At 46.5% G+C, this 120000-nt stretch overlaps 2 protein-coding genes across 2 annotated transcripts; both read right to left on the bottom strand.

Annotated features, from left to right (window-relative positions):
- Positions 1-46447: 46447 nt before the first annotated feature.
- On the bottom strand, positions 46448-52487 carry LOC138355270 (shematrin-like protein 2). The gene is made up of 3 exons (XM_069310137.1): positions 52344-52487; positions 48477-49771; positions 46448-46484 (listed from the first exon to the last, which is right to left on the bottom strand). The coding sequence occupies exons 1-3, from the start codon at positions 52485-52487 to the stop codon at positions 46448-46450; spliced, it is 1476 nt and encodes a 491-aa protein (XP_069166238.1).
- A 2870-nt stretch (positions 52488-55357) lies between these two features.
- Positions 55358-96950, bottom strand: LOC138355261 (uncharacterized PE-PGRS family protein PE_PGRS54-like). The gene is made up of 7 exons (XM_069310128.1): positions 96834-96950; positions 92720-96057; positions 83363-83381; positions 73902-78561; positions 72663-73568; positions 72462-72510; positions 55358-55691 (listed from the first exon to the last, which is right to left on the bottom strand). The coding sequence occupies exons 1-7, from the start codon at positions 96948-96950 to the stop codon at positions 55358-55360; spliced, it is 9423 nt and encodes a 3140-aa protein (XP_069166229.1).
- Between the last annotated feature and the right edge of the window lie 23050 nt (positions 96951-120000).

Below are 120000 nucleotides of genomic sequence, written 5' to 3'. Positions count from 1 at the left end.
ACAGCTCACTTGACGCTTAAGAGGCTGCAGACTCCTACAAGACAACGGTCGCATTAGTAAGGATGATACTAGATGCCTCAGCAGACAAATTACTTAGCAATTCGTCTGTTGAGACACTTGTTAGCTGAGACACTTCGCCCCCAGGAGACACTTGGTGCCATCTCAGCATATTGAATTGGCAAGAAAATCAGTATTGACAGTACTTCGAGACAGCAAATTCTTGAAGTGGTTTGCATCAGTGAGAAATATTTACTTACAAACATTCTAGGAGGATACAGTATTCACTCATAAACATTCTAGCAAGATACAGTAATGAATCATTATCATTCTAGCAAGATACAGCAATGAATCATAAACATTCTAGCAAGATACAGTATTGAATCATAAACATTCTAGCAGGATACAGTATTCACTCATAATCATTCTAGCAGGATACAGTATTCACTCATAATCATTCTATCAGGATACAGTATTCACTCATAAACATTCTAGCAGGATAGAGTATTCACTCATAATCATTCTAGCAAGATACAGTATTCAATCATAATCATTCTAGGAGGATAAAGTATTCACTTATAAACATTCTAGCAGGATACAGTATTCACTCATAAACATTCTAGCAGGATACAGTATTGAATCACAAACATTCTAGCAGGATACAATATTCACTCATAATCATTCTAGCAAGATACAGTATTCACTCATAATCATTCTAGCAAGATATAGTATTCACTCATAAACATTCTAGCAAGATACAGTAATGAATCATAATCATTCTAACAAGATATAGTATTCACTCATAAACATTCTAGCAAGATACAGTAATGATTCATAAACATTCTAGCAGGATACAGTATAGAGACTATAGAGTAGCCGCGCTCTAAGCACCACCGTTATAGACTCTATGACCTGAAAGTTACGCAACCTGCCTCAGGAGACCCGCACTGGCCAGGTCTGGCCCGACAAACGGGTCTTCCCTTCATGCTGCTATAACTTGAGGCCTGAGGAACCCTACATATGGCAGGCATCGCGTTGCAGCCTTCAAGACTGCAAGCCTGTATGATTGCACAGGCTGCGTACGCAAATTATGAGGCATATGAGGAAATTTATAAGAAACAAAGTTATTTGTGTGTACTCACCTAGTTGTACTCACCTAGTTGTGTCTGCAGGATCGAGCATTGACTCTTGGATCCCGCCTTTCGAGCATCGGTTGTTTACAGCAATGACTCCTGTCCCATTTCCCTATCATACCTGGTTTTGAAATTATGAATAGTATTTGCTTCCACAACCTGTTCCTGAAGTGCATTCCATTTTCCCACTACTCTCACGCTAAAAGAATGTGTGTGTGTGTGTGTGTGTGTGTGTGTGTGTGTGTGTGTGTGTGTGTGTGTGTGTACACAGCGACAAGAAAGAGAGAGAGTACAGGCTACCCTACTGACAGCCACACACGCACACACACACACACACACACACACACACACACACACACACACACACACACACACACACACACACACACACACACACACACACACACGACCACGACCACATGTTGCACTCAGGGTGACGGCATTGCATCTGTGACTCTGTAGGTACGTCTGCGTGCAATACTGCTCTGCCTCAGTGTTCTCTCTCAGCTCCAAGGAGTTTCCTGGCAACTCCAAGGGTTTCCTGGCAACTCCAAGGGTTTCCCGGCAACTCCAAAGGGTTTCCTGGCAACTCCAAGGGTTTCCTGGCAACTCCAAGGGTTTCCCGGCAACTCCAAGGGTTTCCCGGCAACTCCAAGGGGTTTCCCGGCAACTCCAAGGGGTTTCCCGGCAACTCCAAGAGGTTTCCTGGCAACTCCAAGGGTTTCCCGGCAACTCCAAGGGTTTCCTGGCAACTCCAAGGGTTTCCTGGCAACTCCAAGGGTTTCCTGGCAACTCCAAGGGTTTCCAGACAACTCCAAGGGTTTCCCGGCAACTCCAAGGGTTTCCTGGCAACTCCAAGGGTTTCCTGGCAACTCCAAGGGTTTCCTGGCAACTCCAAGGGTTTCCAGGCAACTCCAAGGGTTTCCAGGCAACTCCAAGGGTTTCCTGGCAACTCCAAGGGTTTTCTGGCAACTCCAAGGGTTTCCTGGCAACTCCAAGGGTTTCCTGGCAACTCCAAGGGTTTCCAGGCAACTCCAAGGGTTTCCAGGCAACTCCAAGGGGTTTTCCGGCAACTCCAAGGGGTTTCCCGGCAACTCCAAGGGGTTTCCCGGCAACTCCAAGAGGTTTCCTGGCAACTCCAAGGGTTTCCCGGCAACTCCAAGGGTTTCCTGGCAACTCCAAGGGTTTCCTGGCAACTCCAAGGGTTTCCTGGCAACTCCAAGGGTTTCCAGGCAACTCCAAGGGTTTCCTGGCAACTCCAAGGGTTTCCAGGCAACTCCAAGGGTTTCCAGGCAACTCCAAGGGTTTCCTGGCAACTCCAAGGGTTTCCTGGCAACTCCAAGGGTTTCCTGGCAACTCCAAGGGGGTTTCCTGGCAACTCCAAGGGTTTCCAGGCAACTCCAAGGGTTTCCAGGCAACTCCAAGGGTTTCCAGGCAACTCCAAGGGTTTCCTGGCAACTCCAAGGGTTTCCTGGCAACTCCAAGGGTTTCCTGGCAACTCCAAGGGTTTCCTGGCAACTCCAAGGGTTTCCTGGCAACTCCAAGGGTTTCCTGGCAACTCCAAGGGTTTCCAGGCAACTCCAAGGGTTTCCAGGCAACTCCAAGGGTTTCCTGGCAACTCCAAGGGTTTCCTGGCAACTCCAAGGGTTTCCTGGCAACTCCAAGGGTTTCCTGGCAACTCCAAGGGTTTCCAGGCAACTCCAAGGGTTTCCAGGCAACTCCAAGGGTTTCCTGGCAACTCCAAGGGTTTCCAGGCAACTCCAAGGGTTTCCAGGCAACTCCAAGGGTTTCCAGGCAACTCCAAGGGTTTCCAGGCAACTCCAAGGGGGTTTCCTGTCAACTCCAAGGGGGTTTCCTGGCAACTCCAAGAGTTTCCTGTCAATCTGTGCCATGTAGGCCTGGCTACCGGCCTTCATGAGTTTAGAGAATCATAAGGAAACTTGTGATGTATTTGTTTTCATGACGTCTTTATTATTTGCTTAAATGTATTGTAATGCATCTTGACGTCTTTATTATTTGCTTAATAAAAGTCTTGTGATGCATCTTGAAATGTAAGTGTCATCGTCATGTGAATAACAGTTGAAAATAGTTTCCCTCACAAAAATATGCTTACAACGTTTTCTGTCTTACAAGTCGTTTTTGTAACAGTTTCCCATTTCCCGTTATGGTAGATATGCCGTATTTGCTTGGAGTCATCCTACAACATGTATCTAGGTGCTGTTAGGTGAATAAAGGCATCAGGTGAAAGGAAATGTGAGGAAATTTCTCTTCCCTGCCAGTGGGATCGAACCCGGGCTTTCCAACTGTGATCTAGGCCAACTACTGACCTTAATTTGGAGATTAGAGGACGAATCCTAATTTTTGTCATGACTTTACATTGGAGATACAAGTAAAATGAAAAATAGAATAAAAAAAATAGATATGATGTAGAATAGGTCTGAGTAATGGCTTTTGGAATTAAATTCTATAAAGTGTAATAAGATGGAAATAGACACCAGAGACTAGCAGATGGGTTAAAAGGGAAAGGATATCACCTCCCAAGCAAAAAATAAAAGTCCACTACGGGCTCACCATAGCCCGTGCTACTTGCCCCGCTCTTGTGCCAGGTAAGTCCACTACGGGCTCACCATAGCCCGTGCTACTTGCCCCGCTCCTGTGCCAGGTAAGTCCACTACGGGCTCACCATAGCCCGTGCTACTTGCCCCGCTCCTGTGCCAGGTAAGTCCACTACGGGCTCACCATAGCCCGTGCTACTTGCCCCGCTCCTGTGTCAGGTAAGTCCACTACGGGCTCACCATAGCCCGTGCTACTTGCCCCGCTCCTGTGCCAGGTAAGTCCACTACGGGCTCACCATAGCCCGTGCTACTTGCCCCGCTCCTGTGTCAGGTAAGTCCACTACGGGCTCACCATAGCCCGTGCTACTTGCCCCGCTCCTGTGTCAGGTAAGTCCACACCGGGCTCACCATAGCCCGTGCTACTTGCCCCGCTCCTGTGCCAGGTAAGTCCACTACGAGCTCACCATAGCCCGTGCTACTTGCCCCGCTCCTGTGCCAGGTAAGTCCACACCGGGCTCACCATAGCCCGTGCTACTTGCCCCGCTCCTGTGCTAGGTAAGTCCACTACGGGCTCACCATAGCCCGTGCTACTTGCCCCGCTCCTGTGCCAGGTAAGTCCACTACGGGCTCACCATAGCCCGTGCTACTTGCCCCGCTCCTGTGCCAGGTAAGTCCACTACGGGCTCACCATAGCCCGTGCTACTTGCCCCGCTCTTGTGCCAGGTAAGTCCACTACGGGCTCACCATAGCCCGTGCTACTTGCCCCGCTCCTGTGCCAGGTAAGTCCACTACGGGCTCACCATAGCCCGTGCTACTTGCCCCGCTCTTGTGCCAGGTAAGTCCACTACGGGCTCACCATAGCCCGTGCTACTTGCCCCGCTCCTGTGCCAGGTAAGTCCACTACGGGCTCACCATAGCCCGTGCTACTTGCCCCGCTCCTGTGCCAGGTAAGTCCACCACGGGCTCACCATAGCCCGTGCTACTTGCCCCGCTCCTGTGCCAGGTAAGTCCACTACGGGCTCACCATAGCCCGTGCTACTTGCCCCGCTCCTGTGCCAGGTAAGTCCACTACGGGCTCACCATAGCCCGTGCTACTTGCCCCGCTCCTGTGCCAGGTAAGTCCACTACGGGCTCACCATAGCCCGTGCTACTTGCCCCGCTCCTGTGCCAGGTAAGTCCACTACGGGCTCACCATAGCCCGTGCTACTTGCCCCGCTCCTGTGCCAGGTAAGTCCACTACGGGCTCACCATAGCCCGTGCTACTTGCCCCGCTCTTGTGCCAGGTAAGTCCACTACGGGCTCACCATAGCCCGTGCTACTTGCCCCGCTCCTGTGCCAGGTAAGTCCACTACGGGCTCACCATAGCCCGTGCTACTTGCCCCGCTCCTGTGCCAGGTAAGTCCACTACGGGCTCACCATAGCCCGTGCTACTTGCCCCGCTCTTGTGCCAGGTAAGTCCACTACGGGCTCACCATAGCCCGTGCTACTTGCCCCGCTCTTGTGCCAGGTAAGTCCACTACGGGCTCACCATAGCCCGTGCTACTTGCCCCGCTCCTGTGCCAGGTAAGTCCACCACGGGCTCACCATAGCCCGTGCTACTTGCCCCGCTCCTGTGCCAGGTAAGTCCACTACGGGCTCATCATAGCCCGTGCTACTTGCCCCGCTCCTGTGCCAGGTAAGTCCACTACGGGCTCACCATAGCCCGTGCTACTTGCCCCGCTCCTGTGCCAGGTAAGTCCACTACGGGCTCACCATAGCCCGTGCTACTTGGAACTTATGTTCCAAGAAGCGAATCTTAAACAACAACAGTTTAAGGCAGGAAATTCTTTTTTTCTTTTTTTTTTTTCGCCCCGAGGGGCGAGTTTATTGGGCAGCGCCACTCATCCTGTGAGTGGACACACCGCCATAGTGACAGTATTGGGCAGCGTCACTCATCCTGTGAGTGGACACACCGCCATAGTGACAGTATTGGGCAGCGCCACTCATCCTGTGAGTGGACACACCGCCATAGTGACAGTATTGGGCAGCGTCACTCATCCTGTGAGTGGACACACCGCCATAGTGACAGTATTGGGCAGCGTCACTCATCCTGTGAGTGGACACACCGCCATAGTGACAGTATTGGGCAGCGCCACTCATCCTGTGAGTGGACACACCGCCATAGTGACAGTATTGGGCAGCGTCACTCATCCTGTGAGTGGACACACCGCCATAGTGACAGTATTGGGCAGCGTCACTCATCCTGTGAGTGGACACACCGCCATAGTGACAGTATTGGGCAGCGCCACTCATCCTGTGAGTGGACACACCGCCATAGTGACAGTATTGGGCAGCGCCACTCATCCTGTGAGTGGACACACCGCCATAGTGACAGTATTGGGCAGCGTCACTCATCCTGTGAGTGGACACACCGCCATAGTGACAGTATTGGGCAGCGTCACTCATCCTGTGAGTGGACACACCGCCATAGTGACAGTATTGGGCAGCGCCACTCATCCTGTGAGTGGACACACCGCCATAGTGACAGTATTGGGCAGCGCCACTCATCCTGTGAGTGGACACACCGCCATAGTGACAGTATTGGGCAGCGTCACTCATCCTGTGAGTGGACACACCGCCATAGTGACAGTATTGGGCAGCGCCACTCATCCTGTGAGTGGACACACCGCCATAGTGACAGTATTGGGCAGCGCCACTCATCCTGTGAGTGGACACACCGCCATAGTGACAGTATTGGGCAGCGTCACTCATCCTGTGAGTGGACACACCGCCATAGTGACAGTATTGGGCAGCGCCACTCATCCTGTGAGTGGACACACCGCCATAGTGACAGTATTGGGCAGCGCCACTCATCCTGTGAGTGGACACACCGCCATAGTGACAGTATTGGGCAGCGCCACTCATCCTGTGAGTGGACACACAGCCATAGTGACAGTATTGGGCAGCGCCACTCATCCTGTGAGTGGACACACCGCCATAGTGACAGTATTGGGCAGCGCCACTCATCCTGTGAGTGGACACACCGCCATAGTGACAGTATTGGGCAGCGCCACTCATCCTGTGAGTGGACACACCGCCATAGTGACAGTATTGGGCAGCGTCACTCATTCTGTGAGTGGACACACCGCCAGAGTGACAGTATTGGGCAGCGTCACTCATCCTGTGAGTGGACACACCGCCATAGTGACAGTATTGGGCAGCGTCACTCATCCTGTGAGTGGACACACAGCCATAGTGACAGTATTGGGCAGCGTCACTCATCCTGTGAGTGGACACACCGCCATAGTGACAGTATTGGGCAGCGTCACTCATTCTGTGAGTGGACACACCGCCAGAGTGACAGTATTGGGCAGCGTCACTCATCCTGTGAGTGGACACACAGCCATAGTGACAGTATTGGGCAGCGTCACTCATTCTGTGAGTGGACACACCGCCAGAGTGACAGTATTGGGCAGCGTCACTCATCCTGTGAGTGGACACACAGCCATAGTGACAGTATTGGGCAGCGCCACTCATCCTGTGAGTGGACACACCGCCATAGTGACAGTATTGGGCAGCGTCACTCATCCTGTGAGTGGACACACAGCCATAGTGACAGTATTGGGCAGCGCCACTCATCCTGTGAGTGGACACACCGCCATAGTGACAGTATTGGGCAGCGTCACTCATCCTGTGAGTGGACACACCGCCATAGTGACAGTATTGGGCAGCGCCACTCATCCTGTGAGTGGACACACCGCCATAGTGACAGTATTGGGCAGCGCCACTCATCCTGTGAGTGAACACACCGCCATAGTGACAGTATTGGGCAGCGCCACTCATCCTGTGAGTGGACACACCGCCATAGTGACAGTATTGGGCAGCGTCACTCATCCTGTGAGTGGACACACCGCCATAGTGACAGTATTGGGCAGCGTCACTCATCCTGTGAGTGGACACACCGCCATAGTGACAGTATTGGGCAGCGCCACTCATCCTGTGAGTGGACACACCGCCATAGTGACAGTATTGGGCAGCGTCACTCATCCTGTGAGTGGACACACCGCCATAGTGACAGTATTGGGCAGCGCCACTCATCCTGTGAGTGGACACACCGCCATAGTGACAGTATTGGGCAGCGCCACTCATCCTGTGAGTGGACACACCGCCATAGTGACAGTATTGGGCAGCGCCACTCATCCTGTGAGTGGACACACCGCCATAGTGACAGTATTGGGCAGCGCCACTCATCCTGTGAGTGGACACACCGCCATAGTGACAGTATTGGGCAGCGCCACTCATCCTGTGAGTGGACACACCGCCATAGTGACAGTATTGGGCAGCGCCACTCATCCTGTGAGTGGACACACCGCCATAGTGACAGTATTGGGCAGCGCCACTCATCCTGTGAGTGGACACACCGCCATAGTGACAGTATTGGGCAGCGCCACTCATCCTGTGAGTGGACACACCGCCATAGTGACAGTATTGGGCAGCGCCACTCATTCTGTGAGTGGACACACCGCCATAGTGACAGTATTGGGCAGCGTCACTCATTCTGTGAGTGGACACACCGCCATAGTGACAGTATTGGGCAGAGCCACTCATCCTGTGAGTGGACACACCGCCATAGTGACAGTATTGGGCAGCGTCACTCATCCTGTGAGTGGACACACCGCCATAGTGACAGTATTGGGCAGCGTCACTCATCCTGTGAGTGGACACACCGCCATAGTGACAGTATTGGGCAGCGCCACTCATCCTGTGAGTGGACACACCGCCATAGTGACAGTATTGGGCAGCGTCACTCATCCTGTGAGTGGACACACCGCCATAGTGACAGTATTGGGCAGCGCCACTCATCCTGTGAGTGGACACACCGCCATAGTGACAGTATTGGGCAGCGCCACTCATCCTGTGAGTGGACACACCGCCATAGTGACAGTATTGGGCAGCGTCACTCATCCTGTGAGTGGACACACCGCCATAGTGACAGTATTGGGCAGCGTCACTCATCCTGTGAGTGGACACACCGCCATAGTGACAGTATTGGGCAGCGCCACTCATCCTGTGAGTGGACACACCGCCATAGTGACAGTATTGGGCAGCGTCACTCATCCTGTGAGTGGTCACACCGCCATAGTGACAGTATTGGGCAGCGCCACTCATCCTGTGAGTGGACACACCGCCATAGTGACAGTATTGGGCAGCGTCACTCATCCTGTGAGTGGTCACACCGCCATAGTGACAGTATTGGGCAGCGCCACTCATCCTGTGAGTGGACACACCGCCATAGTGACAGTATTGGGCAGCGCCACTCATCCTGTGAGTGGACACACCGCCATAGTGACAGTATTGGGCAGCGTCACTCATCCTGTGAGTGGACACACCGCCATAGTGACAGTATTGGGCAGCGCCACTCATCCTGTGAGTGACCACACCGCCATAGTGACAGTATTGGGCAGCGCCACTCATCCTGTGAGTGGACACACCGCCATAGTGACAGTATTGGGCAGCGCCACTCATCCTGTGAGTGGACACACCGCCATAGTGACAGTATTGGGCAGCGTCACTCATCCTGTGAGTGGACACACCGCCATAGTGACAGTATTGGGCAGCGCCACTCATCCTGTGAGTGGACACACCGCCATAGTGACAGTATTGGGCAGCGTCACTCATCCTGTGAGTGGACACACCGCCATAGTGACAGTATTGGGCAGCGTCACTCATCCTGTGAGTGGACACACCGCCATAGTGACAGTATTGGGCAGCGTCACTCATCCTGTGAGTGGACACACCGCCATAGTGACAGTATTGGGCAGCGTCACTCATCCTGTGAGTGGACACACCGCCATAGTGACAGTATTGGGCAGCGTCACTCATCCTGTGAGTGGACACACCGCCATAGTGACAGTATTGGGCAGCGTCACTCATCCTGTGAGTGGACACACCGCCATAGTGACAGTATTGTGCAGCGTCACTCATCTTGTGAGTGGACACACCGCCATAGTGACAGTATTGGGCAGCGCCACTCATCCTGTGAGTGGACACACCGCCATAGTGACAGTATTGGGCAGCGCCACTCATCCTGTGAGTGGACACACCGCCATAGTGACAGTATTGGGCAGCGTCACTCATCCTGTGAGTGGACACACCGCCATAGTGACAGTATTGGGCAGCGCCACTCATCCTGTGAGTGGACACACCGCCATAGTGACAGTATTGGGCAGCGCCACTCATCCTGTGAGTGGACACACCGCCTTAGTGACAGTATTGGGCAGCGCCACTCATCCTGTGAGTGGACACACCGCCATAGTGACAGTATTGGGCAGCGTCACTCATCCTGTGAGTGGACACGCAGCCATAGTGACAGTATTGGGCAGCGCCACTCATCCTGTGAGTGGACACACCGCCATAGTGACAGTATTGGGCAGCGCCACTCATCCTGTGAGTGGACACACCGCCATAGTGACAGTATTGGGCAGCGCCACTCATCCTGTGAGTGGACACACCGCCATAGTGACAGTATTGGGCAGCGCCACTCATCCTGTGAGTGGACACACCGCCATAGTGACAGTATTGGGCAGCGTCACTCATCCTGTGAGTGGACACACCGCCATAGTGACAGTATTGGGCAGCGCCACTCATCCTGTGAGTGGACACACCGCCATAGTGACAGTATTGGGCAGCGCCACTCATCCTGTGAGTGGACACACCGCCATAGTGACAGTATTGGGCAGCGCCACTCATCCTGTGAGTGGACACACCGCCATAGTGACAGTATTGTGCAGCGTCACTCATCCTGTGAGTGGACACACCGCCATAGTGACAGTATTGGGCAGCGTCACTCATCCTGTGAGTGGACACACCGCTATAGTGACAGTATTGGGCAGCGCCACTCATCCTGTGAGTGGACACACCGCCATAGTGACAGTATTGGGCAGTGCCACTCATCCTGTGAGTGGACACACCACCATAGTGACAGTATTGGGCAGCGTCACTCATCCTGTGAGTGGACACACCGCCATAGTGACAGTATTGGGCAGCGCCACTCATCCTGTGAGTGGACACACCGCTATAGTGACAGTATTGGGCAGCGCCACTCATCCTGTGAGTGGACACACCGCCATAGTGACAGTATTGGGCAGTGCCACTCATCCTGTGAATGGACACACCGCCATAGTGACAGTATTGGGCAGCGCCACTCATCCTGTGAGTGGACACACCGCTATAGTGACAGTATTGGGCAGCGCCACTCATCCTGTGAGTGGACACACCGCCATAGTGACAGTATTGGGCAGCGCCACTCATCCTGTGAGTGGACACACCGCCATAGTGACAGTATTGGGCAGCGCCACTCATCCTGTGAGTGGACACACCGCCATAGTGACAGTATTGGGCAGCGCCACTCATCCTGTGAGTGGACACACCGCTATAGTGACAGTATTGGGCAGCGCCACTCATCTTGTGAGTAGACACACCGCCATAGTGACAGTATTGGGCAGCGCCACTCATCCTGTGAGTGGACACACCGCTATAGTGACAGTATTGGGCAGCGCCACTCATCCTGTGAGTGGACACACCGCTATAGTGACAGTATTGGGCAGCGCCACTCATCTTGTGAGTAGACACACCGCCATAGTGACAGTATTGGGCAGCGCCACTCATCCAGTGAGTGGACACACCGCTATAGTGACAGTATTGGGCAGCGCCACTCATCCTGTGAGTGGACACACCGCCATAGTGACAGTATTGGGCAGCGCCACTCATCCTGTGAGTGGACACACCGCTATAGTGACAGTATTGGGCAGCGCCACTCATCCTGTGAGTGGACACACCGCCATAGTGACAGTATTGGGCAGCGCCACTCATCCTGTGAGTGGACACACCGCCATAGTGACAGTATTGGGCAGCGCCACTCATCCTGTGAGTGGACACACCGCCATAGTGACAGTATTGGGCAGCGCCACTCATCCTGTGAGTGGACACACCGCCATAGTGACAGTATTGGGCAGCGTCACTCATCCTGTGAGTGGACACACCGCCATAGTGACAGTATTGGGCAGCGCCACTCATCCTGTGAGTGGACACACCGCCATAGTGACAGTATTGGGCAGCGCCACTCATCCTGTGAGTGGACACACAGCCATAGTGACAGTATTGGGCAGCGCCACTCATCCTGTGAGTGGACACACAGCCATAGTGACAGTATTGGGCAGCGCCACTCATCCTGTGAGTGGACACACCGCCATAGTGACAGTATTGGGCAGCGTCACTCATCCTGTGAGTGGACACACCGCCATAGTGACAGTATTGGGCAGCGTTACTCATCCTGTGAGTGGACACACCGCCATAGTGACAGTATTGGGCAGCGCCACTCATCCTGTGAGTGGACACACAGCCATAGTGACAGTATTGGGCAGCGCCACTCATCCTGTGAGTGGACACACAGCCATAGTGACAGTATTGGGCAGCGCCACTCATCCTGTGAGTGGACACACCGCCATAGTGACAGTATTGGGCAGCGCCACTCATCCTGTGAGTGGACACACCGCCATAGTGACAGTATTGGGCAGCGCCACTCATCCTGTGAGTGGACACACCGCCATAGTGACAGTATTGGGCAGCGCCACTCATCCTGTGAGTGGACACACCGCCATAGTGACAGTATTGGGCAGCGCCACTCATCCTGTGAGTGGACACACAGCCATAGTGACAGTATTGGGCAGCGCCACTCATCCTGTGAGTGGACACACCGCCATAGTGACAGTATTGGGCAGCGCCACTCATCCTGTGAGTGGACACACCGCCATAGTGACAGTATTGGGCAGCGCCACTCATCCTGTGAGTGGACACACCGCCATAGTGACAGTATTGGGCAGCGTCACTCATCCTGTGAGTGGACACACCGCCATAGTGACAGTATTGTGCAGCGTCACTCATCCTGTGAGTGGACACACCGCCATAGTGACAGTATTGGGCAGCGCCACTCATCCTGTGAGTGGACACACCGCCATAGTGACAGTATTGTGCAGCGTCACTCATCCTGTGAGTGGACACACCGCCATAGTGACAGTATTGTGCAGCGTCACTCATCCTGTGAGTGGACACACCGCCATAGTGACAGTATTGTGCAGCGTCACTCATCCTGTGAGTGGACACACCGCCATAGTGACAGTATTGGGCAGCGCCACTCATCCTGTGAGTGGACACACCGCCATAGTGACAGTATTGGGCAGCGCCACTCATCCTGTGAGTGGACACACCGCCATAGTGACAGTATTGGGCAGCGCCACTCATCCTGTGAGTGGACACACCGCCATAGTGACAGTATTGGGCGGCGCCACTCATCTTGTGAGTGGACACACCGCCATAGTGACAGTATTGGGCAGCGCCACTCATCCTGTGAGTGGACACACCGCTATAGTGACAGTATTGGGCAGCGCCACTCATCCTGTGAGTGGACACACCGCCATAGTGACAGTATTGGGCAGCGCCACTCATCCTGTGAGTGGACACACCGCCATAGTGACAGTATTGGGCAGCGCCACTCATCCTGTGAGTGGACACACCGCCATAGTGACAGTATTGGGCAGCGCCACTCATCCTGTGAGTGGACACACCGCCATAGTGACAGTATTGGGCAGCGTCACTCATCCTGTGAGTGGACACACCGCCATAGTGACAGTATTGGGCAGCGCCACTCATCCTGTGAGTGGACACACCGCCATAGTGACAGTATTGGGCAGCGTCACTCATCCTGTGAGTGGACACACCGCCATAGTGACAGTATTGGGCAGCGCCACTCATCCTGTGAGTGGACACACCGCCATAGTGACAGTATTGGGCAGCGTCACTCATCCTGTGAGTGGACACACCGCCATAGTGACAGTATTGGGCAGCGTTACTCATCCTGTGAGTGGACACACCGCCATAGTGACAGTATTGGGCAGCGCCACTCATCCTGTGAGTGGACACACCGCCATAGTGACAGTATTGGGCAGCGCCACTCATCCTGTGAGTGGACACACAGCCATAGTGACAGTATTGGGCAGCGCCACTCATCCTGTGAGTGGACACACAGCCATAGTGACAGTATTGGGCAGCGCCACTCATCCTGTGAGTGGACACACCGCCATAGTGACAGTATTGGGCAGCGTCACTCATCCTGTGAGTGGACACACCGCCATAGTGACAGTATTGGGCAGCGTTACTCATCCTGTGAGTGGACACACCGCCATAGTGACAGTATTGGGCAGCGCCACTCATCCTGTGAGTGGACACACAGCCATAGTGACAGTATTGGGCAGCGCCACTCATCCTGTGAGTGGACACACAGCCATAGTGGCAGTATTGGGCAGCGCCACTCATCCTGTGAGTGGACACACCGCCATAGTGACAGTATTGGGCAGCGCCACTCATCCTGTGAGTGGACACACCGCCATAGTGACAGTATTGGGCAGCGCCACTCATCCTGTGAGTGGACACACCGCCATAGTGACAGTATTGGGCAGCGCCACTCATCCTGTGAGTGGACACACCGCCATAGTGACAGTATTGGGCAGCGCCACTCATCCTGTGAGTGGACACACCGCCATAGTGACAGTATTGGGCAGCGCCACTCATCCTGTGAGTGGACACACAGCGATAGTGACAGTATTGGGCAGCGCCACTCATCCTGTGAGTGGACACACCGCCATAGTGACAGTATTGGGCAGCGCCACTCATCCTGTGAGTGGACACACCGCCATAGTGACAGTATTGGGCAGCGCCACTCATCCTGTGAGTGGACACACCGCCATAGTGACAGTATTGGGCAGCGTCACTCATCCTGTGAGTGGACACACCGCCATAGTGACAGTATTGTGCAGCGTCACTCATCCTGTGAGTGGACACACCGCCATAGTGACAGTATTGGGCAGCGCCACTCATCCTGTGAGTGGACACACCGCCATAGTGACAGTATTGTGCAGCGTCACTCATCCTGTGAGTGGACACACCGCCATAGTGACAGTATTGTGCAGCGCACTCATCCTGTGAGTGGACACACCGCCATAGTGACAGTATTGTGCAGCGTCACTCATCCTGTGAGTGGACACACCGCCATAGTGACAGTATTGGGCAGCGCCACTCATCCTGTGAGTGGACACACCGCCATAGTGACAGTATTGGGCAGCGCCACTCATCCTGTGAGTGGACACACCGCCATAGTGACAGTATTGGGCAGCGCCACTCATCCTGTGAGTGGACACACCGCCATAGTGACAGTATTGGGCAGCGCCACTCATCCTGTGAGTGGACACACCGCCATAGTGACAGTATTGGGCGGCGCCACTCATCTTGTGAGTGGACACACCGCCATAGTGACAGTATTGGGCAGCGCCACTCATCCTGTGAGTGGACACACCGCCATAGTGACAGTATTGGGCAGCGTCACTCATCCTGTGAGTGGACACACCGCCATAGTGACAGTATTGGGCAGCGTCACTCATCCTGTGAGTGGACACACCGCCATAGTGACAGTATTGGGCAGCGCCACTCATCCTGTGAGTGGACACACCGCCATAGTGACAGTATTGGGCAGCGTCACTCATCCTGTGAGTGGACACACCGCCATAGTGACAGTATTGGGCAGCGTCACTCATCCTGTGAGTGGACACACCGCCATAGTGACAGTATTGGGCAGCGCCACTCATCCTGTGAGTGGACACACCGCCATAGTGACAGTATTGGGCAGCGCCACTCATCCTGTGAGTGGACACACCGCCATAGTGACAGTATTGGGCAGCGTCACTCATCCTGTGAGTGGACACACCGCCATAGTGACAGTATTGGGCAGCGCCACTCATCCTGTGAGTGGACACACCGCCATAGTGACAGTATTGGGCAGCGCCACTCATCCTGTGAGTGGACACACCGCCATAGTGACAGTATTGGGCAGCGCCACTCATCCTGTGAGTGGACACACCGCCATAGTGACAGTATTGGGCAGCGCCACTCATCCTGTGAGTGGACACACCGCCATAGTGACAGTATTGGGCAGCGTCACTCATCCTGTGAGTGGACACACCGCCATAGTGACAGTATTGGGCAGCGCCACTCATCCTGTGAGTGGACACACCGCCATAGTGACAGTATTGGGCAGCGCCACTCATCCTGTGAGTGGACACACCGCCATAGTGACAGTATTGGGCAGCGCCACTCATCCTGTGAGTGGACACACCGCCATAGTGACAGTATTGGGCAGCGTCACTCATCCTGTGAGTGGACACACCGCCATAGTGACAGTATTGGGCAGCGCCACTCATCCTGTGAGTGGACACACCGCCATAGTGACAGTATTGGGCAGCGCCACTCATCCTGTGAGTGGACACACCGCCATAGTGACAGTATTGGGCAGCGCCACTCATCCTGTGAGTGGACACACCGCCATAGTGACAGTATTGGGCAGCGCCACTCATCCTGTGAGTGGACACACCGCCATAGTGACAGTATTGGGCAGCGCCACTCATCCTGTGAGTGGACACACCGCCATAGTGACAGTATTGGGCAGCGCCACTCATCCTGTGAGTGGACACACCGCCATAGTGACAGTATTGGGCAGCGTCACTCATCCTGTGAGTGGACACACCGCCATAGTGACAGTATTGGGCAGCGCCACTCATCCTGTGAGTGGACACACCGCCATAGTGACAGTATTGGGCAGCGCCACTCATCCTGTGAATGGACACACCGCCATAGTGACAGTATTGGGCAGCGTCACTCATCCTGTGAGTGGACACACCGCCATAGTGACAGTATTGGGCAGCGCCACTCATCCTGTGAGTGGACACACCGCCATAGTGACAGTATTGTGCAGCGTCACTCATCCTGTGAGTGGACACACCGCCATAGTGACAGTATTGTGCAGCGTCACTCATCCTGTGAGTGGACACACCGCCATAGTGACAGTATTGGGCAGCGCCACTCATCCTGTGAGTGGACACACCGCCATAGTGACAGTATTGGGCAGCGCCACTCATCGTGTGAGTGGACACACCGCCATAGTGACAGTATTGGGCAGCGTCACTCATCCTGTGAGTGGACACACCGCCATAGTGACAGTATTGGGCAGCGTCACTCATCCTGTGAGTGGACACACCGCCATAGTGACAGTATTGGGCAGCGTCACTCATCCTGTGAGTGGACACACCGCCATAGTGACAGTATTGGGCAGCGCCACTCATCCTGTGAGTGGACACACCGCCATAGTGACAGTATTGGGCAGCGCCACTCATCCTGTGAGTGGACACACCGCCATAGTGACAGTATTGGGCAGCGCCACTCATCCTGTGAGTGGACATACCGCCATAGTGACAGTATTGGGCAGCGCCACTCATCCTGTGAGTGGACATACCGCCATAGTGACAGTATTGGGCAGCGCCACTCATCCTGTGAGTGGACACACCGCCATAGTGACAGTATTGGGCAGCGCCACTCATCCTGTGAGTGGACACACCGCCATAGTGACAGTATTGGGCAGCGTCACTCAACCTGTGAGTGGACACACAGCCATAGTGACAGTATTGGGCAGCGCCACTCATCCTGTGAGTGGACACACCGCCATAGTGACAGTATTGGGCAGCGCCACTCATCCTGTGAGTGGACACACCGCCATAGTGACAGTATTGGGCAGCGCCACTCATCCTGTGAGTGGACACACCGCCATAGTGACAGTATTGGGCAGCGTCACTCATCCTGTGAGTGGACACACCGCTATAGTGACAGTATTGGGCAGCGCCACTCATCCTGTGAGTGGACACACCGCCATAGTGACAGTATTGGGCAGCGCCACTCATCCTGTGAGTGGACACACCGCCATAGTGACAGTATTGGGCAGCGCCACTCATCCTGTGAGTGGACACACCGCCATAGTGACAGTATTGGGCAGCGCCACTCATCCTGTGAGTGGACACACCGCCATAGTGACAGTATTGGGCAGCGCCACTCATCCTGTGAGTGGACACACCGCCATAGTGACAGTATTGGGCAGCGTCACTCATCCTGTGAGTGGACACACCGCCATAGTGACAGTATTGGGCAGCGCCACTCATCCTGTGAGTGGACACACCGCCATAGTGACAGTATTGGGCAGCGTCACTCATCCTGTGAGTGGACACACCGCCGTAGTGACAGTATTGGGCAGCGTCACTCATCCTGTGAGTGGACACACCGCCGTAGTGACAGTATTGGGCAGCGCCACTCATCCTGTGAGTGGACACACCGCCATAGTGACAGTATTGGGCAGCGTCACTCATCTTGTGAGTGGACACACCGCCATAGTGACAGTATTGGGCAGCGTCACTCATCCTGTGAGTGGACACACCGCCATAGTGACAGTATTGGGCAGCGTCACTCATCCTGTGAGTGAACACACCGCCATAGTGACAGTATTGGGCAGCGTCACTCATCTTGTGAGTGGACACACCGCCATAGTGACAGTATTGGGCAGCGTCACTCATCCTGTGAGTGAACACACCGCCATAGTGACAGTATTGGGCAGCGTCACTCGACCTGTGAGTGGACACACCGCCATAGTGACAGTATTGGGCAGCGTCACTCGTCTTGTGAGTGGACACACCGCCATAGTGACAGTATTGGGCAGCGTCACTCATCCTGTGAGTGAACACACCGCCATAGTGACAGTATTGGGCAGCGTCACTCATCCTGTGAGTGGACACACCGCCATAGTGACAGTATTGGGCAGCGTCACTCATCCTGTGAGTGGACACACCGCCATAGTGACAGTATTGGGCAGCGTCACTCATCCTGTGAGTGGACACACCGCCATAGTGACAGTATTGGGCAGCGCCACTCATCCTGTGAGTGGACACACCGCCATAGTGACAGTATTGGGCAGCGTCACTCATCCTGTGAGTGGACACACCGCCATAGTGACAGTATTGGGCAGCGTCACTCATCCTGTGAGTGGACACACCGCCATAGTGACAGTATTGGGCAGCGCCACTCATCCTGTGAGTGGACACACCGCCATAGTGACAGTATTGTGCAGCGTCACTCATCCTGTGAGTGGACACACAGCCATAGTGACAGTATTGGGCAGCGCCACTCATCCTGTGAGTGGACACACCGCCATAGTGACAGTATTGGGCAGCGCCACTCATCTTGTGAGTGGACACACCGCCATAGTGACAGTATTGGGCAGCGCCACTCATCCTGTGAGTGGACACACCGCCATAGTGACAGTATTGGGCAGCGTCACTCATCCTGTGAGTGGACACACCGCCATAGTGACAGTATTGGGCAGTGCCACTCATCTTGTGAGTGGACACACCGCCATAGTGACAGTATTGGGCAGCGCCACTCATCCTGTGAGTGGACACACCGCCATAGTGACAGTATTGGGCAGCGCCACTCATCCTGTGAGTGGACACACCACCATAGTGACAGTATTGGGCAGCGCCACTCATCCTGTGAGTCGACACACCGCCATAGCAGCATGTACAACACTCCCTAATAGGAAGAAAACCCGCTGGGTTGTTCATCCTATCACTTGTACCCAGACACAGCTGGGACTTGCTTAACCGTCTCAAGTGAACAGCTCCTCAAACAAGAAGATTAACATCTGTCAACCCTTAAAAAGCTTACGTTATCTCGCGGGTGCAAAATGGGGGAATCTTTTAAGAACAGTATCAATATTTGACAAATAGTGTTTTCCTAACTCAAACAATGTGGGGTTTATTATTCTACACGTTCCTCTGACAGGAAATTCTGTTGTCTCAAATGGGTGTTCATCATTCGAAAGGCTTTGCAACATTCTCTTGCTGAACACCAACAACATGTTAACGTACAGGCTCGAGAACTGCCAATGAAACCTTGCGACAGGAACAATGAGATGAACATTGCAACTAGAACACTAAAGTGAACATTGCAACAGGAACAATGAGGTGAACATTGCAACTCGAACACTAAAGTGAACATTGCAACAGGAACAATGAGATGAACATTGCAACTAGAACACTAAAGTGAACATTGCAACAGGAACAATGAGATGAACATTGCAACTAGAACACTAAAGTGAACATTGCAACAGGAACAATGAGATGAACATTGCAACTAGAACACTAAAGTGAACATTGCAACAGGAACAATGAGATGAACATTGCAACTAGAACACTAAAGTGAACATTGCAACAGGAACAATGAGATGAACATTGCAACTAGAACACTAAAGTGAACATTGCAACAAGAACAATGTGGTGAACGTTCATCTGACCCCACTCGACCCGTAGAACAAAACTGCCTTGACTTGGAGAGAACTTTTGGAGAAGAAAGAGAAGAGGAGAACAGTAGAATGACAATAAAATTAGACGGCGGAGAGATGGAGAGAGAGAGAGGTAGAGAGAGAGAGAGAGAGAGAGAAGTAGAGAGAGAGAGAGAGAGAGAGAGAGAGAGAGAGAGAGAGAGAGAGAGAGAGAGAGAGAGAGAGAGAGATGGAGAGAGAGAGAGAGAGAGAGAGAGATGGAGAGAGAGAGAGAGAGAGAGAGAGAGAGAGAGAGAGAGAGAGAGAGAGAGAGAGAGAGAGAGAGAGAGAGAGAGATGGAGAGAGAGAGAGAGAGAGAGAGAGAGAGAGAGAGAGAGAGAGAGAGAGAGAGAGAGAGAGAGAGATGGAGAGAGAGAGAGAGAGAGAGAGAGAGAGAGAGAGAGAGAGGGAGAGAGAGAGAGAGAGAGAGAGAGAGAGAGAGAGAGAGAGAGAGAGAGAGAGAGAGAGAGAGAGAGAGAGAGAGAGATGGAGAGAGAGAGAGATGGAGAGAGAGAGAGAGAGAGAGAGAGAGAGAGAGAGAGAGAGAGAGAGAGGGAGGGAGGGAGAGAGAAGGTGTTAACCAAGCACGGGCAGAAAGAGCACACCAGCCAAGATATAGTGGCGCCGTAAGGTGTTCCCGCCAGAAGGCTGCCTGTGGGGCCGTCTGGTCTGGCCACCAGGAGCGTCTCCAGGTGAATGTTCCCCGCGCTGGTTCTCACCGGTTCGATCCCAACCACCAGCCCCCCTACCTGCCCGTTCTCCTAAGGTTCCCCAACGTCAAGAAACCGTCGTACTAAAGTGGCCTTTATCCTGACCTACCAGAGGACCCAAAACAGAAAACGGGGAGGTACGTCACTTTCGCCAGCTGCTTCCGTTTTCTAGTACGTCAATTTTTGGCCTTAGGTAACGTATACGTCAAAATACGACGTGCTATTAGGAGGGACGGGTTGCATCACAACCTATTCAACGCGTGCCGGAAGCCGGTCGGCCGAGCGGACAGCACGCTGGACTTGTGATCCTGTGGTCCTGGGTTCGATCCCAGGCGCCGGCGAGAAACAATGGGCAGAGTTTCTTTCACCCTATGCCCCCTGTTACCTAGTAGTAAAATAGGTACCTGGATGTTAGTCAGCTGTCACGGGCTGCTTCCTGGGGGTGGAGGCCTGGTCGAGGACCGGGCCGCGTGGACACTAAAAGCCCCGAAATCATCTCAAGATAACCTCAAGATAATCTCTGTAACCGGGTCGTTCTGTGTACTGTACCCGTCTTAGTGTACAGGTATCGAACCCCCCAGCTCCTGGGCCCGCCCGTGTGTAGGTCACCACTTTGAGCTTCGGCTCTTGGGCTCCGCCTCTCAACCCTCATCTCGTGCACAGTTTCCCGAGCCCTTTTGGGTTGTAGGTTCCAAGTACATTCCACTTTATTACAACTCTGACACTTGGAAACAATCATATCGTAGCTGATACAGCTCCGTAGTTTCTATCAAGTGAGATAGTATTTTGTATGTAGTGATCATGTGACCGTTATTACTTCTCTTCATTTTCTGAATTTTTTTAATATTTTGCCTTTCCTAGTAATTCATAGCTGCGAGATCTCTTACTAGTCTGGTGGTATAATTCTGGCTTTTACCTGGGGACGGCTTCAATAGATCTATCACAGGCAGACCTGTGGACAGGTTTCCTTGGTGAGTGTCTGGTCTACAAGGGTGTTTGTCTTAGCAGCCCGAAGGGTCACCATCACAGCCTGGCTGATCCAGTAACTGCCACGTCAACTTGTCAACTTCCTGCTTGAAAGTTTCTACTGTTGTTCCTGCGATATTTCTAATTTGTGGACAGGTGTGTGTGTGTGTGTGTGTGTGTGTGTGTGTGTGTGTGTGTGTGTGTGTGTGTGTGTGTGTGTGTGTGAGTGTGTGTGTGTGTGTGTGTGTGTGTGTGTGTGAGTGTGTGTGTGTGTGTGTACTCACCTATTTGTACTCACCTATTTGTACTCACCTATTTGTGCTTGCGGGGGTTGAGCTTTGGCTCTTTGGTCCCGCCTCTCAACTGTCAATCAACTGGTGTACAGGTTCCTGAGCCTACTGGGATCTGTCATATAAACATTTGACACTGTATGGAGTCAGCCTCTAGCACATCACTGCCTAATGCATTCCATCCGTTAACTACTCTGACACTGAAAAAGTTCCTTCTAATGTCTCTGTGGCTCATGTGGGTACTCAGTTTCCACCTGTGTCCCCTTGTTCGCGTACCACCAGTGTTGAATAGCTTATCCTTGTTTATCCGGTCGATTCCCCTGAGGATTTTGTAGGTAGTGATCATGTCTCCCCTTACTCTTCTGTCTTCCAATGTCGTAAGGTGCATTTCCCTCAGCCTTTCCTCGTAACTCATGCCTCTTTGTTCTGTGTGTGTGTGTGTGTACTCACCTATTTGTGCTTGTGGGGGTTGAGCTTTGGCTCTTTGGTCAATTTACTTTTGTATTTACTATTGAAATTGAAATTGAAATTGAAATAAGTTTATTGATGTAAAATACACACAAAGGGATGAGGTAGCTCAAGCTATTCTCACCCCGTTCAGTACAATTTACTATTTGTATCTGCAGAACCGATCTATTAGCTCTTGGACCCCGCCTTTCTAACCAATTGATATTTCCTCTATTATGTTTACTACATATCTCTTACACACACACACACACACACACACACACACACACACACACACACACACACACACACACACACACACACACACACACACACACACACACACACAGTGTGTGCTCCACAAGGTGGAGCTCAAGGTGCTCCAGTGGATAAGGGAGTACCTAAGCAATAAGAAGCAGAGAGTTACGGTGAGGGGTGAGACCTCGGATTGGCGTGAAGTCACCAGTGGAGTCCCACAGGGCTCTGTACTCAGTCCTATCTTGTTACTGATATATGTAAATGATCTCCCGGAGGGTATAGATTCATTTCTCTCAATGTTTGCTGACGATGCCAAAATTATGAGAAGGATTAAGACAGAGGAGGACTGCTTGAGGCTTCAAGAAGACCTAGACAAACTGAAGGAATGGTCGAACAAATGGTTGTTAGAGTTTAACCCAAGCAAATGTAATGTAATGAAGATAGTTGTAGGGAGCAGGAGGCCAGATACTAGGTATCATCTGGGTGATGAAATTCTTCATGAGTCAGAGAGAGAGAGAGAAAGACTTGGGGGTTGACATCACGCCAGACCTGTCTCCTGCAGCCCATATCAAGAGGATAACATCAGCGGCATAGGCCAGGCTGGCCAACATAAGAACGGCATTCAGAAACTTGTGTAAGGAATCATTCAGAACTTTGTATACCACATATGTCAGGCCAATCCTGGAGTATGCGGCTCCAGCATGGAGTCCATATCTAGTCAAGGATAAGACCAAACTGGAAAAGGTTCAAAGGTTTGCCACCAGACTAGTACCCGAACTGAGAAGTATGAGCTACGAGGAGAGGCTACGGGAATTAAACCTCACTTCGCTGGAAGACAGAAGAGTTAGGGGGGGACATGATCACCACATTCAAGATTCTCGAGGCAATTGATAGGGTAGATAAAGACAGGCTATTTAACACAAGGGGCACACGCACTAGGGGACACAGGTGGAAACTGAGTACCCAAATGAGCCGCAGAGATATTAGAAAGAACTTTTTTAGTGTCATAGTGGTTGACAAATGGAATGCATTAGGAAGTGATGTGGCGGAGGCTGACTCCATACACAGTTTCAAGTGTAGATATGATAGAGCCCAATAGGCTCAAGAACCTGTACACCTGTTGATTGACGGTTGAAAGGCGGGACCAAAGAGCCAGAGCTCAACCCCAGCAAGCACAATTAGGTGAATTAGGAGAGTACACACACACATACACACACTCACACACACACACACACACACACACACACACACACACACACACACACACACACACACACACACACACACACACACACACACACACACATTGGTTACAAAGTTAGAGAAGTTTCAGCGGTATGCCACCAGACTTGTCACGGAACTGAGAGGTATGAGCTACGAGGAAAGGCTGAAGTAGCTGAAACTCACGTCCCTGGAAAACAAAAGAGTAAGGGGAGACATGATAACCACCTACAAAATTCTCAGGGGAATTGATAGGGTGGACAAAGACAAACTCTTCAGCACGGGTGGGACACGAACAAGGGGACAGGTGGAAACTTAGTACCCAAATGAGCCTCAGAGACATTAGAAAGAATTTTTTCAGTGTCAGAGTAGTTAGTAAATGGAATGCACTAGGAATTGGTGTGGTGGAGGCTGACTCCATACACAGTTTCAAGTGTAGATATGACAGAGCCCAGTAGGCTCAGGAATCTGTACATCAGTTGATTGACGGTTGAGAGGCGGGACCAAAGAGACAGAGCTCAACCCCCGCAAGCACAACTAGGTGAGTACAACTAGGTGAGTACACACACACTAGATAGAGCCCAGTAGGCTCAGGAATCTGTACACCAGTTGATTGACAGTTGAGAGGCGGGACCAAAGAGCCAAAGCTCAACCCCCGCAAGCACAACTAGGTGAGTACAACTAGGTGAGTACACACACACTAGATAGAGCCCAGTAGGCTCAGGAATCTGTACACCAGTTGATTGGCAGTTGAGAGGCGGGACCAAAGAGCCAAAGCTCAACCCCCGCAAGCACAAATAGGTGAGTATAAATAGGTGAGTACACACACACACACACACACACACACACACACACACTCACACACACACACACACACACACACACACACACACACACACACACACACACACACACACACACACACTCACACACACACACAGGAAGCAGCCCGTAGCAGCAGCCTAACTCCCAGGTACTTATTTACTGCTAGATGAACAGGTGCATCAGGGTGAAAGAAACTCTGCCCATTTGTTTCTGTCTATGCCGAGGATCTCAAACCTGGACCTTTAGGACTACGACCCCAACGCGCTGTCTACTCCGCCGCGAGGCCCCTCTAATATATGTACTCACCTAGTTGTACTCACCTAGTTGTGCTTGCGGGGGTTGAGCTCTGGCTCTTTGGTTCCGCCTCTCAACTGTCAATCAACTGGTGTACAGATGCCTGAGCCTACTGGGCTCTATCATATCTACATTTGAAACTGTGTATGGAGTCAGCCTCCACCACATCACTGCCTAATTCATTCCATCTGTTGACTACTCTGACACTGAAAAAGTTATCTAACGTCCCTGTGGCTCCTTTGGGTACATAGTTTACAACTGTTGTTGTAAATTAAACCACTCAAGTTTAATAGTCTGTCCTTTTCTGCCTGTCTATTTTCCTGAGAATTTTCATGTGTTTTTTTATTATAATTATTTTCTACCACAGACGTGGTCACACAGTTACAGTGCTAACAGTTACAGTTACAGTGCATATATACATTTTCTTCTGTCCTCCATGGACAGGGTTAGAGATGTGTTAACCATATAGTTCAAGGGTTTATTGAACAATCAACCACAGAAGGTGATTCGGTGCTTTTAAAATGCTAAGTTAACCTACATACGTAAATACATAGATACACAGATTTACGTATGCCCTACATAAAGTGTTCGATGTATCTTTTACCTAATGTCATTAATGTGCATTTACAAAGGTGAAATGTAATTCTGATCAGCTTCCATATATACTTTATACACATACATATACATACACACACACATGCATTCACATACATTTGTCTCTTTTACTCTGACAGGGTGAGATAGTTGATAGAGAAACTAGTGTGCAATTAAGCACTTAATCACTGAAGGTGATTAAGGTGCTTTTACAAGCTCAGGTTATATAGTTACATCACATACATACATTATATAATTGATACATTACATGTTAATCTTGGGTACAAGTCCAATATATCATCAAGTGTTCCAGTACTCATATAGTAATTACAGAGTTCAGCATACCTTAGCCCAGGAGGGCGAAAGTCAGTCAGTATGGGACATTCTACAATATAATGTTCAAGAGAGTGCATGTTTTCTCTTTCACAAAGTTGACACATTGTGTACTAGACATTTGGGTTTTGAGAAAGCTGCCAGATACGTCTATATCCCAGGCGTATTCTGGCCACTATAACATCACATTGCCGGGTTCTTGTTCTATTAGTCCCATATGTGAATGTCTCCTCACGATATCTATCATAATATTTAATGCTACAACTTTCCGGTCTTTGTGAATTTGTTAGGTCGGTGAGATCTTCATTAGATATTTGTTTAAGTATTCTCTTTGTCACTTCTAATGAAACACCCATATCAATTTCTACCACTGGTTTTCTACAGGCTGTCTTTGCAAGCATTTCAACAGTGTCATGCCTTGAGATGCCAACATGTGATGGTATCCATAGGAATTTAATTTCAAATCTGTTTTCTTTAGCAGCTAAAACATTCATTCAAATATCACTGACTATTTTCTGGGTGTCACTACTATGTGCGTTCAATGCCAGGAGTGCACTCTGCGAGTCACAGTATATAAGTCCACTGCCTTTGTCTTTTAAAAATTCAGTGGCAAGGTATATGCCTGCAAGTTCGGTTTGAGTTGTACTTGCCCAGTCATTGACGCGCTTCATTGCTGTATGTACGAGAGAAGATTGTTCAAATATATTGCATGCACATCCGGTACATCGTCCACCTTCTTCTACAGAGCCGTCGGTATAGCACTGATACACATCGTTACACTCTGAGTACTCTCAGTGATGCTTTTCAGTGTTAACTGTTTTAATAATGTAGAGTGCACACTATCTTTCTTGGGCGCATTTACAAAATCAACTGATAGATCCCAGTTATCCCATGGAGTAATTGGTTGATTAATCATTAATTGAGTTGGGTACATATTTAATATTTTGATGGAGTTGGCTACCTTGTAGAACCAAAATACATAATCAGATTTCGTTCTTCTTCTATAGACCTCAGGTGAGTGCAGCATATTAGAAAGTTTAGCTTGAAACTTCATGTGTTGTCTAGATCTACTCAATGCCTTCACGCCGAAAACTGTGCTAATAAACAAAATTATCTCACTTATGGTAGGTAATTTAATGTGGTAATTATGTCTCCACTGTTTCTTCTCTCTTGCAGTGACGAAAGGCTTAATTCTTCAGCCTTTTCGCGTATTTCATACCATTCAGCTCTGGGACTAATTTGGTGATATATTTTTTAGTGCTCTTCTGTTTCCTTTTATGTTTAACAAGATTATTAGACACAAAATAGTTTACGGATTACATATTTTTGATTAGATTCTAAACTTCGAATTGGATTACAGTAAAGATGATGTTTCTTGTTCCTCATTTGTAATTTTAGATTTAGATTTTTTTTGTAAGTGATTTAGAAAAATTATTGGATATGGTATGTTTTATTTTATTTTAATAATTATAATGTTACTCCCTGTGAGAGTCAAATCTCTATGCTGAAATAAGCTGTACTGAGCATCGTCACTCTGTGAACAGGTGCAGTGAGACTACGCCTTAAAATATTGTTACTTTGAGGTCCTGCGCAATACATATAGAACAACCGGAACACATAACAACACATAACACATTGCAACTTATAAACACATGGATTTATATTTGCGAAAATATGGATTTATATTTGCGGAAAAATATGGATTTATATTTGCGAAAAATATGGATTTATATTTGCGAAAAATATGGATTTATATTTGCGAAAAAATATGGGTTTATATTTGCGAAAAAATATGGATTTATATTTGCGAAAAATATGGATTTATATTTGCGGAAAAATATGGATTTATATTTGCGAGAAAATATGGATTTATATTTGCGAAAAAATATGGATTTATATTTGAGGAAAATTTTGTAATTTCTTCTATTACAATTTTAAATGTTAGGACGTAAAATAATTATTTATTATTTTGGAGAATCTTAATATATTTTTGCTGTATGTTTCACACTGGGATTAATATGAAGACTGATTGCTTATATATAATATTATCTTTTAAACGACGAAAACCTGTTTTTCATCTCGGTTGCGTTTGAAGGGACCCTCGGTCTCGAAAAAGAGGATATGCAGCATCCTGGGAGCCTTGTGGGACACCCACGTACAAACACATATTGTCTTCTACCACTCCGTATATATTGTCTATTTTGTAATTTTATTTTATTTAAAACTTCATTACACAAAAAGGGTTACAACACTGGTTACATGCCGGTTGTCATAGGTTGTAGAGCTCCTCCAGGTCCTCAGATGGCGGGCAGGAATCATGGATGCAGTGAACATTTCCTCTCTGGATCGCCACACTAAGGTGCTAAAATGGTCTCTCCTGTTGGTTTTTTAAACAAAACAGGAGAGAATAAAGAGAAGGGTAACGCAGCCATACATGCTGAAGTCCTCTGTAATAAGGTCTTCAGGCCTTATTCAGGCTGAAGGCTTCCGTAATAAGGCCTTCAAGCCTCTGTAATAAGGCCTTCAGGTCTCTGTAATAAGGCCTTCAAGCCTCTGTAATAAGGCCTTCAGGCCTCTGTAATAAGGCCTTCAGGCCTCTGTAATAAGGCCTTCTTATCTTCCTCATCTTCTAGTGTGTGGTTAACTTCTCATATCTTCAAGCCGCGTTATTGTGACTCATCATCTTCCCCCTGTAATAATATTGTTCTCAGGGAAAGTCTGTGTGTCGGGCCTGGGGCCGAGGCGTCCTGAAACTGGGGGCCATCTTTTTCCCCCTCTCTCCATCACCCCCAGCAAAAGTCATCGCTCCCTACCTGCTAGACTCGTCTGGGACTGATCTGATACACCACATCCCTCGCTGCAGTTGCCCAAACGTTGTGACACTACCCAGCTCCTCCTCCTCCTCGCCAAAGATTGTGATGAATCACGTGGAAGATATACATGATATCGATGGTGAGATCACAGGGTCGGTCATGCAGGCTTCACCTGGTGAAAGAGTTTGATGATAGCTCATTTGTTTCACGCAGTCCATTGCTCACAGCAGTTGAGAAACTCGGCCAGTGACCACAGCTGCTTCCCATGTTAATTATATTATCCTCACAGTGTGCCTCAGTGTTGCTTAATAATTCGATGTTACTTTTGCAGTATCAATCACACTCACACTGGCGGGTTTTAAAAGGATATTATAGTGTTTAGAACATACAGAATATTTAAAATATATAAAAAATGTATAACTATACATGCAAAGTTTTATAACTATACAAGCAAAGTCTTATAACTATACAAGCAAAGTCTTATAACTATACAAGCAAAGTCTTATAACTATACAAACTAAACTCCAAATACTGATTAGCACTCGAGTAACTGCAATCATATATTTCGCAAATAAACTCGTCGCATCTCTCCATCTATCCATATATCAGTTTATCTATCCATCTATCTATCCATTTATTTATCTATCCATCTATCTATCCCTCTGCCTATCCGTCTATCAATCCATTTGTCTATGCATCAAGACCCGTTGTCGCCTTAGTTGAATTCCGGGTGACGTGACTGATCGTGGTCCAGTGGTTTAAAGCGTGTGCTTAGCAGTGCCCAAGGTGCAGGTTCGAATCCTCATCATGGCTCCAACTTATTTTGTTTCAATATTAATGATAATAATAACTTTTTTATATATCTTGCTTTCATTGCAAACAAACACTTACGACCATCAAATGTGTTATGAACATGTTTCATTCTAAATGTAATTGTCAGTAATGACAGCGTGTCCAGTCCTCTCGTCATTCTGGCTACGATGGAGCAACTGCCCCCCGGGTCTGGGGCCGAGGGGGATGGAAGGGTCTTACACTTGCAACAATTTGCGAAAGAATTTCCGGAGACATGTGAGTAGAGGATTATTTATGCTTTGTTGACGTGCTTGAAGTCTATAGTGAAGTAGAGGAAACCTGCCTCCAGACGTCTCACGTCTCCTGAATAAGGAGTTTCATAAGAATTTTTCTTATAATTGGTGTTTTACGTCATTTTTTTTTCTCGTTGTAAGGTGAGAAATACACGGCCCTGAGAAAATTTTGAGGCCGTAAATGAGGTGGAATCTGCACCATCAGGACTCCCAGAAACACCACTGCCTGGATTATGAAGGTTACCTGGTTGATACCTGGTTGATACCTGGTTGATACCTGGTTGATACTTGGTTGATACCTGGTTGATGGGGTTCTGGGAGTTCTTCTACTGCCCAAGCCCGGCCCGAGGCCAGGCTTGACTTGTGAGAGTTTGGTCCACCAGGCTGTTGCTTGGAGCGGCCCGTAGGCCCACATATACCTGCTTGATGGGGTTCTGGGAGTTCTTCTACTGCCCAAGCCCGGCCCGAGGCCAGGCTTGACTTGTGAGAGTTTGGTCCACCAGGCTGTTGCTTGGAGCGGCCCGCAGGCCCACAGGTGATTGATGAAGATTCTACCACACAAGAGGTGGCACGGGCATGAATAGCCCCGTAACTCATGAAGGTGGGCTCGTTCTCATCATATGGTCGTTCCTATGATTCTATTGTGTACTCGACCGGAGCCGGTGGCTGAGCGGACAGAACACTGGACGCGTGATCCTGTGGTCCCGGGTTCGATCCCGGGCGCCGGCGAGAAATAATGGGCAGAATTTCTTTACACCCTGATGCCCCTGTTACCTAGCAGTAAATAGGCACCTGGGAGTTAGCCAGCTGTCACGGGTTTTTCCTGGGGGTGGAGGCCTGGTCGAGAACCGGGCCGAGGTGACATTAAGCCCCGAAATCATCTGAAGATGACCTGAAGACAACGTCGTAGTTTCAGTGTGTGTGTGTGTGTTTGGCGGATTTATCAGAAGAAAGATGGAATTATGTAATCACTTGTGTTAGTTCTTCTTCACCAAGTGGCGACAATTCAGTGACTTTTCAGATTTTCTTTTTCCCCTAAGAACCGTCGAAGAAGTTGCCTAATACCCTTCGCCACGCGGCGGCGAGAAGCAGCAGCAGCAGCAGCAGCAGCAGCAGCAGCAGCAGCAGCAGCAGCAACGCTCCATCTTGTTTCATCACACACACACACACACACACACACACACACACACACACACACACACACACACACACACACACACACACACACACACACACACACCAAGTAGTGAAGGGCTCTACAACGCCCCTCAGAGATATATCTCCTGTACCGTCACGCAGCGACGTATTGCGTGTAATTAGGAGACGGAACGATGGTTGACGGCGGTTCGGGCGTAATGACACGTTGTATTTTTTTTTTTTTTTTTTTTTTTACAAAATATACACATGCGAGTTTTTTTTCACAAAATATACACATGCGAGTTTTTTTTTTTAAATATACACGTGCGAGTTTTTTTTTTTTTTACAAAATATATACATGCGAGTTTTTTTTTTTTTTACAAAATATACACATGCGAGTTAAGTTTGTTTTTACAAAATATACACATGCGAGTTTTTTTTTTTACAAAATATACACGTGCGAGTTTTTTTTTTTTTTTTTACAAAATATACACATGCGAGTTTGTTTGTTTTTACAAAATATACACATGCGAGGTTTTTTTTTACAAAATATACACATGCGAGTTTTTTTTTTATAAAATATACTCAAGCGACTTTTTTTTTTTTTTACAAAATATACACATGCAAGTTTTTTTTTTTTTACAAAATATACACATGCGATTTTTTTTTTACAAAATATACACATGCAAGTTTTTTTTTACAAAATATACACATACGAGTTTGTTTTTTTTACAAAATATACACATGCAAGTTTTTTTTTACAAAATATACACATGAGAGGGTTTTTTTTTACAAAATATACACATGCGAGTTACAGAAACACGACTTTGTAACTTCTCTGTATGTCGCTGTAATATTGTTCACTCTCTAACAATCTCCGCCAATTGGCTGAGATATATATATATTGCAGTTAGAGTACACATCCGTTATCTTCTGTGACACTAGTGTTACCTAGCTATCCTCGTCATCTAGGGAGGGGGGGGGGTGACACGAGAGGACCAGATTCACGAAGCAGTTACGCAAGCACTTGCGAACGTGTACATCTTTCCTCAATCTTTGACGGCTTTGGTTACATTTATTAAACAGTTTATAAGCATGAAAACTTGCCAATCAACTGTTGTTATTGTTATAAACAGCCTCCTGGTGCTTCGGCGCTCATTAACTGTTTAATAATTGTAAACAAAACCGGCAAAGATTGAGAAAAGATGTGCAGGTTCAGTTAAGTGCTTGCGTAACTACTTCGTGAATCTGGCCCCAGTTCTTCAGCCACCGAAGGGGTTACCTGTCACCTGTCACCTGTCACCACCAACCAAGATATCGCGGCAGCTGTCTGGGCGTCGTCTAGACTCATGAGAGAGAATACTTGACCCACTCTACAATGTGGGTATGTCTGGGGTACCTGACCTCTGACGGGAAGTGCCAGACTCCCCGTATTAGGGAAAATAATGAGAGCAAACCCTTGAGACTTGCCTATCCCAATTTTTACAGCCTGTCTTCCTACAAAGATGGTACGTACAGTAACGAGGTGGTCGTTAGTACACATATGTCGGGATGGGCCACCAAATTATTTGTATTTTTATATTATTGAATTTGAACAGGAAAAGATTTTATTTTTATTTTTATTTATTTATTAGTAGTACCCGGGCACAGCAACCTTCCCTGTCCCTCCAGTCCTCCCCACCATTCCCCCCTTACCCATCTCCTCTTCCTTCCCACCATTCCCCACTCCACCATCCCCTCTTACTTCCCACCATACCCCACTCCCCTGTCCCTTTGTCCTCCCCACCATTCTCTATTCCACCGTCCCCTCGTCCTCCCCACCATTCCCCACTCCCTCGTCCGATGCCTTCCCAATGGTCTGATGTTCCCATCAGATAATAGGTAACATCAAGTGATCTGATGTTCCCATCACTGAAATATAAGAAAAACAGGTAAAAAATGAAATGAAAATTTGAAAAAAATAAGAATATAATATACTCACGAAATGAACGGTATGGTAAACAACACAGCTCAATTCCAACGCAATTCACACAAAAAATTAAATCAAAATGAAAATAAATCAAAATCTATGAAAATTCAATATATCAATGCAATCAGAAACATCGAAATGGAATTGTAACATATTTAGTATAGCATGTGTGTTGCTCTTACATGCAACAGATGGCGCTGTTGTTCAAGAAAAGCATCCTTAATCTAACAGATTATATTAAACAGGTAAATTCTTGCAAAATTTTTAAAATGTTAACAGGTACATTGTAAGAAAATTTGAGAGAGATTTGTAGGTATATTAAAACACATTGATATCTTTGATTGATAGCATTGATTGCTTGATTGATAATTTGACAAAGATTAGTAGGCCCAATAAAGCATATTGATACCACATATATAAGATAACAGCAATGATCACAATGGTAAAGTTGTTTGGATTAGGTACATCAAGATTGGGGGGATTGGGTAGCACTAGATACAGTGCGAGTTTAAAGCACTAGATAGGAAAGTATAAAGATAAAATTAGGTACTTTTTGGTTTTGTTTTTGAATAAGGCAAAAGTTTGACAGCTTTTCAATTCATTAGGGAGTGAGTTCGATACACTAGGCCCCTTTATTCGCATATAGTGTTTACACATTAAGTTTGACTTTGGGGATATCAAAGAGATATTTATTTCTGATGTGGTGATTATGGGTCCTATTACATCTGTCCAGGGAGAGTTTCAGACCAAGATTTGCATTTATGAACAGGGTTTTGTAAATGTAGTTGTCAAAAGAGAATGTGTGGAGTTTATGTTTAGCATGTTTAGGGAGTTAAACAAGGGGGGCTGAGTGTTGCCTGAAAGCAAAGTTTGTTATTGTTCTGATAGCAGATTTATGCTGGGTGATGATGGACTTGAGGTGGTTTGCAGTGGTTGAACCCCACGCACAGATACGGATGACGTCGTGATCATCATCCATGGTTCTGTCTTGACTATGAGAAGGAAGGAGGGTGATCTTCAGCTCTGCAATACCGACTCACTCACCCACGTGGGCTGGACGGTAGAGCGACGGTCTCGCTTCATGCAGGTCGGCGTTCAATCCCCGACCGTCCAAATGGTTGGGCACCATTCCTTCCTCCCGTACCATCCCACATCCTTATCCTGAACCATTCCCAGTGCTATATAGTCGTAATGGCTTGGCGCTTTCCGCCGATAATTCCCTCCCTCTGCAATACCGAAACCTTAAGTATGTATGCATGTATGTATGTATGTATGTATGTATGTATGTATGTATGTATGTACTCACCTAATTGAGCTTGCGGGGGTTGAGCTTTGGCTCTTTGGTCCCGCCTCTCAACTGTCAATCAACAATGTATGTATGTATATATTGTGGGAACCGACCTGTCAGATTTATATTTACGTTAATTTATATACTTCGATAGCAATTTGTATAATGTTAAGTGGACTGTATTTCTGCAATAATCTCAATCTCACAAATCGATCCTCTACACATTAGGGGGGTTTATTAAATTAATATATATGCAGCCAATCAAACTACAGTAACTACATACATTGAAAAGGTTCCTTATCTTATAGTACAGCAGGTTAGTCCACCAGGTATAACTAGGGTGTAGACACCAAATTATCCTCTTTGAGTTAGCTTCCATCACCCAGTAACTGGTGCACAAAATCTTGCATCCTCGTCTTGACCTGTCAAAAGTGCGCTAGCTGTGAAGCCAGATACCTATATATGACAAGCTATATCAGAGAAAACTGTACAGTACATGGAACAATAAAGACCTGGCTTAATTACCTTTAGTATGAGGCGATTTCGCGTTCTAACCGGCTAACCCTACCCAATGACATTAATGGCCACTAATGATAGATAATGGGTTTCGGAAAGAACACTTAACTTGATATGTAGACAGCGTGTTGAAAAATGGTACACCTTTGGTTTCCATAACACTACGTCCAAGTAAATTTAACAGGAGCCGAATTTGCTCCCGTGTGAGCCTCTGGTCTCAATAAACAATGGCTGCCCTCCTCCTCACTCTGACGCCTGGCTTACATTGTCCACATTTCAGAAAGTGATAGAAGGGTCACATTTACTCTACTTTAATATTGATAATTAAGTTAATTTATATAAGATGTTTTTATGATGGTAAAGTCCAAAGACTAATGTATTTAAGAATAATTCCCAGCAGAATAGCTGGTCAATTTATAATGGTATGTGGTGATGATATCCCGTTTTCTTTAGACGGTAATTCCACTACAAGTTACGTTTTCTATGGGTAACTTGTTTATACAATACAGCTATTATCTGTATGATTATTAAATGGTGTCGGATTTTCCGACATAATTCCCCAGGGGGCTGCTCACGGGTCGAAGTCCTAATTAGAACAGACGAACACCGATACTCCTCCTTCGAATTATTAGATTAATTTGATGTTAGTAGTTAGTAATCACACATTTGTGCGTCTGTTCGTACAGGACGGATGTCCCGTACTAGAGTTGCAGGGGTTAGAAGTCTAATGCGATTTCATTTCCCTGTCAACTCTTGAAAGGCTAATATTCAAGCCTTATTACATATTATTTAACCCAGAAGACTGAATGTGATCAAGTACTACAGTCAAGTATGATTCAGGGACTGCAGTGAGATCAGTGACATCAGATATAACTTGAAGTTTCTTCAGGTAACTGGTCACTGATATATAAACACTGAGGCCCATGGAATACATCTTGATTAAATAATAAATGTATCAAATCAGTCATCAAATTTATTGGGGTTTAATTTAGTTAATTGATTCAGAAGATTGAATAGCTCATCATTAAAGTAAAGTATGGTTCTGAGACTGCAGTGGGATCAGTGACATTGGTCGCAGTGACTTGTAGCTGTTTTAGGCTACTGTTCACTGATTTGCCACTGAGGCCTCATGAACTCATCTTCAGCTTTAAATGATGATACTAACATCAACTTCTGTTGGTATAGTCAGCTGTAATCTCCTTAGTATAATGCTACTGGAGAAATATAATCAGCTGACAAATTTAGATTTCTATTGGTATTGTTTATCTGCAGGCATAGGTCTCCTCAGGCTTGATACTGGGCCTGAGAGTAATTTACCTCCTGCAGAGTTTAACATGGTTATACCCTGATATTTAGTAGGGCTACCGATGAATCGATGACAATAGTCTGTCCCTACAAGGAGATCGAAGTCGGTGAGGTGATCAGACTTAATATTATCTGCCAATTTTATTCCTCTATTTCTCAGGAATTTGGCTGTTGCTCTCAGACCTTGAACTTGTAGGTCTACTGGTATTTTGTCCACCACAATGGCTTGTACTCGACAGACGTACCTGCCTAAGCGTACTGATGGTTGTACCACCTGGTAGACTTGAGGTCCTGCATCTGTTACAAACCCTGAGATGTTGAACGACATCTGGGCTACAGGCCTTAATTGTAATTCATCTGCCAGCTTTTTAGTGATATATGTTCTCTGGGATCCTTGGTCAAACAACCCACGGGTATGGACCTTGGCCCTCTTATTCAGGATGGTAATTTGGGCAGTAGGCAAAGTCGTATTACCTTTAGACTTTGCCGATTGGACACTCTTTGTTTGTTGCACCTTGCAGTACTGTACTGTGGTGGGAATGCTATCTTCCACCTTGGGTCTTGGAGACGTTGTTTTGGTGTCTCTGCACAATGCTGCATGGTGTTGACCTTTGTTACACCTATTACAAGGGTGTAATTGGGTATCACAATCGTTGATGTTATGTTTCCTGAGGCACCTCGTGCAATGTTGCAAATCTTTGAGTCGCTCAACACGGGCGTCACTATCAGGAAAATTAGAGCAGTGGTACATTGAATGTTTCTCATTGCAGAACAAACACGTTCCATAGCTTCCAGTACCCTTTGGTGTCACGTTCTTGGGTGACACAGTAACTATAGGCTTGGAGGGTCCCACTGCATATACGCCCACACTGCTACTGTTCCACTTTGGTGTTGAATTATATTGTCTAGATTGATTTGGAGTACCTTTGGTACTCTGTGGTTTACTGTTATTGGTTTCTGAGGGTTTACTTGGTGGTTTTAATTTGTCATGTGTTCGTAATTGATGAACTACTGACTTTAAACCTTCAGATATTTCATTCATAGATAAGATGCTTTTATTGTAATGAGCACTCATTTGTCTCAATATGTCCCTAGGTATTTTCTCCTGGACAATTATTTTCAAGACCCACTCAGCCCCGTTTGTATCTGCTGTCAGGCTGAGGGCATTGATCAATGATTCTACCTCCAGCTTGAAGACTTGGAGTGAATCAGCTGAAGCCTCCGGTGGGGGTAAATGCAACAGCTCATGAACTAAATGTGATGTTCTTACTTCTGGATCAGCATAATTATCCTTGAGGAGTTTTACTGCCAGATCATAGCCGTCATTAGTTAATCTCAGATGGGATACTACTGTTTTAGCCTCACCTGATAATTGGCCTTGCAAATAAGAGAATTTACTACTCTTTGGTAAAGATTGTTTTGAGTCTACAAGGTCAACGAATTTGTTCCAAAATTCGTCCCAATCTTCCTCATCTTTTCCTGAGAAAGTGGGTAAATTAATTGGAGGGAGTCGAGCTTCTGCTTGACTCGTATTAGATGCAACTGTTGTTGTTGTTGTTGCCTTGTTCTGGGCAATTAATTTGACATAAGGCTGTAACGTGGCCTGAGTTTGATCTTCATAATTCGCAAGATCAACCATAATGTCGTCTATTTCTGTTTCTGATAAATTGGTGTTGGCAAGTTCAGCCACATATGTTGCTATTTGACATTTGATTTGCTCAAATTTACCTGCAGCTGCTTGATAATAGCTTTCCAGGTCAGCATAATCAACTGTTGATTGTTGTGACAAATCTTCACATTTCTTGATCTGTCTTGTTAAGTGGCCTTTAAGACCTGCAAGGGTTCTTTTCATTCTCCCTGCATTATCCATACTGGCTAGTTGGTGAAGCCTTGTGGGGCTTGTACTTGGGCTGCTCATAATACTGAACAAACACTAATGGTAGCCTAGGGTAAATTCTGCACTCACTAGGCAATAATCCTACCTCTACTAGAGGTTAGCACTTAAAATTAATACACATTATATATATACAATCATCCACACTAATGATTTGAGTGATAAACCAGTGTCACTGGAAGTACCTTTAGGTTAGCTCTTCTATATCACCCTAGGATGGTAGAGACACTAATTAATCACTCAAAGGTGTAATGATCATAAGTAAATTATTATATACACAACTCAACTCGAGTTGATAAAAATTACACCCAAAATAGGGTCTGGACCATTCATTAATGGTGTTAGATTGTTGAATATAGTACAACTGACTATGGTAATAATGGGACTAGGATGAGCAATAATAGTTCAACTAGTCATATCCTACCCTGTTGTGGGTTGGCAATTAGTAAATATTATACTGTGATCACTAGTGCAATATATATTAAATAATTCTCTATTTTGGAGAAATAATATACACAATTATTGATAATAGCCTCTTAATTAGCCTCTATGAAACTTCTAATATTATCTAGAAGTATTAAATATTATTAGTGACCTCGCGAAATAAAGTCCACAAAATTCGTAGATAATCTCTCGCGAAATGTAACACCACGAAATCCGTGAACAATCTCGCGACACAGTCACTAATTTGGCTGGCTTCTATATTAGCGCTGTCATTTCACAGAATAACACGCCACCAAATCTCTGTGGGTGTGCATGAAACCGCTGATGAGGCAGATCTGAACTGAGGGAGGCTCCTGAGCTCCCTCGAGGCTACGCTGCCGTCTTGACTGGCTTTGTTTAAATAACACTGCACTAGTATATTTAATGAATCCACTGGTTAACTGGTTCATCCGGTACTAAGATGACCAAATGTGGGTTCAAAGGATCAAATAATCCGTCATCCAGTTCGAAGATGACCAAATAATGTGGGAACCGACCTGTGAGATTTATATTTACGTTAATTTATATACTTCGATAGCAATTTGTATAATGTTAAGTGGACTGTATTTCTGCAATAATCTCAATCTCACAAATCGATCCTCTACACATTAGGGGGGTTTATTAAATTAATATATATGCAGCCAATCAAACTACAGTAACTACATACATTGAAAAGGTTCCTTATCTTATAGTACAGCAGGTTAGTCCACCAGGTATAACTAGGGTGTAGACACCAAATTATCCTCTTTGAGGTAGCTTCCATCACCCAGTAACTGGTGCACAAAATCTTGCATCCTCGTCTTGACCTGTCAAAAGTGCGCTAGCTGTGAAGCCAGATACCTATATATGACAAGCTATATCAGAGAAAACTGTACAGTACATGGAACAATAAAGACCTGGCTTAATTACCTTTAGTATGAGGCGATTTCGCGTTCTAACCGGCTAACCCTACCCAATGACATTAATGGCCACTAATGATAGATAATGGGTTTCGGAAAGAACACTTAACTTGATATGTAGACAGCGTGTTGAAAAATGGTACACCTTTGGTTTCCATAACACTACGTCCAAGTAAATTTAACAGGAGCCGAATTTGCTCCCGTGTGAGCCTCTGGTCTCAATAAACAATGGCTGCCCTCCTCCTCACTCTGACGCCTGGCTTACATTGTCCACATTTCAGAAAGTGATAGAAGGGTCACATTTACTCTACTTTAATATTGATAATTAAGTTAATTTATATAAGATGTTTTTATGATGGTAAAGTCCAAAGACTAATGTATTTAAGAATAATTCCCAGCAGAATAGCTGGTCAATTTATAATGGTATGTGGTGATGATATCCCGTTTTCTTTAGACGGTAATTCCACTACAAGTTACGTTTTCTATGGGTAACTTGTTTATACAATACAGCTATTATCTGTATGATTATTAAATGGTGTCGGATTTTCCGACATATATGTGTGGGGCATGAATGAGGTTGAGTGACTGTGGTCAAGTGAGTACTCTGTTTTGAATTGGTGTTAAGTCTCAGGAAGTGATTGGTAATGAGAGTTCTGTTTAGCACTGTCCTACCGAAACCTGTGCAGATGATTGGAAGTGCAGACAGGTGAGACACACCGTTAATTACATCAATCAGTCGTGGGGAGGGCCTGACTGTGTGTGAGGATGTAAAGTGTGTATGAGTACACTTGGAACACATTTAGTATAGTCAGTGAACCATTGTTTGTTAAGTACATTTTCCATTGTGGAGTAAAGTGTTGATTCAATATATATCATGCTATATGTCCCATGTGTTTGATATCATTTCAGAATGTGATATAATGTGATTGCATCCCAAGTGGGCACACCAGTGTTCAGTTAGTTCATTGTTTCAGCCTGAAGCGACCACAGATAGGATTTTATGGTTATACTTGAAGCGGCATTTGACAGGAGTCATTGCTACACTAGGCTCTTGAATTTGCTTTCTCTAACGTGCCACTGAATGACAGTAACGTGACGTCTAGATTGTTGTTGTAGACTTAGTTTCTTTGTGGAATAAATTATTGTTGTTATGAGAACGGTCTCTATGTCAATACCTCCCGTAATATTGGCCCACATATATTGAGCAATGTCCAACATTTCATGTGAATTTTAATGAAGGCCTGCTTCTGGATTCGAACCTGATTCATGGCGCCACACATCAAATTAAATTTGGAGTGAGAATCCGTATTATTACACTCGCATTAAAGGAGGTCGACGACCTACTGGATTGGGATTTCAACATAGCTGAAGTCCTGGCAATTGCTCCCGCCTCTCTATGGTCACTTGTTTAAAGTACAAGCTGCTTCTGACACTTAGCGTTTTGGCTAAGCAGTCATTTCTGCCTGAGGTCAATCTTCAAGGTAAGGTGAATAGAAAATCTCACAAGTATAAACATTGTAAAATCTCACAAGTATAAACATTGTAAAATCTCACAAGTATAAACATTGTACAGGAAGTGTATGAGCTCTTGAACTTTATGAACAGTGAGGAATGATCCTTTTCTTGTTTATTTTTCGAACAACTTCACTGTGTTTAGTGTCAGAGTTACTAAATGTACCTGAATTTACCTGAAAGTCATTATCTCTCTAGTGGCCTCGACAAAGACAGGAAGCCGGCGGCTAACCAAAGGTCTTCCTCACCTCCCCATTTGTCCTGATGAGTGTATATGTATTTAAATCTTAATTTGTAGCAGGGTTTTGGCATTTATGGCTTTGGCGGATAGGCGGTTCCATGGGCTTATGAACCTGTGGGTGAAGAAGCATCTCCTGTTAATCTGTTCTGTTCTGTCTGTTCTGTTCTGTCACAATCTGTTCTACATTGTGGTTTGTTAAGCATGAATCTGTTGCTTCTTGTTTGTGTTACTTCTGACATTTTGAAGAAATTGTCAAGATCAAAATCCTCAAAGTTGTTCAATATTTTAAAAGTTTCGATGAGAACAGCCCTGTCATGTCTGGTTTGCAGAGTTGTTGGCTTCTGGTTCTCAACCGCCCCTGGTATGGGAGTCGACTCAGTTCAGGAATGATTTTAGTCGCTCGGTGTTGAACTTTCTCCAAAGCAGATATGAAGGAGAGCTATGTTCATGTTATGAGACTGTTCTTGTTCTCTGGGTCATTGACACAACTTAGAAAAACTGTCGACCTCACATGGAAGACATTCCATCGTCTTCCTGTGTGCAATCACATCTTTAATGACATTGACCCTTGACCTGACATTAAAAATCGTATTTCACTCAATAGAGTATTGGTCACGACTGGCTAATTAAAGAGGTCAGTGACTCGACCCTTAACTGCAGCCGACGGATCGAAACGTCGTCGTCCCTTCACCTTCTAGTGTGTGGTCTGGTCAATCTGACGTTACGTTAATGTACGTCGTGGTGCTTGACAAGGCTAGGTTAATGTACGTCGTGGTGCTTGACAAGGCTAGGTTAATGTACGTCGTGGTGCTTGACAAGGCTAGGTTAATGTACGTCGTGGTGCTTGACAAGGCTAGGCTAGCCGGAATAACTGCTTCCGGTTCGGACTGCTCGCGGTATCGCTAACCCTGTATCTTGAGGTTATCTTGAGATGATTTCGGGGCTTTTTAGTGTCCCCGCGGCCCGGTCCTCGACCAGGCCTCCACCCCCAGGAAGCAGCCCGTGACAACTGACTAACACCCAGGTACCTATTTTACTGCTAGGTAACAGGGGGGCATAGGGTGAAAGAAACTCTGCCCATTGTTTCTCGCCGGCGCCTGGGATCGAACCCAGGATCACAAGTCCAGCGTGCTGTCCTCTCGACCGACCGGCTGTATACTCTTAACAATAGTGGACAACCACTCCAGACGCAATGGTACCTTGACGAGGCTGCAGCACGTAGCAATAACATACAATGAAAGGACAACGACCTCACGTTGGTGTCAGACGTGAGATCCGTGATTGATGACTGAACATGGGGTGATTGATGGCTGAACATGGGGGTGATTGATGGCTGAACATGGGGGTGATTGATGGCTGAACATGGGGTGATTGATGGCTGAACATGGGGTGATTGATGGCTGAACATGGGGATGATTGATGGCTGAACATGGGGGTGATTGATGACTGAACATGGGGGTGATTGATGACTGAACATGGGGTGATTGATGACTGAACATGGGGTGATTGATGGCTGAACATGGGGGTGATTGATGGCTGAAGATGGGGGTGATTGATGGCTGAACATGGGGTGATTGATGACTGAACATGGGGGTGATTGATGGCTGAACATGGGGTGATTGATGGCTGAACATGGGGGTGATTGATGGCTGAACATGGGGGTGATTGATGACTGAACATCAACAACTGACAGATCTGTCACTGAGACGAGTCTTCCGTACAATACTCAATTGATTACGTTACTTTACGTTACTTTACGTTACTTTACGTTACTTTACTCAGTAAATATAATTACGTTATTATGTCACCAAGACATACAATCAAAACAATGTCGTTAAAATCAACAATGACTAACGGGTAATTAACAATCCCTGAGTAATCGTTCAAGGATCTGTCAAAGCTTGAGAGCTCACTTGAAATTGAAATTGAAATAAGTTTATTGAGGTAAAATACACACAAAGGGATGAGGTAGCTCAAGCTATTCTCACCCCGTTCAGTACATCGTGTTAATACATACATATATACACACATCACAAACAATAAACATATTACCAAACATTCTGAGAGATAAACATCTACATTTCTTAGCTCACTTAATTGACGAAGAATTTACGTTATAGCTCGGCGTCACTAAGACCGATTAACCAACATCGATCAATACGATTACTAATCACCGCGTATTAAAAAAATTGATAATCAATCACGATAAATTAATACACCTGACGTCTCAAGAACTAAGAACACTGGATACACTGACTACTCCAGTTGTATTGACGGACACAAGATGTAAGATCTGGGATCGATGGATACTGAAGACTGAGTTACACTGATATCTCAAAGATAATTGAACGCAAGTATACTGACGTCTCACGAATGAATGAACACGGAGTTACAATGACAAGTCAAGAATGATTGAACACAAGTATACTGACGTCTCGAGATACTGAACACAAGGGATACTGACCACTCAAGTTACTGAACACGAAGTTACACTGACATCTAGAGATATTGAACACAAAATTACACTGACGCCTCGAGATACTGAACACAAGTTATACTGACATCTAGAGATACTGAACACAAAATTACACTGACATCTAGAGATACTGAACACGAAGTTAAACTGACATCTAGAGATACTGAACACAAAATTACACTGACATCTAGAGATACTGAACACGAAGTTACACTGACGTCTCGAGATACTGAACACGAAGATACTGTACGGGGTCACAGAGACCAATACAACAATACGCAATACTGACACTGAATCACACACCAATACGGGTCACAGAGACCAACAATAATTACACTAAACCAAAGTACACCAGGTCACAGATACCACTTAAAATATTAATAACCCACACAACACACTGACACACTCTCGTGTCAATAAAACAAATAATAACACAATACACTGACACACACAAGTGTCAACAATGTAATATCCTCTTACTTGTACTTACAGCATGGCCCCCTGGAAATACAGAAAGAACAGCATGGAAATGGGTTAACATACAGTGATGGTATGATATTGATACCACATTAAACACAAGAAAACACAGTAAAATACGTCACAGAGACAACTAAATGTGTAAAACTGAACGTGTAAGATGACAATCACACTTAAAGTCCTGCTACAGCGGTCACACAGAACAGCTGTAATGGGTCTTTACCTATCGTGCTTCCTCGCGGAATCGAACTCGGTCCCGTAGGGAAACTAGTGAAAACGAACACACCGGACGGCTGAAATAAATTCAACTCAAGGAATTGCACAATCAGAAGATACAGAGAAATAGTATTTGAGTACTCACATTAATATACCGGTATGACACACAAGCATACACCCACACCCACAGCTGTTGATTGAAGTAAACACTGGGCGACGGAGTGGTGTGGAGGTTTGGTTGGAACACTGCGCTCAGAGATGGCGAGGATGGGTACTAGGTGTGGCAGCCGTGGGGCGAGGCGTGAGCTCTGCCCTGGCCTGGGCGGCTGGTGAGATGGCCGCGGGCGACACTTAAGTCAAGAATGGCTAAACTTCATACCACCAATAACTGGGAGGATGCGCACACACACTGTAAACAGCGGTTTTATGCACAAGCATGATATTTGCTTAAGGCTGGATGAATGCATGCTGGAATATATGTACATATATATAGGGGGGGGGGGGGCCATGTGAGAGGCACCCGGGGAGAACAATGGCATGGACGGGGAAGAATTAACAGTCCACGCTTCCCACAATAACGAAGATTTACACACGATCTTCACTCAAACACATGGAATCGCTTCCTGATTCTTATTTCTCACAGTTGATGAGCAATAAAATGACGGATTGCTCTCGGTGAAGCCGATGATTCGCGATCACTTTGTACAGCCCAGTTGCGTCTACTAGGTGTCGCACGTGAAGGCTGAAACTTCACGTATCTTTGAAATATTTCTACCACTAACGGCACACTTTCACTGTAGGATTCTGCAACTGCAGCGTGGGGTGGCGTAGGGTCAACTTAGGCTCGCTGGAGGTTGAAATGGACGAGAGGAACCAAGGTCTTGGCCAAGACCCGATCTCCCACGTCGTGACAGCACAGCTCTCAAACACAGAATGCCCGCCATGGGCGGGCATCTCACGCTAGCGGCGTTTTGGCGCGAGAAATCCAGGCAGCGGCTCCTTTGGCGCCAGGCGCTCGACCAATCGACGCCTGGGAGGCCTATAGCGGAGACGTGCCGCTACCAATGAGGTGGGAGCCGGCTGGTGACGTCACGTCACCGGCAAGAGGAAACGTTAGGTACTTGAGTGGGTCCCTCTACCCTCCTCTTTCTCTCTCTCCTTCCTACTGTTGCCATGGCCAAAGTTACAGAATTCAGGGGAAACCTGGAACTATTCACTGAGAATACCTGCGACAACGAGAGTTACTTCATTGGAATGCTGAAGGCATCCTCTTTTGAAAGAGATTTCACCCTTCTATCTCCACTGACAGGGAAGATAAGCTTTTTTGCACCTCTGTGCACATCTCTGACATTTTTCTAAGGCCAAAATATCATCTTTCTGCTACTTCCTAATAGATGTAAGCTAGCTGAGAAGGGGGTCAAAATCCAACTTCTCGCAGTTTTCTTTACTGAAACTAACAGGTAAGTCATAAACTTTACAATTGACCTGAAGGGTAAACAGCATGGCCGCAGCCGCTATGTTAGAGACTAAACTATCTACATTATTTGCATTACATCCCATTAGTCCAACTTACACTGGGAAAACTCAACATGATTGGCCTTAATCCGCCATCAACGTATTTAACAAATCTAGATTCCTGGTAGCATCTCTCTGGTTCCAATAGATCAATATTACTATTAATCAGTACTTCCCATTTTCTTAGACTTGGTTATCTCGATTCCAACCTCAGGTCCTGGCGATTAAGGCGCTACAGCACCCACTCACCATTGGTTATTCCATGTGTGTTTCTTTACATATAACTACACTTCACTTATACATAAATGCATTTAAGTTCTTCCTACACACATAGAATATAAGATAAGATACTACAATGAGGCAACACCTAACATCTTTATTCCTCTGAATTCTACTTCGACTTATAATAGAAAGTTACGAGTTCGTTATTCTTATAACTGGGAATAACAGATTCGTAACAATGGCGTGATGCTTTCCCCTGATAACGCCCCTCCCTTCATAAGGAATATGGAGAAGTTTAGCGCTAGAGTTATTGATCTCACTCTTTGTGTCATACAAATAATACATACACGATACATAAATGATGCATATGTATTATTTTTTTCAGAATGATACATAGAGACGATAGTACTTAAGTCTTCGTTGCTTAAGGTCTTATGATACATAGAGATAAGACCTTCATAAAGTCATCATCTACATAACTACTGAACCATCTCTCATAGTTCTCTGACACGCCCAGCATGAGATTTAGAACTGCAGAGATATTTAGACACTTAAAGCACTATATACTGAATCTTTCGATAGGTCAAATGGGCTGTAGGTTGGAACGTTTTGGCCAGGTAGAACAATTGCATTTTTTACGGAGTCAGATAGCGAGAAAAGGCCGGATTATTAACCAACCTTTCCCCTTTGCTAATCTGTCCTCAGAGAGAATGTACCCCTAAAAGTAATCATTTAAAAACCACTACGTAATTAGTGTTATTATTTTCTCCCTATCCATGGTTAGGTTAGGTTTCATTACAGCTGCTTACGTTAATACAGTACATTTATCTCACATATGCGAAATATGAAAACCGAAAACTATTTGAGTATCCCATAGCACTTCATTTACAGAAAACCAAATTCTTCAGACCGTTTCAAAGAAAACGAGTTAAGCATCGATATTTTATATTTTAAACCAACGAGTTATAATACAATGAAGTTATAACGAGAATATTCTCTGTTTAGGACAAAGGATCACTTGCCAGTTTACATGTAGACTATTATTGGAATCACAATATGCTTTCAGACCATCACAAGTATCTAGATAACTAGATCCAGATCAAAGTATTTAGATCCAATTGATATGAGAATAGGTTTGGTATCTCATGGTAATCTCTTTACCCAAAGGAAGGGCTCCCCTCTCACTTAATACACTACAGAAGTAACACTATCAACACCAACGTAAGAATTACAGCAGTCTATTGAAATTAAATTTCAACACTACTATTCAAAAGTAGTCTATCACAAATTTTACACTGACTACTAAATACGTGGTTTTGTTACATAACTTCATTCCCAGTCAGGTGTATGTTGTAACTTTAATTTTACTGCAGATGTTTCAAATTAAATGTTTAATTGTAAAAACTTTATTCAGTTAAACAGTTAACACTTTATATAGTAATAGGCAGTAAATGCCTCCCAGGCAGGGGTCTTTCCTGTAGCCATACTTATTTATGTAACAGAAACACATCTCAATCTTAAGACCCACCATATTGCAGGTGTGGTCGGGGACCGGGCCGCGGACACCTTGACCCCCGGAACCACCGCAAGGTAATCCACCTTAGTGTCCCAACACATGCGTATAATTACGAGTAGTTCATAGTTTCGTATAATGAATACTATAGAATGATTCATTATACGAAACTATGAACAAAGGCGTCAATTATTTTCACCGTGAATTCCCTGGGGGATGCGCGTTGCTGGGGTCAGGTCTCTACACGAGACTTCTGGAACCTTCTGGATAATTCTTACAACAAACCTAGTTTGTTACAATCAGAAACAAAGTGGAAGTTAATATGATTTACACAATCTGAACTGCTAAAGTTCCAATACCTATTGTCAAGCAAGATACAAATTTCTAACATCATCAGGAGGAGTTTTGCTCAGTGTCCAGCAGAGAGAGAACCTCGATTCAAAATCTGCATACCACTTTTGTGTTCATCCACCTCACGATGTATTCAACCAGTTCACGATACGTTCAGCAATATTTCCATGAAGTTATTCACGCGACCTCGACAACCTGCACTTGGTCTTATCATAAACTCCAAAATTAAGATTCAAAATCAATCCTCCAATTCTAAATATGTGTTATATTATACGCAGATTCATACTGACATGGCTTGAAATGTACAGCAACACAGAGGGCAATATTGACCAGCATCAAGTCCACTAGTATCATCAGCTTATTGAGACACATTTAAATTCATGGCGGTTCGGTCGGTACCGTATGCGCTTTAGCGTCCAGGGCTGGGGATCGAACCCCTTGTATACCTCACATTCTCGTGGTTTCATTGAGCACCATTAGATAGCCATCAGAGGAAAGAAAATACAACATAATTAAAAAATAAACTTTTATTATTTGGTTTAATTACATGTGTGAAAGGATGACAGTTTAACAACAACAGATGAAGGGGGAGTTCCCAAGGGACAGCTCCTGTCTCCTGGGGTATTGTGGAGGAGGAGCTGGGTTGCTCGACGCTTTACCTTCCGTACATTCCACCTCCTCCTCCTCCAATTCCAATACCTCCACCATGGCCTCCACCTAATCCTCCACCTAATCCTCCACCTAGGCCTCCACCTAATCCTCCACCTAATCCTCCTAATGGGGCCGAGTAGCTGGTGCCAAGAGGAGCTCCTATGCCTTTTGTAATCGATGTAATAGATCCACCACCTAGAAGTCCTCCTTTGCCTCCAAATCCGCCTCCTCCAAATCCACCTCCTCCAAATCCACCTCCTCCAAATCCACCTCCTCCAAATCCACCACCACCAAATCCGCCACCTCCAATTCCGGGAGCAGAGTAGCTATCAGAAATTACTCCACCTCCTCCATGACCAATTCCACCTCCTCCAATTCCACCACCACCAAATCCACCGCCTCCAATACCACCGTCTAATAATCCGCCGTCCCCAAATCCACCTCCTCCAAATCCGCCACCTCCAATTCCGGGAGCAGAGTAGCTATCAGAAATTACTCCACCTCCTCCATGACCAATTCCACCTCCTCCAATTCCACCACCACCAAATCCACCGCCTCCAATACCACCGTCTAATAATCCGCCGTCTCCAAATCCACCTCCTCCAAATCCGCCACCTCCAATACCGGGAGCAGAGTAGCTATCAGAAATTCCTCCACCTCCTCCATGACCAATTCCACCTCCAAATCCGCCTCCTCCAATTCCACCACCACCAAATCCACCGCCTCCAATACCACCGTCTATTACTCCACCACCTCCAAATCCACCACCTCCAATACCAGGAGCGGAATAGCTATCAGAAATTACTCCACCACCTCCGTGACCTCCTCCAAATCCGCCTCCTCCAATTCCACCTCCAAATCCGCCTCCTCCAAATCCACCTCCGCCAATCGCTCCTTTGCCACCTCCAAATCCATCATCAAATCCTCCTATTCCTCCTATAGCTGGAGCAGAATAGCTTGTTCCAATAGATCCAATTCCTCCGCCTCCAATTCCAATGTCTCCAACACCTCCTCCAATTCCTCCGCCTCCAAATCCTCCACCTCCAAATCCTCCACCAATAGCAGGAGCAGAGTAGCTGGTTCCAATGGATCCAAGACCTCCAAGGCCACCTCCACCTATGCCGCCGCCTCCGAAGCCGCCGCCGCCTCCGAAGCCGCCGCCTCCAAAGCCACCGCCGCCTCCTCCAAAGCCTCCGCCTCCCTTGACGCCAACGCCCCCGATGGAAACGCCTGGGCTGGGTCCGTAGTCAGCGAGGCTGGAGCCTACTAGCAGGGCTAGCTGAAGCCCCAAGATGGTTCCTCTCTGTAACACAAATAGCAAGGTGAAAATATATACATATATATATATACAAACTTCGTCTGGTCTTACGAACACCGCGTCCGCTTAAATTGTTACGTCACAAAAAATGATGTTCTGAGTTGCTTGAAACTCGGGTAATTTATTTGATGACTAATGCATAGATAAATGTGAAGTTTTATGGGCCGGTATGGTTGATTTATAGTACATCGTACTTTGTCCTTTGGGGATTTTGACACCGAAATGAGATGTTTTACTCAAGAGGATAAAGTGTCGTAAAGAGTTTTCAATACTCAAGTTGTCTGGTGGAAAACATGAGTTTAACTTGTGATATATGAGACCTAATACAAGACTTGAGGTAGAAACCTAATACAACACTTCAGGTAGAAGTATAATATAATACTTGAGGTAGAAATCTAATACAGAACTCGAGGTACAAACCTAATACAACATAACCTAGAAACCAAATACAACACTTCAGGTATGAAATGAGAACTAATGAAATATTATGCTGCCAATTATCAAATAACGAGACACCTAGTTAAAAATGTATTTGTCAAATCTAGGACAATATGAGTGAAAGATGGCGACCTGTTCTCATGCTATGTTCATTCTACCCAGCGGCCGACCCCAAAGACGCATTTATTAATTTCAACAAGCTGCTCATTCAAAATAGCAATTTTCTCATATATAAAGTAATGATATTATATTAGCATATTGTGCATTTAGACGTGGGTAACGTTGTGGGTTTTAGGTTCATTGGGCAAATATTTGTATTTGTCAACGTGGGTGTAGCCTATCCGGAGGCCAGGCTTGTTAAAGCGGCATCCGAGCCTCTCGAGACACATTCATAAGTGTCAACGTATTGCATATTAAAATAGGTTTGTTCTCATTTATATTTTAATATTATTATATATTAAAGTTCTGTGTAGAGTAAGGCGCAGTTAGGTTATGTTTGATGTTTAGGTTCTGTTGGTGATTATTTGTGTTTGAATTACGTGGGTGAAGCATTTACAGAGTTGTGGTTCGAACACAGGTCATCAGCGAAGCACTGTTCGAAAAATGTTCGAACGTCATCAGCTGTGCAGCCCGTCCTCCAAACAAAGATCCAAAAGTGATTCCATGCACCCGCCAAACCCCCCAGCAGTTCATGAATGAAAACGGTTTACACACGACTCACAACTGATGACGTTTGAACACTTCCGGAACAAGTGCTTCACTGACGACTTGTGTTCGAACCACAACGCTGTAAATGCTTCACCCACGTACTACAAATACAAATAATCGCCAACAGAACCTAAACACCTAACCTGACCTATCCCTATACGTATCCACAATATGCTAATATATTATAATATTAATTTATATTTGAGAAAATTTCAGTTTTGAATGAACAGCATGTAAAAATTTATGAATGCGTCTGTGGGGTCGACCGCTGGATGGAATGGACTTGAGTCAAGGTTGGGGTGCAGCTGTGAGTCGTGTGTAAAAAGCTTTTCAATTAAAAACAGAAGGGAAAAGGGGGGGGGGGGGTTGGCGGCTGCATAGAATCACTTTTGACCTTTGTGAAGCCGGTTCGATAATAGGCTGTTTTTTGAGCGTGTTTGAACTTTAATGCGTTCGAAGCAATTCTCACTTTCAGTGTCAAGGTAATTAATCAGTGGCATGCATTAGGCAGCGATGTGGTGGAGACAGAAAGTCTCCACATAAACAGTTGCAAGTGTAGATATGATAGTGCCCAATAGGTTCAGGAATCTGTACACAAATTGAGAGGCGGGACCAAAGAGCCGAAGCTCAACCCCTACAAGCACAACAAAGTGAGTACTTCCGAACTGCCATGTTGACATTTCCTCAATGAATATAACAAAAATGCATAATAATGTTATATTTGCTGGAATAAAACACTTAAAACACTTTCCACTGTATGATAGCTACATCTCAACGGGTCACTGTCCATTGGATACTATCCACGGGTCACTGTCCATTGGATACTATCCACGGGTCACTGTCCATTGGATACTATCCACGAGTTACTATCCATTGGATACTATCCACGAGTTACTATCCACTGGATACTATCCATGGGATACTATCCATTGGATAGTATCCACGAGGTTCTATCATAAACAGTAATACTAAACATTTGGTGTTATCGTTGAACGTTATGATATCTATTGGGTACTAACGATAACTAGTTAAGGCCTTCAGGTCATGAATGAGTATATATTGATATAGATAATTGTTATCTAAAATATAACAAACTGGACGTCCATAAACACTAGTTAAACCTTCATGAAATACAACCAAAAAAATGGATTAGTTCTGAGCGGGAGACTGGATAATATTTCTGGATAATATCCAAAATATAAACAATGCAATATAGCACGTTGCTTTAGTTACTGGTTTAACAACTGGGCGCTATACACAGCGGTATGGAGATAAACAGCTGCGATATCTTATTAAAATGCACAATACAAGCCTTTGGGGGTATCGTTCCAGCGACCGGCTGAGAGTGTAGTAGCCACCGAGGAACTGTGCGTGTGTATAGCGGTATGAAAGGGAGGTTTGAGGAGCTTACCATGTTCCCTTGTGGATGTGTAAACCTGTTCTTGCCTTGGCGGCGTGTGGGGCTCGGCTTATATACCCACGTCCCGGCACCCGACTGCTCGCTGACCTGGTGTCGCTCTCTCTTGCACCCGTTATTAGGGGGGTTTGATGGCATTGTTTTACCTTCTCAAAGTTTGTCGTTGGGTGTGTTTGTTTGGGGGGGGAGGGGTGTTTGTTTGGGTGTGTGTGTGGGGGGGGTGTTTGTTTGGGGGTGTGTGTGGGGGGTGGGGTGTTTGGGTGTGTGTGTGTGGGGGGGGGTTTGGGTGTGTGTGTGTGTGTGTGTGTATGTGTGTGTGGGGGGTGTTTGTTTGGGTGTGTGTGTGGGGGGGGGTGTGGTGTGTGTGTGGGGGGGGGTGTGGGTGTGTGTGTGGGGGTGTGTGTGTGTGGGGGGGGGGGGTGTGGGTGTGGGTGTGTGTGTGTGTGTTTTGTGTACTCACCAAGTTGTACTCACCTAGTTGTGCTTGCGGGGGTTGAGCTCTGGCTCTTTGGTCCCGCCTCTCAACTGTCAATCAACTGGTGTACAGGTTCCTGAGCCTACTGGGCTCTATCATATCTACATTATAAACTGTGTATGGAGTCAGCCTCCAGCACATCACTGCCTAATGCATTCCATCCGTTAACTACTCTGACACTGAAAAAGTTCTTTCTAACGTCCCTGTGGCTCATTTGGGTACTCAGTCTCCACCTGTGTCCCCTTGTTCGCATACCACCCGTGTTAGACAGTTTATCCTTATCTACCCTGTTAACTCTTCTGGGAATTTTGTAGGTAGTGATCATGTCTCCCCTTACTCTTCATTCTTCCAGTGTCGTGAGGTGTATTTCACTCAGCTTTTCCTCGTAACTCATGCCTCTTAGTTCTGGGACTAGTCTAGTGGCATACTTCTGATCTTTTTCCAGCTCCGTCTTGTGCTTGACAAGGTACAGGCTCCATGCTGGGGCCGCATACTCTAGGATTGGTCTTGTATATGTGTGTGTGTATATGTGTGTATATATGTGTGTGTGTTTTGTGTAAGTAGTTTTGCGTTTGTATGTATGTGTGTTTGTATGTGTTTTCAGGGTCTTTGTATAGATATACATCAAAGCGTGCCCAAACGTTTCTTACTGCTGCTCGTTTTCACTTGAGAAACTCTCAGAAATCGCATACAATTTTCACTTGCATGACTTGATAGAGTCCTGTGCGAATCATTCCTTCGCCAGCTATTGAAAATCTTTAACAAAATACATTTTATCCTTTACTTTGTTGTAAATAAGTTCTCTTCTGGTTCTTCAGTGTTTAAACTTTGCAATGTTCTTCACTAACGAAGTCAAGACGATTGTTTGCAATTAAGTAGTTAATCCTAATATAATCCTATCGTCCTGAAGTAGTTAATCCTAATATAATCCTATCGTCCTGAAGTAGTTAATCCTAATATAATCCTATCGTCCTGAAGTAGTTAATCCTAATATAATCCTATCGTCCTGAAGTAGTTAATCCTAATATAATCCTATCGTATTTAACCCTGTCGTATTTAAATCCTAAAGTATCCTTCAGGAACAAGACTGCGTTATAAGTATTTACAATGTACAGGTAAATGTACATGTATAGTGTACTAAAGGTCATGTACAGTGTACTAATAGTTATGTGCTGTGTACTAAAGGCCATGTACAGTGTACTAATGGTTATGTGCAGTGTACTAAAAGCCATGTACAGTGTACTAATGGTTATGTGCAGTGTACTAAAGGTCATGTACAGTGTACTAATGGTTATGTGCTGTGTACTAAAGGTCATGTACACTGTACATGGCCTTTAGTACATGACCTTTAGTACACTGTACTAAAGGTCATGTACAGTGTACTAAAGGCCCTGTACAGTGTGCTAAAGGCCCTGTACAGTGTACTAAACGTCATGTACAGTGTACTAAACGTCATGTACAGTGTACTAAAGGCCCTGTACAGTGTACTAAAGGTCATGTACAGTGTACTAAAGGTCATGTACAGTGTACTAAAGGCCATGTACAGTGTACTAAAGGTCATGTACAGTGCACTAAAGGCCATGTACAGTGTACTAAAGGTCATGTACCCACAGAACACAACAAAGTTTCATGGGGTGATATTCGCTCAATGGACCATTTTCTCATCTTTCTTCAGCTATTCCCATGGAACAAAATGCCAATCTTAGCCCGAGGGCTTAGCGACAGGTTCTTTGAAAACGAGTCACGGGAATCGGACGCTTCAGTTGAAGATATAAAAGTGAGGGGGAAGGTGAGTGTGATGGCGAAAACAGGTTTAGACAGAGCCCCGTCAACACGCCAAGACACAGCAGCCAAGATACAGTAGCCAGGATGCAGTAGCCAGGATACAGGAGCCAGGGATATAGTAGCCAATATACAGCAGCCAGGATACAGTAGCCAAGATACAGCAGCTAAGATATGACAGCCAAGATATAGCAGCCAAGATACAGTAGCCAAGATACAGAAGCCAGGATGCAGTAGCCAGGATACAGGAGCCAGGGATATAGTAGCCAATATACAGCAGCCAGGATACAGTAGCCAAGATATAGCAGCCAAGATACAGCAGCCAGGATACAGTAGCCAAGATACAGCATCCAGGATACAGTAGCCAGGATACAGTAGCCAGGATACAGTAGCCAGGATACAGTAGCCAGGATACAGTAGCCAGGATACAGCAGCCAAGATACAGCAGCCAGGATACAGTAGCCAGGATACAGTAGCCAGGATACAGTAGCCAGGATACAGTAGCCAGGATACAGTAGCTAGGATACAGCCGCCAGGATACACTGATACACTGTCTCTAGTTCCACTGTCACTCTGCTCCTTGTCTCTATGTTAATCTTTCAGGACTGAAACAGATCTTATAAGGAGCATATTTAACATAGTGTATAATTAGTACAAAGTGTAATATAGTGCTACTCGTATATCTTCTTGTTCCCCCTCTTTGTTGCACAGACGAATCTTGCTGTTGTGGGGCTTTGAATACTGGTTTGAATTAGTGGCTTTGTAGAGGTTGGTTTGAGAGGAGGGAGTTAGTGGCTTTGGAGAGGAGAGTTGAGGTATTGGAGGGGAGGTTGTAGGAGGCAACACTGGATTTTGTGGAGGCGGAGGCTTTGATGGAGGTGTCGTGGGTGGTGGAGGCGTCGTGGCTGGTGCAGGCGTCGTGGGTGGTGGAGGCGTCGTGGCTGGTGGAGGTGGAGGCTTTGATGGAGGTGTCGTGGGTGGTGGAGGCGTCGTGGCTGGTGGAGGTGGAGGCTTTGATGGAGGTGTCGTGGGTGGTGGAGGCGTCGTGGGTGGTGGAGGCGTCGTGGCTGGTGGAGGCGTCGTGGCTGGTGGAAGAGCCAATATGTACAGAAAGTATATAGAGACTACTCAACTACTCCTCTATGTTACTATAGCGATCAAAGACTAACCCTGAACAAGTAACTAGTCAACTGTCACAACACTCCCACACACACATACACACACACACACATACACACACACACACACACACATACACACACACACACACACACACATACATACATACACACACATACGCACACACACATACACACACACACACACACCACAACACACCCACACCCCACAACACACACCCACAACACACACACACACCCCACAACACACACACACACCCCACAACACACACACACACCCCACAACACACACACACCCCACAACACACACACACACCCCACAACACATACACCCCCACACCCCACAACACACACACCCCACAACACACACACCCCCTCAACACACCCACAACACACCCACAACACACACACACCCCACAATACACCCACAACACATACACCCCCACACCCCACAACACACCAACACCCCACAATACACACACCCCACAACACACACACACCCACAACACACCCACAACACATACACCCCCACACCCCACAACACACCCACACCCCACAATACACACACCCCACAACACACACACCCCCACAACACGCCCACAACACATACACCCCCACACCCCACAACACACACACCCCACAACACACACACCCCACAACACACACACCCCACAACACACCCACAACACACCCAAAACACATACACACCCACACACCCCACACCACACACACCCCACAACACACCCACACACCCCACAACACACACACCCCACAACACACACACCCCCACAACACACCCACACACCCCACAACACACACACCCCCCACACCCCACAACACGCCCACAACACACACACCCCCCACAACACACCCACACCACACCCACAACACATACACCCCCCACACCCCACAACACACCCACACCCCCAAACACACACACACCCACCCCACACCACACACACCCCTACAAACACATAACCAATATATATATGCACAAAACCATAACATAAATTTTCTATCAATTCTCCTAATCATTTCACGACCTGTGTCCTATTTATTGAGAAGTCAAACTGCCTCTCAAAACCTGATTTAATAAAATTAAAAAAAATTTGTCGAACAAAAGAAAATAAAGTTGTGTGAATGTTTTGTATAGGTGGAAGCCAACATGAGAAGGTGAATATAGTTAAATAAAAACCATTGGGTTTGAGAGCGAAAGTATTCGTACTTTGGTGATCTTTAAACACGTAATGTCTGTAGAGCGGAAGTAGGTTTTCAGTGTAAATCGTTCTGTGTATAAATATTTCCGGTGAAAGTGCCGCAAAATGTCCAGTATATTAGTCGTATTTTTCTCGCTATCTTGCTATCTTTCTCTGTTTTTATTTTTTTTACACGGGTGGGAACAGGAGGGTGGGAAATATCAAGGGGAAAGCGCCAAGCCATTATTCGACTATATGGCACTTGGAATGGGTCAGAATAAGGATTTGGGATTGGACGGGGGGATGGAATGGTGCCCAACCACTTGTGGTAACAGAAGCGGACACGTTTTAGCTTCTGTTAACAGGCTGAGAGCTTTCTCTTCCCATAGCTCATGGTAAGGGCGCCTGACATCTGGGTAGACAGCGCTTCGGATTCGTAGTCCTGAGGTTCTGGGTTCGATCCCCGGTGGAGGCGGAGATAAATGGGCAAAATGTTTCTTTCACCCTGATGCCCCTATTACCTAGTAGTAAATAGGTACCTGGGAGTTAGACAGCTACGACGGGCTGCTTTCTGGAGGTGGAGGCCTGGTCGAGGACCGGGCCGCGGGGACACTAAGCCCCGAAATCATCTCAAGATAACCTCTAGATCTAATGTATAATATATATAAATATATATCAACCTATGTTGTACCTAATAGCCACAACGCACTACTTGGCCTACTATGCAAAGCCCAGTTTGCCTAATAAGCCAAGTTTTCCTAAAGTTATATATTTTTTTTAAATTATAATGAAATGTAAAATCTTTCCATTATATTATATATAATTTAATTTGTTTCAATTTGAGTTAAAACTAACAAAAATACGACCAAACCTAACCTAAACTTACATAACCTAACCTAACCTAACCTAACCTAACCTAACCTAACCTAACCTAAACTTACATAACTAAGTCAGTAATTCATATTCTTAATATAATATTATACTATTAATTCAAATAAACCAATTGGAATTTTTGTTTTTAAAATAACGAAAATCACTCTGCCTATTAGGCAAATCGGGCCTTGCCTAGTAAGCCATGCAGGGCATCCCGGCTCAGCACCAGCCGCTTCAGGTTAATTCAGCCTGAAGTGTGTCAGTGTTGAGGAATTTTTTGTTGTCTTCTAACTTATGAATGTCGTCCAGAACCATTTCGATTTCAAGAAGTTTTGACACTTTTTTGGTTTTGACAAGAACTGGCAGGTTAGACCAAGATTCAACAGTGTTGACCAGACCACACACTAGAAGGTGAAGGGACGACGACGTTTCGGTCCGTCCTGGACCATTCTCAAGTCGATTGTCCATTCGCAATCGACTTGAGAATGGTCCAGGACGGACCGAAACGTCGTCGTCGTCCCTTCACCTTCTAGTGTGTGGTCTGGTCAACATACTTTAGCCACGTTATTGTGACCTGCAAGATTCAACAGGTTATGAATAAACCTCACAACTTACGATCTTACTCAGGACCAACGAGACCTCTTGAATCTTGGTCTAAACTGCCAGTTTTTGTCAAAACCAAAAAAGCATAAAACCGCTTTGAAATCGAAATGCTTCTGGACGATATCCATAAGTTAGAAGACAGCAAAAAAGTCATCACCACTGACACACTTCAGGCTGAACTACTAGCAGAAGCGGGGAAAAACGAGGAACATACTCATCTACAATCTTAACTCCACGACTCAAAGAAGCAGCAAAACAACTAACAAATCTGGAAGATGTAACACTAAGAAAAGCCGACAAGACAGCAGCATATGTATTGATTCCTACCCAAGAATACATGAACAAAGTTAGCGACATTCTTAGTGATGACACCAAATTTCAACGAATCACGAGGAACCCTGTGGAAGACCTTAGACTCAAAGTGAACAAAACAATTACTGCAATCAACGCAAAGAGAGGTAGTGAACAAATCCACAAGGGCCGTGACGAGGATTCGAACCTGCGTCCTGGAGGTTCCATTCGAATGAATGATTCGAATCAATTCGAATCATTCATATATTCGAATCCTCGTCACGGCCCTTGTGGATTTGTTCATTTGATGCATGACGTTAGTGTGATCTCTGTGTGTGAAAGAGAGGTAGTGTTCACTTCGCTAAACTCCAAGGTGATTATGGCTTAGGATATGCCTATGGCAATGTTAAGACACACAAACTAGGTAACCCACTATGCCCAATAATCAGCTAAATACCAACTCCAACCTATCATCTGGCAAAAAGGCTTAACTGCTCAACATGCTACGCCTGATTTGCCTTTTTCTTACTTCCCCCTACCCCCCTTCATGTCTTATTCTTGACCCATTTGTCGTCTACTTGTCTTCACCTGGCCCCTTAATGGTATAAATCTAACACGCCATGTATTTTCATATCACTTGAGAATGAACCATGTAGGTTCGAAACGTTGGGTAAATTTTAAAATAAGTGTAATACATTCTACAGTTCTACAGTTTATATTTCTGTTTCTTCACCTCGAACGAAGATGACACTTAGAGAACTCCTCTTCCAATTAAACCAAGATGCTAGAACACTAGTCAGAGGGATAGAAGCCCTAAACAAGAAAATAATCAATACAGAATATGCTGTCATATTCAATGAAACTTGTATAAATGAAAACTTGCTATATATATATATATATATATATATATATATATATATATATATATATATATATATATATATATATATATATATATATATATATATATATATGTATGTAGCTGTCTTTCCTTTAGACATATATTATTGAGTGTGACTGAACGGATGAGATCAGATCTAGGGCGAATCTTGGCTATTTTCCTTACATTTGTCTTCACTTAAGAACGGACTTGGACAATTATCTCCCTAAAATTTAATGTTTATAGTCTTGTTCGGGCTGACACTAAGAGTTGCAGTTCGTTAACTCAAGTTAACATTATCAAAGACCGTTAACGATATTTATCACTTAGCAATAGACCAAATAAAACTGTTAAAATAAACTTTTTACAGCTGATTTTTCAACTTCATTCTCAAGTGAAAAAAAAATATAATTTTTCTTCCGTTCGCCAAGCAGTCAATGAACATATTTACTACTTGGTGAACGGTGGCATGAGGTGAAAGGAAACACTGCCAAATCGTTGATACTCCGGCTAGACTTCGAACCCTGAACCTACGTCTGAGAATCGAAGTCTCTCGCTCGGTCCACTTTTCCATTACCAAAAAAGAGGACATCTTTAAAGATACGTCAAATTCTGTCCCAAATTCGATTCTCGTTGAAGAACAAGAATTTCTTAGAATTTTGTATTAATAAAGAAGTTTCCTGAATATACAGGCGATGAGTCACAATAACGTAGCTGAAGTATGTTGACCAGACCACACACTAGAAGTTGAAGGGACGACGACGTTTCGGTCCGTCCTGGACCATTCTCAAGTCGATTGTGTGAGACCACACAATCGACTTGAGAATGGTCCAGGACGGACCGAAACGTCGTCGTCCCTTCAACTTCTAGTGTGTGGTCTGGTCAACTTCCTCAATATAGTCATAAGGCACCACCTGGTACCCAAGTAGCCAGCTAGGTAAGGAAGACATGTCTCGGGGTGTCATAAAGTCGTCATTGCAGACCAGTGAATGGGTTGCATCACTGCAAGGCTTTGCAAAGCTAACAATAAGATGCTTGTTATTGATGTCTTGTGTCTGGAATTACATTCAGGTGATTATTGAGACGTTGAGCTTGTCTCAACTACTAGAACGAGAATAAACAAGGGGTGGTGAGACCAGGACCAGGGGTACACACAAGGGGACCAGGACCAGGGGTACACACTAGGGGACCAGGACCAGGGGTACACACAAGGGGACCAGGACCAGGGGTACACACAAGGGGTGGGACCAGGACCAGGGGTACACACAAGGGGTGGGACCAGGACCAGGGGTACACACAAGGGGTGGGACCAGGACCAGGGGTACACACAAGGGGTGGGACCAGGACCAGGGGTACACACTAGGGGTGGGACCAGGACCAGGGGTACACACAAGGGGTGGGACCAGGACCAGGGGTACACACAAGGGGTGGGACCAGGACCAGGGGTACACACAAGGGGACCAGGACCAGGGGTACACACTAGGGGACCAGGACCAGGGGTACACACAAGGGGTGGGACCAGTACCAGGGGTACACACTAGGGGACCAGGACCAGGGGTACACACTAGGGGACCAGGACCAGGGGTACACACTAGGGGACCAGGACCAGGGGTACACACAAGGGGTGGGACCAGGACCAGGGGTACACACTAGGGGACCAGGACCAGGGGTACACACAAGGGGACCAGGACCTGGGGTACACACCCCTTGTGTGTGGGGCCTCGTAGGGGCCTCGTAAGGGGCCTCGTAGCCTGGTGGATAGCGCGCAGGACTCGTAATTCTTTGGCGCGGGTTCGATTCCCGCACGAGGCAGAAACAAATGGGCAAAGTTTCTTTCACCCTAAGTGCCCCTGTTACCTAGCAGTAAATAGGTACCTGGGAGTTAGTCAGCTGTCACGGGCTGCTTCCTGGGGTGTGTGTGTGTGTGTGTGTGTGTGGTGTGGAGAAAAAAAAAAAAAAAAAAAAGTAGTTAGTAAACAGTTGATTGACAGTTGAGAGGCGGGCCGAAAGAGCAAAGCTCAACCCCCGTAAAAACACAACTAGTAAACACACTAGAGGACCAGGACCAGGGGTACACACAAGGGGACCAGGACCAGGGGTACACACAAGGGGACCAGGACCAGGGGTACACACAAGAGGACCAGGACCAGGGGTACACACAAGAGGACCAGGACCAGGGGTACACACAAGAGGACCAGGACCAGGGGTACACACAAGAGGACCAGGACCAGGGGTACACACAAGAGGACCAGGACCAGGGGTACACACAAGGGGACCAGGACCAGGGGTACACACTAGGGGACCTGGACCAGGGGTACACACAAGGGGTGGGACCAGGGGGACACACTAGGGGACCAGGACCAGGGGTACACACTAGGGGTGGGACCAGGACCAGGGGTACACACAAGGGGTGGGACCAGGACCAGGGGTACACACAAGGGGTGGGACCAGGACCAGGGGTACACACAAGGGGTGGGACCAGGACCAGGGGTACACACAAGGGGTGGGACCAGGACCAGGGGTACACACAAGGGGTGGGACCAGGACCAGGGGGACACACTAGGGGACCAGGACCAGGGGGACACACAAGGGGACCAGGACCAGGGGGACACACTAGGGATGGTACCAGGACCAGGGGGATACACTAGGGGTGGGACCAGGACCAGGGGGATACACTAGGGGTGGGACCAGGACCAGGGGGACACACAAGGGGACCAGGACCAGGGGGGACACACAAGGGGACCAGGACCAGGGGGACACACTAGGGATGGTACCAGGACCAGGGGGACACACAAGGGGACCAGGGGTACACACTAGGGGACCAGGACCAGGGGGACACACTAGGGGTGAGACCAGGACCAGGGGTACACACTAGGGGTGGGACCAGGACCAGGGGGACACACAAGGGGTGGGACCAGGGCCAGGGGTACACACAAGGGGTGGGACCAGGACCAGGGGGACACACTAGGGGACCAGGACCAGGGGTACACACAAGGGATGGTACCAGGACCAGGGGGACACACAAGGGGACCAGGACCAGGGGGTACACACATAAACAACAAAACACTCAAATATGCCCAAAAAAATCAAAATATAACAAATTTCAGTTCGCGGAATTCAAAAAAACGTAACTTCAGAAATTGTTTAATGATTAAAGGCTTGGCTGAGGAGCTGGAGCTTCCCCTTCGCACCTAGGTGAATACAAACAAGTACCCGAGACCCTTGGACTTCACTTTCACTTAGGAAGGACAAATATGACTCCTACGCTCCCATCTCTTCAACATATTCATCTAAGGTCAACACCATCGAGATGACGCAACTTGTCTACAGTGAAGCTGCTAGATTAGGTTCCAGTGTCTTAAGCTTGATCTGACCGGTTAATTCCATGAAGGACGAGGATTAAATGAACAAATCCACAAGGGCCGTGACGAGGATTCGAACCTGCGTCTGGGAGCATCCCAGACACTGCCTTAATCGACTGAGCTACGACAGGATTCTGTGTGTGACGAGGATTAATCCTGAGGAGAAGTCCTTGCAGTGTGTGGATGAATGGCCATGTACCTGGCGTACATACTAATTAGCGTACCAGGGGTTATACGCAATAAGGCCATGCATACCAAGTAATTAGCGTACCAGAGATTGCATCATGGGGGCCATATCAAGTGATTAGCGTACCACAGGTTGCATCAGACGGTTATAAATTATCTACCAATAATCAAGCAATTGATTATTGGTAGGATTATATAACTTAATCTTATATAACTGAAATTATATTTGGATTATATAACTTAGATCCATATTTTGATAGATCAATTAAAAGGGCGATTTGAGTAGGATCATTGATGCACTTTTGTCTCACTAATTCATTGTTAATATTTACTATCTTATACTATTATTATCCACGTGTGGGGTCTATTGGCACAACTATTATTTTATGGGCCCATAAACCATTAGTGGGTATAAATAGGAGCTGCCTCGTATGGGGCCAATGGGTCTTCTGCAGTTCTTACGCTGCTCTTATTTATTTCCACTTAATTCTCATTCATTTTTCATTGTACCTCACCTCACTTCACCTCTCTCTTGCCTATATATTTGTCCAATACTTGACTTGTAAATCATTTCTTCTGAAGATGTATTAATATACGAAAGTCCTTAAGGAAATTCCTGTTTCAGTTCTTCCTCCGTGGTCTGACACTGCCATATATATATATATATATATATATATATATATATATATATATATATATATATATATATATATATATATATATATATATATATATGTGTGTGTGTGTGCTAAGCTGTGGGGGACATATGGGGAGAATGCCTTGTATTATCTTAGTAGTTGAAGGTCGAACCTTTCACTCGAGCCTTAGCTAGACACCTCTACATTCTCCCTACTCTGTCCTTCCCACTCTGACCCCTCTCTATCCTTTTTGATATATATATATATATATATATATATATATATATATATATATATATATATATATATATATATATATATATATATATATATATATATATATATATATATATATATATGTCGTACCTAGTAGCCAGAATGCACTTCTCGGCCTACTATGCAAGGCCCGATTTGCCTAATAAGCCAAGTTTTCCTGAATTAATATATTTTCTCAAATTTTCTTCTTCTGAAATGATAAAGCTACCCATTTCATTATGTATGAGGTCAATTTTTTTTTGTTCGAGTTAAAATTAACGTAGATATATGACCGAACCTAACCAACCCTACCTAACCTAACCCATCTTTATAGGTTAGGTTAGGTTAGGTAGCTGAAAAAGTTAGGTTAGGTTAGGTTAGGTAGGTTAGGTAGTCGAAAAACAATTAATTCATGAAAACTTGGCTTATTAGGCAAATTGGGCCTTGCATAGTAGGCTGAGAAGTGCGTTCTGGCTACTAGGTACGACATATATATATATATATATATATATATATATATATATATATATATATATATATATATATATATATATATATATATATATATATATATATATAATATTCAGTACTGTTTACTGGAACAACTATTATAAATAAAAATATTGTGAACATAAAAGTTATCCCTTTAAGTGGCAAAGAAAACCACGACCACAGCTTGCCTTGGGAATATTTGAGGTCGACCAGGTAAATAATGTTTACTACTTCCTACATACACCTACTATTTATATTTTTGGCGTTCAACTATTATGATTTATTTATGTATATAATATTACAAATTATTCTTGTTTAATAATTAAACAATTATTGAAGAACTTTTAAAATTTGTATTAAAAGTCTAGGATTTTTGTAATTAGAAAAAACTATTTATTAATAAAACATATGCTAGATTAAAGTTGTAGGATTATTTTTTTTTTTTAAATTTTTGAGTGAATAATACATTATATTCTTTAGTGCATGTGAGGTTGTTCAGTCGTTAGCAATTAGTGATCGACTGGATACTGTGAACCACGATGCGAGGTCATTCGTTGTCACAAACTAGGGGTCACTGCTTTTTTGTACCCTAGAATTACATTGCATCAAACTTGGGAATATCCAAGTAGCTTACTATTCATCTATTCCATGTATCTACCCCTCTTTCTATCCATCCAACTGTCTTTTATCTATCAATCTATCCATTTATTCAACCATCCATCCACTCACCTGTCTGTACATACACCTATCTATCTATCCTCGTATCAATATATATCCATCCATTTGTGGAGCCATATATCCATCTAGATTTCTATTTATCTATGAATTTAGCATTCTATCCATCTATCTATCCATGGCCCTTCTTATCTTTCTATCAATCTAACTATATTTAATCTATCTCTCCGTCTATCCATCCATTCATACATACAGCCATCTACTTATCTGTCTAACTATATTTCTATCCATCTACATATTTATCCATCTTTCTTCTTACTATCTGTCTCTGTTTCTGAATCTTTATTTCTGACTTTGTGTCTCTATCTCTTTCTATATTTGTCTCTGTGTCTGTCTATCTCTTATAAATAATATAATTGCCTAATGTCTGGGTGGTAGCCAGTGAGATGAGCTCAGTGGTCTGAAATACTAAAAGAAAAGAACAGTTCCCCATTACTTTAAGAAACCGTTGCTTCTGAACCCTTTAACGCTGTTTAAGATTCATCTGTTTTATGCGAGTACGGGAAAATTATGGAAAAGAAAAATTTTCTGTTAATTTTCCCAAGATCGGAGAATAATTGTGCAAATTACTATAAGATATGTTTTGTTTAACTTCATTTCGAAAATATTTAGCTGTCCGACAGTGGCGAAAATCGTCGTGGGAGTCTTAGGTGCCAGTGAAAAGATTTGATCTTTATAAAATCACATATATATATATATATACTCTTGTCTAACAGGTATGATGCATCAATCATTTCTTTCTCCTTTAGAGAATAAAACAGCTGCGTCTGGGGTACAAGGGACAGGATGAACAACTCTGCGGGTTTTCTTCCTCCTAGGGAGTGTTTTATGTGTGCGACGCTGCCCAATATGCTCTCTTAAAAAAAAAGGGCAAACAAGGAAATTGGTGCTAACTGCTAGTCTGGTGTTTGGGGGCGGGGTCGCGGAGGTTATAGTGAGCCGCCAGGTACACACACCTGGGGTGATAGTGAGCCGCCAGGTACACACTCCTGGGGTGATAGTGAGCCTCTACACACACCTGACGTGATAGTGAGCCTCCACACACCTGGGGTGATAGTGAGCCGCCAGGTACACACTCCTGGAGTGATAGTGAGCCTCTACACACACCTGACGTGATAGTGAGCCTCCACACACCTGGGGTGATAGTGAGCCGCCAGGTACACACACCTGGGGTGATAGTGAGCCGCCAGGTACACACTCCTGGGGTGATAGTGAGCCTCTACACACACCTGACGTGATAGTGAGCCTCCACACACCTGACGTGATAGTGAGCCGCCAGGTACACACTCCTGGAGTGATAGTGAGCCTCTACACACACCTGACGTGATAGTGAGCCTCCACACACCTGGGGTAATAGTGAGCCTCCACACACACAGACACCTGGATCATCAACCTGATTGGCTAACCGAGCTCCTCCGTAGCCAATGGCAAAGCTATCTGTGAGATCAACTTGTTGTTGTTGTTGTTTAAAGATTTAGCTATTCAGGACGGAGTGTCCATGTAGCACGGGCTATGGTGAGCCCGTAATTGAGTTTGGTTATACACCTTTTTCCTGTGATATTTAGGTCCAAGTTTAAAATGGAGGAGAGGACTTCTCCTTTTTCCCTGCTTATTTGTCGCTTCTGTTTTATTGCACTGGTTTTAATCTTGTTTTATCAACATTATCTTGGTGGCGGATGTAGATGCAGAATGCTCACTAATGAGTCCCATTCCTCAACAGCTTTTCTAATCATTGTAGTCGCGGTGGAATGTGCGTCTAATGCAGCTGCTGCCGTTGGATTAATGTTGAGTTTGATGCGTTTGAGATCAACTATGCAGCGCTGACCATATACCCTTTCAGAGGTGTGGCGGGCAGGTCACCCCTATGCTCCACACCCCTTGGGTAGCGCCAGACAATGCAAGTAGGACAGGGTCCGGCAAGGTGTGGCACGGTGACTTTCCCTGCCTCGAATGCCGGTCGTGTATGATTCATGGTCTGTGTCAAGACCTTTCTCCACTTCTCTAATTGATTTCGACTGTCACAGCCTTTTATAAACTACTTATTAATCAATTAAGATGCGGCCTGGTCTGTATTAGGTAATCCCAAGTTGATCGTGTTATCTTGAGATGATTTCGGGGCTTACCGTCCCCGCGGCCCGGTCCTCGACCAGGTCTCCACCCCCAGGAAGCAGCCCGTAGCAGCTGTCTAACTCCCAGGTACCTATTTACTGCTAGGTGTACAGGTGCATGAGGGTGAAGGAAACTGTGCCCATTTGTTTCCGCCTCTACCGGGGATCGAACCCGGAACCTCAGGACTATGAATCCGAAGCGCTGTCCACTCACCTGTGGTGGATATGTGTACTGTTTATCGGGGTTTTAGTCACCCCTGTAGCTCTAGACAAACATTGGAACAGTGCACACACCCACCACACCTGTTAGCATGTGTCACACCACACCTGTTAGCATGTGTCACACCACACCTGTTAGCATGTGTCACACCACACCTGTTAGCATGTGTCATGTGTCATATGACAATGTCAGACCACGGAGGAAAAATGAAACAGGAATTTCCTTAAGTACTTTCGTATATTAATACATCTTCAGAAGGAGTATTAATATTAATAATACATCTTCAGACTCCTTCTGAAGATGTATTAATATACGAAAGTACTTAAGGAAATTCCTGTTTCATTTTTCCTCCGTGGTCTGACATTGTCACATTTTTAATCACGTGTTTATTTTCGTGATATACACACACACACACACACACACATATATATATATATATATATATATATATATATATATATATATATATATATATATATATATATATATATATATATATATATATATATATATATATATATATTTATATATATATATATATATGGCCCCCTACCAACTGGGGGCCTCCCAGTTGCCAGGTGTAGATTTCTTTCAAGAAAACACTCTCTAATACCTCCACACACCTCCTCTGTAAACATATAATTTATTATAAAGACTTTATTCCTTTATAAAGGTATAAAGCCTTTATAATAAAGCATAATATATAATAATGTAGCTTATCAAAGGTTCGTAACTCTCTGCAAGGTGTCTGAGGTCTGTTGGAGACTCAGCATATATAATCATATATATATAATCTTCATATATAATCTGCTAATACGATTATATAATAATAAATAATTTAGAACTTCATTTGAATCATCAGAGTGAAAAGATTCCAAGAGAATTCCACATTTATTCTTCATAGATTTAGACTTAAATAATGTTTTAGGTTGATATAAACACTAGGGGAATAGGAATCAGGTTTTATCAAGTTTAATTTCTCCATTTACATATATACATTTTTGTGTTAAATATATATGTAAAAATATAGACTATATCAACAAATGTAAATCTACTGCTATAACAATATATAAGATACAGATATATATAGAATACAGAACTTTGATAATAAGTAAGGAAACTTAATTCATAGTTAATACTTAATTGTTGCCATGTAGTGAAGATTGTGGGTGATTGTGTTGTCATATGGTGAAGATTGTCGGTGATTGTGTTGCCATGTGGGGAAGATTGTGAGTGATTGTGTTGCCATATGGTGAAGATTGTGTTGCCATATGGTGAAGATGTTGAGTGATTGTGTTGCCATGTGGTGAAGATTGTGAGTGATTGTGTTGCCATATGGTGAAGATTGTGAGTGATTGTGTTGCCACGTGGTGAAGATTGTGAGTGATTGTGTTGCCATATGGTGAAGATTGTGAGTGATTGTGTTGCCATATGGTGAAGATTGTGAGTGATTGTGTTGCCATATGGTAAAGATTGTGGGTGATTGTGTTGCCATGTGGTGAAGATTGTGGGTGATTGTGTTGTCATATGGTGAAGATTGTGAGTGATTGTGTTGCCATGTGGTGAAGATTGTGGGTGATTGTGTTGCCATGTGGTGAAGATTGTGGGTGATTGTGTTGCCATGTGGTGATGATTGTGTTGCCATGTGGTGAAGATTGTGGGTGATTGTGTTGCCATGTGGTGAAGATTGTGGGTGATTGTGTTGCCATGTGGTGAAGATTGTGGGTGATTGTGTTGCCATGTGGTGAAGATTGTAGGGTGATTGTGTTGTCATGTGGCAACACTGCAATTATTGTAGCAAATTGTTCAGTAGGCTTTGAAGATATACATGGAGTAACTGGTATACATAGAGTACATAGTATACATGGCGTGCATGAAGTACTCGGAATACAGAGTCAATCCAGATAATACAATACGTACTTATTGGTCAGTGTAATTGATAAAATAAAAGACTAGTGTATACTGTAGTATACATTAGTGTATACTACACTAGTGTATACTAGTGTATACTGTAGTATACATTAGGGTAGCGGAGATGAAGATGGTAAGGCTGAAGGTTTTCTCTCTATACTCCACCTTCCCTCCTGCTTACACTCCAGTCAGGAGAACTCCACGGGCTCACCATAGCCCGTGCTACTTGGAACTTTTTGTCCCAGGTAGCGAATCTTAAACAACAGCAACAGGAGAACTATTGGAAACTAACACAATTCTCGAGTGAGAAAATTATGAAGGGAAAAGGGGCGAATATTGAGGCTAGGCAATTGTGTAGCTCCTGCTGCTGCTGCTGTTACGGTTGCTGTTGCTGCTGCTGATGATGATGGTGCTGTTGTAGCTGCTGCTGCTGCTGTTACTGCTGCTGCTGTTGTTACTGCTGCTGCTGCTGTTACTGCTGCTGCTGTTGTTACTGCTGCTGCTGTTGTTACTGCTGCTGCTGCTGTTACGGTTGCTGTTGCTGCTGCTGATGATGATGGTGCTGTTGTAGCTGCTGCTGCTGTTGTTATTGCTGCTGCTGTTGTTTCTGCTGCTGCGGCTACTGCTGCTGCTGCTGTTACTGCTGCTGCTGTTGTTTCTGCTGCTGCTGTTACTGCTGCAGCTGTTGTTTCTGCTGCTGCTGCTGCTGCTGTTTCTGCTGCTGCTGTTTCTGCTGCTGCTGCTGTTACTGCTGCTGCTGTTGTTTCTGCTGCTGCTGCTGTTTCTGCTGCTGCTGTTGTTTCTGCTGCTGCTGCTGTTTCTGCTGCTGCGGCTACTGCTGCTGCTGCTGTTACTGCTGCTGCTGTTTCTGCTGCTGCTGTTGTTGTTTCTGCTGCTGCTGTTTCTGCTGCTGCGGCTACTGCTGCTGCTGCTGTTACTGCTGCTGCTGCTGTTACTGCTGCTGCTGATCCCGCTGCTGCTGCTGATCCTGCTGCTGATGTCATTGCTTCTACAAAATCAACTTACTGCGCCCTCGACCAGAGCGAGTGCTGCAACTACTTCACAGCAGTGTGCAAGGTTGCAGGAAGCAGTTGCAACAACACACTAAGCTTTCGAACTTGTGCCAAATTGGCATTTATAGATGCAAAAGGCATTTCAAGCCGTTCTATAAAGGTTTGTGTTGAACTAGGGCCTACGACATTGAAGGCCAACTGATGCCAATGCCTTGTGACTGCAGAAGAAGGTAGATAGATAAAGCCATCTATCTACCTCAATTGCATCTACTTTCTCTACCGTCTTGATTCATTTTTGTTGTAGAATCTTGTGTCGCTGTTAGTTTCATCCAGGCAGACTGTCCTCCATTTGGAATTTCTTAAAGAAATGCGTTGCAGTCTTGAACGCAAGATTGCAAATGCGATGCAGTCTTGGACGCAAGCTTGGACGCAAGATTGCAAATGCGATGCAGTTTTGGACGCAAGCTTGGACGCAAGATTGCAAATGCGATGCAGTTTTGGACGCAAGCCTGGTGGTCGTAATAAAATTAGCACTGAGATTACTCAACAAGATTTCGTACAAATATTAATCCAAGGCTTTCTCTAACTCCATATATTATATCTGTGGGAAGTTTGGAGGCAAAATTTCGCACATATAATTACAAAAGTTATAATGTCTATATCTTAGGCAAGATATAAGAATGAAGGTAATTGTAGAAGGCCTATTGGCCCAAACAAGGAAGCTCCTATTGGTCCAGAGAAGGAAGCTCCTATTGGCCCAAGGAAGCTCCTATTGGTCCAGAGAAGGCAGTTCCTATTGGCCCAAGGAAGCTCCTATTGGTCCAGAGAAGGAAGCTCCTATTGGCCCAAGGAAGCTCCTATTGGTCCAGAGAAGGAAGCTCCTATTGGCCCAAGGAAGCTCCTATTGGTCCAGAGAAGGAAGCTCCTATTGGCCCAAGGAAGCTCCTATTGGTCCAGAGAAGGAAGCTCCTATTGGCCCAAGGAAGCTCCTATTGGTCCAGAGAAGGCAGTTCCCATTGGCCCAAGGAAGCTCCTATTGGTCCAGAGAAGGAAGCTCCTATTGGCCCAAGGAAGCTCCTATTGGTCCAGAGAAGGCAGTTCCCATTGGCCCAAGGAAGCTCCTATTGGTCCAGAGAAGGCAGTTCCTATTGGCCCAAGGAAGCTCCTATTGGTCCAGAGAAGGCAGTTCCTATTGGCCCAAGGAAGCTCCTATTGGTCCAGAGAAGGCAGTTCCTATTGACCCAAGGAAGCTCCTATTGGTCCAGAGAAGGAAGCTCCTATTGGCCCAAGGAAGCTCCTATTGGCCCAAGGAAGCTCCTATTGGTCCAGAGAAGGCAGTTCCTATTGGCCCAAGGAAGCTCCTATTGGTCCAAACAAGGCAGCTCCTATTGACCCAAGGAAGCTCCTATTGGTCCAAACAAGGCAGCTCCTATTGGCCCAAGGAAGCTCCTATTGGCGCAAGGAAGCTCCTATTGGTCCAGAGAAGGCAGTTCCTATTGGCCCAAGGAAGCTCCTATTGGTCCAAACAAGGCAGCTCCTATTGGCCCAAGGAAGCTCCTATTGGTCCAAACAAGGCAGCTCCTATATATAATTATACTTTCAAACAAGTAGAATAACAATTGAGAGCATAAATACTAATATATAAGATTTGCTTGTAACAATCACTTTACGTCATCCAATAATATATAAAATATTGTCAGAAAAACATGATCATAGGTGAATATGATTGTGGCGAGACTGCACTAGCCCCTTCATACCACAAAAGTAAAGGCACTACGGGCTCACCATAGCCCGTGCTACTTGGAACTTTTTGTTCCAGGTAGCGAATTTTTAACAACAACAACTTCATACCACATATGTTGTCTCCTGGTAGCCACATAGCGTAGTCTCCATGTGGTAATAGCAGGGTGCCTAGACTCCTGGTAGCAATGGTGCCAATACTCTGGCACTCACAGAGGGCGCGTTAATGGTGCCTTTGTAGCGTTACCAAACATGTCGTTGTCTGCGATATAACGTCATATAACGTTATATGTACACTGATACATATCTACACTGACCACCACCTCTTGTGGTGGGTTCCTCCCGTGGATATGCTGCCAGCGGAGCCTCTGTAGCCTGTAAATCCACTAGAGGACCTGCCTCTTTGGCCTGCACCTGCAAGTGGATGAGAGTATCCAGCTCTTGCAGGAGAGGCAGAGTATCTTCCGCCTGTAGATGCACTTCCACCAACTGATCCACCTCCACCAGATGATCCACCTCTGTACCCTCCACCTCCGGCAGACGATCCACCTCCACCAGACGATCCACCTCCACTATAGGATCTACCTCCACCAGACGATCCATCTCCACTATAGGATCCACCTCCCCCTGGTGATCCACCTCCGCCAGACGATCCACCTCTGTAGCCTCCTCCTCCGCCAGACGATCCCCCTCTGTAGCCTCCTCCTCCGCCAGACGATCCACCTCCACTATAGGATCCACCTCCCCAATGTGATCCACCTCCACCAGATGATCCACCTCTGTAACCTCCTCCTCCCCCTGGTGATCCACCTCCACCAAATGATCCACCTCTGTACCTTCCACCTCCACCTCCACCTTCACTAGACGATCCACCTCTGTAGCCTCCACCTCCACCAGACGATCCACCTCCACCAGACGATCCACCTCCGTAGCCTCCACCTCCACCAGACGATCCACCTCCACCAAATGATCCACCTCTGTACCTTCCACCTCCACCTCCACCTTCACTAGACGATCCACCTCTGTAGCCTCCACCTCCACCAGACGATTCACCTCCGCCAGACGATCCACCTCCGTAGCGTCCACCTCCACCAGACGATCCACCTCCGTAGCCTCCACCTCCACCAGACGATCCACCTCCGTAGCCTCCACCTCCACCAGACGATCCACCTCCACCAGACGATCCACCTCCGTAGCCTCCACCTCCACCAGACGATCCACCTCCGTAGCCTCCACCTCCACCAGACGATCCACCTCCGTAGCCTCCACCTCCACCAGACGATCCACCTCCGTAGCCTCCACCTCCACCAGACGATCCACCTCTACTATAGGATCCACCTCCACCAGATGATCCACCTCCACCAGACGATCCACCTCTGTAGCCTCCACCTCCACCAGACGATCCACCTCTACTATAGGATCCACCTCCACCAGATGATCCACCTCCACCAGACGATCCACCTCTGTAGCCTCCACCTCCGCCAGACGATCCACCTCCCCTTGGTGATCCACCTCCGCCAGACGATCCACCTCCCCCTGGTGATCCACCTTCGCCAGACGATCCACCTCCGTAGCCTCCACCTCCACCAGACGATCCACCTCTACTATAGGATCCACCTCCCCCTGGTGATCCACCTCCACCAGATGATCCACCTCCGTAGCCTCCACCTCCACCAGACGATCCACCTCTACTATAGGATCCACCTCCCCCTGGTGATCCACCTCCACCAGATAATCCACCTCTGTAGCCTCCACCAGACGATCCACCTCCACCAGACGATCCACCTCCGTAGCCTCCTCCTCCGCCAGACGATCCACCTCCGTAGCCTCCACCTGTGCCTCTTCCACCTGTACCTCCACCACCTCCACCAGTGGATTTTAATCCATTTCTACCGCCTCCACTTCCTGGATAAAGGTTCTTGATGCTTATAATTGGCGTTGCATCATTTACTTCACTGGATCCACCTCCACTATAGGATCCACCAATACCTGGTGATCCACCTCCACCTGGTGATCCACCTCCACGCCTCGCAGAGTTAGCTTCCTTATTCCCTTTCTCCTTCTTTTTCTTAGCCATCTTTTTATCCATCTTTTTATCCATCTTTTTATCCATCTTTTTATCCATCTTTTTATTCTCATTCTTACCTTCCTCTTCCTCCTCCTCCTCCTCCTCCTCCTCCTCCTCCTCCTCCTCCTCTTCCTCCTCCTTACTTGTCTCCTCAGATGATCCACCTCCGTCGCTTCCACTTTCACTAGACGATCCACCTCCAAAAGCTAATCCACCTACGTAGCCGCCACCTCCAGCAGATAATACACCTCCATAGCCACCACCACCACCTACACCAGAAGATCCACCTCCGTAGCCTGCACTTCCATCAGAGGATCCACCTCCACCATGTGATCCACCTCCACCAGACGATCCACCTCCGTAGCTTCCACCTCCACCATGTGATCCACCTCCACCAGACGATCCACCTCCGCCAGATGATCCACCTTCATAGCTTCCACCTCCACCATGTGATCCACCTCCACCAGACGATCCACCTCCGTAGCTTCCACCTCCACCATGTGATCCACCTCCACCAGACGATCCACCTCCGTAGCTTCCACCTCCACCATGTGATCCACCTCCACCAGACGATCCACCTCCGCCAGATGATCCACCTTCATAGCTTCCACCTCCACCATGTGATCCACCTCCACCATGTGATCCACCTCCACCATGTGATCCACCTCCACCATGTGATCCACCTCCACCAGATGATCCACCTCCACCATGTGATCCACCTCCACCAGACGATCCACCTCCACCATGTGATCCACCTCCGTAGCTTCCACCTCCACCAGATGATCCACCTCCACCAGATGATCCACCTCCACCATGTGATCCACCTCCACCAGACGATCCACCTCCACCATGTGATCCACCTCCACCATGTGATCCACCTCCACCATGTGATCCACCTCCGCCATGTGATCCACCTCCACCATGTGATCCACCTCCACCATGTGATCCACCTCCACCAGATGATCCACCTCCACCATGTGATCCACCTCCACCAGACGATCCACCTCCACCATGTGATCCACCTCCGTAGCTTCCACCTCCACCAGATGATCCACCTCCACCAGATGATCCACCTCCACCAGATGATCCACCTCCACCATGTGATCCACCTCCACCATGTGATCCACCTCCAACAGACGATCCACCTCCGTAGCTTCCACCTCCACCATGTGATCCACCTCCGCCATGTGATCCACCTCCACCATGTGATCCACCTCCACCATGTGATCCACCTCCACCAGATGATCCACCTCCACCATGTGATCCACCTCCACCAGATGATCCACCTCCACCATGTGATCCACCTCCACCATGTGATCCACCTCCAACAGACGATCCACCTCCGTAGCTTCCACCTCCACCAGATGATCCACCTCCACCATGTGATCCACCTCCACCAGATGATCCACCTCCACCATGTGATCCACCTCCACCATGTGATCCACCTCCAACAGACGATCCACCTCCGTAGCTTCCACCTCCACCAGATGATCCACCTCCACCAGATGATCCACCTCCACCATGTGATCCACCTCCACCAGACGATCCACCTCCACCATGTGATCCACCTCCACCATGTGATCCACCTCCAACAGACGATCCACCTCCGTAGCTTCCACCTCCACCATGTGATCCACCTCCGCCATGTGATCCACCTCCACCATGTGATCCACCTCCACCATGTGATCCACCTCCACCAGATGATCCACCTCCACCATGTGATCCACCTCCACCATGTGATCCACCTCCACCATGTGATCCACCTCCACCATGTGATCCACCTCCACCAGACGATCCACCTCCGTAGCTTCCACCTCCACCATGTGATCCACCTCCACCATGTGATCCACCTCCACCATGTGATCCACCTCCACCAGACGATCCACTTCCGTAGCTTCCACCTCCACCATGTGATCCACCTCCGTAGCTTCCACCTCCACCAGACGATCCACCTCCACCATGTGATCCACCTCCACCATGTGATCCACCTCCGTAGCTTCCACCTCCACCAGACGATCCACCTCCACCAGACGATCCACCTCCACCATGTGATCCACCTCCACCAGACGATCCACCTCCGTTGCTTCCACCTCCACCATGTGATCCACCTCCACCAGACGATCCACCTTCGTAGCTTCCACCTCCACCATGTGATCCATCTCCACCAGATGATCCACCTCCACCATGTGATCCACCTCCACCATGTGATCCACCTCCACCAGATGATCCACCTCCACCATGTGATCCACCTCCACCATGTGATCCACCTCCACCAGATGATCCACCTCCACCATGTGATCCACCTCCACCAGACGATCCACCTCCGTAGCTTCCACCTCCACCATGTGATCCACCTCCACCATGTGATCCACCTCCACCATGTGATCCACCTCCACCAGACGATCCACTTCCGTAGCTTCCACCTCCACCATGTGATCCACCTCCGTAGCTTCCACCTCCACCAGACGATCCACCTCCACCATGTGATCCACCTCCACCATGTGATCCACCTCCGTAGCTTCCACCTCCACCAGACGATCCACCTCCACCAGACGATCCACCTCCACCATGTGATCCACCTCCACCAGACGATCCACCTCCGTTGCTTCCACCTCCACCATGTGATCCACCTCCACCAGACGATCCACCTTCGTAGCTTCCACCTCCACCATGTGATCCATCTCCACCAGATGATCCACCTCCACCATGTGATCCACCTCCACCATGTGATCCACCTCCACCAGATGATCCACCTCCACCATGTGATCCACCTCCACCATGTGATCCACCTCCACCAGATGATCCACCTCCACCATGTGATCCACCTCCACCAGGCGATCCACCTCCGTAGCTTCCACCTCCACCATGTGATCCACCTCCACCAGATGATCCACCTCCGTAGCTTCCACCTCCACCATGTGATCCACCTCCACCAGACGATCCACCTCCGTAGCTTCCACCTCCACCAGATGATCCACCTCCACCAGACGATCCACCTTCATAGCTTCCACCTCCACCATGTGATCCACCTCCACCAGATGATCCACCTCCACCAGACAATCCACCTCCGCCAAACGATCCACCTCCGCCATGTGATCCACCTCCACCAGATGATCCACCAACATAGCCTCCACCTCCACCATGTGATCCACCTCCACCATGTAATCCACCTCCACCATGTGATCCACCTCCACCATGTGATCCACCTCCACCAGACGATCCACCTCCGTAGCTTCCACCTCCACCATGTGATCCACCTCCACCATGTGATCCACCTCCGCCATTTGATCCACCTCCACCATGTGATCCACCTCCGTAGCCTCCACCTCCACCAGACGATCCACCTTCACCATGTGATCCACCTCCACCATGTGATCCACCTCCGTAGCTTCCACCTCCACCAGACGATCCACCTCCACCAGACGATCCACCTCCACCATGTGATCCACCTCCACCAGACGATCCACCTCCGTAGCTTCCACCTCCACCATGTGATCCACCTCCACCAGACGATCCACCTCTGTAGCTTCCACCTCCACCATGTGATCCACCTCCACCAGATGATCCACCTCCACCATGTGATCCACCTCCACCATGTGATCCACCTCCACCAGATGATCCACCTCCACCATGTGATCCACCTCCACCATGTGATCCACCTCCACCAGATGATCCACCTCCGTAGCTTCCACCTCCACCATGTGATCCACCTCCACCAGACGATCCACCTCCGTAGCTTCCACCTCCACTATGTGATCCACCTCCACCAGACGATCCACCTTCATAGCTTCCACCTCCACCATGTGATCCACCTCCACCAGATGATCCACCTCCACCAGACAATCCACCTCCGCCAAACGATCCACCTCCGCCATGTGATCCACCTCCACCAGATGATCCACCAACATTGCCTCCACCTCCGCCATGTGTTCCACCTCCACCTAATGATCCACCTCCGAAGCTTCCACTTCCACTATACGATCCACCTCCACCTGATAATCCACCACTGTAATCTCCCCCTCCACTAGGCGATCCACCATCGTAGCCTCCGCCTCCACTTGATGAAGCAGAATATCCTGTGCTTACAGATGGCGCTGAATAACTTCCTTCAGTTGATCCACCTGCACCAGATGATCCACCTCCTCCACCGGACGATCCACCTCCTCCATCTCCACCACTAGTGCCATAGGTGGCAGCACTTGCAGCTACCAGCAGGGCCAGCTGGAGGCATGATAACGACCGCCTCTGCAATGACCAAGAAACATGTTATGGACGGGATCACTCCCTTGCACATTGTGCATGCAATATCTCAATGTATTAATTATTTCCTCTTGGTGTCTTGTCCAGTATTGCAACTCATTTATTTTCAACTCGTTCCCGGCCAGCAAGTGGCTCAGCGACTGTTGGGCATTGCTGAGGCACAGCAATCCTCCCTCGTTTGCCAGTCCTCCCTACCATTCCCTACTCCCTTGTACCATCGTCCTCCCCACCATTCCCTACTCCCTCGTACCCTCGTCCTCCTCACCATTCCCTACTCCCTCGTACCATCGTCCTCCCCACCATTCCCTACTCCCTCGTACCCTCGTCCTCCCTACCATTCCCTACTCCCTCGTACCCTCGTCCTCCCTACCATTCCCTACTCCCTCGTACCCTCGTCCTCCTCACCATTCCCTACTCCCTCGTACCCTCGTCCTCCTCACCATTCCCTACTCCCTCGTACCCTCGTCCTCCCTACCATTCCCTACTCCCTCGTACCCTCGTCCTCCCTACCATTCCCTACTCCCTCGTACCCTCGTCCTCCCTACCATTCCCTACTCCCTCGTACCCTCGTCCTCCCTACCATTCCCTACTCCCTCGTACCCTCGTCCTCCTCACCATTCCCTCACATAAAAAACACAGTTCTCACAAACAAGCAACACAGCGTGTGTTGCTTTTATGTCCAATAGATGGCGCTGGGTTTTTTTTACATTTTTTTTACCTGTCACAGGTGTGGCATCTATATAGTAGGTATCTAAAAACATGCACATATTCGAATGGAACTTTGTGCCAAAATTTGAAAGCAATCGGTAAAGAACTTTCGGAGATTAGCGATTTTTGAACAAAATGAGCTTTTACATTCTTATTTATATAGATTTGATTGTATAGATATTGAACTCGCGTGTTCTCAGTCCACCTCTCGTCAGCTTCACCCTCTCTGCCTCTCACTCTCCCCTTTTGTTTCATTCCAAAGTTACAGTCCCGCTCCTGTGCCAGGTAAGTCCACTACGGGCTCACCATAGCCCGTGCTACTTGCCCCGCTCCTGTGCCAGGTAAGTCCACTACGGGCTCACCATAGCCCGTGCTACTTGCCCCGCTCTTGTGCCAGGTAAGTCCACTACGGGCTCACCATAGCCCGTGCTACTTGCCCCGCTCCTGTGCCAGGTAAGTCCACTACGGGCTCACCATAGCCCGTGCTACTTGCCCCGCTCCTGTGCCAGGTAAGTCCACTACGGGTTCGCCATAGTCCGTGCTACTTGCCCCGCTCCTGTGCCAGGTAAGTCCACTACGGGTTCGCCATAGTCCGTGCTACTTACAAATTTTTATTCCGAGTTTCTGAATCTAAAACAACAACAACTCTCAGCCGTCTACTTCTCAAGGGTCGTCCCCCCCCCATCACTCTCCCACACCCCCACACCCCCACCCCTTGCCCCCCCCCCTATTTTCTCCTCGGCTCTTCTCCTTCCATTAACATCTTCCTAACTCACAGCTAATCATCTCAAACATTTACACGTCACCAGCATGGGTTCAGGGAAGGCAAGTCGTATCTCACAGGTTTAATAGAATTCTATGACCAAGCAACAAACATTAAGCAAGAAAAAGAATGATGGGCAGACTGCATTTCCTTGGACTGTTAAACAGCTTTTAACACAGTACCCCATAAGAGACAGTAGCATAAGTTGGTGAAACAAGCTGGAATAAGTGATAGGGTGATCCAATGGATAAGGAAGTACATAAACAACAGAAAGCAGAGAGTTACTGTGAGGGGGTGCGACCTCAGATTGGCGTGATGTCACCAGCGGAGTCCCACAGGGTTCTGTACACTGACCTATCTTGTTTCTGATATACATGAATGATCTTCCAGAAGTTATAGACTCCTTCCTCTATATGTTTACTGATGATACTAAAATTATGAGAAAGATTAGGACAGAGGAGGACAGCAAGAGGCTACAGGATGACCTGGACAAAGTGAAGGAATGGTCAAACAAATGGCTACTAGAGTTTATCTTTTAGAGCAGAGATACACACCAACAGACAAGTGAAACAGAGTGAACCAATATGACAACCTATGGTTCAATAGACAAAGCCATGAAGCTAAAATAAATAGCAATAATGATTGGAAAAAATGCAGAGGACAGAAGAGAATCGACAAAAAATGCTAAATTACAAGGAACGAATACATGAACCCAGGAAGAATATCAGAAAAAACTATGAAAAGTTACATTGCAGCTAAAGCAAAGAAAGAACTCAAATTACTACATAATCATATACGCAGGAAAATGATTGTAAATGATCCAGTGACTAAATTGTGCAACAGGGAAGAACATAGAACAAATAAGACTGAAATTTTCGAGAAACAATATTGTAGCTCCCATGGAGTGTTCACAACTGACCCAGAAGAACAGCTCCCAGTGCTAGGAGACAGAGTAACCCATGTAGGAGAGACAGACCAATATTGAGATAACAGCAGAGGAAGTAACGCGTCCACCAGCAACATTAGACGACCCGAGAGCCTCTTGAACCACACAATATATCACCTTAGATCATAAAAGAAGCTGCCACAGGCCCTCAGTATACATCTAGCTGCAATCTTCAGTTGCAAAAAAGGAAGATTTTCACACTTGCAGTAAGATGACGAAAGTAGCACCGGTACAAGGAAGGGCAAAGAGATGAGGCACTTAATTGCAGTACCCCTGGGGAGCACTCCCTACCAAGTACTTGAAATAATAATAAGATAAGAATAGTAAACAACTACAGTTGTTAGGGTATGTAAACAAGGTAATCATCAGGAGAAAACACTTAGCCACTATAGCACTTATGATATGTAAACAAATATTAACAGGTGTGTAGTTAAAGAAAGTCATGCTTAACGAGCCTACTAGAGTGCTTTGATCAAATACCGAAACAGAAGGATGGACCGATTATGTATTTCTGAAATGCCAAAAAGATTTTGACGCCGTTCTGCCTATATATAACTCACCAGTAGATTAGCAGTTGAGAGGTGGGACCAAAGAGCCGCAGCTCAACCCCCTCGCGAGCACAACTAGGCGAGTAGAGGCTAGAGGAGCAGGAGGAGTAAGTTTAAGATCACTAACCTTAGTGAGACTATATAACAGATTGGAGTCAGAGAGTCACAGATAGTCGCGAGAAGTCGGACTGATGATGTTCCCGTCAACCTGTCCTTTTAAAAAGAACGTCGCTTTTGGCCGTTTGCCCGAATGGCCGAATTTGGACGTAATTTGAAAATAAAAAAAAATGAAAATAAATTTGGGATTTTTTTTTTCAATAACAGTAAATTAAGGGTCCTCTGATAGGTTAGGTGGGCAGGAAATTTGCATAAAGTTTCAAAACGGTATGAAAAACGTTAATTTAAAGTGTCCTCTTATAACCTCTGCGTGTACGCCGGACGACTCAAATAGAAAACGGAACAGAACGTCACTTTTGTGAGTCGATTGCATTTCAAATTACTTCCAAATTTGGCCATAGCGCCGCGTATACGAGCCAAAAGTGACGTCATTTTTAAGAGGACGGGTTGGTTATCTCACGTAGGGATTGTGAGGTGATCTGAATGCCTCCTAACATAAACTCCTGAATGTTGTTCTGACTGTTACCAGTGCATAATATTCTGCTGGCGGTTCACATGTGATTCAACAGTTAGACTCGGTATTATATCTGCCCATAGGCATTTTTTTTTTGTCTAAGTTTACTGTATACTGCCTTGTTAAGTCTCGTGTCACCTGGTCCCATTTTCATCACCTTGTAACTGGATTCCAAACCCCTCAGCCATATCTTGAACACATTCTGTAACTTGTCTTACAAAATTGTAGATCCTCATAAGTACCACTTTAAATTCGTACATTTTCTAAAACCCCATTTTTTCATACTCTGTACTTTATTTACTATTTTGTACCAAGTACTGTAATTGCATATTCTTGTATATAAATAAAAAATCAATGAATTAATAGGTTAGATAAATGAGTGAGTGACGTGTTTGTGTGTTGAGTAACTCGCTTGAACGGGTCGTCTGATCGCTCAAGCGCCAGGTAATAGGAACTCAACATCAACTCATTCAACAAATGTGTCAACCAATCCACCGTAGCTCACCATGTTTGCCTCGAGGGCCGCAGGCAGGATGTACTGACACTGGTCCAAACCCTGGTCTTCCCCTCCTTTATATAATATATATATTCTACATACGTGGGTACATCTTTGACCGTGATCTACTTGAAGGCTCGCGTGTCGTGACTGACAGTCCGAACACACACACACACACGCGCACGCATATGCGTGCTTTTAGCGTGAGAAATCACACTCACACACGCTTCTTGCGGGTCTTACGAGGCCGTGGATGCTGCTCAATCTTGGTCATCTATGAGGAAATCTTGCCTGAACAACCCGTCCTCTTTAAAATAACGTCTCTTTTGGCTCGTATGCGCGGCGCTATGGCCAAATTTGGACGTAATTTGAAATGAAATCGACTCACAAAAGTGACGTACTGTTCCGTTTTCTGTTTGAGTCGTCCGGCTTACTCGGCCAGCTTAGAAAAGGATTCTTTCCATTAACGTTTTTCATACCGTTTTGAAACTTTATGAGAATTTCCTGCCCACCTAACCTATCAGAGGACCCTTAACTTACTGTTGTTGACAAAAAAAATCCAAAATTTATATTCATTTTTGCTTTTTCGCTTCTTGATTATCTGTTACTCTTGTGAGAGAAACTCGTGGGAGAGGCAGGTAAACAGCTTTTGTATCCCTCATTTATCGTTGGTCAATGTTACTTTAATACTTACGTTAAATACATTGTCATTTCTGCAATAAAATTTAAGAGTATAATGAAATTTATGGACTGGAAAAGAAATTTAGAAAACATGGGAACAAATCCCTATTAGAGTCAAATTTAAAATAGAGTACAATTCTCTAGGAGCAAATAATACAAATTTGAAAGGAACTTGGTGGTAGAGTGTTATGACCACACATACACCAGTATAATCATACTGTGGCTGGGGTATGATGCTTTCAAACTGTATAATGATATACAAATCGATTAGCCTAGCATCACAAATATTATTGTATCTATATAATCTCTTTTTGTCATGAAGTTCTTAATCAGAAGACTGGACAATGGCGAGGCATTATATATAACACCAAATTACACTCTATATGTAATACACAAATACATATATATGTATCAGTAGACAGAGAAATCTCATTATAGTTATATATCAATGAGACAATCCACCGGAGCCGTTATAAGGATTCGAACCTGTATTCTAGGTGTTCCTAGATGCACACTTACCTGTTTGATACTGCTGGATGGGGTTCTGGGAGTTCTTCTTCTCCCCAATGCCGACCCGAGGCCAGGCTTGACTTGTGACAACTTGGTCCAACAGGCTGTTGCTCGGAGCGGCCCGCAGGCCCACATATACCTGCTTGATGGGGTTCTGGGAGTTCTTCTTCTCCCCAAGCCCGACCCGAGGCCAGGCTTGACTTGTGACAGCTTGGTCCAACAGGCTGTTGCTCGGAGCGGCCCGCAGGCCCACATATCCACCACAGTCCGGTTGGTCCGGCACTTCTTGAAGAAAATTATCTAGTTTTATCTTGAAGATGGTTGTTCCGTGGACATCTGGACAACTACTGGAGCAACCAGGAGTGCTCCAGGTGGCAACCTGGAGCACTCCTTCACCCACGAGGATCCCTGAGGCTTCCACTGGGGCTTCAAGAATCCTCGAGAGGCACAGTGGTACCCCCCAGGTTGCAATTCTTTTTACCATGTCGTGGCGTAGTGGTTTAGAGCGGGCGTCTGAGAACACTCGGCACATAGGTTCGAACCCTCATCACGGATCCTGTAAATTTTCTCATATATCAATAGTCTTTTTACATCACAAGTGCTTCAAGATGTGGGCCACAACAGAGCCAAGTCAGTTTACACCTGAGGTGGGCCAAGTTACAACGTTACTCATCCTGTTCCACACCCATCCATGAGTAAACTGTACTCAGTGTGTATTTACACCGAGAAGCGGAGTATACATCTCTCAGTGTATATATATACAGCCATTCATGGAGATGTTTGGCCTGACTCAATATTTGCCTCGTACCTCCACACGTCTTCATAAGGACGTGACCATTTAACAGGGGAGTGGGGGATGGTGGGGAGGACTCGGGGATAGGAGAGTGGGGGATGGTGGGGAGGACTCGGGGATAGGGGAGTGGGGGATGGTGGGGAGGACTCGGGGATAGGGGAGTGGGGGATGGTGGGGAGGACTCGGGGATAGGGGAGTGGGGGATGGTGGGGAGGACTCGGGGATAGGGGAGTGGGGGATGGTGGGGAGGACACGGGGATAGGGGAGTGGGGGATGGTGGGGAGGACACGGGGATAGGGGAGTGGGGGATGGTGGGGAGGACTCGGGGATAGGAGAGTGGGGGATGGTGGGGAGGACTCGGGGATAGGGGAGTGGGGGATGGTGGGGAGGACTCGGGGATAGGGGAGTGGGGGATGGTGGGGAGGACTCGGGGATAGGGGAGTGGGGGATGGTGGGGAGGACTCGGGGATAGGGGAGTGGGGGATGGTGGGGAGGACTCGGGGATAGGGGAGTGGGGGATGGTGGGGAGGACTCGGGGATAGGGGAGTGGGGGATGGTGGGGAGGACACGGGGATAGGGGAGTGGGGGATGGTGGGGAGGACACGGGGATAGGGGAGTGGGGGATGGTGGGGAGGACTCGGGGATAGGGGAGTGGGGGATGGTGGGGAGGACTCGGGGATAGGGGAGTGGGGGATGGTGGGGAGGACTCGGGGATAGGGGAGTGGGGGATGGTGGGGAGGACTCGGGGATAGGGGAGTGGGGGATGGTGGGGAGGACTCGGGGATAGGGGAGTGGGGGATGGTGGGGAGGACTCGGGGATAGGGGAGTGGGGGATGGTGGGGAGGACTCGGGGATTGGGGAGTGGGGGAAGATGGGGAGGACTCGGGGATAGGGGAGTGGGGAATGGTGGGGAGGACACGGGGATAGGGGAGTGGGGGATGGTGGGGAGGACACGGGGATAGGAGAGTGGGGGATGGTGGGGAGGACACGGGGATAGGGGAGTGGGGGATGGTGGGGAGGACACGGGGATAGGGGAGTGGGGGATGGTGGGGAGGACTCGGGGATAGGGGAGTGGGGGATGGTGGGGAGGACTAGGGGAGTGGGGGAAGGTGGGGAGGACACGGGGATAGGGGAGTGGGGGATGGTGGGGAGGACTCGGGGATAGGGGAGTGGGGGATGGTGGGGAGGACTCGGCGATAGGGGAGTGGGGGATGGTGGGGAGGACTCGGGGATAGGGGAGTGGGGGATGGTGGGGAGGACTAGGGGAGTGGGGGAAGGTGGGGAGGACACGGGGATAGGGGAGTGGGGGATGGTGGGGAGGACTCGGGGATAGGGGAGTGGGGGATGGTGGGGAGGACTAGGGGATAGGGGAGTGGGGGATGGTGGGGAGGACTCGGGGATAGGGGAGTGGGGGATGGTGGGGAGGACTCGGGGATAGGGGAGTGGGGAATGGTGGGAAGGACTCGGGGATAGGGGAGTGGGGAATGGTGGGGAGGACTCGGGGATAGGGGAGTGGGGAATGGTGGGAAGGACTCGGGGATAGGGGAGTGGGGAATGGTGGGAAGGACTCGGGGATAGGGGAGTGGGGAATGGTGGGGAGGACTCGGGGATAGGGGAGTAGGGAATGGTGGGAAGGACTCGGGGATAGGGGAGTGGGGGATGGTGGGGAGGACTCGGGGATAGGGGAGTGGGGGATGGTGGGGAGGACTCGGGGATAGGGGAGTGGGGGAAGGTGGGGAGGACTCGGGGATAGGGGAGTGGGGGATGGTGGGGAGGACTCGGGGATAGGGGAGTGGGGGATGGTGGGGAGGACTCGGGGATACGGGAGTGGGGGATGGTGGGGAGGACTCGGGGATAGGGGAGTGGGGGATGGTGGGGAGGACTCGGGGATAGGGGAGTGGGGGAAGGTGGGGAGGACTCGGAGATAGGGGAGTGGGGGATGGTGGGGAGGACTCGGGGATAGGGGAATGGGGGATGGTGGGGAGGACTCGGGGATAGGGGAGTGGGGGATGGTGGGGAGGACTCGGGGATAGGGGAGTGGGGGAAGGTGGGGAGGACTCGGGGATAGGGGAGTGGGGGATGGTGGGGAGGACTCGGGGATAGGGGAGTGGGGGATGGTGGGGAGGACTCGGGGATAGGGGAGTGGGGAATGGTGGGGAGGACTCGGGGATAGGAGAGTGGGGGATGGTGGGGAGGACTCGGTGATAGGGGAGTGGGGGATGGTGGGGAGGACTCGGGGATAGGAGAGTGGGGGATGGTGGGGAGGACTCGGGGATAGGGGAGTGGGGGATGGTGGGGAGGACACGGGGATAGGGGAGTGGGGGATGGTGGGGAGGACTCGGGGATAGGGGAGTGGGGGATGGTGGGGAGGACTCGGGGATAGGGGAGTGGGGGATGGTGGGGAGGACACGGGGATAGGGGAGTGGGGGATGGTGGGGAGGACACGGGGATAGGGGAGTGGGGGATGGTGGGGAGGACTCGGGGATAGGGGAGTGGGGGATGGTGGGGAGGACTCGGGGATAGGGGAGTGGGGGATGGTGGGGAGGACTCGGGGATAGGGGAGTGGGGGATGGTGGGGAGGACGAGGTTAAACTATCCTCATTAATCAGTGAAAGAATTTGATAGTGCTTCTTTATATTATGTTTTGACACCTAATTATCCAGTAGGCCTATATCAGATATTACCCAGTATTGCTATGTAAAATATTATCCAGAAAACTTATGGCTTAGGTCTAAATGGTCTAAATAATAGACCTGTATCTAATATTTTCCAGTAGGCGTACACGTGCATTAGCCATTATGTCTAACAATTTCTATTAGGTAGGCTAAAGTATTCTTGTTCAGACAAAACTCGAATTATCCCTGAGAAAGCGCAGGACGTTCTCTGATACGGTCCACCATTGTGGCACAGCCATCATTGTTTACATAGAGAAGTGTTGCTAGAGAACATAGATGTTTCCAGTGACATCCATGTTGGCACTAGAGGAAAGGAGGAAAGGGGCAGATATGACAACGACGTACAAGATACTAAAGAGGGGGATTGACAAGATAAATATAGAAGCAATGCTCAAATTGAGGAACAGGAGAACGAGAGGACACAGTTGGAAAGTCACAGAGATGTCAGAAAGAACTTGTTCAGAGTCGTAAGTGAGTGGAACGGAATAGCTGAGGAAACTGACGGAGCCAATTCGATGAAAAGATTTAAATGTAAATATCTTAAGACAAATTTGTGAAAGAAAAATTTACGTATTTTTATAAATATGTAAAAAATATTAACGCATTTATGTTGCTCATAAATAGGTAAATATTTTCCAGAAATTGAAAGCTGCCTTCCCATTATTCTGTACCGTATTTCAAGTCCTCCTGCGCCAGTTCCAGTCATCATTACCTCGTATTTATCATTAGCTATTTCTCAGACTATCTCTGTATACCTGGAGCATACCTGAAGAGGATTTCGGTTGTTCTTCTATTCTTCTATACTCCTCGGATGAGATTCACGAAGCAGTTACGCAAGCACTTACGAACTCGTACATCTTTTCTCAATATTTGGTGGCTTTGTTTACAATTATTAAACGGTTAATGAGCTCCGAAGCACCAGGAGGCTGTTTATAACAATAACAACAGCTGATTGGCAAGTTTTCATGCTTGTAAACTGTTTAATAAAGGTAACCAAAGCCGTCAAAAATTGAGGAAAGATGTACACGTTCGTAAGTACTTTGCGTAACCGCTTCGTGAATCTGGCCCCTCGAGCCCGGCCCGAGGCCAGGCTCTACTTGTGATAACTTGGTCCAACAGGCCAAGTTATCTTGGAGCGGCCCGCATGGCCCACATATTCACTAAAGCCTGGTTGGTTGGTAGAGCAGAGAAGCTCATCTTGCAATGTATCAACAGTCCTCAGTTCTGATCCTTCCATAAAAGTTGAGTACCGACAGCCAGTATTGAGGAGAATGAGGTAACATTCTCTGTAATGTACTTTATGTATATTGGAAGCAGAATTGACACTATTATCGACCATTCATGCACTACATTATCTCTCACTATTTTTATATCTATTATTTCTGTGACTTTACAATCTTTCCTGGAAATTTTTGTTTGTTCGCCCAACTTCGGGCTCATTGTAGGAGTTGATTTGTAAGGAACAACGTCAAAAGCTATCTGACAGTCCAGGAAAATGCAGTCTGCCCAATCCTTTCTCCTGTTTGACTTTTGATATCGTGTCTAAGAACCCTAAGTTGGTCAAGTAGGGTTTTCTTTTGCCTAATCCATGCTCATGCTCAGAGACAAAAAAATTATCAAGAGAAGGTGCCAAAAGTTTGGAGACAAAAACTAATGTGTTTAGTGTCATACGCACCATTTTCTAATCAGTATCCAAAATGTTTTACATTGTATGCTTATCTTCCCTTCTTTCTTGTACATAGTCACCACATAAACCATTTTCCAAATTTCGGGTAGTTCCCTATTTCTAGGGAGTAGTTGAGAACTACAACACGTAGCCAAAACAATGCTGCAGGTTCCTCTTTTTAAATCCATTGTGAGATATTGTTTGGGTCTTGTGGTTTTCATTCACTCCAGCTCCTCTACACTACAGCTCCTCTACACTACAGCTCCTCTACACTTCAGCTCCTCTACACTCCAGCTCCTCTACACTCCAGCTCCTCTACACTACAGCTCCTCTACACTTCAGCTCCTCTACACTTCAGCTCCTCTACACTACAGCTCCTCTACACTACAGCTCTTCTACACTCCAGCTCCTCTACACTTCAGCTCCTCTACACTACAGCTCCTCTACACTTCAGCTCCTCTACACTACAGCTCCTCTACACTTCAGCTCCTCTACACTACAGCTCCTCTACACTACAGCTCTTCTACACTCCAGCTCCTCTACACTCCAGCTCCTCTACACTACAGCTCCTCTACACTTCAGCTCCTCTACACTACAGCTCCTCTACACTTCAGCTCCTCTACACTACAGCTCCTCTACACTACAGCTCTTCTACACTACAGCTCCTCTACACTCCAGCTCCTCTACACTTCAGCTCCTCTACACTACAGCTCCTCTACACTACAGCTCTTCTACACTTCAGCTCCTCTACACTACAGCTCTTCTACACTACAGCTCTTCTACACTCCAGCTCCTCTAGTTGTTTCATTTATTTCCTGTGGCGTTCTATTTTGATCAGTCTGGCTTCTAGTTCTGTCATTTTGTTTAGTAATCGTAGTGCTAAGGCAGCTCTGGATCCAGCTTGAAGTCTGTTATGATCCCCACATACACCAAGTATGATTGGTGTATGATGTGATCATACTGTAGTATAAAATAAGGCAGAATAGCCTAATATAATGTTTCTTGAAATGTGATTATATGTATCTATTATTGAATTCTATGCATTACTGTATATAACATACTTTATGTATTTCTTGTACTACGTATACATTTATATGCCTGATGTATTATGCCAATAATACGTATGTGTATGCATTATTACGATATATTCATTTCTTTGCTATCAAATGGAATAGCCTCTTATTAATTCGCACTGATTGTTCTTGGTACTTAATAATCTTGTATTGTGAGTACATGTACTAGGCAGAGTATTGTTGCTTAGGTTGTGTATAGTATACCTATCTTAATGTATAATGGTGTATTAATTAGATCATAACCAGGAAAGTTTTAGAATCCTCCTTAACTCCCCCTCCTCCCCCTTGCGTACTGGTCAGATTACTGATGCCATGTCTCGTAGATATGAACTCTTTGCTGGATTATTTTTATACAAATATATATTCTCTTGTGTGTGGCAGAATGCTTTAATATTTTCTTGGGAAATGTACTGTACAATACTTAATTATTTTTATGTATGTTTAAGGAGTTATAGCTTGTGAATGTCATGTTCTGAGGTTGTGAGATTTGAAGGAGAAGTGACGGGTATTTTGCAGTGTTGGAAAAAGTGCGACTCGCGGCGCTCCCGCCCGCCGCCTCGCCACTGATGGGCTGGCTTTCAGAACGATAGGCTGCGCTGCGTCCGGCTCCCATTTGTGTGGCATTTTTACGGTCTAGTGACCTTGTAACATAAATTATGTACATGTATTGATGTATACTGGATCAGTCTACCGATGTGCACCATTTTTGACAGGTGGTAGGTGGTATTTCTTGTATAATGTGATGGACGTCTGAGGGCATTACTTGGATGATAACGGGTTCCTTACCCCCACTAGTGATATTTTGTGACACCACCATTCTGTATTGTTGATGTTAAGCATGCTAGAGCTAGTGTACCCCTGCACTAGGATAGAGCCTAGTGATAGCTAGTTCAGAGAAGGGTGTGCATGATGATGATTCCCAAGAGTTCAATATACATAGCGTTTTTCCCGAAACGCTATGCCTATTAGTGGCTTTAGGTATTGTATGTACTAGCTCTATAAATCCAACAGTATGTTTGTAACTGCATCTATGTATGTACTTTTTCTAAATAAAATAATATTATTATTATTATTATAGTTTGAGGAGAGCTTGTTTAAGGTGAAATAGTATGAGTTGTAGAGAACTTAGTTTTGTTTATTTTGCTTATTTCCGGTGCCCTAGTTGATATGTCCCAGTAAAGTGGTTGTTTTTATTTATTTAGTTTGTCTTTGCCCTCGACTTGATTTGAAGGCATGGTGGTTTTATATAATTTTTGACCACATTATTATTACTAGAGATGCTGTGGAACATGTGAGCACGACAAAATCTACCTTGAAGCTTTTATTAAGTTCTTCGTTAACTTCTTATCATTTTTGGTGTGATCTTTGTGTAGATTGATGACGTGATCATTTACCGGCATCTCCCTCGTATTGTGGTCATATTGTAGCGTAGGCTGATCCTTGGCATTTGTTGCTACATCGTTCTTATGCTGCTAATTAGCTGTTCTACAAATTAATTTATTGTTCCTACGTCTCTCTTGTATAAATGTTGTAGCTCACCTTTATTATTAGCACTATATTGCTTTCATTTTCTTCTTCTCTTTGTCTTCAAGCACTGCTTGTGAAATCATGAGCCATTTTTGTCTTTACTCTTTAACCTCTTAGTAATCTTCTTTAAGCTTTAAATCTTCCTTCGGTTTCATTTATTTTTCTAGTTATAATTCACTATGTCTTGTGTTTTCTTAATAATGTTTCCTATAAAATTAAAAACTCTCAAAGAGTTGTCTAACTTCCTGGTGCATATCTTTATACAGAGATTTTCACTCTTCTCCTCCCACTTGGGGGTGGAAGGTACAGCGACGGTCTCGCTTCATGCAGGTCGGCGTTCAATCTCCGACCGTCCAGGTGGTTGGGCACCATTCCTTCCCACTCCCCGTCCCATAATAAATTCTGACCCCTTCTAAGTGCTATATAGTCGTAATGGATTGGCGCTTTTCCATGATAATTCCCTCCCTTCCCTTTTCCTTGTTAAAGCTTTTATTACAGCTATGTAATCAAAGACCACCTCCCAGTGGTCGCTGGCCCCCCCCACCAACATTTTATGCTCGATGTTCTTTTGTTCACCTCGGTTTGCGTGAAGAACAGGTTCTCCGACCATGTGTGTATCTTATTCAAGTCCTCCTGGAGGATCATACACTCCTCATCTGTCACAACTCGTCTCATTAATTTCGTCTAATAAATTTAAAGAAATACAACAATAGTTTGACCTCCATATTGCCTTTTAGATTAAAACTGTGCTATGGTTCCATGTCAGTCGTTCGTCCTTCATATACATATTTTTGGCTACTTATGTCAAGGAACATATTTGAGATCAAATAAAAACAAAAAATCAACAAAGGTAAATCTATTGTCTGAATAACAAATATACATAAACATAAAACAAGTTCATTGCACACGAAGCTTGGAAAATAAGTCGTTATCTTCGCCCTGGAAACCATCTTTGGTGAGGAAGAGATAAGATGCCGAGGACCTTTCTTCCAGATGTCGAGGCATCAGGTGAGGAAGATTTGCGACTGAGTGTCGAGACATCGAAGTGCGTGTGGCCACTTCGAAGCTCAAGGATGGTTGATGTAGTAACTGTAGATTATTTGTACAACTTCTCTTCTACCCATACATGCTGGAGGTTCCTCCACCAACTGATGTGATGGGTTTCCATTGGCCGCCGCCTCCACCTGCTGGAGCAGAATAGCCTCCACCACTGGAACTACCTCCGCCTCCACCGGACGATCCACCGCTGTAACCTCCACCTCCGCCTCCACCGGACGATCCACCGCTGTAACCTCCACCTCCTCCTCCTCCACCAGACGATCCACCGCTGTAACCTCCACCTCCGCTTCCACCAGACGATCCACCACTGTAACCTCCACCTCCTCCTCCACCGGACGATCCACCACTGTAGCCTCCACCTCCACCTCCTCCACCAGACGATCCACCACTATAACCTCCTCCTCCTCCTCCACCACTGTAGCCTCCACCTCCGCCTCCACCGGACGATCCACCACTGTAGCCTCCACCTCCTCCTCCACCAGACGATCCACCTCCACTGGATGATCCACCTCCATAGCCTCCACTTGAAGGAGCAGAATATCCGGTGCCTATAGAAGGTGGTAAGTAGCTCCCTCCAATTGATCCACCTCCACCCCCGCCTCCAACAGAAGATCCACCTCCATAGCCTCCACCTCCACCTCCACCAGATGGAGCAGAATATCCTGTGCTGACAGATGGTGCAGAATAACTTCCACCACTTGATCCACCTCCTCCAGACGATCCACCTCCATAGCCTCCGCCTCCACCTCCGCCTCCACCTGATGGAGCAGAATATCCTGTGCTGACAGATGGTGCAGAATAACTTCCTCCACTTGATCCACCTCCACCAGACGATCCACCTCCATAGCCTCCACCTCCGCCTTTACCTCCACTAGACGATCCACCTCCATAGCTTCCACCTCCGCCTCCACCTCCACTTGACGGAGCAGAATATCCTGTGCTTACAGATGGTGCAGAATAACTTCCTCCACTTGATCCACCTCCTCCACCTCCACCAGACGATCCACCTCCATAGCCTCCACCTCCACCTCCACCTCCGCCTGATGGCGCAGAATATCCTGTGCTGACAGATGGTGCAGAATAACTTCCTCCACTTGATCCACCTCCACTAGACGATCCACCTCCATAGCTTCCACCTCCGCCTCCACCTCCACTTGATGGCGCAGAATATCCTGTGCTTACAGATGGTGCAGAATAACTTCCTCCACTTGATCCACCTCCTCCACCAGACGATCCACCGCTATAGCCTCCACCTCCACCTCCACCTCCGCCTGATGGCGCAGAATATCCTGTGCTGACAGATGGTGCAGAATAACTTCCTCCACTTGATCCACCTCCACTAGACGATCCACCTCCATAGCTTCCACCTCCGCCTCCACCTCCACTTGATGGAGCAGAATATCCTGTGCTGACAGATGGTGCAGAATAACTTCCTCCACTTGATCCACCTCCTCCACCAGACGATCCACCTCCATAGCCTCCGCCTCCACCTCCGCCTCCACCTCCACTTGATGGAGCAGAATATCCTGTGCTTACAGATGGTGCAGAATAACTTCCTCCACTTGATCCACCACCTCCACCAGACGATCCACCTCCATAGCCTCCACCTCCGCCTCCACCTCCGCCTTTACCTCCACTAGACGATCCACCTCCATAGCCTCCACCTCCACTTGATGGAGCAGAATATCCTGTGCTTACAGATGGTGCAGAATAACTTCCTCCACTTGATCCACCACCTCCACCAGACGATCCACCTCCATAGCCTCCACCTCCACCTCCACTTGACGATCCACCGCTATAGCCTCCACCTCCGCCTCCACCTCCACTTGATGGAGCAGAATATCCTGTGCTTACAGATGGTGCAGAATAACTTCCTCCACTTGATCCACCACCTCCGCCAGACGATCCACCTCCATAGCCTCCGCCTCCACCTCCACCTCCACTTGATGGAGCAGAATATCCTGTGCTTACAGATGGTGCAGAATAACTTCCTCCACTTGATCCACCACCTCCACCAGACGATCCACCTCCATAGCCTCCACCTCCACCTCCACCTCCGCTAGACGATCCACCTCCATAGCCTCCACCTCCGCCTCCACCTCCACTTGACGGAGCAGAATATCCTGTGCTTACAGATGGTGCAGAATAACTTCCTCCACTTGATCCACCACCTCCACCAGACGATCCACCTCCATAGCCTCCACCTCCACCTCCACCTCCGCTAGACGATCCACCTCCATAGCCTCCACCTCCGCCTCCACCTCCACTTGATGGAGCAGAATATCCTGTGCTTACAGATGGTGCAGAATAACTTCCTCCACTTGATCCACCTCCACCAGATGATCCACCTCCATAGCCTCCACCTCCGCCTCCACCTCCACTTGATGGAGCAGAATATCCTGTGCTTACAGATGGTGCAGAATAACTTCCTCCACTTGATCCACCTCCTCCGCCAGACGATCCACCGCTATAGCTTCCACCTCCGCTTCCTCCTCTGCCTCCACCTCCACCAGACGATCCACCTCCATAGCCTCCACCTCCGCCTCCACCTCCACCTTTACCTCCACCAGACGATCCACCGCTGTAGCCTCCACCTCCGCCTCCACCTCCGCCTTTACCTCCACCTGACGATCCACCGCTGTAGCCTCCACCTCCGCCTCCACCTCCGCCTTTACCTCCACCAGACGATCCACCACTATAGCCTCCACCTCCGCCTCCACCTCCGCCTTTACCTCCACCAGACGATCCACCACTATAGCCTCCACCTCCACCTCCGCTAGACGATCCACCTCCATAGCCTCCACCTCCGCCTCCACCTCCACTTGATGGAGCAGAGTATCCCGTGCTTACAGATGGTGCAGAATAACTTCCTCCAATTGATCCACCTCCTCCACCAGACGATCCACCGCTATAGCTTCCACCTCCACCTCCGCCTCCACCTCCACCAGACGATCCACCTCCATAGCCTCCACCTCCGCCAGATGGAGCAGAATATCCCGTGCTTACAGATGGTGCAGAATAACTTCCACCAATTGATCCACCTCCTCCACCTCCACCAGACGATCCACCTCCATAGCCTCCACCTCCGCCAGATGGAGCAGAATATCCCGTGCTTACAGATGGTGCAGAATAACTTCCACCAATTGATCCACCTCCTCCACCTCCACCAGATGATCCACCTCCATAGCCTCCACCTCCGCCAGATGGAGCAGAATATCCTGTGCTTACAGATGGTGCAGAATAACTTCCACCAATTGATCCACCTCCTCCACCTCCACCAGACGATCCACCTCCATAGCCTCCACCTCCTCCACCAGACGATCCTCCACCTCCACCACTAGTGCCATAGGTGGCAGCACTTGCAGCTACCAGCAGAGCCAGCTGGAGCCATAGTAACACCCTTCTCTGCAATAACCACAGGAAACACTGTTAAATGATTATCACTTTGCAAATATTGCATGCAATATCTCAATGTATTAATCATTCGTTTTATATTGGCAAAATGTAAGCTTACATACTGTTAATTCAAGCTTGCAAAAAAATAAGTTTACATACTGTTAATTCAAGCTTCAAATGAAAAGTCTAATTCATTTATATCTATTAAGGGAATGTTGTCTGTCCGAATTTGAAGGTCGGACGCTTGGGGGATAGATTTACCAAACTTTGCAGTGTGACTGGTCTTAGTCTGGGGATAGTCGTGAGCAGGTTGGGGGTGAGATCCTATCCACTCCCCCCCCCCCTTTCCCGCCTATAAATGAAATGTTAAATGATGCAAATTGTCAGTCTCACTAAATACGGGATTCCTCTTAAGAGTCATCAAGCATATTATTTTTTACGTGATGATTAAATGTTAGTTTATTTTATATAGAAAAGGATTGCATTTAGTGGAATGGTTACAGGGATCAAGGGAATGTGGGGAAGGGTTGGGATGGAAGTGAGGGGTTAGGGAAGGTATTTAGGGGTAGGGAAGGTATTTAGGGGTAGGAAAAGTAGTGAAGGATAGGGAAGGTAGTGAGGGGTAGGGAACTATTATGAACACTAGAGAGTGGGGTAGCATGGTGTTTCTGCACCCTCTTTCAGCATCCACGATGAGGTTCCCACAGGCCCATCAGCCTTCGTCACGTCCCTCTCACAACCTCATTTGTGGTAATATAATTTTTTTTCCAAATTGCTTAGTTTACTGCCACTTCTTTCAGTTCAGGGACATCTCCTTGCTCTAGTATGAAGACCTCCTGGAATCTCGTGTTCAGTACTTCACACATCTGCTTGTCTTTCTGTATGTATCTGTTCTCCCCCATTCTCAGTTTCATCACTTGTTACTTTACTGCAGAATTAGCTGTGCAGGAATTTAGGTTGGGTCTTTGTCTTGCTTGCTACGTCATTTTTCATCCCTCCTCTACTTCTCTCCTCACACTGAGGTACTTATTCCTGGCCTCTATAGTATCTCCCTCTGCTCTCTGGTGTCCTGTTATTTCTAAACAATTTCATGTCCATGTACTTCATTTTTTGTTGTCCTTACATGCCTATTTGATTGAAAACTGATTAAATTCTTTTTCCTTTCCATTGTTTTCCTTTTGGGCAGGATTAACTGGTCTTTTGCCTTCTGAGACTTATAGGTGATGTAGTCTGTGATGCCTTGTACTCTCTGTTATCTGAATTGTTTCCCATGGTGTGACTGTTAGGAGTGTTGTTCATCTCATTATAGTTTCCCCTTCTGTGTGTGTGTGTGTGTGTGTGTGTGTGTGTGTGTGTGTGTGTGTGTGTGTGTATGTGTGTGTGTGTGTATGTGTGTGTGTGTGTGTGTGTGTGTGTGTGTGTGTGTGTGTGTGTGTGTGTGTGTGTGTATGTGTGTGTGTGTGTGTGTGTGTGTGTGGGTGTGTGTGTGTGTGTGTGTGTGTGTGTGTGGGTGTGTGTGTGTGTGTGTGTGTGTGTGTGTGTGTGGGTGTGTGTGTGTGTGTGTGTGTGTGTGTGTGTGGGTGTGTGTGTGTGTGTGTGTGTGTGTGTGTGTGTGTGTGTGTGTGGGTGTGTGTGTGTGTGTGTGTGTGTGTGTGTGTGTGTGTGTGTGTGTGTGTGTGTGGGTGTGTGTGTGTGTGGGTGTGTGTGTGTGTGTGTGTGTGTGTGTGTGTGGGTGTGTGTGTGTGTGTGTGTGTGTGTGTGTGTGTGTGTGTGTGTGGGTGTGTGTGTGTGTGTGTGTGTGTGTGTGTGTGTGTGTGTGTGTGGGTGTGTGTGTGTGTGTGTGTGTGTGTGGGTGTGTGTGTGTGTGTGTGTGTGTGTGTGTGTGTGTGTGTGTGTGTGTGTGTGTGTGTGTGTGTGTACTCACCTAGTTGTGCTTGCAGGGGTTGAGCTTTGTCTCTTTGGTCCCGCCTCTCAACCGTCAATCAACTGGTGTACAGATTCCTGAGCCTGTGTGTGTGTGTATACTCACCTATTTGTACTCACCTGTTTGTGTCTGCAGGATCGAGCATTGACTCTTGGATCCCGTCTTTCGGGCATAGGTTGTTTACAGCAATGACTCCTGTCCCATTTCCCTATCATACCTAGTTTTAAAATTATGAATAGTATTTGCTTCCACAACATGTTCCTTAAGTGCATTCCATTTTCCCACTACTCTCACGCTAAAAGAAAACTTCCTAACATCCCTGTTACTCATCTGAGTTTCCAGCTTCCACCCATGTCCCCTCGTTCTGTTACTTTTCCGTGTGAACATTTCGTCTATGTCCACTCTGTCAATCCCCCTTAGTATTTTATACGTTCCTATCATGTCCCCCCTCTCCCCTTTTTTTTCTAGTGTCGTAAGGCACAGTTCCCTCAGGCGCTCCTCATACCCCATCCCTCGTAGCTCTGGGACGAGTCTCGTTGCAAACCTCTGAGCCTTTTCCAGTTTCCTTATATGTTCTTCAGATGAGGACTCCATGATGAGGCAGCATACTCTAAGACTGGCCTCACGTAGGCAGTGTAAATCGCCCTAAATGCCTCCTTACTTAGGTTTCTGAATGATGTTCTAACTTTTGCCAGTGTAGAGTACGCTGCTGCCGTTATCCTATTTATATGTGCTTCAGGAGATAGATTAGGTGTTACGTCCATGCCCAAGTCTCTTTCTCACGTCGTCACAGGTAGGCAGTTTCCCTTCATTGTGTACTGTCCCTTTGGTCTCCTATCTCCTAGTCCCATTTCCATAACTTTACATTTGCTCGTGTTTAACTACAGTAGCCATTTCTCTGACCATCTCTGCGACCTGTTCAGGTCCTCTTGGAGGATCCTGCAATCCTCATCTGTCACAACTCTTCTCATCACCTTTGCATCATCCGCGAACATCGACATGTAGGACTTTACTCCTGTAAACATGTCGTTAAGCATATATTAGAAATAGAATTGATCCCAGCACCGATCCTTAAGGTACTCCACTCATTACTGTTCGCCAGTCCGACTTCTCGCCCCTTACCGTAACTCTTTGGCTCCTTCCTGTTAGGTAGTTCCTTATCCATGCTAGGGCCTTTCCTCCCACCCCCGCCTGCCTCTCGAGTTTGAACAGCAGTCTCATGTGCGATACTGTATCAAAGGCTTCTTGGCAGTCCAGAAATATGCAGTCTGCCCAACCTTCTCTGTCTTGTCTTATCCTCATTATTTTATCATAGAATTCCAAAAGGTTTGTTAGGCACGATTTCCCTTTCCAGAACCCATGTTGATGTTTGTTCACAAACTTAACGTTCTCCAGGTGTGCAACCAGTCATAGCCTAATTATTCTTTCAAGTATTTTACAGGGGATGCTTGTGAGTGATACAGGTCTATAGTTAAGTGCCTCCTCCCTATCGCCTTTCTTGGAAATCGGTACAACATTTGCCCTCTTCCAGCAACTGGGAAATTCTCCCGACATAAGTGACTCATTAAAGATCATTGCCAGAGGCACGCTGAGGGCCTGCGCTGCCTCTTTTAGTATCCACAGTGATACTTTGTCTGGTCCAACCGCTTTAGCTGCATCCAGTGTTGTCAACTGTTTCCTTACCTCCCCTGCTGTCACCTCTATATCTGATAGTCTTTCGTATAGGGTAATCTCTTCAAAAAATGGCAGCTGCTCAGGCTCGGTTGTGAATACTCCATGGAAACTGGCATTCAGTGCCTTGCAGATTTCCTTTTCACTTTCTGTATATGCCCTCTCTGTTTTCCTTAGTCTTGTTACTTGGTCGTTCACCGACATTTTTCTTCTTATTTGGCTGTGTAGTAATTTAGGTTGCTTTTTCGCTTTGATCGCAATATCGTTCTCATAGTTCCTTTCCGATGTTCGTCTTATGTTAATGTAATCGTTCCTAGCTCTGTTGCATCTGATCCTGTTGTCCTCTGTCCATTGTCTTCTGTATTTCCTCCACTCCCGCCTGCTGGCCATTTTTGCTTCCTGACACTGTCTATTAAACCATGGGTTATTATATTCCCTCTTATTTTTTCCCTTTACTGTTGGTATAAATCTCTCTTCGGCCTCCTGGCATTTCCATATGACTAAGTCCATCATATCTTGGACTGTTTTTCCTCTGATTTCTTTCTCCCGCTGCACTTCTCCCAGATAGTCCCTTATCCTCCTGTAATCCCCTTTCCTGTAGTCAACTCTCCTTTCCTAGACCTTTTGTCCCATGGTCACAAGTTTGAATCATGTAGTCAAAGACTAGGACACAATGGTCGCTGGCCCCTAGAGGTATTTCATGCTCCAGATTCTCGATGTCTTTTACGTTCTGGGTGAAAATCAGGTCTAATAGGCTCGGTGCATCTCCTCTTTCCCTTGTGTCTTCCTTCACATGTTGTGTTAGGAAATTCCTGTCTATAACATTTACTAACTTTGCTCCCCATGTTTCGTCCCCTCCATGGGGATTCCTTGATTCCCAATTTATCTCTCCATGATTTAGTTCCCCCATGATCAGCAGCTTCGCTCTCATTCTGTGGGCTAGTTTTGCTGCCCTCTGCAGTTCATCTATGCATGCCGTGTTGTTGTCATCATACTCCTGCCTGGGTCTTCTACTGTTTGGTGGGGGATTGTAGATTACCAAGATCACAATGTTCCTCCCATCTGCTGTCAGAGTTCCACGTATGAAGCTTGTGCACTCATTGGTAACCCGATTCCCCAGGTCTTCAAACTTCCATTTCCGCTTTATTGGGAGTGCCACTCCTCCTCCCTGTCTCTGTGTCCTCTCTTTTCTTATCACCTGGTACCCCTCTGGAAAGATTGCATCCGAGATCGTATCATTTATTTTAGTTTCCACTATTGCAACTATGTCAGGATCTGCCTCACTCACTCTTCCTTTTTTCTCTTATGCTTTATTAGATACCCCATCAGCATTGGTGTACCAAACCTTGAGATTCTTCATGGAAACTTTTGTACCAGAGTTCTCCCTTTCTCTGGGGATCTGGGGGGTTCTGGGGGGTGTCTGAGGAAGGTGAATGGGGTCTGGAGGGGTGCTTGGGGGGCGAATGGGGGGCTGGGCATCTAGGAAGGTAGGTAGGAAGGTCCGGGGTAGGGCCTGGGTAGGTAGGTCTGGAGTAGCAAGGGCATACTGGGTCTGAAGATTAGGGAGGGTCTGAGAGGCATAGAGGGGTTGAGAGGTAGCGTGAGGTTGAGAGTCAGATAGAGGTTGAGAGGTTGGGGGGGGGGAGAAGGATAGAGGGGACGGGCGGAAGAGGGGCGGATGGAACATGGATAGTGAGAGTGGGAGGGAGGTTGTATTAGTCAGGGGGAACACAGGGGTAGATGTGGGCATTGGGGCAGAAGGGGGAAAGAGGAAAATGGAGAAAGAGGTGGGGGGAGGTCCCCCCGTCCCCCAAAGGGGGTCCATGTTTCGTGTGTGTGTGTGTACTCCCTTATTTGTGCTCATCTATTTGTGCTCACCTAGTTGTGATCACCTAATTGTGCCTACCTATTTGTGCCTGTATGATTGACCACTGGCTCTTGGATCCCGCCTTTCCAGCTGCCAGTTGTTTATAGCCAATTTAAACATTTAAATAGGTTCCTATTTAAAGACTCGTGTCCTATTTCTCTGCTATATCTACTTTTGAAATTATAAATAAAGTTTGCATCCACAATGGGCTCCTTAAGTTCATTTCATTTCCCCTACAACTCTCACGTTAAATGAAAACTTTCTAACATCTCTGTGATTCATCTGAGTCTCCAGCTTCCATCCATGTCGCTTTGTTCTGTTGGAATTCAGTGTGAACATTTTGTCTACAGAATATCCACTGTCAATTCCCCTGAGTATTTTATACATCGCTATCATATCTCCCCGCTCCCTCTTTTTTTTCTAGCGTCGTCAGGTTTAGTTCATTCAATCGCTCTTCATACACCATCCCTTGCAATTCTAGGACGAGCCTCGTCGCAAACTTCTGAACCTTTTCCAGATTCCTTATTTGTTTTTTTTAGTATGCTTCTGTGATGGGGCGGCATACTCTAAGACTGGTCTCACGTAGGCAGGTTAAAGCACTCTAAATGCGTCCTTACCTTGGTTTATCAAAGATTGTCTGACGTTTACTAGCGTAGAGTACACTGCTGTCGTTATCCTATTTATATGTACTTCAGGAGTTAGATTTGGTGTTATGTCCACTCCCAGGTCTCTTTCTCGAATCGTTACAGGTAGGCTGTTCCCCTTCATTGTGTACTGTCCCTTTGGTCTCCTGTCACGTAGTCCATTTCCATAACTTTACATTTGCTCGTGTTGAACTACAGTAGCCATTTCTCCGACCATCTCTGCAACCTGTTCAAGTTCTGGCGTATCCTACAATCATCATCTAACACAACTCGTCTCATTAATTTCGCATCATCCGCAAACATCAACATATAGGAATCATCTCCTGGTGGCATGTCGTTCACGCATATTAGAAATAAAACTGGTCCCAGCACCGATCCTTGAGGTACTCCACTCGTTACTGTTCGCCAGTCTGACTGGCGAACAGCGACTCTCTGGCTGTTACTCTCTGGCTCATGTCTGTTAGGTAATTCCTTAAAACAATGAATAATATGAAATGTTTAACCTCAAAAAGTAAAGGGAAACAATAAATTACTTGAGCGCTTTCGGGTTATATGTATATATATATATATATATATATATATATATATATATATATATATATATATATATATATATATATATATATATATATTATATATATATATTATATATATATATTATATATATATATATAATATATATATATATAATATATATATATATATATATTATATATATATATATATATATATAATATATATATATATATAATATATATATATATATATATATATATATTATATATATATATATATATATATATATATATATATATATATATATATATATATATATATATATAGACTCCCTCCTGGAGGACATCAGAAAAATCCAGGAGCAAGGTGCAGTTTTAAGCCTCACCCTGATCCCTTCTAAATGTGAAATAATATGTTCCAACCAGGGCATCGTAGAGAGAATAGAGGGTCTTCTGCCAAATATCCATAAAACTAAACCTGAAGACAGCACACTCCTAGGAGCTCCCCTGGGGTTGAAAGCCATTGATGAAGTCCTTGATAAAAAAAATCGCCGACCTTAAGAGGATGGATGGGAGGATTGAGGATATTGATGCTCATGATGCACTCTACCTCATCACCAGATGTCTGTCCCTCCCCAGGTTAACGTTCTTTCTGAGGTATTCACCATCCTCCAGTAGCTAAAAACTAGGTGAGTATGACCGGTTACTGAAATCAATCCTAGAAAAAGCCCTTAACCTCTCTCTCGATGACCTACAGTGGAAACAAGCCTCTCTTCCCGTAAGACTTGGGGGCCTCGGAGTTCGAACAGCAACGCAATTGCTGTACCAGCCTTCCTGTCCTCCTTATCAGCATCCGACGACCTTGTGAAGGAAATTCTACCTGCCTATTTACATCAGCTGGCAGGTGTACACGATCCCAATTTTACACGCTGTGCCACAGAGTGGGCCTCTCGTGCAGGCCCATCACCTCAACCACCATCCCCAAAAGCCCACAAGCAATCCAGCTGGGATGGCCCCATTGTAGACCTAGTTGCTGCAGAGTGCCTGGGTGCTGCAACAACACAACACGACATTGCTCGCCTCACAGCAGCAGCAGCACCACATGCAGGGGATTTCCTGTTAGCAACCCCAATGTCGGCAACTGGCACGCGTCTCACACCACACGCCCTCCGAATTGCTGTGGCCCTCCGAATTGCTGCCCCAATCCACACCAGATATAGGTGTATTTGTGGCGAGGTGGTGGCTGACAGGTACGGCCACCGGCCACCATGGCCTACTCTGCCAAAGCACAGGGGGATGACACTCGAGGCACAGTGAAGTTAACGACATCATCAACAGGAGCCTCACCACAGCTGGATGCCCAGCCGAGAGAGAGCCCCGTTACCTACCTTATAGGTCACCAAGATGGTATCACAATGAACCCCTGGAAGAATGGTAAGCAGTTGGTATGGGACTACACGTGCGTATCAACCCTGGCTAACACCTACATTGACCTCAGTGTTGCACAACCAGGTGGCGCTGCCACTCACAGGGAATCAGCCAAATCCCGTAAGTACAGAGAACTGGATCACCACTACAATTTTGTCCCCATTGCTTCTGAGACACTCGGCACCTGGGGTAAGAGTGCCACCAGTTTTTTGAAGGAACTGGGTTCTAGGCTCATTGAAACAACAAGGGACCCCTAGAGCTGCCAGCTTCCTTTTCCAGCGCCTCAGCGTGACAATACAGAGGGGCAATGCACACTGCATTCAGGGTTCCTGCCCGCCATCTGAGGAGCTGGAGGACCGCGACAACTTATGATAATCATTTTTGTACCCAATATGTAACTCATTTTTTGTAACAAAGCTTAAATAAAACGAATATATATATGTATATATATGCAAATATATACCTCACAACTTATATATATATATATATATATATATATATATATATATATATATATATATATATATATATATATATATATATATATATATAGACTCATAATGTGTGATTATATGTGTCACTCATGATTATATGTTAGTTTAGCCCTGTGTGATTTATTTATGAAAACTGTGTATTGAAGATGGTTACAACGATGAAGGGAAGGTGGTGAAGGGTAGTGAAGGTGGTTTTGGGTAAGGAATATGAAGGAGAAGGAAGGTGATGAGGTATGGAGACGGTGGTGTAAGGTAGGGGAAGTGGTGAAGGGGTAGGGGAAGGAGAGGGAAGGTAGGAAAAGGGGGTGAAGGGTAGGGAAAGCCGTGAAAGGCAAGGAAAGTGGCTAAATTAAGGCAAAGGAACAGTTCACTGGAGTATACAAGTATAGATGAGAATGGTCGTGAATAGTGAAGAGGTGGAGATAGTGACAGTAATAATGGACATATGTAGGGAAAAGTGATGATTGGGCGTGTGTGTGTAGTTCAGAGTGGTTACAACACGGAATACAGTGTGTGTGTGTGGTGTTGATGGTTACAGTGATGAAGGTGGTGAGTAGTGAAGATACAGCCTTCATCATCACCTGAGCACTGCACAGTACCCCCCACCCTCCAGTGGTATATAAAAGTTGAACTTGTTTTTCTATCATTGTTCTTCCTGTCCTGGGTGTTCGGGAGCAGTTCGAACACCACCTGCACCTGTTCGAACACCATCCTGGTAGACTAGCTAGTTCAGGGGGTGTCGAACCCGTGTGCTTTCACAACCCAGATTTCATATGATTGTACCTTTCATATGATGTGAACTATGAGAAAGATCAGCTCCCTCCAGAGGCAAGAGTGAAGCACTCACAAAATAAATAATAATAATGAACCAATCTAACAGGAGTCTTGATGCGGGCTCCAACTTGTGTGCACTGGGTGTTCCCAGGGGCGCTCTAGTCGACCGACCCACGAGATGGTCAAATGTGAAGCGTGTCTGGGAGCACCCATAGGTTCGAAGCGGCATCACGGCTCCTGTTGGATTTGTTTCTTGATATATGTTTACAAACATGGATGTGATGTTTGAGGTAAATCACTTGATAAGAACATAAGAACAAAGGCAACTGCAGAAGGCCTATTGGCCCATACAAGGCAGCTCCTATTTATAACCATCCAATCCCACTCATATGCATGTCCAACCCGCGCTTGAAACAAACCAGGGACCCCACCTCCACCACTTTACGCGGCAATTGGTTCCACAAATCAACAACCCTGTTACTAAACCAGTATTTACCCACGTCTTTCCTAAATCAACCTGGAATAATTATTGATCCTGGAATAATTTGATCCCGAGAGTGATCAAATGTTTCAACGTGAACAAGAGAATGTTTTCTTGAAAGGAGAATCAAATTGTAATTAAAATATTTTTGGCTGAAGAACTTCTGTTAGTTCTTAAAAGCCAGAACTCAAACTCATTTATTCAGCTCGTCCTCCTAAGGTTTCTTCAACGTCAATAAATTGTCGTACTAAAGTGCCCCCTTATCCTAACCTGCCAGAGGACCCAAAATAGAAAACGGAACAGTTCGTCACTTTCGCCAGCCGCTAAAATTTTCTATCACGACAATTTTTGGTCTTTTGGATACGTCAAAATGCGACGTTCTATTATAAGAACTAGTTAATTCATTATCTTTTACCTCATGCACAATCCTTCCCTTTCTGTCGCAAGGAAATTTTCCATTTTACATAGCAGCTCAATACAGTTTCTTAACTAAATCATCGAACATCGATGTAATAATGGCTCTCTGCGAGGGTTCTCACTTTCTTCCAAATTGCTGTGGAACTCTCTGTGGTTAAGGCTTTGTGCTTGAATCAAGTTCGCGGTCTTTTAGCCTCTGATAACACCTCCAAATTTTCATGCTGTGCCGCACAGCATTTATCTGTGGATGGCGTTCACAGTTTCCCTTAAGTTACAGGACTCGCCAGCTTTTCTACCTCTCATTTGTGGGTAGAAAAGTGGCCACACCACCGCTGTAACCCACACTACCACTGTAACCACACTACAACTGTAACCACACTACCACTGTAACCACACTACCACTGTAACCACACTACCACTGTAACCACACTACTACTGTAGCCACACTACCACTGTAACCACACTACCACTGTAACCACACTACCACTGTAACCACACTACCACTGTAACCACACTACCACTGTAACCACACTACCACTGTAACCACACTACCACTGTAACCACACTACTACTGTAGCCACACTACTACTGTAGCCACACTACCACTGTAACCACACTACCACTGTAACCACGCTACCACTGTAACCACACTACCACTGTAACCACACTACCACTGTAACCACACTACCACTGTAACCACACTACCACTGTAACCACACTACCACTGTAACCAAACTACCACTGTAACCAAACTACCACTGTAACCACACTACCACTGTAACCACAGCACGCTGGACTTGTGATCCTGTGGTCCTGGGTTCGATCCCAGGTGTCGGCGAGAAACAATGGGCAGAGTTTCTTTCATCCTATGCCCCTGTTACCTTAGCAGTAAAATAGGTACCTTGGTGTTAGTCAGCTGTCACGGGCTGCTTCCTGGGGGGTGGAGGCCTGGTCGAGGACCGGGCCGCGAGGACACTAAAGCCCCGAAATCATCTCAAGATAACACACACCACTGTAACGAACACTCACAGTTGTTGGCACAATAACTGCCCAGTTTGACAGGTGTTCCTACCACTCTCATCAAGGTGAAGATAACTATTATCTCATTAACGCAAAGAAACAACGGCATTTGTTTGTCATTCTTGTTTCTTGCAAACTTTCATCAGTACTTATAAATATCGCAAGCTCTGATGTATCATTTGCATCTGTACTTTCATTTACTGAAACAGAAAATGCGAAAAAAAATGTCTTCACTTTGCGAAAGTGTTCAAATTCCTCTAGCAGTCTAAAGAGAATTCTGAATAACTGATAACAACTAAACTAACAAACACAGGCATTCAACTGACAGACTGACAGACTCCCGCACACACATTGAGCTGAAAGAACTAATTTTCAACGGGCACAACAGACAAAAGAAAACGGAGTAATCTGTCAATACCATATGTCGAACTTTTAACTGAATCTGTCCCTAGCTCAGTACTCAAGGTGTAACACCCGTTGAAGAGTATTTCGCGGGCTACGACGGGCAACAGGCCGCAATATAGAAGGGCAACAGGCCGCAATATAGAAGGGCAACAGGCCGCAATATAGAAGGGCAACAGGCCGCAATATAGAAGGGCAACAGGCCGCAATATAGAAGGGCAACAGGCCGCAATATAGAAGGGCAACAGGCCGCAATATAGAAGGGCAACAGGCCGCAATATAGAAGGGGGCATCGGGCCACAAGCAACTGACCCTCTGCCTACTGAACCCTCCAGGATCCCTGAAAATTCACGTGAATCGTGACCTTAAGAGGTGACCCCGAGGACCAGGCGGTCAATATACCAGTAGCCACGATATTCGCGGTTTTGACAATATATGTCATGATGCTATATGAAAATATGACTTTGGTGGAGATCGTGTATAATGATGTTATAATTGTAGTAACTCAGGAAATTATATATATATATATATATATATATATATATATATATATATATATATATATATATATATATAATATTATGGGTCCTTTCCTACCAAAGAGGGAGAAAGAGGTAGAGAGAAATAGAAAGGGGAGAGACAAACAGACATGGCAGACTGTATGTGGGACAGAGACAAACAAAAGAAAAACAGAGTGTGTGTGCGTGTGCACATGCGCACGCCATTTGCGTCCACGCAAGCTTTACCAACTTTAGCGTCATCACTCGCCCAAAAAAGAAAAAAAATCCTCCGGCCCATCGAGTCACCAGTGCCTTGTGTGAACACCATGAACGAAGCAACCCAACACTACACATCTCCCGCAACACCGCTGAGAGCACCGTGGGTCCTCACCATACTGCCAATGGCCGGCTGGATGCAACTGTAGCTGGCTCCACTGCTCATCTCCCCTTATATACGTGAGTGCGGTCGAGGCCGGCTCCAGCATTGGTCCATTTGAAGAGCCGCGTTCCGTGACTTGCAGTCCGCACACGCACATTTAGCGTGAAGATCGCTCGCGCGTTCGCGGGAGTTACGTCGTAAGGGAGGGATGATATTGGACCTTGGTTACAGTGAGGTCATCTGGGCTGTTACTAAACCAGTATGTTAACACTGTCACAGTTATCCCGTCATTACCAGAGAGATATGTTATCCTAAGATTTAGAGGAGGAATGTTATCCTAAGATTTAGAGGAGGGCTGTTATCCTCGACTTTAGAGGAAGAATGTTAACCTAAGATTTAGAGGAGGGCTGTTATCCTCGGCTTTAGAGGAGGAATGTTATCCTAAGATTTAGAGGAGGGCTGTTATCCTCAACTTCAGAGAAGGAATGTTATCTAATCTTTAGAGGAGGGCTGTTATCCTCAACTTCAGAGAAGGAATGTTATCTAATCTTTAGAGGAGGAATGTTATCCTCAACTATAGACGGGGAATGTTATCCTAAGCCTTAGAGGAGGAAGCTGATAGCTATCATACTCCCCAATTAGTCACTCGACATTATTGGATATATTTAGTGACAAAATTAATAGCCTTCAATGGACTAAAAGTTGAGACGTCATGGCCGTCTGGACAGGCGCTGAAAGTATCAATATAGAGAACAAACATCAGTCATCCCAAGACAATGGAACGTGACTCTCTCTCTCTCTCTCTCTCTCTCTCTCCCTCTCTCTCTCTCTCTCTCTCTCTCTCTCTCTCTCTCTCTCTCTCTCTCTCTCTCTCTCTCTCTCTCTCTCTCTCTCTCTCTCTCTCTCTCTCTCTCTTGACAGATTGTTAATCCTCACTGAACTCGATACCAGCAGACAAAGAGGGGGACATGATCACGACATTGATAATTGTAACACGTGGTCTTTTCACGTGGCGGTCCGGGGTTGTCTAGAGCACGTTGTCCTCTACTGCTTTTGGAAAAACTGCATATTAAAAAAGGAATAGTGTAATAGGACCGCTTAAATGTGTAATAGATTTTCAAATTTAAGCGGACGAATCAGAGAAGCTTGATTCAAAATCGTCCAATGAGAGACATGTTGGGTCAGCCGACCAATGAGAGCGCGGCAGGTGTAGTCCGGAAGCCAATGGAAATATCCAATGTTACTCTTTTGTTTAACAGTCGTTACCTTTAGAGACGCGCTAGTATAACCGGTCGTTATCTACTCATCTGAACCAGCGTGTGTAGAATTGTTGTGTTGTTAACGATGAGGCGATTCGCGCGAGCTAATTTGAATTTCGCTCGACAAAATTGCAACGTTCTTGCAAGGGTTTCAAACTGATTTGGTGTGTACTCACCTAATTGTACTCATCTATTTGTGCTTGTGGGGGGTTGAGCTTTGGCTCTTTGGTCCCGCCTCTCAACTGTCAATCAACAGGTGTACAGGTTCCTGAGCCTACTGGGCTCTATCATATCTACATTTGAAACTGTGTATGGAGTCAGCCTCCACCACATCACTGCCTAATGCATTCCATCTGTTAACTACTCTGACACTGAAAAAGTTCTTTCTAACGTCCCTGTGGCTCATCTGGGCACTCAGTTTCCACCTGTGTCCCCTTGTTCGTGTCTCACCCGTGCTGAAGAGTTTGTCTTTGTCCACCCTGTCAGTTCCCCTGAGAATTTTGTAGGTGGTTATCATGTCTCCCCTTACTCTTCTGTTTTCCAGGGATGTGAGGTTCAGCTCCTTTAGCCTTTCCTCGTAGCTCAATCCTCTCAGTTCCGGGACGAGCAGGTGGCATACCGCTGAATCTTCTCTAACTTTGTCTTGTGTGTGTGTGTGTGTGTGTGTGTGTGTGTGTGTGTGTGTGTGTGTGTGTGTGCGTGCTTCATATTATAAAATCATAATAGCTTCTTGGCCCCATGCAAGGCAGCTTGTATTACTTCCTAAGCACACTCACTCATATCTTGATGTGTGACCCCTACGCTTGAAACAACCGAGCGCTCCCAGGCCGGTGTTCTTAGCGAGAGTTAGGAGGCATAGAAAAGGAATTAGGGATGGAAAACATGGTCAGTACTTACACTACGTGTGTGTTCTTCAGGGGGGGTTGTAGGTATTGTGTTCTTCAGGGGGTGTAGGTATTGTGTTCAGGGAGGTGTATGTATTGTGTTCTTCAGAGGGTGTATGTACTGTGTTTTTCAGGGGGTGTATGTATTGTGTTCTTCAGGGGGTGTATGTATTGTGTTCTTCAGGGGGGTGTATTGTGTTCTTCAGGGGGGTGTAAGTATTGTGTTCTTCAGGGAGGTGTATGTATTGTGTTCTTCACAGGGTGTAATTACTGTGTTCTTCAGGGGGGGTGTAGGTATTGTGTTCTTCAGGGGGTGTATGTACAGTGTTCTTCAAGGGGTGTATGTACTGTGTTCTTCAGGAAGGTGTATGTATTATGTTCTTCAGAGGGTGTAATTACTGTGTTCTTCAGAGGGTGTAAGTATTGTGTTCTTCAGGGAGGTGTATGTATTGTGTTCTTCAGAGGGTGTAATTACTGTGTTCTTCAGAGGGTGTAATTACTGTGTTCTTCAGAGGGTGTAAGAACTGTGTTCTTCAGGGGGTGTAAGAACTGTGTTCTTCAGAAGGTGCATGTTCTGTGTTCTTCAGGGGGTGTATGTTCTGTGTTCTTTAGGGGGTGTATGTTCTGTGTTCTTCAGGGGGTGTATGTTCTGTGTTCTTCAGAAGGTGTAAGAACTGTGTTTTTCAGTGGGTGTAAGTATTGTGTTCAACAGGGAGGTGTAAGTACTGTGTTGTTCAGGGGGTGTATGTACTGTGTTCCTCAGAAGGTGTAAGAACTGTGTTCTTCAGTGGGTGTAAGTATTGTGTTCTTCAGGAAGAATTCAACATTTGTCTTGTTAACAAAAAATGTATCTTTAGCAAAAGAAATGTTGAACAAAAACATTTTTATAACAAACAAAACTAAAGCTGTAACAAGATTACAAATTCTCTATGATCTCTTCACATAAAAGTTAACCAACCCGCCGTAAATACCCAAATTACGGAACTATTCACTCTACCCACCATGAGAGTGAGAACAAGACCGGAACGTAAAGATGCCAACATTGAAATTGAAATAAGTTTATTGAGATCGACTTGAGAATGATCCAGGACGGACCGAAACGTCGTCGTCCCTTCAACTTCTAGTGTGTGGTCTGGTCAACATACTTCAGCCACGTTATTGTGACCCATCGCCTGCATAAGTTTATTGAGGTAAAATACACACAAAGGGATGAGGTAGCTCAAGCTATTCTCACCCCCGTTCAGTACAACGTGTTAATACATATATAGACATATATGTGGATTAAGGCGTCTTGTACATACCAGTTGCGTGGCATCTGGGAGTATGGGTTCGAGTCACTTCTGGGGTGTGAGTTTTCAGTTGCATATTGTCTTGGGGACCATTCAGGCTTGTTCGCATATAGACATATGTCAACATAGACGACACAGCTCGACAAACAGCGTCCACTACGATTGATTAATCTATATATATTCACAATCGACTTGAGAATGGTCCAGGACGGACCGAAACGTCGTCGTCCCTTCAACTTCTAGTGTGTGGTCTGGTCAACTACATATATCTAGTTTTTCCCTTTCGTCGCTTTACTTTTTAACCCATTGCGTCCTATTTTTTATCCCTTTTACGCCTTATTCTTCACCTATTTGTATTTATATGTTCCTAGTCCCATCACATACAGTCCCGCTCCTGTGCCAGGTAAGTCCACTACGGGCTCACCATAGCCCGTGCTACTTGCCCCGCTCCTGTGCCAGGTAAGTCCACTACGGGCTCACCATAGCCCGTGCTACTTGCCCCGCTCCTGTGCCAGGTAAGTCCACTACGGGCTCACCATAGCCCGTGCTACTTGCCCCGCTCCTGTGCCAGGTAAGTCCACTACGGGCTCACCATAGCCCGTGCTACTTGCCCCGCTCCTGTGCCAGGTAAGTCCACTACGAGCTCACCATAGCCCGTGCTACTTGCCCCGCTCCTGTGTCAGATAAGTCCACTACGAGCTCACCATAGCCCGTGCTACTTGCCCCGCTCCTGTGTCAGATAAGTCCACTACGAGCTCACCATAGCCCGTGCTACTTGCCCCGCTCCTGTGTCAGATAAGTCCACTACGAGCTCACCATAGCCCGTGCTACTTGCCCCGCTCCTGTGTCAGATAAGTCCACTACGGGCTCACCATAGCCCGTGCTACTTGCCCCGCTCCTGTGTCAGGTAAGTCCACTACGAGCTCACCATAGCCCGTGCTTCTTGGAACGTTTTGTTCCAAGGTTTTTGATCTAAAACAACAACATACTGTCTCATCACTTGAGAATGAACCATGTAGGTTCGTTGTGTAAATTTATATTAAGTTTAATATATTCTACAGTTAATTATTCTTTTAGGTTTACCTATAAGAAAGATAGCATTCCAATCCTCTTCCAATTAAACCAAGATACAACAGCACTAATCAGAGGGATAGAAGATTATCTTGAGGTTATCATGAGAGGATTTCGGGGCTTAGTGTCCCCGCGGCCCGGTCCAGGCCTTCTTTTTGTTACACACCCCCAGGAAGCAGCCCGTAGCAGCTATCTAACTCCCAGGCACCTCATTTACTGCTAAGTGAACTCTCGCATCAGGGTGAAAGAATCTCTGCCCATTTGTTTCCGCCTCCACCCGGGGAGGATCGAACCCGAAACCTCAGGACTACGAATCCGAAGCGCTGTCCACTCAGCTATCAGACCCCACCTAAACAAGAAAATAATTAACAGAATATCCAGTCATAGTCAATGAAACATATCTAAATGGGCTGTTATACGCGGTGAAGAAACAGAAAGACCTTTAACAGTGAAATACAATCAAAAGCTTTTCAAAGTAATGCAGAAGTTTTTCAGTATTGGACAGATAAAATAACAGAGAGGAAGAGAGATGAAATAGACTAACAGACACACACACAACGGAAGACAACAGAGCCAAACACAAGACCATTCACCCACACACACACACACACGTAACCAGGAGTAACGGAATCCGTTTAATGGCGCTAATTAACGACAAGACCATAAGAGAAACGAATTTCTCTCCAAAACGGCCGTTCTGATGATACGCGCCTTGTTGCATGTTGCAACGGTCTGTGGGCAGTTGCAACAGTATATGATATTTCAACGGAATTACTCAACAAGACTACACATGCATCACTGTCTGCTTGTGGAACACACACACACACACACACACACACACACACACACACACACACACACACACACACACACACACACACACACACACACACCTCAAATGTAGATATGACAGAGCCCAGTAGGCTCAGGAATCTGTACACCAGAGGCGGGACCAAAGAGCCAAAGCTCAACCCCCGCAAGCACAAATATGTGAGTACACACACGGCTACTGAAGTTCAACACGAGTAAATGTAAAGTTATGAAAATCGGATCAGGTGATAGGCGACCAAAGGGACAGTACACAATGAAGGGGAACTGCCTACCTGTAACGACTCGAGAAAGAGACCTGGGAGTGGATGTGACACCTAATCTAACTCCAGAGGCACATATAAATAGGATAACGACAGCAGCGTACACTACACTGGCGAAAATTAGAACTTCATTCAGAAACCTAAGTGAGGAGGCTTTTAGGGCGCTTTACACTGCCTACGTGAGACCAGTCTTAGAGTATGCCGCGCCATCATGGAGCCCCCACCTGAAGAAACACATAAGGAAACTGGAGAAGGTTCAGAGGTTTGCGACGAGGCTTGTCCCAGAGTTACGAGGGATGGGATATGAAGAGAGTCTGAAGGAACTGAGCCTTACGACACTAGAGAAAAGAAGGGAGAGAGGAGATATGATAGGGACATATAAAATACTCAAAGGAATTGACAACGTGGAAATAGATGAAATGCTCACACGTAATAATAACAGAACGAGGGGACATGGGTGGAAACTGGAAACTCAGATGAGTCACAGAGATGTTAGGAAGTTTTCTTTTAGCGTGAGAGTAGTGGAAAAATGGAATGATCTTAAGGAACAGGTTGTGGAAGCAAACTATTCATAATTTTAAAACTAGGTATGATAGGGAAATGGGACAGGAGTCATTGCTGTAAACAACCGATGGCTGGAAAGGCGGGATCCAAGAGACAATGCTCGATCCTGCAAGCACAAATAGGTGAGTACACATATGTAAATGATCTCCCAGAGAGTATAGAATCGTTCCTCTCACTGTTTGCTGATGATGCAAAAATTATGAGGATTGAAACAGAGGATAATAGTAGGAGGCTACAAGATGACCTAGACAGACTGAGTGAATGGTCCAACAAATGGCTGCAAAAGTTCAACCCTAGTAAATGCAAAGTTATGAAACTAGGCGGTAGAAATAGGAGGCCAGACACAGGATACAGAATAGGAAATGAAGTCCTTCATGAAACAGACAGAGAGAAAGATCTAGCAGTTGATATCACACCAAACCTGTCTCCTGAAGCCCACATAAAAAGAATAACGTCTGCGGCATATGCGAGGCTGGCTAACATCAGAACAGCCTTCAGGAACCTGTGTAAGGAATCATTCAGAATCTTGTACACAACATATGTAAGACCAATCCTGGAGTATGCGGCCCCAGCATGGAGCCCGTACCTTGTCAAGAACAAGACGAAGCTGGAAAAGTTCAGAGGTACGCCATTAGGCTAGTCCCAGAACTAAGAGGCATGAGTTACGAGGAAAGGCTGCGTGAAATGCACCTCACGACACTGGAAAACAGAAGAGTAAGGGGAGACATGATCACTACCTACAAAATTCTCAGGGGAATAGACAGGGTAGATAAGGCTAAACTGTTTAACACTGGTGGGACGCGAACAAGGGGACACAGGTGGAAACTGAGTACCCAAATGAGCCACAGGGACATTAGAAAGAACTTTTTCAGTGTCAGAGTAGTTAACAGGTGGAATGCATTAGGCAGTGATGTGGTGGAGGCTGACTCCATAGACAGTTTATAATGTAGATATGATAGAGCCCAGTAGGCTCAGGAATCTGTACACCAGTTGATTGACAGTTGAGAGGCGGGACTAAAGAGCCAAAGCTCAATCCCCGCAAGCACAACTAGGTGAGTACACACACACACACACACACGATAGGGACATGATAGGAACGTATAAAATACTCAGAGGGATTGACAGAGTGGACATAGACGAAATGTTCACACGGAATAGTAACAGAACGAGGGGACATGGGTGGAAGCTGGAAACTCAGATGAGTCACAGAGATGTTAGGAAGTTTTCTTTTAGCGTGAGAGTAGTGGGAAAATGGAATGCACTTAAGGAACAGGTTGTGGAAGCAAATTCAATTCATAATTTTAAAACCAGGTATGATAGGGAAATGGGACAGGAGTCATTGCTGTAAACAACCGATGGCTGGAAAGGCGGGATCCAAGAGTCAATGCTCGATCCTGCAGGGCACAAATAGGTGAGTTCACCTATTCGCGCCTGAAGGGCTGTGGGTTCGACTCCCGGCCGAGTCAGAAACAAATGAACAGAGTTTCTTTCACCCTGATGCATCTGTTCACCTAGCAGTAAATAGGTACCTGAGAGTACCCGTTACTTGCGTCACGCAGCACCAGGAGGATCCCGTCACCGAGCGTCACGCAGCACCAGGAAGATCCCGTCACCTTGCGTCACGCAGCACCAGGAGGATCCCGTCACCTTGCGTCACGCAGCACCAGGAAGATCCCGTCACCTTGCGTCACGCAGCACCAGGAAGATCCCGTCACCTTGCGTCACGCAGCACCAGGAGGATCCCGTCACCTTGCGTCACGCAGCACCAGGAAGATCCCGTCACCTTGCGTCACGCAGCACCAGGAAGATCCCGTCACCTTGCGTCACGCAGCACCAGGAGGATCCCGTCACCTTGCGTCACGCAGCACCAGGAAGATCCCGTCACCTTGCGTCACGCAGCACCAGGAAGATCCCGTCACCTTGCGTCACGCAGCACCAGGAAGATCCCGTCACCTTGCGTCACGCAGCACCAGGAAGATCCCGTCACCTTGCGTCACGCAGCACCAGGAAGATCCCGTCACCTTGCGTCACGCAGCACCAGGAAGATCCCGTCACTTGCGTCACGCAGCACCAGGAAGATCCCGTCACTTGCGTCACGCAGCACCAGGAAGATCCCGTCACTGACGAGATTCGAACCCGTCACCAGCGCCAGAAGTCATGACCATTATCGATGGGGCTGAAATAATAGACGGATAATAGACGGATAATAGACGGGTAATAGACGGGTAATAGACGGATAATAGACGGGTAATAGACGGGTAATAGACGTGTCGTTAAAACTACAAATACAAAAATAAACCCCCATGAACAATGTGTGTATGTGAAGATCTGTATGTATATATATTATATATATATATATATATATATATATATATATATAATATATATATATATATATATATATATAATATATATAAATATATATATATATATATATATATATGTCGTACCTAGTAGCCAGAACGCACTTCTCAGCCTACTATGCAAGGCCCGATTTGCCTAATAAGCCAAGTTTTCATGAATTAATTGCTTTTCGACTACCTAACCTACCTAACCTAACCTAACCTAACTTTTTCGGCTACCTAACCTAACCTAACCTATAAAGATAGGTTAGGTTAGGTTAGGTAGGGTTGGTTAGGTTCAGTCATATATCTACGTTAATTTTAACTCCAATAAAAAAAATTGACCTCATACATAATAAAACGGGTAGCTTTATCATTTCATAAGAAAAAAATTCGAGAAAATATATTAATTCAGGAAAACTTGGCTTATTAGGCAAATCGGGCCTTGCATAGTAGGCCGAGAAGTGCGTTCTGGCTACGAGGTACGACAGGTTTAGGTATAGGTATAGACATATATATAATATATATATATATATATATATACATATATATAATATATATATATATATATATATATAATAATATATATTATATATATATATATATATATTATATATATATATATATATATATATATATATATATGCGAACAAGCCTGAATGGTCCCCAGGACATATGCAACTGAAAACTCACACCCCAGAAGTGACTCGAACCCATACTCCCAGAAGCAACGCATCTGGTATGTACAAGACGCCTTAATCCATTGACCATCACGACCGGACATAATGAGGTGATAGCCGAGGCTATTTGAACCACCCCACCGCCGGCACTCGGATAGTTATCTTGGGCATAGCATTTTACCAAATCACCTCATTCTTTGGGGCAACACGTGAGGAACACAAATGCGAACAAGCCTGAATGGTCCCCAGGACATATGCAACTGAAAACTCACACCCCAGAAGTGACTCGAACCCATACTCCCAGAAGCAACGCATCTGGTATGTACAAGACGCCTTAATCCACTTGACCATCACGACCGGACATAATGAGGTGATAGCCGAGGCTATTTGAACCACCCCACCGCCGGCACTCGGATAGTTATCTTGGGCATAGCATTTTACCAAATCACCTCATTCTTTGGGGCAACACGTGAGGAACACAAATGCGAACAAGCCTGAATGGTCCCCAGGACATATGCAACTGAAAACTCACACCCCAGAAGTGACTCGAACCCATACTCCCAGAAGCAACGCATCTGGTATGTACAAGACGCCTTAATCCACTTGACCATCACGACCGGACATAATGAGGTGATAGCCGAGGCTATTTGAACCACCCCACCGCCGGCACTCGGATAGTTATCTTGGGCATAGCATTTTACCAAATCACCTCATTCTTTGGGGCAACACGTGAGGAACACAAATGCGAACAAGCCTGAATGGTCCCCAGGACATATGCAACTGAAAACTCACACCCCAGAAGTGACTCGAACCCATACTCCCAGAAGCAACGCATCTGGTATGTACAAGACGCCTTAATCCACTTGACCATCACGACCGGACATAATGAGGTGATAGCCGAGGCTATTTGAACCACCCCACCGCCGGCACTCGGATAGTTATCTTGGGCATAGCATTTTACCAAATCACCTCATTCTTTGGGGCAACACGTGAGGAACACAAATGCGAACAAGCCTGAATGGTCCCCAGGACATATGCAACTGAAAACTCACACCCCAGAAGTGACTCGAACCCATACTCCCAGAAGCAACGCATCTGGTATGTACAAGACGCCTTAATCCACTTGACCATCACGACCGGACATAATGAGGTGATAGCCGAGGCTATTTGAACCACCCCACCGCCGGCACTCGGATAGTTATCTTGGGCATAGCATTTTACCAAATCACCTCATTCTTTGGGGCAACACGTGAGGAACACAAATGCGAACAAGCCTGAATGGTCCCCAGGACATATGCAACTGAAAACTCACACCCCAGAAGTGACTCGAACCCATACTCCCAGAAGCAACGCATCTGGTATGTACAAGACGCCTTAATCCACTTGACCATCACGACCGGACATAATGAGGTGATAGCCGAGGCTATTTGAACCACCCCACCGCCGGCACTCGGATAGTTATCTTGGGCATAGCATTTTACCAAATCACCTCATTCTTTGGGGCAACACGTGAGGAACACAAATGCGAACAAGCCTGAATGGTCCCCAGGACATATGCAACTGAAAACTCACACCCCAGAAGTGACTCGAACCCATACTCCCAGAAGCAACGCATCTGGTATGTACAAGACGCCTTAATCCACTTGACCATCACGACCGGACATAATGAGGTGATAGCCGAGGCTATTTGAACCACCCCACCGCCGGCACTCGGATAGTTATCTTGGGCATAGCATTTTACCAAATCACCTCATTCTTTGGGGCAACACGTGAGGAACACAAATGCGAACAAGCCTGAATGGTCCCCAGGACATATGCAACTGAAAACTCACACCCCAGAAGTGACTCGAACCCATACTCCCAGAAGCAACGCATCTGGTATGTACAAGACGCCTTAATCCACTTGACCATCACGACCGGACATAATGAGGTGATAGCCGAGGCTATTTGAACCACCCCACCGCCGGCACTCGGATAGTTATCTTGGGCATAGCATTTTACCAAATCACCTCATTCTTTGGGGCAACACGTGAGGAACACAAATGCGAACAAGCCTGAATGGTCCCCAGGACATATGCAACTGAAAACTCACACCCCAGAAGTGACTCGAACCCATACTCCCAGAAGCAACGCATCTGGTATGTACAAGACGCCTTAATCCACTTGACCATCACGACCGGACATAATGAGGTGATAGCCGAGGCTATTTGAACCACCCCACCGCCGGCACTCGGATAGTATCTTGGGCATAGCATT

The sequence above is a fragment of the Procambarus clarkii genome, chromosome 6, assembly GCF_040958095.1.
Source record: "Procambarus clarkii isolate CNS0578487 chromosome 6, FALCON_Pclarkii_2.0, whole genome shotgun sequence".
Taxonomy (NCBI): domain Eukaryota; kingdom Metazoa; phylum Arthropoda; class Malacostraca; order Decapoda; family Cambaridae; genus Procambarus; species Procambarus clarkii.
Note: the sequence above shows the minus strand (reverse complement) of the source record. Positions and strands in the feature narration are given on the sequence as shown.

Excerpts from the sequence above, each read along its gene's own strand:
- LOC138355270 (XM_069310137.1), bottom strand. The coding sequence starts at position 52,487 with ATGCCATCAAACCCCCCTAATAACGGGTGCAAGAGAGAGCGACACCAG. Across the intron at positions 49,772-52,343 it reads CACATCCACAAGGGAACATG|AGAGGAACCATCTTGGGGCT; the intron begins GTAAGCTCCTCA and ends TTTGTGTTACAG. Across the intron at positions 46,485-48,476 it reads GGAGGTGGAATGTACGGAAG|TTCTAAATCTCATGCTGGGC; the intron begins GTAAAGCGTCGA and ends ATATCTCTGCAG.
- LOC138355261 (XM_069310128.1), bottom strand. The coding sequence starts at position 96,950 with ATGGGGGAGAACAGATACATACAGAAAGACAAGCAGATGTGTGAAGTA. Across the intron at positions 96,058-96,833 it reads CTGAACTGAAAGAAGTGGCA|AGAAGGGTGTTACTATGGCT; the intron begins GTAAACTAAGCA and ends TGGTTATTGCAG. Across the intron at positions 72,511-72,662 it reads ATACTCTCATCCACTTGCAG|ACAACGACATGTTTGGTAAC; the intron begins GTGCAGGCCAAA and ends GTTATATCGCAG.